Source organism: Scyliorhinus canicula, chromosome 12 (genome assembly GCF_902713615.1).
Source record: "Scyliorhinus canicula chromosome 12, sScyCan1.1, whole genome shotgun sequence".
Lineage (NCBI taxonomy): Eukaryota > Metazoa > Chordata > Chondrichthyes > Carcharhiniformes > Scyliorhinidae > Scyliorhinus > Scyliorhinus canicula.
Window position 1 is genome coordinate 17,562,114 of NC_052157.1, and position 144,179 is coordinate 17,706,292.

General features: G+C 48.3%; 2 protein-coding genes and 1 pseudogene across 4 annotated transcripts; 2 read left to right on the forward strand and 1 right to left on the reverse strand.

The window, feature by feature from the left end:
- The first annotated feature begins 10,145 nt into the window (after positions 1-10,145).
- On the forward strand, positions 10,146-21,342 carry LOC119975057 (UDP-glucuronosyltransferase 2A2-like). Its single transcript, XM_038814549.1, has 2 exons — positions 10,146-10,195; positions 19,354-21,342. The coding sequence occupies exon 2, from the start codon at positions 19,379-19,381 to the stop codon at positions 20,990-20,992; it is 1,614 nt and encodes a 537-aa protein (XP_038670477.1). The 5' UTR covers positions 10,146-10,195; positions 19,354-19,378; the 3' UTR covers positions 20,993-21,342.
- A 4,845-nt stretch (positions 21,343-26,187) lies between these two features.
- LOC119974845 lies at positions 26,188-27,257 on the forward strand (annotated as a pseudogene).
- Positions 27,258-36,581: 9,324 nt separating this feature from the next.
- kif7 (kinesin family member 7) lies at positions 36,582-79,539 on the reverse strand. Of its 3 annotated transcripts, none has more exons than XM_038813375.1 (18): positions 79,407-79,539; positions 74,485-74,814; positions 68,690-68,890; positions 67,549-68,471; positions 66,127-66,270; positions 63,699-63,935; positions 61,291-61,481; positions 59,087-59,214; positions 55,106-55,300; positions 50,824-51,026; positions 49,120-49,317; positions 48,140-48,265; positions 46,476-46,652; positions 45,456-45,671; positions 42,473-42,679; positions 41,622-41,820; positions 40,552-40,716; positions 36,582-37,695 (listed from the first exon to the last, which is right to left on the reverse strand). In XM_038813375.1, exons 1-18 carry the CDS (start codon positions 79,498-79,500, stop codon positions 37,280-37,282), a joined length of 4,350 nt encoding a protein of 1,449 aa, XP_038669303.1. In that variant the 5' UTR covers positions 79,501-79,539; the 3' UTR covers positions 36,582-37,279. The 3 variants fall into 3 exon arrangements, with proteins under 3 accessions (XP_038669303.1, XP_038669302.1, XP_038669304.1); XM_038813374.1 differs by having other exon boundaries at positions 40,528-40,716; XM_038813376.1 differs by having other exon boundaries at positions 40,528-40,716; positions 74,485-74,884; positions 79,407-79,496.
- Between the last annotated feature and the right edge of the window lie 64,640 nt (positions 79,540-144,179).

Genomic DNA, 144,179 nt, shown 5'->3' on the forward strand with positions numbered 1-144,179 from the left:
GCCCAGAGTCTCCAGAACGGAGAATCCACTTGTTCTTATTGAAAAGTCCTTAGTAAGCTTTAAAATGTTTGAGTCTTTAATTCATGCCATTACCCTTCCCTGAAGAAGTACTACTCTGCTGGATTTCCAATTTTCTTTTTTACCATTTTCACCCCCATGGGCTTTTAATTTTGCTTTTGGTCTTTGACTGGTGATTTATAAAAACTCGCTTCCACATCCACACCTTTCCTCAGTGACCATCTCTCTCACTCACCCCACGTGGATTCTATTTAAGTTCCAACCCCCATGTTTTGAATCCACCTAGGAGTACAGGGATATCTGGGACATACAGCGCCCCTCGGACTGTTGTTCCTCCAGCATTCTGAGATCCACACTCAGTGCCGTGTGCCGCCATATGTACACACTCGCACTCTCTCTCCAGCAGCACCAACTCATCTTCTCTCAAAGACATCCCTGTCCCCAGTTCCATTTCATTCTTCATCTCATCTGACACCTCTTTCTTTTCCTTTCAGGTGCTAACGACTGCAAGCTCCAACAACTTACAGACACCAAAATACATCTGGGACCCTCCATACCTTCCCATCCACCTAGCCCCATCCCTTCTTCCAATCCCAGCCCTTACCATGTATTCACTATATCTTCTGACTTACCCTCTCTGATGCTGAACATTCTGCACTCAGAAAAGGGCCCAGCTTCATCCCTTTGCACCATCACCTCAATTAATTTGGGGTTCTGTATGATGCTGAACCTTTCTTCCATCACTTTTGTCTCTGTGCTTGTTTCTTTGGGCAGGATTCCTCCCCACGTTGAATGGATCCTTTCACTTTCTTCCATTCTCTCTCTACCTGGTACCCTCCCTCTGGCCTCCTACCTGCTCTTAACTTCTCATTGAAAACTGTCGACAGACCCTCAGCCATTTCAATTTCTCTGCTCCACTTACCCATTCCAATTTGTCTCCTTTAGAATGTGCTGCTTTCCATTCTCTCAAGTCCAACCCTGACTTGGTTATCAAACCTGCTGACATGGGTGGTTCTGATGTCTAGCATACTGACCGTTACTTTAAGAGGCTGAGCGACAACTCTCAGACACTTCCTCCTGCCTCCCCCTTGACCTCCAACCTTACCAGCGAACATCAAGCAATTATTTCCAGGACTGACACTGACCTCATTGCCTCTGGAGATCTTCCTTCCCCAGCTTCCAACCTCATAGCACCCCCAACCCCACACAGCCTGCCTCTACAGTGGTTAGTACTGTTGCTTCACAGCGCCAGGGTCACAGGTTCGATTCCCGGCTTGGGTCACTATCTGTGCGGAGTCTGCACGTTCTCCCAGTGTCTGCATGGGTTTCCTCCGGGTGCTCCGGTTCCCTCCCACAAGTCCCAAAGATGTGCTGTTAGGTGAATTGGACATTCTGAATTCTCCCTCTGTGTACCCGAACAGGCGCCGGAGTGTGGCGACTTGGGGATTTTCACATTGGAAAAGTAACTTCATTGCAGTGTTAATGTAAGCCTACTTGTGACAGTAATAAAGATTATTATTATTATTATACGTCCTTCCTAAAATGCACAAAACGGAATGCCCAGGTAGATCCATTATATCAGCCTGTTCCTGCCCCACTGAACTCTTATCTTGACTCTATCCTACCTCCCCTTGTCCATGGTTCCTTTCCATCTACATTTGTAATTCTTCCAATGCCCGAGTCACATCAACAATTTCCAGTTTCCCGACCCGAACCGCTTCCTCTTCGCAATGGACATTCAATCCCTCTACACCTTCATCCCCCACCAGGAGTTTCTGAGGGCTCTGTGCTTCATCCTCGAGCAGAGACCCAAACAATCCCTGTACACCACCACACCCCTCCACCTGGCTGAACTTGTTCTGTCGTTAAACAATTTCTCTTTTAACTTGATTCACTTCCTGCAAGTAAAAAGCGTGGCTGTGGGCAACCGCATGGGCCCCAGCTATGCCAGTCTTTTTGTTGGCTTGTGGAAAATTCCTTGTTCCAGTCCTACTCAGGTCCTCTCTCACAACTCCTCTTCTATTACATCGATGACTATATTAATACCACTTCATGCTGTCGTTTGGAGCTGGAAAAATAAGTTGATTTTGCTTCTAATTTCCACCCATCTCTCACCTTCATATGGTGCACCATCGACACTTCCCTTCCCTTCCTTGACCTCTCTGTCTCCATTTCTGATGATAGACTGACTACCAATATTCATTACAAACCCACCGACTCCCACAGGTATCTCGACTCCAGCTCCTCACATCCCACTCCCTGTAAGGACTCCATTCCATTCTCCCAGTTTCTCCACCTCTGCCTCATCTGTTCGAAGATGCCGCCTTCAAAAACAATGCTTCGGACATGTCTGCCTTTTTCCTCAACTGAGGATCCCCCCCCCCCCCCCCCCCCCCCCCCCCCCCCCCCCCCACCCCCACCCCCCACCCCACCCCACACTCTGTTTGGCAGGGCACTCAACTGTGTCCAACCCATCCCCCGCACCTCTGCCCTCACCCCTCCCCTTCCCTCCCAGAAACCTTGTTCTCACTTTTCACCCCACCAGCCTTCACATTCAAAGGTTCATAGAACATAGAACATAGAACAGTACAGCACAGAACAGGCCCTTCGGCCCTCGATGTTGTGCCGAGCAATGATCACCCTACTTAAACCCACGTAAGCCGTATACCCGTAACCCAACAATCCCCCCATTAACCTTACAGTATGGGCAATTTAGCATGGCCAATCCACCTAACCCGCACATCTTTGGACTGTGGGAGGAAACCGGAGCACCCGGAGGAAACCCACGCACACACGGGGAGGACGTGCAGACTCCACACAGACAGTGACCCAGCCGGGAATCGAACCTGGGACCCTGGAGCTGTGAAGCATTGATGCTAACCACCATGCTACCGTGAGGCCCCAAATGGTCATCATCCACCATTTCCTCCAACTCCAGCATGATGCCCCCACTAAGCATATATTTTCCTCACACAACCGACCCCGACCCCGACCCCCCCCCCCCCCCCCCCCCCCCCCCCCCCCCCCCCCCCCCCCCCCACACCCCAGGTCTACATTCTGCAGGAACCACTCCCTCTGTGACACCGTGGTCCACTGCTCCAGCATTTCGAACCCTTCATCCCCTTTCCACGACACCTTCCCCTTCCATGAATATTGCAGAAGGTTCAATGTCTGGCTCTTTACCTCCTCCCTACAGGTGGAGCATCATTTCACTTGCATCTCCTCCAATTCAATCTACCGTATTTGTTGCTCCTAATGCAGCCTCCTCCATTTGGGGAGATGAAAGCTGACTGGGTAACCGCTTTGTGGAACACCTTTGCTCCGGTCACAAGCATTACCCCCACCTTCCATAACATTCCAGCTCAGCATCTTGCTCGCCTGCACATATGTCCATCCCAGGTCTGCTGCAATGTTCCAGTGAAGTTCAATGTAAAGTGGAAGAATAAAACCTCATCTTCTGATTAGGGGAAACGGGCAGGTAGAGAGGGAGAACGGGACGGTATAGAGGGCCGTCCAGCTAGCCCTACGGTCCAGGAACCTCCCAGCCGCTCGCTCGCAGGAGGTCCTCCCTGACGCGCTCCATTCCATTCGGTCACTACTGTGCACCGCAACTAACAGTACACCCCATGAACGTGTTTTTGCCTTCCCTAGGAAGTCTACATCCGGGGTGTCGCTCCCGACTTGGCTCATGACTCCGGGCCCAGTTCTTCTCTGTAGGCATGTCCGGCACCACAAGGCGGAACCCCTGGTGGACAAAGTAGCCCTACTCCATGCCAATCCTCAATATGCCTACGTGGAGTTCCCCGACGGCCGCCAGGACACAGTCTCGCTCCGGGACCTGGCTCCCTCAGATTCCGATCCCATGCCCACGCCCCCTTTCCCCCCCGCACCACCCTCCTTTTCCCCGGCGCCCCCGTATTCTTCCCCACCAGGTCCATCCCTCGTCCCCCTGCCCACACTGGAGGACACGGAAGATTTCGGCTCGCTCTCGGAGTCATCCCGCCAGCAGCCAGCACCACGCCGGCAGCACTTGCACCATCGTTGCCATCACCGCCTGGGCCGACGTCGCCACCACAGCTACGCCGATCACAGCGGAACGTTCGACCGCCGATTCAGCTCAACCTGTAACCTGATAACCGGATGGACTCTTGGTTTTCTTTGTTTGAACCCTTTTGTAAATATATCATCCTTTGTATTATAGTTACACGTCACCCCCCCGGACTCATTTTTTTTACAGTGGGTGAATGTGGTGATATAACCACTGTAGATATGTGTACTTGCAGTAGGGGGGTGTATAGCTGTACCTGTAATACAGGTTCCTCCGGCAAGCCCCTGCTGGCTAGCTCCGCCCACAGGGAGCTTGTGTATAAATATGCATGTGAGTCACTGTGATCCTATTCTACAGCTGCCGCTGGAGGAATAGCATCACACAGCAATAAAGCCTCGATTGTACATGTCTCGAGTCTTTGTGTGCAATTGTTAGCGCCACACTACAGTAAATTTTATTTTGGTCTGTTAAAACCATGAAATCCTGTTCCTTTATTCCCACAGTGAGAACCGGGGACCCCAAACATTGTCTACTTTCAACAAAATGTTGCTGGTCCCAAAATGGATTGCAACTATAGAAACATTTCATTTCAACAGTGACATTATGTTAATATTGGGCAGGATTCTCCCATCTGAAGGCAGAGTGTTGACGCCGTTGGAAAAATTGAAGAGTTTAACAACGGCATCATCGGGCCGCTATGTGTAGCGATTCTCTGCCCTACGGGAGGCCAGCGCGGCACTGGAGTGACCCACGGCGCTTCAGCTGCCGATACCAACGTCAAATGGGCGCCACGGGTCTACGCATTCGCGCTGTGACCGGTGCGAATGCGCACATGCGTGGTAGCCTCCTTATCCGCGCCGGCCCTGACGCAACATGGCGTAGGGCTACAGGGGCCGGTGCAGAGCAAATCGGTAGACCCCGATCGCAGGTCATGCTTCGGTGGAGGCCCCCCCCAGGGTGGGATCCCCTTCCCCCTCCCCAACCAGGCCGCCCCAGACAGGATGGATGCCGAGGTCCTGCCGGGTAAGACCAGATGTGAATGGCGCCGTGCCGACCGCGTGGCACCAATGGTGCTGATTCTCCACTCAGCAGAGAATCGGTGGACCGGCGTCAGGGCGGCGTCACGCGATTCGCACCCGGCCCCCGCGATTCCCCGGCTCCGGGTTGAGAGAACCCCGCCCATTGTCTTCAATGCTGAAGCACAATAAGCCGGGTTCTCTGTTCAGCGATGTTGGAATTGTGAAACGTAAGTGGGCGTCCGACAGAATTCCTTGTTTCGGTGCGTCAGCAATGACGTAACAGGCAAGACCCACTATTCTCCGGGCCTCCGCGACGCGGGGGTGACGGGGATGACCAGGGGATGGGCCGTGGGGTCGGGGTGACCCCCGGCACCGTGGCGATGTCCAGGCACGGCTTGCTACTGGCACAGCTGCGCACACCACTGATCGCCCACCGTGGCCCATTGTTGTACACGGTGACACCGGCCGTATGGGTTCACCCACCCCCGGCCACTCCCTCCACCCCGCTTCCACACCCATTCACAGTTCTGCACTTCTGCACTGTAAACTCTATGGTAAACTGTTTGTACATTTTTCCCCTTTTAATCCCCCCTTTCCCGCCCTCCCCTTCCCCAAACCAAACAGCTCCTCAAATACAGCAATGAACGGCCTTCTTTATACCTCAAAGCCCACCTCTGACACCTTTAAGGAATATTGATTTTCTCCAAGCTGAGAAATTCGTACAGCTCCCGAGCTATGCCATGACCCCTGGTGGTGTAGCCGAGCTCCAACTTAAAAGTATCCATCGCCAGGCATTCAGAGAGGCTAAGGCCACTACATCAGATTCCTTCCCCTTCAGCAGCTCCTGTACCTCCGACACCGCAAAGATCAACACCACAGGGTCCGGTGTTCACTTCAACCCCTACAATCCACGATAGGGTCCCAACATCACCTCCCAAAAGTTCTCCAACACCTCACATCCCAGAACATATGAGCATGATTCGCCAGCCCCCTCCCACACTTCTAACACCCGCCTGCTATCCCCCCATAAAAAGAACACTTATCCGAGCCCAAGTCATGTGGACCCTGTGCACCGCCTAAAATTGTGTCACTCATTCTCAGGAGGAGGTTGATTTCACTCGCCACATTACCACTCACCAAAGTCCCCATCCTATTTCCCTCCCCAACTCATCCCATTTCCACTTGACCCTTTTCACTAATGCTTTGCCCTGCTCTCTCTACCACCCATATATATCCCCAATCCTGCCACTTACACCTCATCTGGGAGCAGCATTTTCTCAGAAGCGTATACTCCGGTACCCGAGGGAATGAAGGCAGCTCCTTACGCAATAGGTCCTGTACCTGCCAGTACCTATACTCACTCCCCCTTGTAACTCAAACCTCTTCCGCAACTCCTCTAGCCCAGCGAACTTCCCGTCTGATAATATGTCCCTAATGCACTGCAGCTCCGGCTCTCCAATCCATCCATCCATCCTCCCCTGGTGTTATCCCACGCAATGGCGTCAACACCAACATGTGACTCAGTTTGAAGTGCCTCTTTAGCTGTTTCCAGATTTTTATGGATGACTCCAACACCGGTACCCTCGTATACTTCCTCAGAGCGAGTGGCAACGGGGCAGTCAGCAGAGCCCTCAGGCTCATATCCTTAAACGACTTCTCCTCTCACCTGGCCCAGTCCGCCCCCTCCCCCTATCGTCTCACCTTCTCCATATCTGCTTCCCAATAATAATGCAACAGGTTCGGAGGTGCCAACCCCCCTTCCCACCTCTGCCTTTGCAACAAAGCCCTCTTCACCCTCAGCACCTTTCCTGTCCACACAAATTCCGAGATTATTGCATCCATCTTCTGGAGAGAGGGCTTGAGGAATAAAATAAGAAGGGACGGAAACACTAACAGGAATCTTGGCAGCACGTTCATCGTCATCTCCTGCACCCTCCCCGTCAATGTCAGGTGCAGCATATCTCACCTTTTAAAGTTCCCCTTGATCTCCTCCACCAACCCCGTCACCCCATCAACACTCTGAATTGGGCCCAACCAAGATGGCCCCCCCCATGTCACCACTCTCTCCATGCCCAGCCTCTCTCCCCTCCCCACAATGGCTAACCACCGCAATCCACCCTCACTTTATTCCGTTCACTAGCATTCCTTGCTAGCGTGGCCACTCGCACCCGAAGATACCCCGAAAACCGACCATCCCCCCCACCCCCTCCCCCCCACCCACGCCACATCCGACCTACACACTCCAAGCCTTATCTCCGGCTCTTCCCCCCCATATCCCGCATCCAAACTACATCATCGCCTCATCCGGCGTCCCAAAGTAATATTCCCGGCCCTCGGAAGTTACCCAAAGTCTGGCCGGATACAGCATCCCAAACTGAATCTGGCACCGATACAACACTGATGTGGCCTTGTTGAACACCGCCCGTCTCCTCACCAGCTCCGTTCCAATGCCCTGACAGATCCGTATTCGGTCTTCTTCCCATTCACAATCCCACCGTGCCCTGGCCCACCTCAAAGTCTTTTCTTCATCCTGGAACTTGTGCATACGCACAATCACCGCTCGTGGCGTCTGCCTCAGGGAGCCAAGGGCCCGATCCGTCTCCGGGGCCTTGTCCAGCACTTCCTCTTCCACCAACCTGGTCCGTATCCTCGCGACATAGCCCGTTGTATTCCCTCCGGAAGACCCACAATCTTCAGATTTTGCCGCCTGGACCTATTTTCCTGGTCCTGCACCTTTGCTCGGGTCTTCCACATGAGGATTGCCACCTCTGCCACCAACGACACAATCCGGTCACTCTGATCAGACACCACCTTCTCAACCTCCTGGATCGTCCCCCCCCACCCCCGCACCTCCACCCGTTCCAAGGTCCCTCAAAGAGATGCCACAGCTCCCTCAATCACCTTTGACTAGTCACTCTGCATTTCTTTTCGCTGTTGCTGAAATTCGTCCTTAATGAAGCTGCTCCATTTGCAGCTTTCCAGACGACGACGATCCTTCCCCCCTCCGCCATATTTATAATTGGTGCAGCGCCACGGGTCTCCTCCTTCATTAGTTAACTCTATCTGAAAGATCTCACCCCCATTACAATACATGGCTTAGGTAACTAACCCACATCCACCATGCAGATAGTCACATTAATTGTAACTTTTAATCTACCTCTCCGAGACTCACAGGCAAGAGAGGGGAAAGTATTCAATAAAGAGTGCAATACAAACAAGGAATGAGAAAACATGCAAGTACAGACATGGACAGATAAATAAACATTTTTTTTGTTGATTTGGCTAAATGAGATCAATTAGTTCAGCATAACTTATTTGCAGTAAACTAATTTCCCTACTGTGTAGATTTCAAAACAAAACCTCGCACTTCTTCCATTACAGAGAAGGAAGCAGAGTTATTTATTTCAAATGGCTTACCATCAACATAAACTATAGCTCATTGGAAAATTCACTCTTACAAATATGTAGCCAACTTTCCACAGCAATTTAATATGCTCAGCCAAAGCAACTATCCCACAACCATACCATGTTCCAATGAGCAATCTTGGTCATTCTTACCCTAATTTTACCTAACACCTCTCACATTAATGTTAGGGGGAAATGTTACTTAAAGACAGTAGCATTGTGGATAGCACAATTGCTTAACAGCTCCAGTGTCTCAGGTTCGATTCCGGCTTGGGTCACTGTCTGTGTGGAGTCTGCACATCCTCCCCGTGTGTGCGTGGGTTTCCTCCGGGTGCTCCGGTTTCCTCCCACAGTCCAAAGACATGCAGGTTAGGTGGATTGGCCATGATAAATTGCCCTTAGTGACCAAAATTGCCCTTAGTGGTGGGTGGGGTTACTGGGTTATGGGGATAGGGTGGAGGTGTTGACCTTGGGTAGGGTGCTCTTTCCAAGAGCCGGTGCAGACTCGACGGGCCGAATGGCCTCCTTCTGCACTGTAAATTCTATGAATTGTCAAATTTGCACTAACCTTTTTTATTGAAGTACCCAATTCTTTTTTCAATTAAGGGCAATTTAGTGTGGCCAATCTACCTACCCTGCACATCTTTTGGGTTGTGGGGGTGAGACCCACGCAACACGGGGAGAATGTGCAATCTCCACACAGACAGTGACCCGGGGCTGCGATCAAAGCCAGATCCTCGAAGCAGTGAGACAGCAGTGCACCACCGTGCCGCCCCAATTTGGATTAATTTCATTTACAGGAAGGGGTCATCAACAGTGCTATCACGTGGCCCTTGCTTAGCAATAATCTGCTCACTCACACTCATTTAGATTCCGCCAGGGTCATTCAACTTTGCACTGATGCGCTGGGCTCCACAATCATTAAGGATGGAGTTTGCATGGAGCCTCCTCTTCCAGTGAATCACAGAATCCCTACAGTGCAGAAAGAGGCCATTCAGCCCATCGAGTCTGCGCCGACCCTTCCAATGAGCACTCCACCCATGTCCACTCCCCCATCCACCCCACCCTATTCCCGCAACCCCATAACCTAAACTGTACATCCTTGGACACTAAATAGCAATTTATCACGGCTTATTCACCTAACCCCGCACATTTTTGGACTGTGTAAGGAAACCAGAGGATCTGGAGGAAATCCACCCAGAGGGGAGAATGTACAAACTCCACACAGGCCGGAATTGAGCCTGGGTCCCTGGTGCTGTGAGGCAACAGTGCAATGTGCCACCGTCAATTGTTTAATTGCCATTCCCGACTGGATGTGGCAGGACTTCAGAGCTTAGATCTGATCCGTTGATTGTGGAATTGTTCAGCTCTGTCTATTAATTGCCGATTATGCTGTTTGACACGCAAGTCGTCCAGTGTTCGCTCCATGAAATTGGAGCCATTCAGGAAGTAAAAATCTACAGAATAATTCTAAAGGTACTGATGACTCAGAGGAAAAACCCATTTGAATTATATGTTGGCCTGGCAACAGCAAGATAATTGTAAAAGATAAATAGTCAATCACATGTAGATTAATTTCACTCAAGCGGTAATCCATTTAGACTTTGGACTGATTAGTTGTATTAAAGTATAGTCTGAACTTGAGCTGAAATCTCAGCTGCCGGGATTACAGGAGCCAGTACAGGACTTCATTTGTTCTTCATCAGTAAGTGAAAGATTATAATTTCTTGACGAAACAGTAAATTACAAGTTAAAACTAATCTTTCAGTTGCGGTCCGATACACAGCAGTGCGTTGAGTTTCTGTGCCACAGCATTGCAGATGTAAAGTTCCCTTGATTCAGGAACTGCTCTTTTGAATTAGAAAAACTGCAAGTGCCTCTCCATATTTAAGAGAAGCTTGAGAGAGAAACCAGAGAATTATGGACTAGTTAGTTTGCCACTTTATGCTCAATGGGATTGCTGCAAACCAACTTGAAAATGTTTACCGTTGTTGTTATTCATTTACGGGATCTGGGTGTCGCTGGCGAGGCCAGCATTTATTGCCCATCCCTAGTTGTCCTTCAGAAGGTGGGGTGGTGAGCTACCTTCTTGAACTGCTGCCGTCCCTGAGATGTAGGTACACCGAGAGTGCTGTAAGGGAGGGAGCTGTAGGTCTTTGACCCAGCGACAGTGAAGGAATGACGATATATTTCCAAGTCAGGATGGTGAGTGGCTTGAAGGGAAACATCCAAGTCGTTTGGCGCGATTCTCCCAAAGGGAGACAAAGTGCCGACGCCGGAGTGAAAAACGGAGTATTTCACTCCAGCGTCGGAAGCCGCTCCTCGCCCCCGATTCTCCCACCCCCAGGGGGCTAGGAGCGGCGGCGCGTCAATCACGCACGCCGGGCCTTGACGCTTGCGTCAAAGTGGCGCAGCCTGAATGATGCGGCCAGCGGCGCCTAAATGACGTCACCCGCGCATGCGCGGTTGCCGTCTTCCCCTCCGCCGCCCCGCAAGACATGGAGGATTAATCTTGCGGGTCGGCGGAGGGAAAAGAGTGCGTCTTTCAGAAACGCCAGCCCGACGATCGGTGGGCAACGATCGCAGGCCAGACCCCTCCTGAGTACCCCCCTGGTGCTCGATCCTCCCTCCGCCCCCCCACAGGCCCACACGCAGCGGTTGTGCGCTGTTCACGCCGGCAGTGACCAGGTGTGGTTGGCGCCGGCGTGAACCGGTCGGATTAGGCAGGCCGCTCGGCCCATTCGGGCCAGAGAATCGCCGCTCGACCAGAGCAGCGATTCTCCGAGCGGCCTGTCGCAAAACGCGACACGCCGTTTCGGGGGGGGTGGGAGAATCACGTGGGGACGCCAGGGCAGCGTGGCGTGAATCGCCCGGCACTCCCGCGATACTCCCACCCGGCGTGGGGGTCGGAGAATCTCGCCCGTGGTGTTCTCTTGTGCTCTTGTCCTTCCAGATGGTAGAGGTCGTGAGTTTGGAAGGTGCTGCCAAAGTGAGCTCCTGTGGTACATCTTGTAGTTGATACCTGATTAGAATGAACTGGCATGGATTTCTGAGTGAATGTTTTCAAAAGCTGACTAAAGTAGTGAGAGAGGAACGTCTATGTATGATACTTATATTGACTTCCAGAATGCCCTTGAACTTTGGAACTCATGGGATTGATGGAAAATGACTGGCTTGATTCTGAAATTGGCTGAGGGTCAGAAGACACAGAGTAGGGATACAAAAACAGAAAATACTGGACCATCTCAGCAGGTCTGACAGCATCTGTGGAGAGAGAAGGGAGCTAACGTCTCGAGTCTAGATGACTCTTTGTCAAAGCTCAGAGTAGTGATAATGGTCAGCTACTCTAAGTGGCTGGATGTGCTAAATGCAGGCCACAGGGATCTGTACAGGGGCCTCAATTGTTAACTGGAATTCTGATAAAAACTCAGTCTTAGATGGCAAGTCACCTATCCAAGTATGGACTGACCTGATTAATACTACACTATGTTTCACCGACGCCAGTGTCTATGTAATTACATTGTGTACCTTGTGTTGCCCTATTACATCGTTTCTTTTCATGTACCAAATGATCTGTTTGAGCTACTCACAGAAAAATACTTTTCACTGTACCTCGGTACATGTGACAATAAACAAATCCAATCCAATTCAATGATACAATGACAGTGGAAGTGTACATGGGAGCAGGCAATTATAAAGAAATATTAATACATGACATGATTAGCAAATCTGTGACAAAGATATACTCAGTATTGGCAAGTGTGAGGTTATCCACTTCAGAGTTAAAAAGGATCGAACAGCGTACTTTTTAAACGGTGAAAAGCATGAAACAGCGGAGGTTCAATCAGACGAGCGGGTCATGGAAGGGTTCAGAAAACAATCAGAAAGGCCCATGGAATTTAGCATTTAATTCGAGCGAACTGGAATACAAAGGAGCTGAGGTTACACAACAGCAGCGACAAAGTCAAAGCTAGTTAGAATAAACCCGGAGTACTGTGTTTATTTCTGGGCATTAGGAATAACCTACCAGCGTTGGAAAGCTGGGCGGAGTTGATTTACCAGACCGAGATCTAGACTTCCAGGTTTACAGTATGAGCAGGGGTTTCAAAACAAGGGTGGCATCCCAGGAAATTAAGCGGTTCAAGGGTGATTTGATCGAAGTTTTCAAGATATTGCTGGGAACTGATAGAGTAGCTAGCTGGTTTGGGGAGATTTCGGACTATAATGTTGGAACCAAGGGAAATGCACGTAAAGTGTGGAAAACATTTGGAACAATGTTCCATCGATGGGTCAATTGCTGACTTTAAACCTGAGATTGATAGTCTTTTGTGAATAAAATGCGTTAAGGGGTACGGGAAAATAGTGATTATATGAAGCTCAGTCACAAGTCAGTCATATTAATGAACTGTGGAACAGGCACAAAGGGCTACAGGTCCTCCTCCTATTCCTATTACTGTTCAAAAAGAGTACTTGGGGAAATCAGAAATCAATTGAAACAACCAACAGAATGTCTGAATTATTTAGAGAATTTTCTAATGGATGGAGAAATCAATGACAAACAAGAGGGTTGATTTTTCACTCGTGGTAGGAAGCCAGTGGGGTGTTTGCAGCACTCGAGTGCGAGAGTGGTCCAGCAAGATATAATTGCCAGAACACATTTGAATGTGGCTGCACTGGAGTTTGGCCAATTGTGGAAGATGATTCTTGGGTAGGGTGTGTGGATCACGTTGGGTCACGTTGACATCAAAAAAGAGGAAGTATTAGGTGTTTTAAAAGACATTAAGGTAGATAAGTCCTTGGATTTGGAGTTTGTTTATTGTCACATGTACCAACGTATGTGATGGGGCTGGTTTAGCATAGGGCTAAATTGCTGGCTTTTAAAGCAGACCAAGGCAGGCCAGCAGCACGGTTCAATTCCTGTACCGGCCTCCCCGAACAGGTGCCGGAATGTGGCACTAGGGGCTTTTCACAGTAACTTCATTTTAAGCCTACTTGTGACAATAAATGAAAATGAAATGAAAATCGTTTATTGTCACAAGTAGCGATAAGCGATACAATACAATAAGCGATTTTCATTCATTTCAAGGGACAGTATTTTTCTGTGAGCAGCTCAACAGATCATTAAGTACATGAAAAGAAAAGAAAAGAAAATACATAATAGGGCTACACAAGGTACACAATGTAACTACATAACACCGACATCGGGTGAAGCACACAGGGGTGTTGTGTTAATCAGATCAGTCTGTAAGAGGGTCGTTTAGGAGTCTTGCAACAGCAGGGAAGAAGCTGTTTTTGAGTCTGTTTGTGCGTATTCTCAGATTTTTGTATCTCCTGCCCGATGGGAGAAGTTGGAAGAGTGAGTAGGCCGGGTGGGAGGGGCCTTTGATTATGCTGCCAGCTTTCCCCAGGCAGCGGGAGGTGTAGATGGAGTCAATGGATGGGAAACAGGTTTGTGTGATGGACTGGGCTGTGCTCATGACTCTCTGAAGTTTCTTGTGGTCTTGGGCCGAGCAGTTGCCATGCCAGGCTGTGATGCAGCCCGATAGGATGCTTTCTATGGTGCATCTGTAAAAGTTGGTAAAAGTTAATGTGGACATGCCGACTATCCTTAGTTTCCTGGGCAAGTATAGGTGCTGCTGCGCTTTCTTGGGGGTAGCTTCAAAGTGGGTGGACCAGGACAGATATTTGGAGATGTGCACCCCAACGAATCTGAAGGTGCTAACCATCTCCAACTCGGCCCCGTTGATGGAACCAGCCTGCCCGCAGGATTGGTAGGCCCTGATCACGGGCCAGGCCACCGTGGGGGGCCCCCGGGGTCGGATCCCCCCGTGCCTCCCCCCAGGACCGCGCCTACACACGTACCTGCCAGGTCCCACCGCGCGTGAGGTGAGTAATTGTCACATTTTGAGGCGGGACTGGGCAAAACTGGATGGCCACTCGTCCATCGGGACCCGGAGAATCGCCGGGGGGGGGGTGATGGTGGTGGTGGTGGTGGTGCTGTCAACGGCCCCCGACCGGCGTGGTGGGAATCCCGCCGGCTCCCGAAAAAAGGCGCTGGAGAATAGGGCAGCTGGCATCGAGGCAGCGGGCCGGGATTCGGGCCTTCCCCTGGGGATTCTCCAACCCGGTGCAGTGTCGGAGAATCCCGGCCAATATTTACTTTATTTAAAAAATATTTTTATTTACATATATACATTGAACACAACCAAAAAGAGAACAAACATGAAATCTCATAACAAATAAATAACACCCGGTTTTTACCCCCTCTATCCCTCCCTTCCTCCCCCCCCCCCCCCCCCCCCCCCACCTCCCCCCACCCCACCACTGACCCTCTGAAAGAAAACTTGATTTTTTTTCCAGCCTAAGGGTGCAAATTTATGATTCCCACAAATCGGTGGCCAGACCAAGTCACCCTCCAACCTCACTGTCCCCACACCCTCAGACCCGCTACCACCCCCGGGCTCGTGGAGTACCTGGCCAGCGAGAACGACAGAGGCGCAGCCAACAGTGTCCCTAAACTTGTGCCCTTACATGGGGCTGCCTCCATCCGCTCCTCCCCCACTACTTCCTAATCATAGCTATATTAGCTGCCCAGTAATTCCCTCATATTTAGCAAGGCCAGCCTGCTCTCGGCCACCCCCCACCCCCACACCCTCGTTCCAACAGCACCTTTTTTACCGAAGGGATTTCCCTGCCCACCCAAACCCCCCAGATCAAAGTGTTAATTTTCCTGAAAAAAGCCTTTAGAATAAAGATCGGATGGTTCTGGAAAGCAAATAAGAATCTCGGGAGTACTACCATTTTCACGGTCGTCACCCGCCCCGCCAGCAGCAGGACGTCCCATCTAAAATCCTACTCCACCTACCACACCAAATTATATTTGTGCAGTTATTCCCACCCCCGCGCCACCTGCATGCCCAAGTACCTAAAGTTCGTCCCCACCACTTTAAACGGCAGCTCTCCCGACCTCCTCTCCTGCCCCCTTGCCTGGATCTGAAAAACCTCACTCTACCCCAAGTTTACATCTTGAGAAACAGCCAAATTCCTCTAAAATGCTCACGATCCCCCCCATACCTCCCAGTAAGTCCGATATGTAAAGCAGTAGATCGACCGCATATAGCAAAACCCTGTGACCCCCCTCCCCGCACTATCCCTTTCCAGCTCCTTGACGCTCTAAGCGCCATTGCGAATGGCTCTATTGCCAAGGCAAAAGGCCATGGGGAGACTGGGCATCCCTGTCTTGTCCCACGATGCAATTCGAAATACCCCAAACTCGCCCGATTCATTCTTACACTCGCTACCGACGCCCTCAACAACAACTTCCCCAGACCAGCCTCCCCGAACAGGGGCCGGAATGTGGCGACTAGGGGCTTTTCATTTGAAGCCAACTTGTGAAAATAAGCAATTTTCATTTCATTTCATTTCAACCGGAACAAAACCCTTACACAAACCTGAACCTTCCCACAGATATTCCCATTCTACCCTATCGAAGGGTTTCTCTGCGCCCGCCACCTCCACATTGTGTCCCTCCGAGGGCATCATTATCACATTCAATAAGCATCTAACATTCGACGACAAATGCCACCCCTATACACACCCCGTCTGGTCATCCCCCATCACTCCCGACGCAGTCCTCAATCAGTGAGACCAAGATCTTTGCCAAAAGCTTGGCTCCACGTTTAGCAGCGATATCGGGCGGTTTGACCCACACTGCTCCGGGTCCTTATTCATCTTCAAAATTAAAGACAGTGAAGCATGTGATAACGTATTAAATATTATTAAATTCCTCAAAAACCCCATTCACCCCCATCGGGTCCAAAACCACCCTTCCCTTTTCATCCTTCACCTTTCTTTTTAAAAATAAATTTAGAGTACCCAATTCTTTTTTTCCAATTAAGGGCCAATTTAACGTGGCCAATTCACCTACCCTGCGCATCTTTAGGTTGTGAGGGTGAAACCCACGCAAACACGGGGAGAATGTGCAAACTCCACACGGACAGTGACCCAGAGCTGGGATCGAACCTGGGACCTCGACGCTGTGAGGCAGCAATGCTAACCACTGCTCCACTGTGCTGCCCTTATCCTTCACCTTCCTGATCTCCCTCGCTGCCTCCTGCTTACTGAGTTCATGAGCCAGTATCCTACTCGCCTTCTCCCCATATTCATACACTGCCCCCTGGCCTTCTGTAACTGCCCCATTGCCTTCCCCGTGGACACCAACCCTAACTCCATCTGGAGCCTTGCTGCTCCTTAAACAATCCTTCATCCGAGTCCTCCGAGGACCTCCTATCCACCCGCAGGATTTCATCCACCAGCCTAGCATCTCTGCCTGCTCCAGCCTATCACTATGCACCCGGATCAATATAAGCTCCCCCCTGACCACTGCCTTAAACGCCTCCCATAACGTGGCGGCCAAAACCGCACCCCATGTCATTCAGCTCTACATACCCCAAATGGCGGCCCTCACCCACTTACACACCTCATCTGCAAGCAACCCTCCGTCTAATCTCCGAGTGCGCCACCCCCGCAGCAGAGTCTTATCCATCACAAAGTACTCGATCCCCAAGTACACCTTCTGCACATGGGAGAAATACAAAAATTCCTTCGCCCTCTGCCTTCCAAACCTCCACGGGTCCAACCCCTCCGTACACTCCATGAACGTCTTCAGCTCCTTTGCCACCGCCGACACCCGCCCCAACTGCGGACTCGAGTGGTCCAATCTTGGCTTGATAACCGTATTAAAGTCCCCCCCCCCCTCCCCCTGAGTCTGCTACTATATTCTTCACTTCAAATGCAACCCGCTTATTTATCAGCACCGCCACTGCCCCCATCTTTATTTCCAATCCTGAGTGAAAGACTTGTCCTACTCACCCTTTCCTTAGTCTAGTCTGGTCCCTGATCTTCAAATGTATTTGCCGTAAAAATGCCACATCCGCCTTGAAGCTCCTCAGTTGCACAAACACACGTGACCACTGTCCCATTCAGCCCTCTCACATTCCATGTGACCAGCCTGGTCGGGTGGGGGGGGCACCTCCCCTGCCAATCAACCATAACCCTTCTAGGGCTAGCCCCTGGCCTGCGACCCTCCAGGCCCGCCCTCGGATGTCCACCATCACCAACTCCCTCCTTAATTCACATCAACAGCCCCAGCCCCGTCAGGAGTTCCCCTCCATGGTCCTCCAGCATCCCACCAAAGAACACCACAAAAAAGATAAACGGCCCCTAAGAGGAGAGAGGTTCTCCCCTAACCATCACCCAAAAGGAAAACAAAGCAATACAACAAACAAGGCAGAGAGAACCAACATCGCCTCACGTTTCCTCCAAAGTTCAATGTCCTCCCTCTCCTGTCTCTCAAATACTCCATTGACTCCTCCGGTGTTCCAAAATAATACTCGCGGCCATTGTTGGTCACCCAGAGGTGGACCAGCTACAGCATCCCAAACTTCACCCCCTGCTTCAAGAGGGCAGCCTTGACACGGTTGAATCCAGCTCTCCTCTTAGCCAGTTCCGCGCCCAGGTGCTGATATACCTGGAGCTCGTAACCCTCCCAGATGGATTTCTTCATCTGCCTGGCCCACTGCAAGATCTTCTCTTTACCAAAGAACCGGTGTAGCCTCACCACCATTACCCGCTACTGCCTCATCAGCGCCCTATGCGCCTGATTGACCTCCAGGGGCCAGTCGAATACCTCTTCCCACATTAGCTGCTCCAACGTTTTGACCACATGAGAGCCGGCATCCGCTCCCTCGATGCACTCAGGCATCCCCACTATTCTCAGATTTTGCCTCCTGGAGCGGTTCAACAAATCCTCCACTTTCACCTTGAGCCGCTTGGTCTGGGTCTCCCTGAACATCCCAATTTTGGCGGCCACAGAGGCAAGTGTAGTCAGCACGATCGCACAGGTGGGCAGCATGATAGCTCATTGGGTGGCACAGTAACACAGTGGTTAGCACTGTTGCTTCACAGCTCCAAGGTCCCAGTTTCGATTTCCTGGCTTGGGTCACTGCCTGTGTGGAGTCTGCACGTTCTCCTCGTGTGTGCGTGGGTTTCCTCCGGGTGCTCCAGTTTCCTCCTACAGTCCAAAGATGTGCAGGTTAAGTGGATTGGCCGTGCTAAATTGCCCTTAGTGTCCGAAGGGGTTGGGTGGGGTTACTGGTTTACGGGGATGGGGTGGAGGTGTGGCCTTAAGTGCGGAGCTCTTTCCAAGGTCCGGTGCAGACTCGATGAGCCTGCACTGCACTGTAAATTCTATGTCTAAGCTGCTCCTCGTGCTCCCCCACCGCCTCCTCCACCTTCTGGATCTCCTGGCTCTGGGTCTTCAGCCTCAGTTCCACACAGTCGATCCCCGCCTTCAGTGGATCGACCACCTTCGCCAGGCCCTCCGGAGCCTCCCTCCTCTGCCGACTGAACGTTTTGTTCAGAAAGTCCAACTGCTGATAGGGCCGATGCCTTGCTTTCCGCCATATTTTACAGTGTCGCACAAAGCGTTTCTTGTTCTTGCAGCTCCTTTCTTCTAAACCCATTTCTGGTCCACAAATCCATCCACCCACCTCAGAAGTGGAGTATAACTTCCCTCCACCACCACTACACCTTTTTCCTCCTGGCACCCGGGGAAAAGGACCGAAAAAAACACCTCGAGCGGGAGGTGTCAAATGTGCGACCACTTTCACCACGGCCGCCACTGGAACAGAAGATTCAATTTTTACGGAAAACAAATTTTATGACTACTTTATGTTTTACCAGTAAAATTCTAACATCATTTTATAATCCGGAAATCAAAATCAAGAATTGGTTTGGTTTCAAGCATTCAGGACTGGATGCCTTACTATGTATTAATAATATTTCTCTTCTATTCTCCAACAGGGTCTAGACGTTATTTGCTCTCAATATGGAGGATCGTGCATGGAAAAGCTGGTTCCAGGTTGCATACACTCTTGGTATCATCGCCACCCTGTCCTGTCCAATTACACAGGGGGCTAATATATTGGTTGTTCCTGTTGATGGAAGCCACTGGGTCAATATGAGAATTCTAATAGAAGAACTGAAACTTCATGGACACACTGCCACTGTGCTTTATGCCTCACCATCTTGGTACATCAACGAGAAGCCTGATCTATATAAATCCATTGTGGTGAAAATGCCAGGATTCCTTTTGAGAAACAGCAGTGAAGAATTTATGGATGGTTTTGTACAAGAGACGCTAGAATCCTTACAGCATGGTTGGACAACATGGGGGATTATTAAGCTCCAGTACAAAATGACGTCTTTCATGCACGCCTTTCACACTTGGAATCGAGTGTTAAATATTGCAATTTTTGAAAACAAAACTTTGTTAAATCAACTTGAAATTACGCACTTTGACTTAGTACTTACTGATCCTGTTTTTCCTACAGGTGCAATGCTTGCTTATCACTTAGAGCTCCCTTTGGTGAATAATGTTCGATGGCTCAGCAGTGGGGAATCACATCTTTTCCTTGCTCCATCGCCTCTTTCATATGTTCCAATCCCTGGATCGAAATTGACAGATAAAATGAGTTTTTTCCAAAGGACACAAAATGTCCTCCAAAATCTTGTTCAACTATCTTTTTCACAATTTCTAACTAACCCGATGTACAATGAAATCTGCCATCGCTATCTGGGCCCAGACACAGATATTGAGATGATTCTCCTGAGGGCAGATGTGTGGCTGATGAGAGTTGATTTTATATTTGAATTCCCGAGACCCACCATGCCAAACATTGTTTACATGGGAGGATTCCAGTGTAAACCATCCAAACCTCTCGCAGCAGAGTTTGAAGAGTTTGTCCAATCCTCAGGGGATCATGGGATTATTGTGATGTCTCTGGGAACCATTATCAGCTCTTTGCCATTGCAAATTACAATGAAAATAGCAGAGGCCTTTGCTCAAGTACCTCAGAAAGTTATTTGGAGATACCATGGAAAGATCCCTCCTAACATAGGAAATAATACGCTACTGGCAAAATGGATCCCTCAGAATGACCTTCTAGGGCACCCCAAGACACGAGCCTTTGTTGCCCATGGTGGCACCAATGGAATTTATGAAGCCATCTATCATGGGGTGCCAATAGTTGGCATTCCTCTGCTTTTTGATCAATTTGACAATTTACTCAGACTTGAAACCCGAGGTGCAGCAAAAGTGATTAATGTGGCAGCCATGCAGTCAAATGATCTTTTGCAGGCACTTAACGAAGTCATAAACAACACATCCTATCGGGATAACATGCAGAAACTCTCTGCTCTCCACAGGGATCAACCAGAGTCTCCAATGGAGAGAGCCATTTTCTGGATTGAGTATGTTGCTCGGCACAAAGGTGCAGCACATTTACGCTCAGAATCTTACCGACTCCCCTGGTATGTTTACTATTGTGTGGATGTGATGATCCTCCTGTTATCTGTGTTACTAATGGTTACAATTCTGACAGTTTTACTGTTGAAAAAACTTTGTAACATCGCTCGAAAGAAAAAGCAAAAAATTCAGTAAGAGTTATGCTTTCAAATTGGAAAAGGGGCTTCGAGTTGTTTTGATTTAACAACAGGACCTTGAGATCAATTATCTAATGTGTGCAGCTCCCTTTATCGGTGTCATGAAATTTAGCCGTGGCTAATAAAGCATAAAAGGAGGTTGGTCTCTCAACTGTACCTATTGCGTGCGGCTCAGGGAGGGAAATTCTGTCCATGATTGCAAATCTGATTTTCTTACATTATATAAAACTAATCATATTAGTTCAGGTGTGCTAGTCACCAATATTTAAGAATGTAATGCTTCTGAGATTTTCTTGCAGGGAACCCATTTGTCCCACAAATTATCTTTCACTCTATAATGCACAAAGGGCGAGATTCTCCCATATGGGGAGAAATCGTAAGGCTGGCGTCAAATCCGGGCGGGTTTGACGCCAGCCCCCCCTTCCCGACCGGGAACCGATTCTGGTCCCCGGTCGGGGCTAGCAGCCCGACGCCGTAAGCTCCGGCATCACGGGCTTAACGAATTTCGTTAAGCCCGCTTGCCCGAGTTAGCGCCGGCTGACGCGTCATATGACGTCAGCCGCGCATGCGCGGATTGGAAGACTCCAACCCGCGCATGTGCGGATGACGTCATCGCGTATTTGCGCGAAACCCGCGCATGCGCGGGCCGGGATGCCCCTCAGCCGCCCCGCGAATGGATACTGCGGGGCGGCGGAAGGACAAATAGTGCGCGGGCATCGGGCCCGCTGCCGATCGCGGGCCCATGGCACCCTTGGCACGGCCATGGTACTGCCGTGCCAATCGGTGCCATGGTTATAAAATGCGAGTGTTTACGGCCGTTTTTACGAACGGCCAGACCAGGTGTGTTTGCCGTTCGTAAAAACAGCCGTAAAGGGCTGGGAACTCGGCCCATCTATCAGCTGTGAATCGCTGCCGGCCGTAAAAAAACGGCGGCAGCGATTCGTGTCGGGAGTTGGGTGTGGGGAGGGGAGAATAGCGGGAGGGCGTCGGAACAGCGTGGCCGTAAAATTTTACGAGCCACGCTATTCTCCGCACCGTCGGGAGTGCGGAGAATCTCGCCCAAAGTTTTCCACCACAGCTCTCCCTTGCTCATAAACAGATTAATTTCCATTGATCCTCATGCGATTGATTACCTGAGAATCTTCCCGTGTTTATTAATTGCTTTGTGAGAATAAATGTAAATTGAAGTACGCATGCTCTGATTTATTAAACCATTATATTGCTGAACTGCGCTTGTAATCTCGCATTCCAGGAACGAGCTAACAACAGGAAACTGACAAGGGCAGAGGGTCAAATAAGAATTATGAGTACAATAGCAAAATACTGCAAATGCTGGAAATCGTAATTAACAATAGAAAATGCTGGGGCAACTGAGGGAGACTGGCAGCAGCTGAGGAGAGAGAAACAAGTTAGGTTTTCAGGTCAATGCTCTTTCATCAGGTCAATTATCAGTAAGCTAGCGAGGATAACAAGAAAAAGTTAGCTATCAACTGGAGTAAGGTAGAATAAAAGAGTAAGCAACGGGAGCTATGTACCCATGGGAGCCAAAAATAAGCAGGTAAACAAATCAGTTTTGGATTTGATGCAAACTCCTGAGTTTCTTTATGTTAGAAAATTTGTACCAACCTAATCAATTTGGAACAATTCAAGACTATCATGTGAAGAATCATGGGGCTGGATTGTCCGTTAATGGGACTATGTCTCCACGCCGGCGTCAAAACTGTGGACTAATAGACCCCCCATCGGCCGCGCGCGCCGTCCCTGACCACCCGCACAAACATTCCCCGGCCGTGTATATGACCCTTACCCTGCCGTCCGATCGGCCCGCCCCCTACCAGGGCGGCTGTGGAATGACTCCGCAGCCGCCACGCTAGTTTCCCGGAGAATGGCAGAGCGGGGATCCAGCAATGGTCCCAGGTCAGCGCTGCGCGGAGAGTGGGCCGCTTTTCGGGGCCCGCAGAATCGGGGAACAGGCGCCGGTCACGATTCCGTGCGGGAAAATGGATTCTCCGCCTCGGCGCCGGCCGCGATGTCGGGGCTGAAACTTAAGCAAGCAGGGATGCACTGCCAGATTCTCCGTCGGCGGAATCCGCCACTTTGCCCGCAGCACACCAAGCCCGTGGGGTGCAGCAATGGGAAACCCCATTGGCTTGCTGCTGGAATGGGGGATCCTGCTGCCGGCGGGTCAGAGAATCTTGCCCACTGTGTTTGCATTTCCTAAATTAAACAATGATGGACGTAAGGCAGTGATCAACTCCGTAGCTGTGTATTGCAGAAAAGGTTCAATAAGGTGTTCAGACGGTTTCTGTTACTCAGTTACTATGAGACTATTTTTTTCAGCTTATACAGGATGTTCACTCCATTGGAACATATGGACATAGGTCTTAAGAGCAGGAGGTAGGCCATTCGGCCCTTCGGCCATGCTCCGCCATTCAATAAGATCATGGCTGATCTGGTTGTGGTCTCAACTCCACTTGCCTGTCTTCCCCCCCCCCCCCCCCCCCCCCCTCCCCCCTCTCCCCAAATTAACCCTTGGCTCCCTTATCTAACTGAACCTTGAATAAAGTCAGTGACCCAGCCTCCACTGCTCTCTGGGGAAGAGAGTTCCACAGACTAACAACCCTCTGACTGGAAAAAAAAATCCTCTCACCTCTGGCTTAAAAGGGAGACTTATTTTTAAACTGTGTTCCCGAGTTCTAGTCTCTCCCACAAGAGGAAACATCCTCCTGGCATCAAGTTACCTCAGGATCTTGTATGTCTCGATAAGATTTAAAAAGAGCGAGAGCTGAGAGTCAGAGCGGAGATTTAAAAAGAACAGGAACTGAGAGTCAGAGCGGAGGTTTATAAAGAGCGAGAGCTGAGAGTCAGAGCAGGGATTTATAAAGAGCAAGAGCTGAGAGTCAGAGCGGGAGCTGAGAGTCAGAGCGGAGATTTATAAAGAGCGGGAGCTGAGAGTCAGAGCAGAGATTTATAAAGAGCGGGAGCTGAGAGTCAGAGCGGAGATTTATAAAGAGCGGGAGATGTGAGGAACCCTCTGAGCACCGGGCTGAGTTTGAAAAATAATTTGGGAGACATCACAGGAAACTGGTAAGTTCATTGGACGGTAAGTAACTGCCAACTTGCATGACCTTCGAAATAGCATCCAGATTAAAGATAAAAAGATAAATATTTTACAGATTAGAAAGACTAAAACTACCTGGAAATGTAAAAAAAATATAAATTAAATACAGGAGGGTGAGGTGGGTAGAGGGATCTAGGAGATCGGGCTGCAGGAGCGTCAGTCCTTGACCTTGTACAACAGGTTTCAGATTCCAACAGGTATGATGAGCAAACTGACTACAGCACCATGATACAGGGAGCTATTCAAGTGGGGGGGGGGGGGGGGGGGGGAGGGGGGGGGGGGGGGGAGAAAAGAAATGTCGTCATAATTGGGGGTAGTACAGTTAGGGGTTTAGACACTGTTCTCTGTGACCAGGATCGAGAGTCAGAAGGTTGTGTTGCCTGTCTGGAGCTCGGGTTCAGGACATCTCATCTGGGTTGCAGAGGAACTTGAAGTGGGAAGGTAAAGATCCAATGGTCCTGGTCCACACAAGTACCAAAGACATAGGAAGAACAAGAATAGAGGTTCTGCTGAAGGAGTACGAGCTGCTGTGGGCTAAATTAAAAAGCAGTACCAAAAAAGTAATAATCTCTGGATTACTACCCGAGTCATGAGCTAACTAGCACAGGGTTAATAGGTTAAAGAGGTAACTGAGTGGCTCAAAGGTTGGTGCGGGAGAAATGGGTTTGAATTCATGGGATTATGGGTTGGTTTGCTGACTTTGGTTGTTGGTAAGATTTTAGAGTTCATTATTAAGGATGAGTTTGCGGAGTACTTAGAAGTGCATGGTAAAATAGGACTGAGTCAGCACAGTTTCATTAAGGGGAGGTCATGCCTGACAAATCTGTTCGATTTTTTCCAGGAGGTAACGAGGAAGTTAGACGAAGGAGAACCAGTGGGCTTGATCTATTTGGATTTCCAGAAGGCCATTGATAAGGTGCTGTACAGGAGGCTGCTAAATAAGTTAAGAGCCCATGGTGTTAGGGGCAAGGTACTGGCATGGATAGAGGATTGGCTGACTGGTAGAGAGTGGGGATAAAGGGGTGACTAGTGGTGTTGCACAGGGGTCAGTGTTGGGACCACAGCTATTCACAATATGCATTAATGATCTGGAAGAAGGAACTGAGGGCATTGTTGCTAAGTTTGCAGATGATACAAAGATATGTACACAGGTTGTGTTGAGGAAGCAGGGAGGCTGCAGAAGGACCTGGACAGGCTAAGAGAGTGGGGAAAGAAATGGCAGATGAAATACAATTGTGCACTTTGGAAGGAGAAATGGAGGCATAAACTATTTTCTAAATGGGAAGATGCTTAGGAAATCAGAAGCAGAAAGGGACTTGGGAGTCCTTGTTCGCGATTTTCTTACGGTTAACGTACAGTTCAATCGGCAGTTAGCAAGGAAAATGCAATGTTAGTATTCATGTCGAGAGGGATAGAATCCAAGAGCAGGGAAGTACTTCTAAGGCTGTGTAAGGCTCTCGTCAGACTCCATTTGGAGTATTGTGAGCAGCTTTGATCCCCATATATAAGGAAGGATGTGCTGGCCTTGGAAAGGGTCCAGAGGTTCACAAGAATGATCCCGGAATGAAGACTTATCATTTGAGGAGCGGTTGAGGACTCTGGTTCTGTACTCAATGAAGTTTAGAAGGATGAGGAGGGATCTTATTGAAACTTACAGAATACTGAGAGGCCTAGTTTGATTGAACGTGGAGAGGATGTTTCAACTCGAGGGCACAGCTTCAGACTGAAGGAACGATCCTTTAAAACTGAGATGAGGAGGGATTTCTTCAGCCAGAGGGTGGTGAATCTGTGGAACTCTTTGCCGCAACTGGCTGTGGAGGCAAAATCGCTGAGTCGTTAAGACAGAGATAGATAGGTTTTTGATTAAAAAGGGGATCAGGAGTTATGGTGAGTAGGCAGGAGAATGGGGATGAGAAACTTAACAAACATGATTGAATGTGGAGCAGACGGTGAGGTCAGGATGCGGCCCAGAGCCGGGTGCCGGGAAACAATGAAGCTATGGGCGGAGTAAATTTGGAGTGCACTCAGCAGCTGGTGGTGCGGCGGCTGGGACTCTCGGTGCCAGATTAGGGTGGGTGTTCGTGAGTATGGCCATCCTCACACGACAGGATCTCAATTTTGGACAAGTGATTGCAGCTGTACTGTGTGAATTTCGAGAAGTGGCTATTCATATGATCCTGTATGTCCGGCAGGTTTATCCAATCGGAATGTTTCAGAAGAGAAAGTAGTATAATGTGCCTGTCCAGATGTCGTGCCACCCGGAGCTTAACCCATACATCCAGGACACACTGCACTGCATCAAACCTCTGACTGAGAAGAATGAGGTGGATTGGATGGTGGTGGAGGTCCTGGATAAGGAGCATCATCCTGTGGAGCGCTTTGTCTTTGAGATACCCCAGCCTCCTCTACTGTCTGTCAGCTCTGACTCACTGCTTTCCCGTGTTGAGCAGCTGCTTCGAGCATGGATCCTGAAGATCAGTGTCAGCGATGAGATTCTTTATTTTTTTAAAAATAAATTTAGAGTACCCAATTATTTTTTCCAATTAAGGGGCAATGTAGCGTAGCCAATCCGCCTAGCCTGCACATCTTTGGGTTGTCGAGGTGAAACCCACGCAGATACGGGGAGAATGTGCAAACTCCTCACAGACAGTGACCCAGGGCCGGGATTCGAACCCGGGTCCTCAGCACCGTAGGCAGCAATGCTAACCACTGTGCCACCGTGCCGCCCAGTGATGAGATTCTTGACAGCAACCCTCCAGGCTGTACCTTTACTGTATTGGTTAATACCTGAGATGTTGCCACTCGAGACATGGAGAAAATTCAAGTAATAAAGAACTTCCCATGGATCCATGCTGATGAACAGGAAGTGAACATGCGAGAGCCACGGCTAATCCCACTTAAAACTATGACATCAGATAACTTAAAGATGCAGTTGTATGTTGAGGAGAGAGCTCAGAAAAAACTTGCTGATTGCCCATCAGATCCAGTAGCCACGTTACCAAATGAAACAGAACCCAAGACACTGGACATGTATCATCATGGAACTGACTGGTGGGGTATAAGAGAGCTTTCAAAACCTCGTGTTGATGTGAAACATGAGCAGGGATCAAATCCAGAGAATTGGCATCTTCCTGGGTTTTAACCTTTTTTGGACTGTAGAGATAATTTGTGGTTTGACCATGCACATTGCATTGTGCTGCATTCGTTGAGGATGAGATAAAATTTGGTGTAATTTTATGGTTCTAGGTTGTGCTTTGAAATAGCTTATCTCCTGCATGAATAGGCATTGCTTTTTAACTTAGTGGCCAGACTTTCTCTGAACAGACTGCAGAGCAATGATACAGCACTGTACAAATGCACAAGACCTGTGATCTAGATTCTGCGCCTTCCCAGTGGTTTTCTCACCAGTGTGCGAGATTATGGCCTTCATCAGACAGGGAGGGCCATGTAGCATGTGGGGCTCATTGCCTAGCATCCCAATCAGACCACGATGCCTGGACACTGTGCCTGAATAATAATAATCTTCTATTGTCACAAGTATGAAGTTACTGTGAAAATCTCCGAATCGCCACATTCCGGCGCCTGTTCAGGTAAGCTGGTGTGGGAATTGAACCCGCGCCTGCTGGCCTTCTTCTGAATTACAAACCAGCTGTCTAGCCCACTGAGCTAAACTCGCTCCGGAACACTGCAGGAGGCAACACCACACACGCAGCAGCCAACATCCGAACACCCAGGGGATGGAAAACAGTTCTGGGACATGTCCACAGCCATAGGGTGGGTGAGTGCCACTGGGAGGGGGGAGGATGCCTGGCGAGGTGGGTCAAGGGGTCGGGGGTTGCCGCTCTGTGGAAGAAAGTGCCAGAAGCGTCGTATTGGTTGTGCACAAGGGTGTTTATTGTGTTTCACAATTCTCCACCCTCCCATTGGTCATTAGTGCTGCACCCTCCCCCACCCCCTACATGCATCCCCCCTCCCCCGGTACCCTCAGTGATCCTCGATGTGCTTGGCCCTCCTAGCTATACCACTACGTCTAGGTGTATCCCCAGGATGCACATCTGAGGTGGAGGCAGCCAACTACTTACCATGTCCCGTGTTGGTGCCCCGGCAGAATTCCTCTGGGGGCTGTGCTCGGAGACCCCGGCTCACTTATCGGCAGCACATGCACAGCCATGCTGCCCTGTACCGTGTGCTGACCCTGAGACGTGGCCTCATCAGAGGGGTGGAACATTGTGAAGCTGGTTGCCACCGTTACCATTCCATGGGACGGGTCCAGGTTGGCACCCGGTATCCCATCCTCCCGCTCAGCATCCATAGGACCTTACGGGTCACCTTGGGACAGAGGGGCAGCTAGTTCGAGCCCCAGCTGCCCCTACATAATCTGGTTCTGCCTACCCTTCTGGTTACTCATGGTCCCCACCATTATGTCGACGCCCTCGGTGAAGCTCCTCAGTGACTAGGACACGCTCTGCATCGCCTCTGTAATGTCCACCTGTGACTGGGTCAAGCTCCGCAGCGCCTTGACCATTCCCATCTGAGAGCGGGATATGGCCCACAGAACCTCATCAAGTTCAGCCTGGCACTGGGTGACATCCCCCAGCGAGTCGGACATTCTGCCGATACCCTCAGCCATGGCCGTCACCGACTGCACGACGCTTTGGGCATCTTCACTAACGGTGCCGCGCGTGCACCAAGCTCTCCACTGTGGTTGCCACCCACCCTTGCAGTATTGGCCTCGGTGCCATGCATTGCCGATGATATCGCCAGTGCCCGTAGCCCCTAGGACTCCTCCAAGTGGCTATAGGTCTGCTGGAGTGACTTTGACATCTCCCGGCCGGACCCCAACATCTCCGTCAGCTTCAGGGTGACCTCTTCCACAGGCTCAGCATCAGATTGGGACCCAGCTGGATCCTGGGATGCAGCAGACCTCTGACTGCTGTCTCAACTGGGACTTTGTGCCTCCACCTGATGTGCATCAACAGCAGTGTGGTGCTCACCAGATTGTGCCCAGAAGCCTGTCCACAACATAGGGGTAGCACGATAGCACAGTAGTTAGCACTGTTGCTTCACAGCTCCAGGATCCCAGGTTCGATTCCCGGCATGGGTCACTGTCTGTGTGGAGTCTGCGCGTTCTTGCCGTGTCTGCGTGGGTTTCGACCGGGTGATCCGATTTCCTCCCACAAGCCCCAAAAGACGTGCTTGTTAGGTGATTTGGACATTCTGAATTCTCCCTGTGTATCCGAACAGGCGTCGGTATGTGGCGACCAGGGGCTTTCCACAGTAACTTCATTGCAGTGTTAATGTAAGCCTACTTGTGACAATAAAGATTATTTCCAATCAAGGTATGTGTATCTGCACTGGGGGAGAATGGCGAATGACAGCCATGACGTGACTATTATGGTGGCATCCTCGGAGCTCTCCTCTGAGGTGGTCTCATGGGAGGCTGAAGAGGGGCCACCCAGGATGGGCCAGCGCCATCGGCTAGAGGGTCTGCGGGAGAATGGACATGTGGTCAGCGGGAGGAATTTGTCAGTCAGTAAGGCAATAACAACGCACATTTGACAAGTCCTTCTGGTGGAGCCAGGTGGTTCCTCACCACTGCGGCGTCCGCCAATCTCTGCATTGGTGACCGCTCTGCCCTCGGCCACACTGGTCACCTCCAGGTCTCGCTCCTCAAAGCTGGTGAGGATTCTTCTGTCCGGCACACCACCGCCAGTCTGTGCAATTGTGGGAGAGTTTTTCCTGATGCAACACAGATGGCATCATTAGTCACACACGTGGTTTATAGTGGTGGGAAGGGGGTGTGAAGGAAGGGTACAGGGGGTTGAAGGGGGAGGGGGTCGCATGGGAAGTTGGGGGAGGATGCTCGCGTATCGGTGGAAAGGTCTTGGGGATGCGGGGGGTGGGGGAAGGATTGCGTGGGCATCTACTCACTCGTACTGCCCGGTGTTGGAACGTTGACCTTTTCATGAACTGGGGGCCAGTCCTCCTGGTCACACTCCCTGAGCTCACAGCCGCCGCTACCTTGTCCCACGCGGCACTGGCTGCCCTATGGCTGTCCCTCCGGGACCTTCGGGGAACAGGGCATCCCTCCTGGCCTCCACTGCGTCTAGCAGCCTCCCCAGATCTGCATCCCAGATCTTGTGGCCGGTCTCCTGGGCGCCATTGTTGCGAGCTGGCTGGGATTGGCTGAGCAAGTGCCGCTTAAGTGCTGCTTGACCTTGATGGTGGGGAGCTGGCGAGGGCGGTGCTGGCAAATTGGCGTGCGAGCCTTCATTTGCGACGAGAGGCCCGTGGGGTCTTGGTAAGTGGACCAATTAATGTTGAATAACGTTGCCGGTCTCGCCAGGCCGAGCGCCGGGAAGCTCACGGCAGTTCCCGCTTGCTACCACACTTAGAAATCTTTCCGGAGAATCTCACCCCATGTCTCATTCTTCTAAATTCCAGTGGGCCGCGGCCCAACCTCGCTTGATAAGAGAAGCCCTTTATCTATAGTCAATTGGCTTGTTACTTCTTTCCAAGCATTCTCTCTAGTTAACATATGTACCTTCTTTAAATTCTACCCTGCAATTCAACCATTGGGAAGTGATCCAGGATACCTGAATGTCCATGATCAGCAGCATCGTGCCCCTGCTGAGCCTGTCCCCTGACCAGTGAGATCCAGCTGAGATGCACAGACTAGCACAACTCTATAGTTTGCTGCAAGAAGATTCATCCGACCCTCAAACTGTAGAAAACACTATTATTCCATCACACCTATGTGGATTAAGTACATGTGCCATATGACAGTTGCAGTACATGGAGCACTGGCTCTACCTGTAACTGGGAAAGTATCAGTCTCAGACACCCTTTTTGGAGATCTATGCAACAAATCCCCTCTTGCTAGTCCTACAACAGGCCCGTACAATGAAGGAAGGGATGATCTGAACACATCAGCACCGCCAACCACTACCAAACTATACAGAAAGTTACCCCCAACAAGAGTGTGTGGGACATACCGTAGCAAAGATATACTGGTACACAGTGATGAACGTACATTAGTACTGTGATTTTGTGCACTGGTACTGTCTCAATGCAAGAATATGCACAATTCTTCCATTGATTTGTGACACACACCAATACCATACCAGTGAGAATCTGAGGATTTACACACAACACAGGTTTCACATCAAATAAAGAGGCAAGCAGGAACTCCTGAGGCAGCAAGAATGCAATTCCTACATGCTAAGAGTTAAAAGTTCAAATGGGAAGGTTTAAACTAATGTGGCAGGGGGATGGGAACCAAATGAGGTTAGTGGACAATAAGGAGGTAGTAACTAAAGCCTGTAAGGAACTAGATCATGAAGTGAGCGTGACTAAGGCGAAGAGTAGGCAGGGAGCAGATGATGAACGCAAAGGGACTGGTGGTCTGAGGTGCATTTGTTTTAATGCAAGAAGTGCAGTAGGTAAGGCAGATGAATTTAGGGCTTGGATTATTACCTGGGAGTATGATGTTATTGCTATTACTGAGGCTTGGTTGAGGGAAGGGCATGATTGGCAACTAAATATCCCAGGATATCGATGCTTCAGGAGGGATAGAGAGGGAGGTAAAAGGGGTGGAGGAGTTGCATTACTGGTTAGAGAGGATATCACAGCTGTGCTGAAGGAGGGCACTATGGAGGACTCGAGCAGTGAGGCGATATGGGCAGAGCTCAAAAATAGGAAGGGTGCGGTAACAATGTTGAGGCTGTACCAAAGACCTCCCAACAGCCAGCGTGAGATAGAGGTACAAATATGTAAACAGATTATGGAAAGATGTAGGAGTACAGGGTGGTGGTGGTAGATTTTAATTTTCCCAACATTGACTGGGATACACTTAGTGTCAGAGGTCTAGATGGAGCAGAATTTGTAAGGAGCATCCAGGAGGGTGTTCTAGAGCAGTATGTAAATAGTCCAACTCGGGAAGGGACCATACCGGACCTAGTGTTGGGGAATGAGCCCGGCCAGGTGGTTGAAGTTTCAGTCGGGGATTACTTTGATTAATTGTGATCACAATTCCGTAAGTTTTAGAATACTCATGGGCAAAGACGAGAGTGGTCCTAAAGGAAGAGTGCTAAATTGGGGGAAGGCCAACTATACCAAATTTTGACAGGAGCTGGGAATGTGGATTGGGAGCAGCTGTTTGAAGGTAAATCCACATTTGATTTTTTTTTTTTACATAGAATTGACAGTGCAGAAGGAGGCCATTCGGCCCATCGAGTCTGCACCGGCTCTTGGAAAGAGTTGTACCCAAGGTCAACACCTCCACCCTATCCCCATAACCCCACCGAACACTAAGGGCAATTTTGGACACTAAGGGCAATTTAGTATGGCCAATCCACCTAACCTGCACATCTTTGGACTGTGGGAGGAAACCGGAGTACCCGGAGGAAACCCACGCACACACGGGGAGGATGTGCAGACTCCGCACAGACAGTGACCCAAGTCGGAATCGAACCTGGGACCCTGGAGCTGTGAAGCGATTGTGCTATCCACAATGCTACCATGCTGCCCTGATCACGGTATGTGGGAGGCTTTTAAAGAGAGGTTGATTAGAGTGCAGGACAGACATGTCCCTGTGAAAATGAGGGATAGAAATGGCAAGATTAGGGAACCATGAATGACAGGTGAAATTGTGAGACTGGCTAAGAGGAAAAAGGAAGCATACATAAGGTTTAGGCAACAGAAGACAGACAAAGTTTTGGAAGAATATCGGGAATGTAGGACCAATCTGAAACGAGGAATCAAGAGGGCTAAAACGGGTCATGAAATATCTTTAGCAAACAGGGTTAAGGAAAACCCAAAGCCTTTAATTCATATATAAGGAGCAAGAGGGTAACTAGAGAAAGGGTTGGCCCACTCAAGGACTAAGGAGGAAAGTTATGCATGGAGTCAGAGAAAATGGGTGAGAATCTTAACGAGTACTTTGCATCAGTATTCACCGAGGAGAGGGACATGATGGATGTTGAGGTTAGGGATAGGTATTTGATTACTCTAGGTCACGTCGGCATAAGGAGGATGTGTTGGGTATTATAAAAGGCATTAAGGTGGACAAGTCCCCAGGTCTGGATGCATCCCAGGTTACTGAGGGAGGTGAGGAAGAGGAAATAGCTGGGGCCTTAACAGATATCTTTGCAGCATCCTTGAACACGGGTGAGGTACCTGAGGACTGGAGAATTGCTAATGTTGTCCCCTTGTTTAAGAAGGGTAGCAGGGATAATCCAGGTAATTATACACCGATAAGCCTGCCGTCAGTGGTAGGGCAGCTGCTGGAGAAGATACTGAGGGATAGGATCGATTCCCATTTGGAAGAAAATGGGCTTATCAGTGATAGGCAACATGGTTTTGTGCAGGGAAGGTCATGTCTTACAAACGTAATAGAATTCTTTGAGGAAGTGCCAAAGTTGATTGATGAGGGAAGGGCTGTAGATGTCATATACACGGACTTCAGTAAGGCATTTGATAAGGTTCCCCATGGTAGGCTGATGGAGAAAGTGATGTCTCATGGAGTCCAGGGTGCACTAGGTAGATGGATAAAGAACTGGCTGTGCACCAGGAGACAGAGAGTAGTAGTGAAAGGGAGTTTCTCAAAACGGAGAACTGTGACTAGTGGTGTTCCACAGGGATCCATGCTGGGACCACTGTTGTTTGTGGTATACATAAATGATCTGGAGGAAGGTATAGGTGGTCTGATTAGCAAGTTTGCAGATGACACTAAGATTGGTGGAGCAGCAGATAGTGAAGGGTACTGCAGAGAATACAACAGAATATAGACAGATTGGAGAGTGGACGTAGAAATGGCAAATGGAGTTCAATCTGGGCAAATGCAAGGTGATGCATTTTGGAAGATCCAATTGAAGAGTGAACTATATGGTAAATGAAAAAGCCCTGGGGAAAATTGATGTACAGAGAGATCTGGGTGTTCAGGTCCATTGTCCCCTCAAGGTGGCTGTGCAGGTCGACAGAGTGGTCAAGAAGGCATACGGCATGCTTTCCTTCATCGGAAGGGGTATTGAGTACAAGAGTTGGCAGGTCATGGGGCAGCACGGTAGCATAAATGCTTCACAGCTCCAGGGTCCCAGGTTCGGTTCCCAGCTGGGTCATTGTCTGTGCGGAGTCTGCACGTCCTCCCCGTGTGTGCGTGGGTTTCCTCCGGGTGCTCCGGTTTCCTCCCACAGTCCAAAGATGTGCGGGTTAGGTGGAATGGCCATGCTAAATTGCCCGTAGTGTCCTAAAAAGTAAGGTTGGGGGGGGGGGGGGGGAAGGGTGTTGTTGGGTTACGGGTATAGAGTGGATACGTGGGTTTGAGTAGGGTGATCATTGCTCGGCTCAACATTGAGGCCGAAGGGCCTGTTCTGTGCTGTACTGTTCTATTCTATTCTATAATCTATGTTACAGTTGTATAAGACTTTGGTTCAGCCACATTTGGAATACTGCATACAGTTCTGGTCGCCACATTACCAAAAGGATGTGGATGCTTTGGGGAAGGTGCAGAGGTTCACCAGGATGTTGCCTGGTATGGAGGGCGCTAACTATGAAGAAAGGTTGAGTAGATTAGGATTATTTTCATTAGAAAGACGGAGGTTGAGGGGTTTGAGGTCTACAAAATCATGAGAGGTATAGACAGGGTGGATAGCAAGAAGCTTTTTTCTGCAGAGTGGGGGACTCAATTACTAGGGGTCACAAGTTCAAGGTAAGAGGGGAAAAGTTTAAGGGAGCTATGCGTGGAAAGTTCTTTACGCAGAGGGTTGTGGGTGCCTGGAACGCATTGCCGGCGGAGGTGGTAGAGGCGGGCACGATAGCGTCATTTAAGATGTACCTAGACAGATACATGAATGGGCAGGGAGCAGAGGGATACAGATCCTTAGAAAATAGGCAACAGTTTTAGATAGAAGATCTGGATCGGCGCAGGCTTGGAGGGCCGAAGAGCCTGTTCCTGTGCTGTAATTTTTCTTTGTTCTTTGTTCTTAACAGTGCGACCGGCAGAAATTGTGACTACATAATTATAGAATACTTTAAAAAGGCAGAACTCCTTTTATTTGTTCAATTCTTGATATGAGTGTTTAACGAGCCGGTGACATTTGAAGGTTACATTGTAAACCACAATTCTATCGGTCAATTAGATAACATTTTTCAAGCTGCACAAAATAAAGCTCATGGGCGGGATTCTCCGTCGGGAATCAGGAAACTTGATTTGGCAAAGAATCGGGTTTGATGCTGAAATCATGGCGGGTGCCAGTTTCACACAAATCGCAATTCTCCGGTGCCTCTTCAGCTGCGTCAATGGGTTCCACTCGGCACGTACAGTAAATGCCGTTGGCATATTATTATCGGGCCTGACCTGGGCCTCCGCGATTCTCCACCTTCCCTCTGGCGAGGTTCACTTGTGTTTTTGAAAATCATGAAGCAGGCGCCGTGGCTGCTGAGGGAGATATGGGGGCTACGGAAAATGTCCGACATTGACATAGTTTTTTGACAGTTGTGCCGTTGGCCTGGGGGCTTCTGCTAGGGCTGGGGGGGGGAAAGGAGTAGTGATGGATGTCCAGGAGGTGGGCTTTGGGGTCGGGGTGGACAGGCACAGAGCACCATTGCCGCAGCCTGCAAGGCAGCCATACAGTTGTGCACACCGCTGAATGCCCACTGTGAACTTAAGGCCACAAGTCTTATAGATGTCCCCCAGGCCACCCCCCCCCCCCCCCCCCCAGATGCCCTCTGGCCCCAGCCAACCCATTTGTGGGGTAAGTGCCCTCCAGCGCAACCAGTGCTATCTTGTTAGCTGGGATGAGTGTGTGTGGGGAGTGAAGTGTGTATTTACGGCTGCAGCTTGTCAGCCCGAGTGTCAATCACGGACCCAGAAAATCCCGTACTGTTTCTCATGGAATCGATTGTGTTCCATGTGGCGCCAGTGCTAGCCCCTCAACTGTTGCTGCATCGGTCCAGGTGTGGCGCCAGTTTTGCTGTTGTAGAAGACCACAAATACTGCCCCACCATCAACACTTAGTCTCAGAAACGGAGAATTCCGCCACATATTCCTTCTACGTCTCCTTCTTTCCACCTCCAAAACCATTGCTTCTTTCACGCCTCATCAGTTGGGGCTGGAATTAAATCCATGTCCAAGAGGCAAAAGATCAATGCCGAACTTTGTATCCAGCCCTACACCCACCCTGACAGCCTTTTATGAAAGACATTGGAAAATCAATTTGGAAACTGCTTCCCTGGAGAATAACGAGGGAATTGGCATGCTGGATTCTCAATCCACTGCCAAGTGAAAGTATTGGTCCACTCAGCAACAACTTCAGGATGATTGCTTTTCATAGACACGTTGATCTATTCCTTGTTGAAATGTGTTAGCTTAACATGCAACCGAAAATAACATATACTTTACCAGCACTTCGATTGTTGTCGTAACAACCAGTTTGTGGCAAATAACTGTAAGAACATGCTCCAAAACTGGGATAAACACTCTTTCACTGTAATGCAAGATGGTGTTTACATCAAATTTGGATATGCTGGGTATAAAGTAGGCTTTAAACAGCAAAGTGGAAATAAAGTTACAAATTGCTGCTTTTTCTCAACTTAATGCACTTAAAAATGGCGCACAATCGATCAGAAATGGAGGACATGCGTAAAGCATTGGAGCACAACCCTGAAACACATTGAGAGAACATGTTTGCAGTTCAGCAATGCTTTTTTCAAAGGAGTTCTGGATGATGTTGATCCATCCCTGTGAGAAGGACTATCACTCTAAATTGGAGAACCTTGCAGCTTTCAGCGTGTGATCAGTTGCTCTCTATATAGGGGATGTAATCACCCAAGTACTGGCATTTCTGATCCCAAACGTTGCTGTGATCCTGCCCTTGAGTTTCACGCTTATTGTTCTAATCATTAATTTCACTGTTATTTTTGAGATTGTGTGTATTTTTTAAAAACAAGAAAAGTGAATTGAACCAAGTTCACTTTTATCATTGCTGCTTGACTCACCAAAGCTTCATTACAATTCTGCTTAAAACTGTTTTCTTTGATTTTAATTGCTTTGTAGAAAAAATTGGAATAAAAAAGCTTTTTCTCAGAAGTGTGTTTTCTTCATCATGCAACGAGAAACTGTGCTGATGCATTACACCACATGACCTGCTGTATCCAAATGTTCAGCTATCCCACTGGATTCTTTCGGACATCAATGATCCCAGGATTGAAGAAAGAAATGTTTGCATTGAGATTTGCCTGTCTTAATGTTTTTTGGGATTTCTGCACGGGTGTAATACCCCAGTGCATGGCTCCCTCTGCAGGCTGCATTGCCCTATTGTACGGGTGCTCCACTGAGTCCCTTAGTCTCAGATCTTCCAGCCCAGCCTGATCCTCTGTCGGTAGAGATGACCTTCGCCAAGTGGGGGGCAGAGGTGCGTGAACTAGATCGCGGAGATCCTCTTTGGATTTGGGAATCTGTTCCAGAGCAGCTGATGGCACAGATGCTTGATCTTGTGCAATATGATTCCCAGTTTCTTCTATTCCAGATGCTGGGGGCATTTGGTCGACAGTTACTGAAGCTCTCCCAACAAATCCAAGACCTGAAAGAGAACAGAGCCTGCATTATTGCACAGTTCCCGTCCCAAAAGAGCATAAAAGCACACTGCGATTTAATTTTAAACAGCTTCTTTCTCTTCTGAGCCAAAGTTCCAGGTTCAATTCCCGGCTTGGGTCACTGTCTGTGCGGAGTTTGCACGTTCTCCACTTGTCTGCTTGGGTTTGCTCCGGTTTCCTCCCACAAGACACGAAAGACGTACTTTTTAGGTAATTTGGACATTCTGAATTCTCCCTCAGTGTACCCGAACAGGCACCGAAATATGGCGACTAGGGGTTTTCCCACAGTAACTTCATTGCAGTGTTAATGTATGCCTACTTGTGACAATAATAAAAATTATTATTATATATTCTCTGGCTGTGGCCTGAAGCCAGACGGTCATCGGATAGTCTGACTTTCAGAATTGTACAATCAGGACCTGGGGAACACCCCTCACTTTGTTTGATTTCTCTTAGAGCCCACCATCTAACTTCCATCTGATTCCTTCTTGTTGCAATGTGACTGTGATTACTGGTAACATGTGAAGGACTACAAGTGTCAGCCTGACCCCTGAGCCTTTCTGAAAATCAAAGTGTCGGCACTCACGTTGCAATCAGAAGGATGAAGAATGAAGCCTCACTGCAGGTTTTGAACAGGTAGTGCAGTAATGTGGCAGTGCTGCCTGGTCAGAGATACAGGATGGGTTCTAATGGAGAAGTGTCATTTGTGGCAGGTTTTTCTGGGAGTTTCTCCCCAGCTCTGTTGTCAAGTTCCCCACCGCTACCTAACCACACTTATCTGGGCCCTGTGGAGTCTCTCAGCTGGCTACCCCACCCTTAGAATTATTTACATCACTGGGGAGCTGAACCCACTGGCCAGGCCAGCTCCTCAAAGATCGGGCCACCATTTTGAAAGGGTGCCCTGATCTCCAAGTGGGCTTGAGGGTCCCCCACAGCCCCCACTCAAGGCCAATGTCGGCACCCCCCCCCCAAAACACATGGGCACAACCGCCCCCCCACTTCCACCCTAAGTGATGACAACCCACTACTGGGTCGCTGAGGGCCCCACCTTTTCAGGCCATCCCGCGTACCCTTTCCCCCCCACCTTCCTGAACCTGCACCCTTCACTCCCCCTCCACCCTTCCAGAGGTCCCTCCATACCCGCCCTGCAAACACCCCACCCTTCACACCCCCCCCTCCTCCTTTCATGGGCACAGCCACCTCAGGCCCTGACTCTTGGCTGTATCACCCTGGCACTGCTACAATGGCACCCCGGCAGTGTTCCTGCCCACTTTGCAGTGCCAGCCGGACACCTTGTCAATTCCTGGGTGGCAGTGCCAAGATGGCCCGCGTTCAAGGGGAAGGGCCAGTGGGCCACCCTGCTCTGTCCCTGACCACCCAGGGGCCTCTGATAGCTCGGGGGGCCTCCTGGGTGCCGTTCCGCCTGGTCCACATTTGTGAACGGCGCCTGGCTGGGGTCTCCCTGGGGTGGCTGGTAGATGCCAGAAGCCCGATAGATCCTGGGTTTTAAATCTACTTAGGCATGCGAGGCTTGGCCCTGCCCATTGAGGGTGGGATCCTGATCGTCACACCTTGGGAACTCGCGAGGCGCACTGGCTGTCTCCTGGCTGTGTCGCACTCCCTTTAGGTCACAATGCGGCTGGTAGCTCGTGCCCACAACCTTTCAGATGAGATGTTAAGTTGAAACCACATCTGCCTATTCAGGAGGATGCTCCCATAGAATTACTGGGAGAACAAGGAGCTAGGAGGGGGGGTTCTCTACAGTTTTCTACAGAATTCCTACAGTGCAGGAGGCCATTCAGCCCATTGAGTCTGCACCGACCTTCTGGAAGAGCACCCGACCTTGGCTCACTGCCCTATCCCCGTAACTCCCACCTAATATACACATCCTTGGACAATAAGGGGCAATTTAGCATGGCCAATCCACCTAACCTGCACATTTCTTTTTTTTTTATTAAATAATTTTTATTGAAAATTTTTTACAAAATATATAACAAACAGTAACAAACAACAATAAAACCACATAATAAGCATAACACCCCCAGGGCCGTAGCAACGCATATATCGAGCCCTACCTGCACATTTTTGGACTGTGGGAGGAAATCGGGGCACCCGGAGGAAACCCACGCAGACACAGGGGAAACGTGCAGACTTCACAGTTACCAAAAGTCGGAATCGAACCTGGGTCCCTGGCGCTGTATGGCAGCAGTGTTAACCACTGTGCCACCGTATAAGAGTTACCCGCCAACTAAAATCACCAACACTGAGTAACTGGTAATTATTCTCATTCCTGTTTGTGGAAGTCTGCAGTAAACAAACAGGTTGTTGTTTGACGACAGTGACTACATTTCATAAGTGCATAATTGGTTATAAACCCAATGGAAATTTCAATGATATGAATGGGATAAATAAATACACATTCGTCTTCAAAATTTAACAAGGAAAAAAAAAATTAAACTTTAAAAATAATTAATGATTGGTCTGATTTAGGATTGGGGGCAGGACACAGAAGTAGCGAAATCTCCCTCACTGACTCATACACTTGAGTTTAGTTCACAAGGTGACATAAATAAAAGATGCCTCTGGCCAGCCTGCATTAGTCTACTTTCCATTAACAGAGTTGCAACAAATTGGAAAACTGAGAAAATAATGAGGAATTAAAATAAAAACTTGAATAGAGGAAGACAAACTGCCCATCCCACTCTTGTGCAAACATAATATCGGGAATGCTTTCACGAACTGGTTTGTCCCTGGGTAAAATTAAACAATTCCTGGGATTGAGAACCGGGTGTGTGGAAGTTGCAGCTAGTTTCACTGACCGCCACCATAGGCCCACTCCTTACGTTTCCTCTGCTCTGCCGGTTGATTCAAGTGATAACTAGACAGTTCTCTGAGTTTCACATTCAGCTCATGGTTGGCTCGTTTGTACCAGACGAGCTCCTTCTCCAGCATCTGAACAAAGCCCTCGTACTGCCTCTGACTCCCAGCAAGTCCTTCATCCATTTGTCCTGTGAGAAGATAACAAAAGATGACTTTACACTGGCCTTGGGACTATCCCACGAGGTGACAGTGGTTTTAATCAGATTATTCCTTGTTGCTAATTCTGCCTCGCCTTTCCAAAGGTTCTGCATGTCGTGACGGTATGGTTTTATAGATGCGAAGCAATCTCTGGTACCTGGCTATTTCTTTTGTGTGAATTAGGGAAGTGAGGGTCAACATGATAGTCAACTGAGGAAGTTCACAAATGATACTGATTCTGGTCTCATTTGGCGTCCCCACAAATACACTTTCCGTAAAGGTAAAGTCGCCATAGTCCCAGGTGACAATAGGCTGCTTTCCCCTTTGAGGGGGAGAGCTGACTGCTGGTGATTTAACCTGAGAGTCACCACACCTCAGACAAGGGGCAAGGTTAAGAAGGAGAGACCTTCCTGAATAGCCTCAGCCGGTGCGGGAATTGAACCCGCGCTGCTGGCCTCGCTCTGCATCACAAACCAGCTGTCAATCCAACTGAGCTAAACCCTTTCTGCCTAACAATGAGTGGCTGATTTTTCCCTTCTTTAACCCCAGGATACTGTGGTTAATTGAAGCACTCTTACCACTGCCTGGCAGAAATCGGTTAGCTCAGCACAGACTGGCAGCTGAACCATGGGCTTCTGCTTTATGAGTTAGAGCTGCACTGGATGGTGCTTTGTTAATGGGAACAAGTCCAGAGTTAACTGAGTTTAGACTCTGTCCAACTCCTAATGGAATGGAGTCTAGACAATATGCTGTTATCATTAAGGAAAATTATTACAATTAAAAGTGTACATGAAAGTAAAATACACTTCGATGATAGTATCAATTTGGCATTCTAACATCTCGATTCAACACATAACAATGTACAATGCTACCTATGCATGCAGTTAGTCACTACCTCTGCAGTGCTGGAGCAGGAGTTGCAAGTTCCGCTCATGCTCCTTCTGTTGGAGAGTGAGGCGACGATCCGTCTCGAGTCGCTGGCGCTCCACTGCCGCTTCCAGCCAGTAAACCAGTTTCTGCTGCTCCTCAGCACGCATCTCCAACTCCATGAATGCCAGCTGCATCCTGCGTTCCTCTTCTCGGAGTGTCACCACCTGCAGGAACACAGCAGCATTGTTTCAGAACATACTGCGATGAGCGTGGTCCCACTGTCGCGTATTGGCTTCAGAAATGCTCTGTAGCTGAAGGGCGTGAGTAGAGCTTTGAATGATTTGCTCTTGCGACAAAATGTCTGGGCCCAAGGCTCGGTCAGACAATACCAGGGCAGCACGGTAGCATAATGATTAGCACAATTCCTTCACAGCTCCAGGGTCCCAGGTTCGATTCCCAGCTTGGGTCACTGTCTGCGCGGAGTCTGCACGTTCTCCCCGTGTGCGCGTGGGTTTCCTCCGGGTGCTCCGGTTTCCTCCCACAGTCCAAAGATGTGCAGGTTAGGTGGATTGGCTATGCTAAATTTCCCTTAGTGTTGGGTGGGGTTACTGGGTTATGGGGATAGGGTCGAGGTGTGGGCTTGGGCAGGGTGCTCTTTCCAAGAGCCGGTGCAGACTCGATGGGCCGAGTGGCCTCCTTCTGCACTGTAAATTCTATTATTCTATCATTCTATGATAATAGTCAGTGCTGAGTTTCTGTTCTCCTCTCCCCTATATTTATTACTCTCCTGAAAATAACTACATGAAGAAGGCTCTCCTAGTGAATAAAAAAGGGGAATGAACTGTTCTGCACATTAGAAGGAGGGACGACCCGTACCTTGTCAAAGTACTTGCAGAGTAGGGCTCTAGTTTCGGGTGCAGAGAGGTAGCTTAGTTTTGCCATCAGGTTCATTTCGCACTGGGACAGCATGCTGGCGGACGCACGCAACACGCTCTGCCGGCGTGTGATCGTCTCGTTCTTGTACTCAATAGCAGCATCCAGAGCTTCAATAGCTTCGTCCAGCTGGAAAAGGGTCCTTTCTTCCTGGAGATAAACAACGGACACACACTAAAACAAAAGCACAATTCTATGGCTGCCAAAAATCTGAAATAAAAACAGAAAATTCAGGGAAACATTCAGAAGGCCAGGCCACAGCTATGGAGAGAAAGAAAAACAGAATTAACATTTCAGGTCAATTACCTTTCATCAGAACCTTGAAAGGTCATAACCTGAGGCATTAATTATTTTTCTCTAGAAATGCTGCCTGGTCTGATTGTTTTCCAGTTAGGCTAAACATTTATAAAGCACTGGTTAGGTCTAAACTGAATCACGGTATTCAACCCTGGGCAGCACAGTTTTGGAATGATGGAAAGGCCATGGATTGAGTGAAGATCAGATTTTCTGGAATAGCACCAGGGGCGAGACGTTTCAGGTACGTGAAGAGATTGTGATAAATTTAGGAAATTTTTATATGAACGTGTCATACATATTTATTGCAGTAATCTTTTTTAAAATCCTAGTTTAACATACAGGCAGGCGGTGTGTCTGCAAAAATATGCAATTAAGATGTTGTAAAAGTGATATGATCATTCACTCCAACCATGTACTTGTTTACCTACATGGGGTTAATCAAATTTTGTTCACCGAAAGGTTTCTGGGGTGGAGATAATTAAGTGAATTATGTTTACCTCAGTTAAGATGGCCATGAGACAGTTAGTGGGATACAGATGATGTAATTAATTGGAGGAGCCAGGTTTGTAGTAAGCAGTTTGTGCCGTAGGATTTCTTTAGTCTGGAAAAGACAGAAGGATTTTCAGGCTGTTCCTGAAAGGATCTCCTCTCTCTCTCCAAGCAGTCTTTCCAAGAAATCTCTATACAAGAGCACAGCAAGTAACTGTTGTTAGCTCTATTTATAAGTGTTTTTTGATCTGTAATGGGCTTTGCTTCATTGGAAATAGAAATGGAATAAGTCAGTATTTAAAGCATTTCCGTTTCTGTTTAACTGCTAATTGTAGAGCTATTTTTCTGCAATGTTAATGTGATTAAAACTGTGTTAATAATAAAGTTTGCTTTAATATAAAAGATCATTATTTGTCAGTGGAATCACTCCTGGAACGAGGGATCTTTTCCTCAGTTTACAAATTGAAACATTGTTGGGGTTTCTCATCTGGTCCAGGTCCCGTAACAAGATGGAGAAACTGTAATTGTTCTCCTTAGGGGATGGGGCTAATTGAATAGCACAATCAAAGCCAGCTTATGTACAATGGACCGGGTGTGGAGCAGATACTAAAGGTTGCTCAAAACCTTGGCTGATTGCTTTTCTCATCCTTAGCCTAAAGCCCAACGGCAATCTGTGGATTCAACACAGACAAGGAATGGAACCAGTGGTCCTTTGGTCTTTTTAGCTCTGTGCCAGAACGGGCAGTGCATATATCCACTGAGCCATGGGGCGCATATATGGCGCTATGCTATAAAAACCTGAGGTTTTGCACGATGAGTTGTTATGTGGAATGCATTGCCTTAAAGAGTGATGGAAACACTGAGGTTGGCAAGAGTACAGCTACTGTAAGTGGAAATTTAAATGTCCATTGCCAAGAGTAGCATCACCACAGACCGAGCTGGCTGAATCCTAAAAGGTAGGGGTAACACGGTGGTCAGCATTGCTGCCTCAAAGCGGCAAGGACCCGGGTTCAATTCTGACCTTGGCTGATAGTCTGTGTGAAGTTTGCACTTTCTCCCTGTGTCTGCGTAGGTTTCCTCCAGGTGCTCCAGTTCACTTCCACAGTCCAAAGATGTGCAGGTTAGGTGGACTGGCCATGCTAAATTGCCTCTTAGCGTCCGGGGATGTCCAGGTTAGGTGGGGTTACGGAGATTGGGCAGGTGAGTGGGCATAGCTGTGGTGCTCTTTCAGTGCGTCCATTCAGATTCAATGGGCTGAATGGCCTCCTTCTGCACTGTAGGGATTCTATGATTCTATATAGACTGGGTCCTCAGCAGTTGGTGAGGGAACCAACAGCGAGGAAAATTCTACTTGACCTCACTAACATCAATCCACCAGTCAGAAAAGCTGTCCATGACAGCATTGGCGGGCATGACAACCGCACTAGTTCTGTTTGGGTGGAGGTCCTCGGTGCCTCCAAAGGCCTCAGCATGGTTAGGGGACCTGATGGAATTTCTGCACCTGGAGGAAATCAAGTATGCCATGAGGGATGGGTGGAAGGGTTCTACTGGAGGTGGTAGCCCTTCATCTTTTTCAGGAACTGATTACCATCAGCATTTGGGCGGGGGGGGGGGGTGTCTTTTTAGTTTGTAGTTTGATTAAAGTTCTATTTTCTTTGTGGGTGAGTGAGGGGGGTGGAGGGATGGGGGGGGGGGGGCTAGGTGGGAGGACTTCGGGAATAATATGGGGTTGGAATTGTATTATTGTTGTAATTAAAATTTGTTTGAATAAAACTATTTTAACAAAGAGAATGCTTTAGAATAGTAAAGTTAGGAACAAAGTGTGATGGTGAAACATTGCAGGAAGCAAGTCTGTCATTTAAAGTAATTGCTCATGATATCAAGGATACTGTAAATGAATCTATAATTCACTGTTTCGTTACTCAGTAACACTGGAATATCAATTCCACTGAGCAGTGATTAGGCTGCAAATGGTCCTGCATCAGGCATCTCAGAAATATGAAATACATGACTTCAGGGACATACTGGTTAGCCACCATGGTGGAACTATTTTTCTAACACACAAGTAGTTCTGTATGGGTATGCTATTCTGTATGAATATGCCACTGAACAGATTGACTTCTCTCATGATGAGCCATACCTCTGCTGACAGCAGGTCTCCCATGCGTAGTTTCTCATCTAATTCGGTACGCTGTTTCATCATTTGATCCTTCTCGTGCCGCAAGTTGGAAATCTCCTCGCGGATCTCCTGTTGGTCACTAGCACTGCCCTCCCGCAACTGCCCGTTCTTTTCAGACAGCTCCTTCTCCAGAGATTCAATGCGGCTCGAAACTCTCACAATGTCGTTGCTCAGAGCCTAAAGAAGGGAGAATAATTAAGTAATGGCCAACGTGTTGAGGTGTTTGAATTGAAATAAAGTCAGAACGTTTTTCGTCATATCTTCCTGTGTTACAGTCTAGCACAGATACAGACCGTGAGCTTCCAGGTTTGGTCCATGGTCTCCAGGCTTACACATATAGCACTATATATATATATATATATATATATAAACAAGGGAAGGAAGAGCTGCTGACAATAGCAGAACCACACACAAGAGTCAGTCCCTTTAAGAGAGGATGGGGCAAAATTGGAGAAAAGAAACTTCAAAGTCCTCCTGTATGTACTTGAAATGTAATCCCTTGGTCTCCAACCTGATAAGGCTTCAGCTTTAGTTCCTAATCTATTAGGATCTCAACTTTATTCTTTCATATAACAGGATCTTTGCCTCATGCACTGGTGATGTCCAGCACGAGGGGACATAGCTTTAAATTGAGGGGAGATAGATATAGGACAGATGTCAGAGGTAGGTTCTTTACTCAGAAAGTAGTAAGGGCGTGGAATGCCCTGCCTGCAACAGTAGTGGACTCGCCAACACTAAACGCATTCAAATGGTCATTGGATAGGCATATGGACGATAAGGGAATAGTGTAGAGGGACTTTAGAAGGGTTTCACAGGACGGTGCAACATCGTGGGCCGAAGGGCCTGTACTGCACTGTAATGTTCTATGTTGCAACCTGATTAGAATCTGAGCTTCCACCTGACGGAGCTGCAGCCTCCCCATCTCTCACCTGATAGCAGCAGTTTTCTGCCTGACTAGATCACGGTTCCTCGTAATCTCACCTGACTGGATCGTAGCCTCTTGCTCTCCAGCCCACTCTTCTCCTGCAGCAAGGCTTCTTTCTTTTCGACAATAATCTCTCGTTTGTTCAGCTCCTCTTCCAGGTCTTCCAGTGCCTTCCGTTGTTCGAGAACCTTCTCAATCTCCGTATCCAACCACCTTTTCTGTTCTTCAATTTTCTACGAGTAAAATAAATTGTCAATACCAATTTCGGGGCAAAGGACTCAGAAAGCAGCTTTCCGCTCATAAAACAGCCATGGGTCCTGAAAATCGAATGAGCCTTTTGATGCACCCCCACAATTCTATCAGCACCCAGACATATTGGATTGCAGCCTCTTATGTGAGCAGCCATATGGTGGGGAGAAACCTCTGTCTGTCACAAACATGAATCTCCTAGGCTTTAAATGTAAGTTACTTTGCTTAAGGTGCTCCTTACATTTCACCACATTGGCCAAGCTTTTGGTGATCTGTCGTTGTCTTTCATTTTATGCCTCGCGGCGCCCAGGACCCAGGTTCGATCCCAGCTGTGGATCACGGTCCGTGTGGATTTTGCACATTCTCCCCGTGGCGCTCACCCCCAAAGGTGTGCAGGGTAGGTGGGTTGGCCATGCTAAATTGCCCCTTAATTGGAAAAATAATAGAATTGTGGCTTGGTGTAAAACTCCTTCAATGATTATACTCTTGTTCAGTGCCTTGGCAAGCATTGATATGTTAAACGTGCGATATAAGCTCAAAATGTTGTTGTTCCCTTTGCTCCAGCCTGGTTTCTGCTCAGTGAATGGGATGTGTGGGGAAATAAGGCAAACCAACCTCGCCTGTGATGGCTGTGGAGTCCCACCGGGTCCAGACCTTAACCCGATCGCTATGGACAAATGATCTTTGTGGGTGACTCGCACAGGAGCAAAAATACTTCTCATGTCAGTGGCACCAGCATCTATCAGAAAAAAAGTGACTGCCCAGCACTGCAATACCTGCTGTTTCCTGCCACTACCAATATCCCAAAGCCCCACGCACCCACCCCACCACTCAACAAGCTTTGACAGCTACCAAGTACTGCAACAACTGTGCCCTGTCCAATACGTATTCCAAATCTTTCCAACACTTTTGGCAGTGCTCAAGATATTCCACAGTGGCATTGGTGCCCGCCTGCGTTATGTGGAAGGGAAATTTGATCGAAATATATGATCTTCTAGGCTTTGAAGTGCTCAGAGGTCCATAAATTAAGACTATGTTAGATGGTTTATTTGTTTCACATTTCTGTCCTGAAGATGCAATTCGTAATGGGGCATAGTCCTATCGGATCCAGCAAACCTTCATCAGCTTCCCCAGCTGTCCATTCATAATGTCTGATCCTAGGCTGTGAGTACAAACAGGCTATTTGGCCTGGAGGGTCCGTAGAGCTCTTCTCTGACCCTGCCCTCACCCAGTGTCTACACATCAGGCACCTTCCAACAAGCATTGCTGGATCGTGTTCAGAAGTTGTTGACCTGTGGGCACGGATGTCAAGTGGTGTACACCTACCCCAGCTGAGATCAGATAATGGAGCACAGAAAGGTAAGAGAACCTGGACATTCCTGGTCCTTGTGACTCATTCCAACACACTGGCACGTGCACAGTGCTAAGTGTTGTTCCATACTGAATTGTTCCATGTCTGCTTTCACGTTACCTGCTGCTCTTCGAGGCTGATCACAGAGCCATTGCTGCCACTCCTCCTCTTCCTTTGGAAGGCTGCAATCTCTTCGGTTTTAATTTTAAGAATCTTTTGCTGTTGCTTATGTTGTATTTCAAGCTCCTGCACAAAGGAAAAGGGGGAGATGAGAATTTCATTATCTTTGGGGGACATTCACAATCCACCATGCATCCCCATATCCTGTTCCTGGTTATTGTATGTGCAGCAAACGGATTGAGCCATATATCGCCGGATTCGATCGTCAGCTGGCATGGAGCTAAACTGGAGCTCCATCAGTGGGATGTGTTTTCACTTCATTACCTGTTTGTTGAGTTTTGCAGTCCATTGCCATCAGATTCCATTGAGAGGGATGTCATCAACCTGTAAAGTGTTAGCTTAGCAATTCAAAAAATTGCGGCTGTCGGTCTGGAGTGCCTTGAAATTCCCACCCAAATTGGGATTAATGTCCGACAGGGCTTTGGTCAAGACCCCCACCTCCATATGTATGCTGCAATGGAGTGGGGGGGGTTGCTCAATACGGGGACCTGTACTCCACAAACCTCACGGGGAGATCAATTGCGATCCCCTATCATCTTTGTGAGGATTATAACAACAGGCAATGCATTTCTGATCTGGAGTGATAGAACTGAAATAAGAAATCTCAAAATAGTATGCATCAGGTCCAAATATTTATTTTAGACGAGCAATGTGGTACGTATTTAATTTGTGAACTGAATTGATTTGATTGAAGGCTAACATAATCAGAATTCGCGAGTGTCTGTAATTTTAAGGCACGGCCTGTATCTGTTACAATGTAAGTTGTTTGGGACTGTCAGTCAGTGTTTTTTTACAGGAGTCCCTTTGTATAGGTTTTACTGTTTTCAAATACAGGGCAAAGCTCATGAGTGTCACGTTCAACAGAAATACAGCGTGATTTATCCAACCTCAGTGGAAGCCCAATATACACCGTGCTGTACCATCACTCGATGTTTTCCTTTCTGCATCGCTGTCTCAAGTCGCCTCTTCTGATCCATTTCCTCCTTCAGTTTTTTCTGCAGCAGTGCCTGTTGCTGCTTCATTAGCTGCACATTTCTCTCCATATCATGGATTCTCCGCTCACTCTGCGATGACAGCGATACAAGTCGCTCTGTATCCCGCTTCTTTTGCCTGAGCACCTGGAAACGGGTTTAACGTAAAAGATTTGCAGCAGCAGAAAGTCAGTTGCACGGTATTTTTTTAAAAATCCAGCACTTTTCCAGGAAATATAACTGGATGAATCTATTACAGAATATTTACAGGACCAAAACAGGCGACTGAACCCAACAGGTCCATGCACTGTTTATGCTCCATGTGAGCTTCCTCCCCATCTCCACGCCGAGCCCATCAATATTACCCTCCTATTCCTTTTTCCCTTTTGTGTACATCTAGCTTCCCCTTATATGCATCTGTACTATTTACCTCAACTACTCCATTATGGTAGCAAGTTTAACATTCTAGTCACTCGCTGGGTAAAGATGTTTCTCTAGCATTCTCTATTGAATCCATTAGTGACTACCTTATGTATTTGTGGCCCATAGCTTTGATCTCACTTGCAAGTAGAAAGCCTTCTCTGCATCAAAATAACCCTTCAGTCTTCTTTTTGACAACCTGTTTGATCCTTTCTTTTTTTTAAATAAATTTTGAGTACCCAATTCATTTTTTCCAATTAAGGGACAATTTAGCGTGGCCAATCCACCTAGCCTGCACATCTTTTGGGTTGTGGGGCGAAACCCACGCAAACATGGTGACAATGTGCAAACTCCACACGGACATTGACCCAGAGCTGGGATCGAACCTGGGACCTCGGTGCCGTGAGGCCGCAGTGCTATCCACTGCGCTACCGTGCTGCTTTTGATCCTTTCTGATAGTCGTTCATGTATCATTCTAGTAAATCGATTTTGCAACTTTGCGAGGGACCCTATATCCTTTCTACAATAGAGACCAGGACTGTTCACATTACTTCAAGTGTGATCTTATCAGGATTCTATATATATTTAACATACATTATCTCCATTTCAGTTCCACATTCCTATAGAAATTAACTACTGTAATTGTAAGAATGTTACCGTGAGAAAAGAACTGCACACATGTCCTAAAGAGGGTTATCTCCCTCTCTCTTCTGAAGGAGCTTATAGCACCACAGGTGCCATGCACTTTCTGAAACCTCATCCAAGTGGTCATTCTTTACGAGAGCACTGTGCACGATTTCCTGCTGAATCTGGGAGTTGGGAATTCAATAATCTAGTGTATCCGTCCCTGGAATCAAATGCATTGCAGTGCATTGCAATAATCTAAAAGTGTGAATTCTGCTAAGATTGCATGATAGCGCTCCACATCTGCACTTTCTGGGAATACAGAAGTCAACTGAGCACAAAGAAATGACAATCAGAGACTGTCACTTGAAAATAAATGCTGGAGCACTATTCTGAACTAAAGACCAGATAGCCATTCAAAGATTTATACCAGATCGCTATTCTAAATACATACAATGCAACCTTTATTTTGAAATACTGGCCCAATAACACTGCAAAGTCTTTCACCACGGTGCAGCAGAGCTGGCACTTGCTGTGGCTCACGTCACCCTCCCTGTGTAATTCAACCTCTCATCCAGGGGCAGTGGGTAGCCACATCACCTCACGCACCTGCACTTTACTCTGTGCTGCGACTATTTTTTTCTGGTACTCCTGGAGTTTGGCCCTTTCCATGGGGTCCCTGGGTTCCTTCTCCTCGAGGTCCTGGAGCTGTTTCTGAGCATCGGTTAGCTCTGCCCTTGCCTGTTCTGCCTCCTGCTCCAACACTTGAATCTTCCGACAGTACTGTTTATTCATTGCCTGGGCGTCTCTCCCTAGCCATCCAAACACACATCAGGTTTAGCTGAAAACATATGGAATTCCAAACAGTGCCCAACAGTTCTCAACTTGTATAACATGCCACAGTCTTCCTATTTCATTCATTTTGCTGAGGGAACTTGTAAAAGATGCTTTGAGGTTGCATTTTTAAAAAAGTTTCGATATTTAATGAAGGCATCAAAGTTTCAAAAAACAAATGTAATCCTGTTATTGTAAAAAAATCCTTTAGAATTTTCAGTTACTGTCTTAAAAATGGCAATGCAAAAGATTCAAAATAACATTTTGAGAAATTCTGCTAATCCACTGGCTAGATTGCATAATCATAGGAACAAGGTTGACAAAATTATGAGGGGAAGAGATAAGAGCGGACAAGATAATTTACTGTGGTCAATTCACCTACCCTTCACATCTTTGGGTTGTGGGGGGTGAGACCCACGCAGGCACAGGGAGAACGTGCAAACTTCACAAGGACAGTGACCCAGGGCTGGGATTGAACCTGGGTCCTCAGCGCTATGAGGCAGCAGTGCTAACCATTGCACCCTTGTGCCGCCCTATATTGTTTTCAATTAGAAGATGGACGTAGAAATTCATAATGGAAAATGTTAACACAAAAGGTTTGATTGAAAATTGATAACAGCAAGTTAAGTGGAGCAGACAGGAAATCTTAAAAATCTTAGAATTTCTGCAGTGCAGATGGAGGCCATTCGGCCCATCGAGTCTGCACCGGCCCTTGGAAAGGGCACCTATTTAAGCCCACAGCTCCACCCTATCCCCGTAACCCAGTAACCCCACCTAACCTTTTTGGACACTAAGGGCAATTTAGCATGGTCAATCCACCTAAGCTGCACATCTTTGGATTGTAGAAAACCCACGCAGACACAGGGAGAACGTGCAGACTCCGCACAGACAGTGACCCAAGCCAGAAATCGAACCCAGGTCCCTGGCACTGTGAAGCAACAGAGCTTGGTACAGACCTATCGCTTTAAATATATTACAAATAAAGGTATGTTTTTTCATTAGAGTCATACTGTAAGATTTTGATCATTTTTAGAATCTGTAACATATTTGGAATTTATTCCTCAACCACTTTTAAAATTGTCCCTTACCCAGGTTCGATCCCGGCTCTGGGTCACTGTCCGTGTGGAGTTTGCACATTCTCCCCGTGTTTGTGTGGGTTTCGCCCCCACAACCCAAAGATGTGCAGGCTAGGTGGATTGGCCACGCTAATTGCCCCTTAATTGGAAAAAAATGAATTGGGTACTTTTAAAAAATTGTCCCTTGGAATTTTGGCTAGTGGAATGCTTTCCAGGAAAGCTATTGTTTGTGAAGAAACAAAATTGTCATCTTGTTTTATGACTAGATTTCTTTGAGACTAGAGTTCATAGATCATAGAATTTACAGTGCAGAAAGAGGCCATTCGGCCCATCGAGTATGCACCGGCCCTTGGAAAGAGCACCCCACTTCAGCCCATGCCCATTCCCGTAAACCAACCTATCCTTTTTGATACTAAGGGACAATTCAGCATGGCCAATCCACCTAACCTACACGTCTTTGGATTGTGGGAGGAAACCGGGACACCCGGAGGAAACACATCTGGACACGGGGAGGAAGTGCAAACTCCTCAGCGCCGTGAGGTAACAGTGCTAACCAAAGGGCAGCACGGTGGCCTAGTGGTTAGCACAACCGCCTCACGGCGCTGAGGTCCCAGGTTCGATCCCGGCTCTGGGTCACTGTCCGTGTGGAGTTTGCACATTCTCCCCGTGTCTGCGTGGGTTTCGCCCCCACAACCCAAAAATGTGCAGAGTAGGTGGATTGGCCACGCTAAATTGCCCCTTAATTGGAAAAAATAATTGGGTAATCTAAATTTATTTAAAAAAAACAAAAAAAAAACAAAACAGTGCTAACCATTGAGCCACTGCGCCGCCCCGCTTCACAGCACTGTCAATGACCCCTTCCACTACTTTACTGATGATCAAGAGTAGACTGATGGAGTGGTAATTGGCCATGTTGGATTTGTCCTGCTTCTTGTGTACAGGACATACTTGTGTGCAGGACATACAATTTGCGACATCGCCGGGTAGATGCCAGTGCTGTAGCTGTACTGGAACAGCTTGGCTCGAGGCGCAGAAAGTTCTGAAGAACAAGTCTTGAGCTATTGCCGGAATATTGTCAGGGCCCCTTGGATGTTGTAGTATCCAGTGCCTTCAGCCATTTCTTGATGTCACGTGGAATGAATTGAATTGACTGAAGTCTGACATCTGTGATACAGGGCACCCCCAGAGGAGACCAAGATGGATCACCCACTCGGCACTTCTGGCTGAAGATTGACAAATGCTTGACAAAATCCATCATTGAGGATGGAGGTATTTGTGGAGCCTCTTCCTCCAGTGAGTTGCTGAATTGTCCACCACAGCTTGGTAGCTGTATGCTGTTTAACTGTCCACAATACAATTAGGTGTTTTTGTAAAATCAGTTTGAAGGATAACACTGGGCCGGATTCTTCAGCCCCGCACCCCCAGACTTTCTGGGTCCCCCTTCCCCCAAGTATGGCGCTGGCCTGATCCCCACACTCCCCCCCAACTCCAGAAACTTCCTAAACAAGGATGCATCCTTCCTAAACATGCGGGCAGCATGGTAGCATGGTGGTTAGCATAAATGCTTCACAGCTCCAGGGTCCCAGGTTCGATTCCCGGCTGGGTCACTGTCTGTGTGGAGTCTGCACGTCCTCCCCGTGTGTGCGTGGGTTTCCTCCGGGTGCTCCGGTTTCCTCCCACAGTCCAAAGATGTGCGGGTTAGGTGGATTGGCCATGCTAAATTACCCGTAGTGTCCTAAAAAAGTAAGGTTAAGGGGGGGATGTTGGGTTACGGGTATAGGGGGGATACGTGGGTTTGAGTAGGGTGATCATTGCTCGGCACAACATTGAGGGCCGAAGGGCCTGTTCTGTGCTGTACTGTTCTATAAGGAGAACCCCCCCCAGAGACTCCTTGAATGAAGGGATCCCCCAAAGACCCCCTTAATAAAAAGACCTCCCACGGAAAAGATACCCCTTTCAGGAACCCCCCCCCCCCCCCCCCCCGGGGGGGGGGGGGGGCTTTAGGGGCCCAGAGGACCAGAGTTTCACACAAGCCGTGAGATTACAGTTACCTGCCCGCTATGTGGATGTCCCTCGGACCCATTTGTATACTTCCGCTAGCACGCGAGCGCAAACCTCGATTCCCCCACCAGCGGGGGGCCGGAGGATCGGAAACGGATCGGCGCCAGGTTTCTTCCGGGTGCTGTATTCTCCGCCGCATTGGGAACTCCGGTACCAGCAGCAGATAATCCAGCCCCATGTATTACTCTAATTGATCTGTACCAGAAGGGAACCTTTATATTCTGATATCTGTGGGGCTTGAGTTAAAATATGTTGACAACTTTGTTTAGGACTGTTTGGCATCAAAAGGAAGCATCTCATTTGTTTGTAATGGAATGTAAACTTCTGGGTGTGAGGAAGTGATAGAGCCATGTCTCATAATGCAGGGATTGGAAAAATGAGGTGACAAGAGATGATTTGGACCTTATAGCCAGTAAGAGGGGTGAATTTGGATCATCTCCAAAAGGAGGAGAAATGAGAAGCTGAGGGATAGAAGTCGGAGAGTTGGTGTTTTCGTTGGCACGGTGATATCATGGTTTCTGGGGTATGACTCTTCTGGACACAGTTCAACATCACTTAAAAGGCAAAGGAGAGAGAGACATCAGCTATGCTGACAATACCATTAATTCCTGAGATCTTGGGAGATGAGGAACTTCTTTGTTGTCTTCACTGCTTCTTATTAAGTATATGTAAAATCTTGTTAATAAATTCTACTTGCTTCATAAATACTAGTTATTTGTACCTTGTGGTCAAACGCAACTGAGGATCCTAGTGTAACTAATTAAAAATTCAGACATTAGAGATTTTTAATTAGAAGTGTTTAATACCTCTAAACCGTAAACTATGTGTTACTGCATTATCTCACCTGTATTTTGTTCAGTTAGAAAAAGTCTGTGCAGTAACGTTTAAGTAAATCTATTTTAAAAATGGATCCCTTGTACCTGTTTTGATGAGTTCTTTGATTAATTCTTCCTTCATGCGGATGTTGATTGCCAGCTCCCGCATCTTGTGCTGTGCTTGGACAAGCCTCCACTCGGAGTTCTTCAGCTTGGGATGGTATGCAGGTGAACCTTCCCTGAATTCATCAGTGAATGACGGTGAGTGGGGCGCATTCTGGTCTCCCTTCCTGTGTGGAGCTGCGGAACATGAAATTAATGTGGATGAACGGAATCTGGTATTTATGATAGGTAAAAAGGAGTACTGATTATAGATTTTAAAAGAACCCAGTTTGAAAACTATTTCAAAATGGATTCTGTCCTGAACCACAGAGCTGAACTAATCCCATATCAATGTAAAAACCAAATTTCATCAAGGTCAAATTAACACCAGAGTTAACATGAATTTGCCATTGTTCAAAATGTGATTATAACAGTCAGCAACTACCAACCTAATGATAAGTCTAAGCTTACATTCCAACACACAGAAGAAATCCAAAGATGCAACATAGTCAAGCCTATGTTGCACATTGATGATTGACAACTAATCATTGAATCAAATGTATTGAACACTCATCCAAACCAATCAGCATGTTACAGGGGTAGGAACAGATTGACTCAGATTGATAACAAATTCCTGAAAGACAGTGATCCAGGCAGCCATCTTCATTCATGAATCACCCTATACTATTTGCTTGACTATCTGCTATCTTTATTGCGTATTTTCATATTTCCACTCTAACTCTAAGGGCTTTTCACAGTAACTTCATTTGAAGCTTACTTGTGACAATAAGCGATTTTCATTTTTCATTTCATAACTCTAGTCTGCGCAGCTGTTTTGCTTTGAGCAAGAAGCCATTACTGCATTTTGAAGTTGAAGTCGTTTGTAAGTTAGTACTAAGTTTAATTATATCTCGGAAAAGTCTTCTGCTGGCAGGGGCTTTCTTGAGAACATTTGATATGTAACCACAAGAAGATTTCAAATTCTCAATTATAATCAATAGACACGCAATAAAGATTTCATTTCGCACCCGAGACGTGTAGTGCAAATTTTTGCTTAGTTTTTTTTTTTTTTTTTTAATTTTTTTATTGGAATTTTTTGCAGAAAATATAACAAAAAGTATAGCAAAAAGCAGTAATATGCAACTAACAGCCCCATAACACCCACAATTCCCCCCATACCATAACATCACATGTATCACATTCCCCCACCCCCCCCCCAAACAAGAGAACTTAACCATAAATTAAAATTAGATAAATCAAATTTAAATAAAATAAGCTAACATAATCAACGCCCCCCCCCCCCCCCCCCCCCCCCCGGGTTGCTGCTGCTACTGTCCCAGTACCCTATCGTTGAGCCAGAAAGTCGAGGAAAGGTTGCCACCGTTTAAAGAACCCTTGCACCGATCCTCTCAGGGCGAATTTAACCTTCTCAAGCTTAATAAAGCCCGCCATGTCATTGATCCAGGTCTCCACGCTTGGGGGCCTCGCGTCCTTCCACTGTAGCAAAATCCTTCGCCGGGCTACTAGGGACGCAAAGGCCAGCACACCGGCCTCTTTCGCCTCCTGCACTCCCGGCTCTACCCCAACCCCAAAGATCGCGAGTCCCCATCCTGGCTTGACCCTGGATCCCACCACCCTTGACACCGTCCTCGCCACCCCCTTCCAGAACTCCTCCAATGCCGGGCATGCCCAGAACATATGGGCATGGTTCGCTGGACTCCCCGAGCACCTGGCACACCTATCTTCACCCCCAAAGAACCTATTCATCCTCGTCCCAGTCATGTGGGCCCTATGCAGCACCTTGAATTGGATGAGGCTAAGCCGCGCACACGAGGAGGAAGAATTTACCCTCTCCAGGGCATCAGCCCATGTCCCGTCTTCGATCTGTTCCCCCAGTTCCCCCTCCCACTTCGTTTTCAGCTCCTCTACTGACGCCTCTTCCTTCTCCTGCATAAGCTTGTAGATATCGGATATCTTCCCCTCCCCGACCCAGACCCCCGAGAGCACCCTGTCACTCACCCCCTTCGCGGGGAGCGCAGGGAATCCCTCCACCTGCCGTCTAGCAAATGCCTTTACCTGCAGATATCTAAACATGTTTCCCGGCGGGAGCCCAAATTTCTCTTCCAACTCCCCCAGGCTCGCAAACCTTCCGTCGATAAACAGGTCCTTCAGCTGTCTAATGCCCGCTCTATACCATCCCCGAAATCCCCCATCCATGTTCCCCGGGACGAACCTATGGTTCCCCCTTAACGGAGCCTCCATCGAGCCCCCCACTTCTCCCCTATGTCGCCTCCACTGCCCCCAAATCTTGAGGGTAGCCGCCACCACCGGACTCGTGGTATACCTCGTGGGAGGAATTTTTGCTTAGTTAAGTGTATAAGAGACTACACTTAACTACGGGTAGATTTCAACAATGGACCAGCCTTTAGATTCTTCAATCTCCAGCCCGCTTGATTAACACCCCTGCCACAAACATTCAATCCCTCCACCACCATCGCACAGTGGCTGCAGTGTTTACCATCTACAAGATGAGAGGTCATTTCATAAATTTCATGATTTTAAGAAGAATCTATTCCTGCTAGAATATTCTGTCTACGGAAAAACATTGAAGTTCTATTTCATTTCATTGGGATCTTCCCCAGACTGCGCTGGACCTACCCTGATTTAGTTGCCTTAGTGAAACATGACATCAGGATAGGGGACCTGATAGATGTACCATGGGGAGATTATTATAGAAACTCAAAGACAGAGAGGCAGTATATTGTGTAGCACTAGTGTTTGGCATTATGGATCTCTTGGATATGGGTCGAATCCTGTGGACTACCATCCCTATAACACTGCGTGGAGGCAACCTACTCAGGTGAAGTGCTTCTCTGTAGAGAGGGCAAGAGAAAAGTCATTATCAATGCACTCAACACTACAAACAGTTGCAAGTTAGGTTCAGTGAAGGTTTGACAGAACCTCTGAAATCAGGCATTCAAATGTGGATGACAGAGAGAAAGAGACCTAGTGGATAAATGGAAATAAATAAATGACTTTAAAAGAAATTCCAATTAAGACGCAATTTAGCGTGGCCAATCCACCTCCCCTGCACATCTTTGGGTTGTGGGGGTGAGACCCACGCAGACACGGGGAGAATGTGCAAACTACACACGGTCAGTAACCTGGGGCCGGGATTGAACCCAGGTCCTCGCCGCCATGAGGCAGCAGTGCTAACCACTGCGCCACCATGTCTTAAGGAAATAAATTAAAGGAGGAGAATTGCTTCACAAAAAAAAATATGAGTAGACATCTTGGCCTACATGTTCTGTATTCCTTTTCCAATTGTTACAGTGGACTTTTGACAGACGAGTTGGCCAAGGACAGTTTCTGCCACGCTCCATGCAGTTTTTCAGGTGTCAATTCCATTGCAGCATAACAAAGTCACACTATGTGGGCAGATATACTGTAACAAAGGCAAATTAGAGAAACTTGGCCCATGTGGTCACCGGGGCTAACTGCTAGCCCCAGGCATCCAGCACGTAAAGATGGACAGAAGGGTAGCCAGCATCTGCACAAATGTTCAGGCAGTGGCCACTGAACACTTGGGTAAGTCAAGAGTGGAATAATTAACTAAAAAAGACCCACACTTTTGAAAGCAACACAGAACCTGCACACATCCAAACATTGTGACAAAGCAGGAGAAGGTCACTGAAATGTGGGGCAGAGTCAGGGATTGCGGTTGGAAATGTCTAAGTGTCAACCTGACTTCGAATTGATGCTCTCCAGGTTCCTGCTTACCTATTATATATGCTTTATCTGAAGCAGAGGGCAGTTAGCAACAATACGACCTGTACCATGACAATAGTTATTACCTTCAGGAAAAAGAGGTTGGTATTTGCAAATAACAGAGTAATTACAAAGAATAATGAATTCTCCTTGAATTAGCAAACTGATTATTGCCGTGGCTCAGTGTTAGTGACCGGACCATGAGAGGCTGCGTACATTTCATTACTTCACTTTGCAGACTGCTCGAATCGCTGTCTCCGAGCTGGCTGAGGCTGTTTCTGCTTTTCAATGTGCTGATCGTTCCAGGAACATCTCTTTTTGTCCAGGTCCGATTGATTTGGTGTCTGTAGAAGGACAAAAGAATTAATCTTTGGACATCTTACCAATACATCTCTTCAAAAATGGTAGCAGCGAAAGCTGAAGGTCAGCGGGGGAATGTTGGTCGGAGGGAGTGGGTGGTCAGTCAGTCAGGGTGGTTTAGTCGGGTGTGTGGGAGATTCAGATGGTTGGGATAAGTGAGGGTAGGGTGGGCAGTGTGGTTGGGGGAAGGCTCGTGGGGGTCAGTACTATAGTTAACCTGGAGTTTAAAATGGTTAGTAGTGGGCGGCACGGTAGCACAGTGGTTAGCACTGTTGTTTCGCAGCATCAGGGACCCGGGTTCGATTCCTGGCTTGGGTCACTGTCTGTGTGGAGTCTGCACCTTCTCCCTGTGTCTGCATGGGTTCCCTCCGGGTGCTCTGGTTTCCTCCCACAAGTCCCGAAAGACGTGCTTACTAGATGAATTGGGCATTTTGAATTCTCCCTCTGTGTACCCGATCAGGCGCCGGAATGTGGCAACTACGGGATTTTCAGAGTAAGTTCATTGCAGTGTTAACGTAAGCCTACTTGTGACACTATTAAAGATTATTGTTATTATGTTTTAATTCTTCTAACTTTTCTTGGGTAACTATTACTGTTAAGACAGTCAGAACTATCCAAGGTTTGCAATTTAAATCATACTTTCGGATAGTTTCAAATGCAGGGCAATTGGTCAACGGAGGTTTGAACTTCCCAAGCAATTGTCATGCAATCTTTACCTGGGGACTTCTGGGCGGGTGCAGTTGTGCACCTCATTTTTGGGGTGCCACCCAGTTACAACTCCCAGAAACTCAGAAGTTACAGGCCTATATGTTTTGACCATCATTTCAAGAAGCTATAGTTATAATTTATTCGTGAAGCATAAAATTCAACCATAGGGTCTAGGGACTGTTAATTCCTACAAGAGCACATCTAAACAAGAACTGTAGACAAATGCCAACCCTGCCTGTAGGGGGCTTTTGTCCATTAGTATCTCTGTAACGGTCTTCAGCCATGATTAAACTATACCAGCTATCCTGGGATAAGAAATCATTAAAACTGAAGTGATTGTTAAGGTATATAGAAAAAATGTAATATTAAGTTATGGAGGGACATGTGTATTATCATGTAGTAGGGTTGAATTATCATGTAGAAGAGTTGAATTGTCATGTTGTCATGTAGTAGGGTTGAATTGTCATGTCGTAGGGTTGAATTGTCATGTCGTAGGGTTGAATTGTCATGTAGCAGAGTTGAATTGTCATGTAGTAGGGTTGAATTGTCATGTAGTAGGGTTGAATTGTCATGTAGTAGGGTTGAATTGTCATGTCGTAGAGTTGAATTGTCATGTAGTAGGGTTGAATTGTCATGTAGTAGGGTTGAATTGTCATGTAGTAGGGTTGAATTGTCATGTCGTAGAGTTGAATTGTCATGTAGTAGGGTTGAATTGTCATGTCGTAGAGTTGAATTGTCATGTAGTAGGGTTGAACAAAAGGCGCAAAGTGTGGGTGTTCGAACTGATACTTTGAAATTCAAAGATCTGGCTTGAAAAACACACCAAGTTCAAGGCAAAATGAGTACTGAATTTGCCAGCTAAAGCTTGATAGGTTTTGTCAAAGTAGATCATAGAATTTACAGTGCAGAATGTTCTGCACTGTAAATTCTATGATTCTATGAGAAGGAGGCCATTTGGCCCATCGGGTCTGCACCGGCTCTTGGAAAGAGTACCCTACCGAAGCCCACACCTCCAACCTATCCCCATAACACCGTAAATCTACCCAATCCAACCTTTTTGGACACTAAGGGCAATTTAGCATGGCCAGTCCACCTAACCTGTACATCTTTGGACTGTGGAAGGAAACCGGTGCACCCGGAGGAAACCCACGCAGACACAGGTAGAACGTGCAAACTCTGCACAGTGACCCAAGCCGGCAACTGTGCTAACCACTGTGCTACCGTGCTGCCCAAAGAAGGATGTCAGGAGTGGGACTTTCACCTCACCTCCGGAGTTCAGCTCTTTGGCCCATGTTTAAACCAATTCAATGCTGTTAACCCTAACATTGAAAGTCAGTCTAGTTATGGTTTACCTTTTTCCTTTACTCCTGGAGGGTTCATCATCCTCTGGTTCCTCTTCAGATTGCAACACTGTTGAGTCACAATCCTTGTTGAAGTCTCCATGAAGTGCATAATCCCTGCCCGCCAGGTTGCTCTGCAAGCAGTGATTGCAGCTGCGAAACTCGGCACCTGCATACTCCGTGGAAGAGGCATTTGCACAAATCTATTGATAAAAGAGAGTAACATGGTTTGTGGTCCGTCAAGAATACAAAGTCACAGGAATAATGTTATTCAGTGGTTCAAGGCACAGATATGATTGGTACTGATGTCTGAATCAAAGCCAGAAATACGGTGTGAAAGTTTGCCCTCATTTCCTGCTGAACATCCAATCGCAGCAGTTTCAAAAATATAGTCAGTTGAGAAGGTTCCGTTGTAATTGGCAATGGCAACACCCTGTGGGTAAATACACAGTCTTCATTTACTGCAGGTCAGGATGATTCACTCGTCAGTGTTAATTAGCTGATTTCAGTCTGGGTGGCAGGGAGATGGAAATCATGCAGACTTAAGAGTCCTGGTCTCTACCTAGTGACCTATTGGACAATGCCTGCCTGTGGCAATCAGATACAGACAGGTTGGGCTCAGCTGTGTAATCCTCCGTAGGTAGGATGTCTACGAGCCCTTACCATCTCAGATTACATGTGGGACTAATTGATTGGGTGAGGCATTGGAGAGTATGTGACACCAGTATGACTGTGCCCAGGAAAGGTGGCAACACCTTCAGAAGGCGAGGTAAAGAAATGGTGGGAGACAGCCTCATTCTCTGCTTACTTGTAATGTTGGTTAGTTAATGCGTTGCATCTTTTAGAACAGGTTGTTTTTGGAACATCGCTTGTCTCTGCCCCTGCTTCAACCCATATGCTGCTGAAACCTTCATCCATACCTTTAGGCTTGATTACTTGGCCAGCCTCCCATCTTCTAGCCTACGTAAAATTCTGCTCATCTTAAACCCTGCCGCTCATATCCTGACTCTCTTCAAACCTCATTCACTGGCTCCCCATTTAACAGTGCCTCAAATTTAAAATCCTCATCCTTGTTTTCAAATCCCTCCAGGGCCTCATCACCCTCAGTCTCCGCAGCCGTCTCCAGTCCTACAAGTCTTCAAGATGTTCTTGTATATGAATCAAGAACCTCTCTTCACCTCCCATTTTGCCCCAAACATCAGCTGACTGAAGGGGGCATACATATTTCACTGACCAGCAGAATCTAGATCAGTGAGATAAGAATGAAATTGACAAGAAGTTAGAAGTAACTTGTGTTTACAGCGTTGCTTCCGCACCCTCTGGATTCTATACTCAAACTCCCTCCCTAAACCACTTTGACTCTTCAACTTTCTCTCTCCTTCAAAACCCCTTTTCCACCATGCTTTCCGTAACCCCTCCCAATGCCTTCTTCTTTGAACTTGTGCCAATTTTAATTTTTTAATAATCTTTATTGTCACAAGTAGGCTTACATTAACACTGCAATAAAGTTACTGCTAAAATCCCCTAGTCGTCACATTCTGGTGCCTGTTTGGGTACACTGAAGGAGGATTCTGAATGCCCAATTCACCTAACAAGCACGTCGTTCAGGACTCGTGGGAGGAAACCGGAGCACCCGGAGGAAACCCATGCAGACACAGAGAACGTGCAAATTCCGCACAGACAGTGACCCAAGCCGGGAATCGAATCTGGGACCCTGGCGCTGTGAAGCAACAGTGCTACCCACTGTGCTACTGCACCGTCCACTTATGCCTAATTGCATTCCTGTGGAATGCCAAGGGTTATTTCACTATGTTGAAGGTGCTACAGAAATGCAAGTTGTTGTTGTAAATTAAATCACATCATAGGCCACTGACAGTCACCCCCAGCACTGTCCCTGTGTTGGGAGTAAATTGATGATATAAGCTGAAATGGTTTAGCTTTGCACCCATTAGAGAAAGGTGGACTTGTGATTATACAGTGCAAATCAATCTCCCTGAAAAATGCGTCACAATCAATTATTGTTGAAGAGTAGTGATCATTATGCAGAGAAACCTGGCAGCTGCTTTGCACACAGAAGTTTCTGAAACATAAATGTGCCATTTTCTTTTGACACTGATTGAGGGACTTGAATTGACAAGAACACCAAAAAAATCTCCTATCTCTTCTCTGTCATGTCCGAGGCTCATAAGCATCCATCTGGAACACCAGAAATGGCAGGGATGGCTAATGGCTTAATGCCTCATCCAAAGATCGACACTTCCAATACTATGCCTGGATTGTCATCTCCCAATATGTATTCCAATTCTCAAAGGGCTTGAAGTCACAACCTTCTAACCTGAAGACCAAAGAAGGCAAGCTGACTATACTGATGTTACATCTGGATAGCATACTGGGCATCTCCTAAGTTAATGTAAACACACCTTTCCGGAATGCAATCTTCCAGTCTCATCACTGATAATGTGGTTGGAATATGGCACATGTAATCTGCAAGAGTGAGCAGTGTCTAGAGGGGCAGTGTGAGGCCTGCAGCTGAGGTCAGCAAGGTGCAGATTCTCTAGCAGTTCATCCACCAACACTGCAGACTGATTCCCTCCCACAAGCTTCAGCCTGCTTTGCAATTCGACAATCTGATCTTCCTGTTCCAATAACGTTTCATTCTGAAAAACAATCCAAAAGAAAATATTAACAAACACTCCCTCTTCCTCCCCCCCACACCCCAATTTTCCCTGTAGCTCTCCTGTGAGTGGTGACGCGCATTGGGTACAGCATTCAATAAGGAATTCAGGAGAACCTTCTTTGCTCAAAGATTGATGAGAGTGTTGAACTTATTACCGCATGGAGCAGTTGAGGTGAGCAGCAGAGATAAAAGTGTAAATGCCGCCACAGTCCATAGAAGACCATAGGCTGCTCTCTTCTTTGAGAGCTGACTGGTGGTGATTTGACCTGAGGGTCACCACTCCTTAGCCGAGGGGCAAGGCTGAGAAGTCAGGGCCTCCATGAATAACCTCAGATAGGTGGAAGGTACGGGAATTGAACCCGCGCCGTTGCCATTGCTCAACATCACAAACCAGCCATCCAGCCAACGGAGCGAACTGACCCCCAGTAGCATAGATACATTTAAGAGGAAGCTAAGATAAATATATGAGTGAAACAATTAGAAGGATATGCTGATAGGGCTAGCTAAAAGAGGGGCGGAGGAGGTTAGTGTGGAGCCTAAGCACCAGCTTAGACCAGTTGGATCGAATGACCTGTCTCTGCGCTCTACGTTCTTTGCAATACTGGTTGTCCTCCAAAACCTTTCTCAAATGGGCATTCTTTATGTGAGGGCCTGGCGGCCAAGCTGAGAGAGCTAAGATCTCACTTGGCCTTCCACACATGGAGTCACGTGTCTGCATGGGTTTCCTCCGGGTGCTCCCGTTTCCTCCCACAAGTCCCGAAAGACGTGCTTATTAGGTGAATTGGGCATTCTGAATTCTCCCTCAGTGTACCCGAACAGGCACCAGAGTGTGATGACTAGGGGATTTTCACAGTAACTTCACTGCAGTGTTAATGTGAGCCCACTTGTGACAGTAATAAAGATTATTCTTATTATGAAAAACGCGCAATGTAAATTCACTCAGATGACACCAGGAATGAGGGGATATGGTTAAGGTGAGAAACTTGGTGAAATGAAAACCCAGTTCACTGGAGCACAAAAAGCTAGGATGGAGATGGATGCAATCTAATGGATTGAATCTCAAAATTCTGGAAGTGTTTGACAGGATATATAGTGAAACAGGGCACAAACACAGGATTAGTAGTAGAACAACAATCAGGAAGGCGGGAAGAAACTTTAGAGTAATCAGAATATGAAATGCACAAACGATAATTAAATGCAGCTTCAAGAGCTTAAATAAACACGTGAAGATTAAGATAAAAGGGAAATGAGCAGGGGAATGTGATTAGAGTAGACAGCTCTGGCATGAAGGTAACAATTATCAAGGCTAATTGGATCTCTGGTGCTGTAACGTCTGTGATAAGTGTTTAAGGTCTACAACAGCATTAACTTGTCGCTGCTAACAACAAACATTGCAACTGTCTATAATGAAGACAAAAAGTGCTGGAACTCTACTGCAGAACAGTCAGGGTGTGAAAGAGAAAAGATAGGACAAACTGAGTGGCATGTGAAAATCATGAAGAAAGTCTCAGGCAACTAAACCTGTCCAGGAGAAAGGCTAAAGGAAAACGCGATCTTTTATGACCAACGTGGCAAGATTATTTTTGGTCTCAACTGGTGCCTTTAAAAAGAAACAGGATCAGGATTTGTTGAGAAGGAAGATTGAAGGCTGCAGAGATATAAACACTGCTGCTTGCTAATTTTCAGTAATGGTCAGACATGGAAATGAAAGGGTAGAAATTCATGTTGGATGGTAGTGTGAAGGGGTGATATGGGATCAGATGTCCATTACACGTAGCACCCCAATATTTAATTCCACTGACGGTAATGGAACCGAACATCAGGTGCTACGTAACAGGATTTATTAGATTGGTCATTCATGTTGCACCACCACCTGAGAAAATTTTCTACCCCGACATTTTCATCAAGTAAAATGGACAATGCAGACGGTCCCAAACAAAATAATCAGGTCTCAACCCTGAATCTAGCCGGTATGATCGGTGTGAGTTCATTTCTCAGTCTTGGTTTCCTTAGGCAAATCTGCCATTTTCTTTTGACCGAGCTGTTGTCCTTTTTAATTTAAATATATTCCCCTAGTGCACTGCAAACAGTCCAGCTTCTTGTGTCTGCTGTTTCTGATCATGGCTGCAGCGAGTCAGACTTGTGACTGAACCGAGACACTTGGCTGCTACCTGCTGTTTAAACCGCTCCATGGCATCCTCAAGCGCTGCCAGGAAGTCTCTATTCTCTTCCTCCAGCCGCTGAACCTTTGCCTGCAGCTTTGGGACAAGCTGCTTCCGCTCTTGCCCGAGGTCTGTGTCGACTTCACTTGGGCCCTGTATAGAGAGGAGGGGGAGATTTACAATATCGCAATGTATTTCCATTGCACATAAAATGACGATACCCATTATCACAACAGTCACTGAGCTATCTGCCAGGCTGCCAGCAAAACATCATGGGAACATTTTTATTTAAGGCAAAAACAGAAAATACTGGACAATCTCAGCAAGTCTGACAGTATAGAATCATAGAAATTATAGTGGAGAAGGAGGCCATTCAGCCCATCGAGTCTGCACCGGCCCTTGGAAAGAGCACCCTACTTAAACCCATGACTCCATCCTATCCCCGTAACTCTGCCCAATAATAAGGGGCAATTTTAGCATGGTCAATCCACCTAACCTGCTCATCTTTGAACTGAGGAAACCCATGCAGACATGGGGAGAAAGTGCAAACTCCACACAGATGGTCACCCGATGCCGGAATTGAACCTGGGACCCTGGAGCTGTGAGGCAGCAGTGCTAACCACTGTGCCATCCCATCTATGGAGAAAAAAGGGAGCTAACATTTTGAGTCTGGATGACCCTTTGTCAAAGCTTTGTTAGGATGCTCAGAATGAGGAAAGACTCCAGTTCATCTCCTGGTCCAAAAAGGATCTCTCCAATTCTTTAGTCATTTGACTTCTTTAGCCAGAGGGTCATTAACACATGGAATAGGATGTTCAGGGAAGCAGTATGAAAAAACAGTGATTGAGATCAATAATTTTGGACTGCATGGTAGCAGTCATTAACACTGTCGCTTAACAGTGCCAGGATCCCAGGTTCGATTCCCGGCTTGGATCACACTCAGTGCAGACTCTGCACGTTCTCCTTGTGTCTGCGTGGGTTTCCTCCGGGTGCTCCGGTTTCTTCCCACAAGTCCCGAAAGACATGCTGTTAGGTAATTTGGACATTCTGAATTCTCCCTCCGTGTACCCGAACAGGTGCCGGAATGTGGCGACTAGGGGCTTTTCACAGTAACTTCATTGCAGTGTTAATGTAAGTCTACTTCTGACAATAAAGATTATTATTTAAAAAATGAGAAAATGCATGGGCTGATAGGTGGCAGGTACAGTTCAATGCAACAAAAAAAAAAAAGAATTTTGGAACTGAGAAATTTGAAAGCTTTGAATCACTTCACTTCTATTTTGTGATTTTTGCACGCCTTTGCAGCAAATACCTTTATTTTGTCATCTAGGTGTCTCAATAATAAACAAAAACAGACATTTTCCTTAACTATTCCCGCTCCGTTTGCACCATTTTAAACAGACCAATGGAATTCAATCTTCAAAGTTGTACCTGTGGCTGGGATACATCCCGGGTTTTGGGTTCATCAGCTGAATTGCACTCAATACCACTGTCCAGGCCAGAGGCAGTGGAAAGCTCACTTCGTGTCTCTTCCACATTTGTTGTCCACTCTTTCACTTTCAGCACCTGATCCAGGGTGAGGTTCTTGTCTCCCTGCAATTCCATGAAGATCCGGTACGCAGTATCTGTGCAGGTCCGGTAATGGGAGCTCTCGGCATGCAATCGAGCCATGTACTCTTCAGTTGACCGCCTGAAGCACTTGCTTGGTGCCACTTGTTTGTTGTGATCCAAAGCCTCATGAAGTGTCTTGATTTGCAGCTCCAGCTCATTGGTACGATCCTGCTCCTTCTTGCAGTTTATCACTGCCCGGTTTCTAATGTTCTGAGCCCTTTTGGCATAATTTAAAGAGTTCAAATTCTCATCAAAGTTGAACGAAGAGGGACTAATGCAGGCAATCATCAGCGTCTTTGCATTCCCGCCAAGTGAGTCTTTGAGGATCCTGGTGATCTTGGAATCCCGATAAGGAATATGCAAACTCTTTCTTCTAGGATCACCCAGGGCACTGATGACGTTGCCCAATGCTAGCAATCCACTGTTAATCTGAATGGATTCTTTCAGGCGTTCGCCAGTGTTACCCGTCTTCACAATTCGTTCTGAGCCTGCCAGGTCCACAAAGTGGAACTTGGAGGTTATCACCTGCGTAGAACCTAGCAGATCTCCAGCAGCGGCTGCGAGTCGTGTAATACGACCAAGTCTTCGCCTCTGTTCCATGGTAATGGTAAAGATGGTGTGAGAGCGGCTGGAATGTGTGTTGACCTGCGTGGTGCCAGTGTGCTTGGCAGTGTTGCCAATCTCGAGTAGGCTCAAAGCTTCGTCCAAACCTTCCACAGCGCACTCCTTGACGCCACAAAGCACTAGAAACAAGAGACATTCAGAAAACAATGAATAGGCAAATTAATTTCCGTACAACAGAAGCTGGCATTGATTTACCAACAGAAACTAACATTGCCCTAAGTTCTCTTTATAGACTTGACCTGCCTCCTGAATCCACAGATGGTGCCTCAGGGACACAAGGCCTATTTTGGATGAAGTGCCATTTGATTTCATCCTATCTGATTGTGAATTCACTGACCTGTGTTTCCTTTGTCATCTTCTCGAGTGCGGATATCTTTGCTTGCTGTTTCCACCTCCAACAAGTCTCTGAATTCTTCCTTGTAAACCTCGAGGTATGACACTTTAACAGTGTGGTCCACTGCATCATTCTCATCAATCAGCTTAAATATCTCAGCCAAAGCACGTGGAATTATACCCTGGTCATCATCAGTAACGGAAGCTAAGGGGAAAAGGAGCTTGGGTAAACATTCAACTTTGTAGCAGACCCAGCAGAGCGCCAACATGCCACATTCTAACAGTGTAGAACAAGAAGATCTAGGAAAAGGCCATTCGACCCAAAATGCCAGGCCATTTTTCAATAGATAAATTCTGCCTATTCACATTCTCAATACACCCCCAGAGACTGAAGGCTTTTAAAAATATTTGCAAACACAAAACGGCAAAACCAGATGGACCAAGGAAATACAAACCCAACCACCATACCAGGCCACCTTCCCCCTCAGAAACCACCCATTAACCTGCCTACCCCTGGCATCTGCCTTCTTTTTCCAACCTTTTGTCCCTCCTGCCCAAACAGAGACTACCACCCAACCCAAACAAAACCCACCACCCCCCGCCTCCCCCCCACCACTGATCAACTTAATCCTCCATGAAGAAGTCAATAAATGGCCTCCAACTCAAAGTGAACCCCTCCTCCACCCCATGAATAGCGAACTTGATCTTTACCAGCTGCAGAAATTCTGCCAAGTTGCCCACCCATACCCCGACCCTCGGTTCTGAGTCCCGCCCACACAACAAAATCCGTCTCTGGGCTATCAGGGAGGCAAAGGCCTCTCTCCCCCATCTGCAGTCCCGGATCCTCCGACACTCCAAATATCACCACCTCATGATTCAGAGCTACCTCTATCCCCAGAACCTTTGCTATACCTCCGAAAAGCCTTTCCAATATTCCCTCAACTTCGGCAAACCCAGAACATGTGAACATAGCTCGCTGGTCCTCCTACACACCACCCTGACCTGTACTCCACTCCCGAGATGAAACGACTCATCCTCGACACTGTCATGTGGGCTCTGTGCACCACCTTAAACTAAATAAGGCCTTGCACAGGCCCCCCAACACCCCTCCCAGCTCCTCCTCCCACTTGTGCCTAACCTCCTCCACGGGGCACTCTCCCTCTCCATCAATTTCCATAATGTCCGCCACTTTGCCCTCCCCTATTTCATCCTCGGATAAAAGCTTATCCTGCAGCACTATCGGGACAGCAGTATTGCAAATATGGCATCTCCTTCCTCACAAAGTTCCTAACCTGCAGATACCTGAATCCATTCCCCGTTGATATGTCCCCGCTAGCTCCTCCAAACTATGAAACTTTCCCCAGTGAATAAATCACTTAAACATTCTATCCCTAGCTGCCGCCACCCCCCGAAACTCACGTGCAACCCCGCCGTCGCAAATCTATGATTATCACAGATCGGTGCCCACAAAGACATGCATTCCAAACCAAAGTGCAGCTTACACTGGTTCCAGACCCTCAGTGCTGATACCACTACCGGGCTCATGGAGTACCTAACCGGCCAGAGCAGAAGGCCGCCGACATCTGCTCCCAAACCATCCGCTCCTCCACTGCCCATTTCCTCACATCGCAATGTTTGCTACCCAGTAATAGTTATTCAAATTCGGCAATGTCAGCCCCCACCCCCTTGTCGCTCCCTCTCCAGGAACACCCTCCTAATCTGCACCTACACACAGCTCAAAATAATACCGTTCAACTTCCTAAAAAACGACTTAGGGACAGAAATTGGAAGGTCCTGGAACTCAAACAAAAACTTTGGCAGCATCATCATCTTCGCTGTCTGTCCCTGACCCGCCAATGACAATGGCAACACATCCCACCTCAAGTCCCCCTTCATTCCCTCCACGAGCGGTGCCAAATTCAACTTGTGCAGATGGGTCCAACTGCGCGCCACCTGCATCCCCAAGGTCACAAAATCTCGCCTCCACCAACTGAAACAGCAGTGCCCCCAGCTTCCTCTCCTGCCCCCGTGTGTTCATAGAATCTACAGTGCAAAAGGAGCCCATTCGGCCCATCGATTCTGCACCGGCCCACATCTCTACCCTATCCCTGTAACCCACACTTACCCTTTTTGGACACTACGGGCAATTTAGCATGGCCAATCCACCTAACCCGCACATCTTTGGACTGTGGGAGGAAACCGGATCGCCCGGAGGAAACCCACGCAGACACGGGGAGAACGTGCAGACTCCGCACAGACAGTGACTCAAGCCGGTAATCAAACATTGGAACCCTGGAGCTGTGAAGCAACTGTGCTAACCACTATGCTACCGTGTTGCCCCGTGTTGATTGGAAACATCTTGCTTGTCCCCGGTCCAGCCCAAAATAACCCGAGCTGACCTTGTTTGTTCTAACATTCACCTAAGGCGTCTTATACAATAGGCGAACCCATTCCACAAACCCCTGTCCTAACCTGAACCTACCCAGCACCTCAATCAAATACTCCATTTCGACTCGGTTGAACGCCTTCCCTGCGTCCATTGCCACAACCATTTTGACCTCCCGCCCCTCCAAGGGCATCAACATTGAGCAACTTCCAAACATTCGCCGACAACTGTCATCCCCTCATGAACCCCACCTTGTCCTCCCCTATCACCCCCAACACACACTCCTCCATCTGTATCGCCAACTCCTTTGCATCTACATTCAGCAGCGCGATTGGATGATACGATCCACACTGCATCGGGTATTTATCCTTCTTTAGCATAAGTGAAATCGAGACCTTAGACAGCGTGGGGGGCAGCTTCTCTTCACCCTTGACTCATTAAACATTTCCACCAATGTGGGCCACAGCTCCGTTCCAAACCTTTTATAAAACTTGACTGGGAACCCATCCGGGCCCAGGGCTTTCCCCGCCTGCACCGACCCCACACAGTCCATGACCTCCCACAGCCTGATCGGGGCACCCAGTCCCTCCACCTTCATCTGCTCAACCCACAGGGACCTCAGAAAAAAAATGAAAACTCCGTCGCCCTCGGCCTATCAAACCACCACGTCCGCCCCACCCATGTGTTGCATAAACCCCAACAACTCCTTAGCCGTCGCAGACACCTTCCAGGACCTAAGGCACGACCGATCCAACCTTGGATCCAGAACAGTGTTAAAATCATCCCCATTAATCAGCTGGTGCATGTCCAGGTCCGGAATCTTCGCTAAGACCCGCTTCACAAAATCCTCATCGTCCCAATTAGGGGCATATACATTCACTAGCACCACAGGCATCCCTCTAGCTTCGCACTCAGCATCATGAACCTCCCCCCTGGATCAGTCACAATACTGCCCACCTCGAAGTCCACCATTTTGTTAATCAGCACTGCCAACCCTCTCGTCTTCATATCCATCTCCAAGTGGAACACCTGCCCCACCCAGCCCTTCCTCAGCCTCGTCTGGTCTCTCATCTCCAGGTGTATCTCCTGCAAAAACACAACATCCGTCTTCAAACTCTTTAAATGAGCAAAAATGCTTGATCTTTTGACTAGGCCATTTAAGCCCCGGATGTTCCACGTAATCACACCGGTCAACCATAATTCCTCCAACCAGCTCGCCCAAGTCCACACCTAGCTCCCATTCGGGCCCTCCCCAAGATCTTCAGGACCATCTCCTCCTTTCCCATTGCGCCACACCACCTCCACCCCCGTCAGCCTCCCTCTCCAACAACCCCCCTCCCCCGCACCCAACCAACCCAGAAACAAAAACAAAAGAAACCCAAGGCATGTCTGTTTTTATTCCTAACTCCATGAATAATATCCACTTCAATGTTTTCCTCCAGACATTTATTCCACAATTAATATATGATTAATAAGTTTCTAGGCAGGTACCTGGGTCTGGTTCTAAATTGGAGCATTACTAAATAACAAAATGTATTTCATGCCTCATTAGGTGTTATGGATTCAAACAATGAGCCTTGTAAACATGTAGCATTTTACCAACCCCCTCCTTTTTAAATTAGTTTCATTTCAAGATAATTGGGGAGTAAGCACTCTAGACGAGGAGCTTTCGTACTTCATTGCTCCTAGAATTATGTACCACATGGTAGTTTCACACAAACCAGTGAAATAGAACTGTGCTGTTAATTTGAAATCAACTCAATCCAAGTTTAGAACAGTGAAGAGAAAATCTACCGACAGTTACTACTACACTGCGTGTAAAACTTCTTAACTAGATGGCTCTGATATCCTGCTCTTATTCCTGGTTGGCCTCAGCCCCTGTGACCTTGTCAATACTACTCTGGGAAGTAGTCGTACAAACTCCAGGAACCTTCCCTATCCCGCTCTCTGCCATTAACCACTCTCAGGCGGCTGGATAATACGGACAATGCGAACCAAGGCACACTGCCTGCTTTGATTTCATCTAGCAATGGAACGGTGGACAGCAAAGTTCCACTTTCAAAAAAATAAAAGGACACTTGCATTTATATAGCAACAACCAATAAGGTACTTCTGAAGTGTAGTCACAATTGTTATTGAGGTAATCAACAGCTAATGTGCAATATACAAAATTCCACATACAGCAATATGATCAGATTATCTGTTTTTAGTAATGTTCACAGATGATAAAAATTGGTCATCGCTGTCAATGGCAAAAACGATCACTGGATAATGATTAGGAGCAAGAGCTTTGGCTAATTTTCCGTTTCCAGAGTCTCGGGACACTGAAGAGAATCTTAAGCTTACAGCAAGTGATTAGGAAGGCAAATGGAACATGGATGTTTACTGCAGGGGAAATAGAATATAAAGTGGGAAAGTTTTGCTGCAATAGTACGGGGAATTGGTGAGACCACATCTAGAGTTTTGCGTACAGTTTTGGGTTCCTTGTTTAAGAAATAACATAATTGGATTGGAAGCAGTTGGCAGGTTAGTCGACAGCTGGGATGGGCGAGTTGTCTTATGAGGAAAGGTTGAACAGGTTGGGTTTGTATCCATTGGAGTTTAGGAAAATGAGAGGTGATCTTAGTGAGACAAATAGAATCCTGAGGGAACTTGACAAAGTGGAAGCTGAGTTAATGTATCCCCTTAGGGGAGAGACTAGAACTTGAGGAGACAGTTCAAAATTAAGGGGTCTCCCATTTAAGATGAAGAGAAATGTTTTCTGTATAAGGCTGTGGTCAGACCTCATTAGGAGTGTTGTGAGCAGTTTTGGGCCCCGTAACTAAGGAAGGATGTGTTGGCCTTGGAAAGGATCCAGAGGAGGTTCACAGGAACAATCCCTGGAATGAAGAGCTTGTCATATGAGAAGCGGTTGAGGACTATGGGTCTATACTCGTTGGAGTTTAGAAGGATGCGGGGGGGGGTTAGGGTTAGTGTTAGGGTTAGGGGGGGGGGGGGGGGGGGGGGGGGGGGGGGAGTCCCGAGTCTGTGAAACTCTTTCCCAGAGAGTGACAGAGGCTGGGTTATTGAACATTTTGAAAGGAGAGATAGCCAGATTCTTGACTAACAAGAGTCAAGTTGTAGGGGTAGGCAGGATCGAGGCGTTGAGGCAGCAATCAGATGAGCTATAATCTTATTGAATGGTGGAGCAGGCTGGAGGGGCTGAATGGTCCACCCGTGCTCCTAATTCATATGTTTGTATGTTAACACCCCATCTGAGATCAGGTAACAGCAGAGAGTAAGGATTAAACCCAGTGCTCTTCTGATATATTGCACTTACCAAGTGAGCAACAATGAGTTCAAATGTTACATTTATTTTGAAGCAGAGGTGCCAGTGAATTTCAGAGTGTTCATTCCCCTTGTGCGTAACTTACATATATAAGCTTCCCCAATGGTATACGTTTTGCCTGATCCGGTCTGTCCATAGGCAAACACAGTAGCATTGAAACCCTCAAAAAAAGCCTCGACCAGCGGTTCCACGTGGCTGCTGTACACCTCGTCCTGGCTTGACGTCTGGTCGAAGATCACATCAAATTGAAAATGTCGATTATTTCCAAGGGTAATCTGCTGTGAGTCGAGGTTAACATGGATACAAGACTGATGTCTGTGTAGAATTTCCTTGGGCAACAGTGGTCTGACCCGAACTGCCACCTTGACCGGCGTCTCCTCGGCTTTTGTGGAGCCACTTGGCTTCGGTGCCATATCTGAAGCACAGAGCAGGCACGGTTAGAGAGTTATCCAGGAATTGGAGCTTCCCAGCACCGGGCTGGCGCACTGCAGAAAATGAGAATAATCTTCTATTATTATGGCATCCTTTCCCACTCAAAGGAACCAATTACAAACCACCAGATGATTTATAAAATTATGTTTCAAATGAGTGTGTTGTTTTTCCCCTTCCTCTATTGGAAGTTCTGTTGTTTGGTGGAGGTGCAGGGGGGAGGGTGGGCATTGCACAATTCTTGGAGGAGGTCTCAGATGGGCAGACAACGGCTTAGAATGTTATTAAATCAGGCGAGTTAGTGGGCCACATGACCCAGGACACTACCCAAGGTGGCGAATGTATCAGTACAGATTTGGCAATGTATGAGCCAAAGCTCTTTTTAGGGTCTCTGCTGTCCTTTTTATGCCAGGTGGATGGAGTTAAAATAACCTCTTTACATTCCTCTGTTCTTGCCACAAATGTGCAATGGAATTAAGGAGAAAAGACACAAATAAGATGACGAAAAGGCAGCACAATCCCAGACTTTGTAAAACACATTGTGTGTAAATGTTTGACCATATGATTAGCTTAACCTGAGGCAGGGGGGTGGGGGGACGAGTGGAGGGTGGGGGGACGGGTGGAGGGAGGCGAGGGCATGGAGAGATAGAAGGGGGTGGAGAGCGAAGGGGAGTGGGGAGGGGATGAGGGGGCTTTTCACAGTAACTTCATTGCAGTATTAATGTAACTTATTATTATAGGGAGAGGGAGGCAGACATGGAGGGAGGGTGGATGGGGGGGAGGCGGACAGGAGGAAGGGGAGGAGGGAGGTAGAGATGGGGAGAGGGAGGCAACTGGGTAGGCGGAGGGGGAGCCAGAGGGGATGTTTGGGAGGCGGAGGGCAGGAAGGCGGAGGAGGCATGCTGGGGATAAGGGGAAGCAGAGGAGAGGCCGGGTGGAGGCAGAAGGGGGAGGTGGAGGGGCAATCGATGGGTTGGCAGTGGGGTGGAGGGGTTTTGGAGGGTTTCAGGCAGGGGATTGAGGCTGGGAGCCATGGGGGGGGGGGGTGAATCGGAGGGGGGCTGGAAATTTGGGGGGGAAATAGAGGGGGGGGAAATCAGAGGGGGGGGGGGGAAATCAGAGGGGAGGGAGAAATCAGAGGGGAGGGAGAAATCAGAGGGGGGGGGGGAGAAATCAGAGGGGGGGAGAAATCGGGGGGGAGAAATCGGGGGGGGGGAGAAATCGGGGGGGGGAGAAATCGGGGGGGGGGAGAAATCGGGGGGGAGAAATCGGGGGGGGGGAGAAATCGGGGGGGGAGAACTCGGGGGGGAGAAATCGGGGGGGGGGGAGAATCGGGGGGGGAGAAACGGGGGGGAGAAATCGGGGGGGAGAAATCGGGGGGGGGAGAAATCGGGGGGGAGAAATCGGGGGGGAGAAATCGGGGGGGGAGAAATCGGGGGGGGAGAAATCGGGGGGGGGGAGAAATCGGGGGGGGGGAGGAAATCGGGGGGGGGAGAAATCGGGGGGGGGAGAAATCGGGGGGGGGAGAAATCGGGGGGGGGAGAAATCGGGGGGGGGGAGAAATCGGGGGGGGAGAAATCGGGGGGGAGAGAAATGGGGGGGAGAAATCGGGGGGGGGGAATCGGGGGGGGAAAATCGGGGGGGATCGAGGGGGAGAAATCGGGGGGGAAATCGGGGGAGTGGGGCGAGATTCGGGGGAGGGGGCGGGATGGGGGGATTCAGGGGAAGGGGGGATTTGGGGACGGGGCGAGATTCGGGGGAGGGATCCAGGGGAAGGGGGGATTTGGGGAGGGGGGATCGGGGGGGGAGGGGGGCAATAGGGAAGGGGGCTGTGAGGGAATGTTGGAATCAGGGAGGGGACAGTGTCATAGGGGATCTGGGAAGGGCATTATGGGGGAATCGGGGAGGGAGTCGTGGTGGGGGAGTCGGGGAGAGGGCCGTGGGAGTGGTCAGAGGTCGTGGGGGAATCTCGGGTCATGGTTCTTGGGGGAGGGGATCGTGGGTTGATTTGGGGACAGCAACGTGGTTAGGGGTCAGGAGTCTTGGGGGAATCATGGGTTTCACGAGATGATTGGGGTACAGGTTCGTGGGTAGGGTCATGGGTTGTGGGGGAATTGGGAGTCGTGGTTCTTGAGGGGGAAATCGTGGATGGGTCTTGGGGTGATTCGGGGACAGGGTCGTGGGTGTCAGGGGTGAATCGGGGGGGACTGTGAGATGATCAGAGACAGGGCCGTGGTTGGGGGTCGTCGTGGATCAGTGGGGTCAGGGGAGGAGCATGGAGTGATCAGGGGAGAGGGTCATGGGGGAATCAGGGGAGGGGGTCGTGGGGGGATATGGGGAGGGGGCCGTGGAGGGATATGGAGAGGGGGTCGTCGCGGGATATGGAGAGGAGGTTGTGGGTGGATAAGGAGGGGGGGTCATGGGGGATCAGGGGAGGGGGTCGTGGGGGGATCAAGGAAGGGGTCGTGGGGGGATCAGGGGAGGGGGTCGTGGGGGGGATCAGGGGAGGGGGTCATGGGGGGGATCAGGGGAGGGGGTCGTGGGGGGGATTAGGGGAGGGGACCGTGGGGGGATATGGAGAGGGGGTCGTGGGGGGATATGGAGAGGAGGTCGTGGGGGGGAATCAGGGGAGGGGGTCGTCGGGGGATCAGGGGAGGGGGTCGTGGGGGTATACGGAGAGGGGGTCGTGGGGGGATATGGAGAGGAGGTCGTGGGGGAATCTGAGGAGGGGGTCGTGGGGGAATCTGAGGAGGGGGTCGTGGGGGGATCAGGGGAGGGGGACATGGGGGGATCAGGGTAGGGGGTCGTGGGGGGGAATAAGGGGAGGGGGATCAGAGGAGGGGGCCGTGGTGGGGATCAGAGGAGGGGGCCGTGGGGGGATTAGAGGAGGGGGTCGTGGGGATATGGGTGGGGGGTCGTGGGAGGAAATCAGGGGAGGCGGTCGTGGGGGGATCAGGGAAAGGGGTCGTGGGGAGGGGGCCAGGGTGGGGAAATAGGGGGAGGGGGCCGGGGTGGGGAAATAGGGCGGGGGGGGTGGAAATCGGGGGAGGAAAATTGGGGGGGGGGGAGGAAAATTGGGGGGCAAGAAATCGGGGGGGGGGGGGAGAACTGGGGGGGGGGGAGAAAACGGGGGCGGGGCCGGGTGAGATTCGGGGGAGGGGGCCGGGGTTTGGGATTCGGGGGAAAGGGCTGGGGGGGGATTGGGGGAGGGGGCCGGGGAGGGAATCGGGGGGGGGGGGGGGGGGGGGCGGGGGGGAATAGGGAAGGGGGTCGTGAGGGAATAGGGGAGGCGGTCGGGAATCAGGGAGGGGACAGTGTAATAGGGGATCTGGGAAGGGCGTCATGGGGGACTCGGGGGAGGGAGTCATGGTGGGGGAGTCGGGGAGGGGGTTGTGGGAGTGGTCAGAGGTCGTGGGGGAATCTGGGGTCATGGTTCTTGGGGGAGGGGATCGTGGGGTGATTTAGGGACAGCGACGTGGATGGGGGTCAGGAGTCTTGGGGGAATCATGGGTTTCACGAGATGATTGGGGTACAGGTTCGTGGGTAGGGTCATGGGTTGTGGGGGAATTGGGAGTCGTGGTTCTTGAGGGGGAAATCGGCGATGCGGTCGTGGGGTGATTCGAGGACAGGGTCGTGTGTGTCAGGGGAGAATCGGGGGGACCATGAGATGATCAGGGACAGGGCCATGGTTAGGGGTTGTGGGGGATCAGTCAGGTCAGGGGAGGGGCATGGAGTGATCTGGGAAGAGGGTCGTGGGGGGATCAGGGGAGGGGGTTGTGGGGGGTCGTGGGGGGATCAGGGGAGGGGGTTGTGGGGGATCAGGGGAGGGGGTTGTGGGGGACCAGGAGAGGGGGTCGTGGGGGGATATGGAGAGGGGGTCGTGGGGGGATATGGAGAGGGGGTCGTGGGGGGATATGGGGAGAGGGTTGTGAGGGGATCAGGGGAGGGGGGATCGTGGGGGGATCAGGGAAGTGGGTCATGGGGGGGGATCAGGGAAGTGGGTCATGGGGGGGGGATCAGGGGAGGGGGTCGTGGGGGGGAATCAGTGGAGGGGGTCGTGGGGGGGAATCAGTGGAGGGGGTCGTGGGGGGGAATCAGTGGAGGGGTCGTGGGGGGGAATCAGGGGAGCGGGTCATGGGGGGGAATCAGGAGAGGGGGTCGTGGGGTGGAATCAGGAGAGGATGTCGCGGGGGGGGGAATCAGGAGAGGGGGTCATGGGGGGAGAATCAGTGGAGGGGGTCGTGGGGGGAATCAGGGGAGGGGGTCGTGGGGGGAATCAGGGGAGGGGGTCGTGGGGGGGAATCAGGGGAGGGGGTCGTGGGGGGATCAGAGGAGGGGGTCGTGGGGGGAATCAGAGGAGGGAGTCGTGGGGGGAATCAGTGGAGGGGGTCGTGGGGGGAATCAGTGGAGGGGGTCGTGGGGGGGGGAAATCAGGAGAGGAGGTCGTGGGGGGATCAGGGGAGAGAATCGGGGGGGGGGGGTGTCTATGAGCGGCGGCAATTCGAGCCGACGCTGCTGCGGCTCCCTTGCCTCTGAGCCCCGTACCGAATAAACATTCGGAATAAACCAGACACTGACCGAGGGAAAGGCCGAGCTCCGCGGTGGAGAATTGAACCGTCTCGGGGCTGAGAGATAGAAGCGGCACAGGCCCGGCGCACCGGAAATACGTCATCCTGCGCGACCGGCAGCGCCTGAGAGAGCAGCGGGTACCCAGCCGGGAGGGAGGGGAAAGGTTGCCATGGGAATAGGACTGGGGTGGAGGAGGTTGCCATGGGAATGGGACTGGGGTGGTGGGGGGGTGGCCGTGGGACTGGGATGGGGGGTTGCCATGGGACTGGAGTGGGGGCGTTGCCATGGGACTGGGTTGGGGGGCGTTGCCATGGGACTGGGGGGGGGGGGGGGGGTTGCCATGGGACTGGGGGGGTTGCCATAGGAATGGACCTGGGAACAGTGGAGGGAACCACCTGAGAGGGCGTCAGCGTGTTTTCGGACCAAAGGGAACTAGGCCGTGCTGTGATTAGAAGGGGAACTGAATGAGGGACAAAGGGGGCCAATAGGCTGAAGGGACAGTGCTGTAAAGGTGAGAGTTAATTGCAAACAAATAATTGGGTACTCTAGTTTGATTAAGAAAAACATTGCTTACTGTGCTGCCGCTAAACATAGCTCTGCCATCAGCAGTAGCCCAAGAGAAAGCGGCACTGGTCAAGATTAAGAAGGGATATTTTGTGGTTTTGTTGCCTGGTGTGTTTGGCACTTTTATTAAGCTCCTGTATTATATTTTATTACACTTCTCTGTGTGTCTTGATATACTACAGAGTGTAATATGTGTTACTCGAACCTTAGTTACTGAGGAGGTCTGAATCTCAATGAAGACTCGAACTCATCCAGTAGTAACAAATGGTTTATGGAGTAACTATAACAATAATTGCGTGAGTTCTTTACTTTAACATCGATGTTAGTGATAAGGTTAACAAGATCTAACCACAGTAACTATGCGTAACTACACTACCATCTGAGCTATAATCTGATACTCCTGTCCTGGTCACAGTTCATCCGAGCCGAGAGAGACCCAATGTGGTTTCCTTTATGCCCCTATTGGTCCTGCCCTCTCGTGACCATCTGGTGCGACTGATTACACATTCAGCCCTTATGTACATGCACATACAGAGATCACTACAGGACTGAACTGAGAGCAGTGCTCAGTTACACAAGGAGAGCTGGGACAGCTGATGGGTTGGTCCTGGAATCCAGAATGCGAGGAAAAGAAAAATAGCCAGGCTTCATGCTTCTGATCATGACACATTAACTCTTGCTGAGAAGTCTGCATGTATGGATATAGGTGTGAACCTCAATAAGTTTGAAAATAAAAGTATTTTTCAAATCAAATACAGCAGTAGTGAAGTCAGCTCAGTAATACTGCCACAGATATAAAGAATATTGGGAAATGAGTAGAACTCATGTAAGGTAGCCCACAGATAACAGTACCAGTAATGTAATAGGTACTGACACAGTGTAACATGATCTATGTAGAAAATCTGAATATTTTTGCACTTTCTGTGATGGCCATTTTGAAAAGTTTGTATGTTCTTTCAGATATTTTATGAATAAAGTACATTTTTTTCAAAGAAAAGGTATGAAATTGCTCAATAATAATCTTTATTAGTGTCACAAGTAGGCTTACATTAACACCACAATGAAGTTACTGTGAAAATCCCCAAGTCGCTACATCCGCCGCCTGTTTGGGTACACTTGAGGGAGAATTCAGAACGGCCAATTCACCTATCAAGCACATCTTTCAGAACTTGTGGGAGGAAACTGGAGCACCCGGAGGAAACCCACGCAGACACAGGGAGAATGTGCAGATTCCGCACATATAGTGACTCAATCTGGGAATCAAACCCGGCTCCCTGGCACTCTGGAGCAACAGTGCTAACCACTGTGCTACCATGCCGTCCTGTGTAACTATTGATTTGAAAGTATGAATCATTAATAGCTGACATTCAAGTCTTCAACTTATTAAAAGTAAGAAGCTTTAAAGAATGTTCTCTCCCTCGAGTGGGATTGTGAGGTTATCATTGACAACCTCTGTCATGGATTGGCAGATAAATTCTGTCGTGTACAATATTTCATTAAAAGTTTTTTTTTCCATCAAATCCGTGGTTTTTATTTGGAAGTACAACTGGTCCATCTTTTAATTAAATCTTTATTAGTTTAAAAAGAAAAACCCATGTATGCACACAAAGATCAATTTACACAAAAGCAGCTCATTAAATTATCTTTCAAAACCTGGTGCTCTGTTGTTCAACGGTACCATCTCACACGCAGCTGGCAATTATATCTCACAATCATTTAAAAGTACTTCACCTGGGGTTACTTTGAAATGTGCAACTTTCTAGCTGGTCAATATGGTGATCTGATTGAGGAGTGTCAGATTCTTAAAGGCTGGATAGGGTAAATGCTGAGACTCTGCTTCCCCGGCTGAGAGTGTCTGGAACTAGGGATCAGTCTCAGGACAAAAATAATTCTGCTCTCAAGGTTGTGAGTCTTTAGAATTCTCCATTCCAAAGAGCTGTGGATGTTCAGTTGATGAAAATATTCAAGAGTGAGACCGATGGATTTCTGGACACTAAAGGAAACAAAGGGATGTGGAGATAGAGTACGAAAATGGAAATTATGTCAAAATTCAGCCATGGTCTTACTAAATGATGGAGCAGACTCAAGGGGATGCATGGCCTTTGCCTGCTCATTTTCTCATGTTCTTAAATATGACAACCACTTTGCATATAGCATAATCTGTAAAAACAACACTGACAAGTCAAATTTCTCCTCGTGCTGTTGGCTGGGAACTCCCTGCTAGATGTTAAATAATGCCTGGATGTCTACCTGAACTATTGGAGTAGGCTTTGGATTAATGCCTCATCCCACGTACATCATCTCTACAACAGTTCAACCCATATGTTGAAGTGGCTTTTGAAACCAGATTATATGTTGATGTCTTGGAATTGCATCAAACCTACGACCTTGAACCTGTGGGGAAGAATAGTTCCAATTGAGCCAAGCTGACTGTCATCATAAGGCTTATCAGATGTACACCGCTTCAGCTTGAAGGTGATTTCTCAGCAATCTGTATTCTGCCATCTAACAGACCAGTCCATGTCATAGTAGTTAACCATCTGATGATCTTTGTAGAATCTAAGACACTAAGAGGTGTCTTAGTCCTTGGCGGAGTGATGTTAGCATTAGGAGAGGGCTGGTCATCATCTTTAGCAGAGGGAATTTAGCATTGAACTGTTGGATGTTAATCTGACAGGAGCTCGTTATCCCATAGGATAGAACTATCATATTTTACCCAGTTCAAACCTTGACAAGTATCTGCATTTTTTTTTGAACTGCAGTAGGCAAGAGATTTTGGGGTTAAGGGGACAATACCTGGACATTAGTTGAAACACTGGTTTGAGAAGTACCAGCTGTGGAAAGTAAGAGAGAAATGTTTGCAATTTCTTTTCAAACATTGAGATTAAGGGAAAGATCTTGAAACAGGGTTCATTCAGGCTCTGCTTGCAGCTGCAACTAGTTAATTAAATAATTTGCTTTCAGAGGCTAGATTCAGACAGTATAAACATGACTTTGTTTGCACTGGAGTGCTACTTTGGGCTGCAGTAGAGTGCTTAAGTTGGAGTTTTGTGACTGAGCGAGTTCTGTGAGGACTGAGAGAAATGCTCCTTTCATTTTCTACCTGTCCTCAGAATGGTAGGTGGTGGCACCCTTGTAGCGGGAACCATTGCGGACAACAACAACGACGACTTTCAGAGGTAACATCATGGTTCAGAAAGTGACATGAGACCAACGGGAGCAGCTGATTGGTGATCAGGCCCTGATGGGTATTTCCAAAATGTATAAAATTTTAAGTCATTGGTTTAGCAAGAGTAGGGATTTATTGGATTTATTTTTTTTAAAAAGGTTTTCTAAAATTTTAAATTGAAAGATCTTAGTCAAGGCAGGAGAGCTCAAAGACGTGGTATGCTCCTGCTCCATGTGGGTAGCCAGACATATTTCCTGTCCATGGGTCCCGCATGTGTACAGGAAGTGTGTCCAGCTGCAGCTCCTGGGATTTTGGGTTTCAGAGCTGGAACTGTGGCTGGGGACAATGTGGAGCATCCGTGAGTCTGAGATCATCTTGGATAGCACGTTTAGAGAGGTGGTCACACCGCAGCTGAAGGGACTTGAGGAAGGAAGGGAATAGGTGACCACCAGGCAGTCCAAGCGAAACAGCCAGGCAGTTCAGAAGTCCCTTGGGATTCTGTTCGCAAATCAGTATTCCAATTTGGAGCTGATGAGGATGCTGGTTCCTCCAGGGAGTGCAGACAGAGCCACGCTTCTGGCACCACAAATATCCTGTCTACAGGAGGGTGGGGAGGGAGAGTGAGAGTAATAGGGGATTTTATAGTGAGGAGAACAGATAGGTGCTACTGTGGCTGTCAACGTGACTCTGGAATGGTGTGTTGTCCCTGGTGCCAGAGTCTGAGATGACACTGAATGGCTGTAGGGCATCCTGAAGGGGAAGGGTGATAAGGCATAGGTCATGGATGATATTGGTACCAAAGGCATTGGTAGAAAGAGGGATGGGGTCTTGCATCAAGAATTCAGGAAGCTGGGCAGGAGACTAAAAAGCAGGACCTGTAGGATGTAATCTCTGGATCACTCCCAGTGCCATGGGCTAGCGAGCACAGAAATAGGAGAATAGCACAGATTAATGTATGGTTTAAGAGTTGGTGCAGGAGGGAGGGTTTTAGATTCCTAGATTACTGGGACCGTTTCTGGGGAGGTCAGACCTGTACAAGCGGGACAGTCTACATCTGAACCAGAGCAGACTGACATCCTTGTGGGCGGGTTTGCTACTGTTGCTGGGACGAGTTTAACTAATTCAGCAGGGGAGGGGGACACCAATTGTTAGCAGAATAGGGACGCAGCATAATACAGTAAAGCAATCAAGTCAGAGGGGGTGTACAGCTGTATTAAGTTTCAAGACAAAGCTGGATGGTCTCTACTTTAATGCCAAGAGTATTACAGGTAAAGCAGATGAGTTAAGGGTGAGGATTGCTGTGTGGAGTTGTGATACAGTAGCCATCACAGAGATGTGGTTGAGGGAGGGACAGGATTGGTAGCTGAACATTCCGGGATATAGAATCTTCACGGGAGGGGGTAAAAGAGGAGGAGGCAGTATTGCATTATTAATTAAAGAGCCAGTTACTGCAGCAAGGAGAGATGATATTTTGGAAGGGATATCAACTGGAGTGTTGAGGGTAGAACTTAGGAATAAAAAGGAACAGCTACATGGTTAGATATTTATTATAGGCCCCCAGATAGTCAGTGGGAAATTGAGGAGCAAATATATGCACAATTCATGAAGGTGTGTAAAAATAATAATGATAGAGTGATAATATTAGGTGATTTCAACTTTCCCAACATTAATGGGATAGTCATAGTGTTAAGGGCTCAGATGGAGTGGATTTCTTAAAATGTATTCAGGAGAACTTTTTATGTCAGTATGTAGAGGGTTCAACAAGGGACGACACCAGTGCAGAGGGGGGGGTCTTTCAAAAAGGAAATGGGGAGGGTACAGGCCCAATTCATTCCTTCTAGAGTGACGAGAATGAGTAACAGCCCAGAGAACCATGGATGACCAGAGATATTCAGGATACAATAAGAAGGAAAAAAGAGGCTTTTAGCAAGTATAACAGGAACAAATAAGCGGAGGCATCAGTGGAGCACAGAAAATGCAGTGTGGAGCTTCGGAAGCAATTAGGAGAGAAAAGAGGGGATATGAGAAAGCTCTGGCTGGGAAAAGTGGGCAAAATCTCACGATATTCTATAAATATATAAATGGGAAGAGGATAACCAGGAAATTAGTAGGGACCATTAGGGGCCAAGGGGGATATCTGTGGATGGAGCCAGAGGATATTTATACGGTGTTGAATGAATACTTCACATCCGTCTTCACCAAAGAGAATGAAGGTGTAGGTATGGAACTCAGGGGGAGAGACTTTGAGATTCCTGAGCAAATTGACATAAGGGGCGGGATTCTCTGAACCCCCGCCGAGCCAGAGAATCGCTGGGGGGGCGGCGTGAATCCCGCCCCAACGCCGGCTGCCGGATTCTCTGGCGCCGGTTTTTCGGCGGGGGCGGGAATCCCATCGCGCTGGTCAGGGGTCATTGGCAGTGGCCGCCCCCGGCGATTCTCCACTCCGCGATGGGCCGAGTGGTCACACGTTTTCGGCCAGTCCCGCTGGTATAAATAAAAAAAATCCTTACCAGCGGGACCTGGCTCTGCGGGTGGCCTGCGGAGTCCTCGGGGGAGGGGGGCCCCATGGTGGCCTGGCCCGCGATTGGGGCCCACCGATCTGCGGGCGGTCCTGTGTCGTGGGGGCACTCTTTCCCTCCGCGCTGGCCGCTGTAACGGTCCGCCATGTCCGTCGCGGAGAAGAACCCCCCTGTGCATGCGCTGGGATCACGCCAGAACACGCTGGCGCTCCCGCGCGTACGCCAATAATGCCAGCGCCGGCCTAGCGCCTGAAGGTGCGGGGGATTCCGCACCTTCCAGGCAGCCCGATGCCGGAGTGGTTCACGCCACCCCTCGGTGCGGTATGGCCCGCCCCGCCGGATAGAGGAGAATCCCGGCCAAGAAGTGCAAAGGTATTGGACGTGTTGGCAGGCTTAAAAGTGGACAACCCTCCAGGTCTGGATGAATTATGTCCCAGGATGCTGTGGGAGGCAAGGGAGGAGATTGCCACCCAGGGGCTACAGGATAAGTTGGTATCGAGAACAGGAGTAGGAGAAGGGAAGGTCTCAGAGATCTATAATGAGCTGATTTTTAATTTTTAATTCCTTTCTGGTCACGGGGAAGTGCCAGAAGACTGGAGAACAGGTAATGTGTTCCACTATTTCAGAAGGGTCGTAGAGATAAGCCAGGGAACTACAGACCTGCGAGTCTCATATCAGTGGTCTGAGAAACTATTGGAGGAAATTCTGAAGGAGAGAATCTATCTCCACTAGGAGAGGCAAGGTTTGGTCAGGGATAGTCAGTATGACTTTGTCAGAGGGAATTCGTGCCTAACACACTGGATTGAATTTTTTGAGGAGGTGACCAGGTGTGTAGATGAGATGATGTAGTTTATATAGATTTCACCAAAACCTTTGAAAAAGTCCCACATGGGATCCAGGATAATTTGATAAGATGGCTTCAAAATTGATTTAGTTGTAGGAGACAGAGGGTGATGATAGATGGCTGCTTTAGTGACTGGAAGCCAGTGTCCAGTGGTGTACCACAGGGATCTGTGCTGGTTCCCCTATTATTCTTCATTTATATAAACAATATAGATGACTATGTGTATGTAGGATCAGTAAGTTTGTGGATGAGACAAAGATTGGCCGGGTGGTTAAGGGTGAGGTTGAGTGTCTTGGGTTACAGGGCAGCACGGTGGCACAGTGGTTAGCGCTGCTGCATCACAGCGGCAGGGACCCAGGTTCAATTCTGACCTCGGGTGACTGTTTGTGTGGAGTTTGCACTTTCTTCCTGTCTCTGTGTGGGTTCCTCCGGATCCAAAAATGTGCAGGCTAGGTAGATTGGCCACGATCAATTGTCCGTGAGTGTCAAAAAGGTTAGGTGGGGTTACTGGGTTGCGGGAATAGGGTCAAGACATGGGCCTAGGTAGGGTACTCTTTCCAAGGGTCAGTGCAGATGGGCTGAATGGCTTCCTTCTGCACTGTAGACGTATAGCTAGAATAATCAAATGGGCAGATAAGTGACAGATGGACAGTGGGGTGATACACTTTGGAAGGAGTAATTTGACAAAGAAGTATTCAATGAATGGCTTGACACTGGGAAGTTCCAAGGAACAACGAGACGATGGCGTATTTGACCAAAGATCTCTGCAGGCAGAAGGGCAGCTTAATCGGGTGGTGAAAAGGGCATTTGGGACACTTGCCTTTGGCAGTTACAGTGCAGATTACAGAAGCAGGGAGGTCATGTTGGAGTTGTATAGAATTTTGGTGAAGCCACATCGGTACAGTTCTGGTCGCCGCATTATAGGAAGGACGGGATTGCACTGGAGCGGGTGCAGAGGAGATTCACACAGATGTTGCCTGGTATGGACTATTTAAGTTATGAAGACGGGTTGGATAGGCTTGTGTTGTTTTTGTTGGAGCAAAGCAGATTGAGTGGCGACCTGATCGAGGTGTACAAGATGGGCATGGACGAGACTTCCGGTTGCGGTGATGCGGAGCTAAGCTGCACGTTCGGCAGCTCCCGCTATCAAAGGACTTTCGGGCCCGTTTTAGGGCCCCAAATGGCGCTGTTTCGACGATTCCCAGTGGGGGAAGGTGCTTGGAGGAACATTCCCCGGAATTTATGGTGCGGACCCGGAGTGGGGTAAAGAAAAAGGCGGCAGCAGCTCCCCAGGAAAAGCGGGGGAAGGAGGACAAAATGGCGGCCGGCAGAGCACCCGAGAATTGGAGGCAGTGGGCGCAGGAGCAGCAAGCTGCTCTTCTGCGCTGTTTTGTGGAGCTGAAGGCTGAGTTGCTGGACTCCCTGCAGGCGACTACCAGCAAGCTGTTTGAGACCCAGACAGCCCAGGGGGCAGCCATTCAGGAGTTGCAGCAGCAGGCCGCTGATCGGGAGGAGGAGGCCCTGGTCCTCGTGGGGAAGGTGGAGATGCACGAGGCACTTCACAAAAAGTGGCAAGACCGCTTGGAGGAGCTGGACCTTCGCACAAGGCGGAAGAATTTGAGGATCCTGGGCCACGCGGAGGGGCTGGAGGGGTCGGATCTACCGTCCTATGTGGCCACGATGCTGAGCTCGTTGATGGGAGCGGGGTCCTTCCATCTGCCCCTGGAGCTTGAGGGAGCCCACAGAGTGCTGGCCAGGAGGCCCAAGGCGAATGAACCCCCGCGGGTGGTGCTGGTGCGGTTCCATCGGTTCAGTGACCGGGAGTGTGTGCTGCGCTGGGCCAAGAAGGAGAGGAGCAGCAAGTGGGAGAACTCGGTAGTGCGAATCTACCAGGACTGGAGTGCGGAGGTGGCTAAGCGGCAGGCCGGGTTTAGCCGGACGAAGGCGGTGCTGCATAACAAGCAGGTTAAATTTGGAATGCTGCAGCCTGCGCGTCTGTGGGTAACATATAAGGACCGGCATTACTACTTCGAGTCCCCGGAGGAGGCGTGGGCCTTTGTGCAGGTGGAGAAGCTGGACTCGAACTAGGGTTTGGGGGCTGCGGGGTCTTGTGTACTACGGTTGTTGCTGTTTTTGCTATTGCTGTTTTTGTAATTTTGATACGTTTTTTATATGCTGGTTCTTGCTCTGTTTCCGGGTGGTTCTGTTGGGTATGGTTTTGTGTTATGCGGGGGATGTTGGGGGTTTTTTTTTTTTTTCTGTACGGGGCCGGGGAATGGGGTGGAGCTGGAATTTGGGAGCTGCGTCAGAAGGGTGGGGTGGGGCAGTGCGAAAGCGCGGGCTTTCCTCTGGTTTCCCGCGCTGCGGGGCAGGAGGGGTGGAGCTGGCGGTGGGGGCGTGGCCTCTACTGGTTTTTTCCCGCGCTGGAGCGGTGCCAAGGAGGAGTGGCAGGAGGGGGGATGACCCCCCTGTCGGGAGGGGTTGGGTTTTGGCGGGAGTTGCCGGGGTCAGCAGAAGTCAGCTGGCTCACGGAAGTACCATGGAGGGTGCGTCGCGGCTAGGAGGGGTCCTAGTCTGGAGGTGGGGGGGGATACCGGGTTGCTGCTGGAATGGCCAGGAAGGAGCTGGTGTGGGCCGGGGGGGGGGGGGGGGGTAGAGGAGAGGCGCTATCGTCATGGGGAACGGGTCGGGCGGGGTGTGCTGGCCTGGGGCGAGCAGTCGATGAGCTATGGCTATTCGGCGGGGGAGGGGGGGGCGGGTGCCCTCTGATCCGGCTGATCACCTGGAACATGAGGGGGCTGAATGGGCCGGTTAAGCGGGCTAGGGTATTTTCTCATTTGAAGGGGCTCAAAGCGGACGTGGCTATGCTCCAGGAGACCCACCTGAAGGTGGCGGACCAGGTTCGTCTGAGGAAGGGGTGGGTGGGGCAGGTTTTCCATTCAGGATTAGATGCGAAGAACCGGGGGGTGGCGATTCTGGTGGGGAAGAGGGTGGCGTTCAAGGCCTCTGAGGTGGTGGCGGACAAGGAGGGCAGGTTTGTTGTGGTGAAGGGTAGGCTGCAGGGAGAGAAGGTGGTGCTGGTAAACGTGTATGCCCCGAATTGGGATGACGCTGGCTTTATGAGGCGTATGTTGGGCCGCATTCCGGACCTGGAGGCGGGGGGCCTGATCATGGGGGGAGACTTTAATACAGTGCTGGATCCCCCACTAGACCGGTCCAGTTCAAGGACGGGTAGGAGGCCGGCGGCAGCCAAGGTGCTGAGGGGGTTTATGGACCAGATGGGAGGGGTGGATCCCTGGAGGTTTGGGAGGCCGAGGGCGTGGGAGTATTCCTTTTTCTCCCATGTGCATATGGTTTACCCCCGAATAGATTTTTTTCGTTCTGAGCAGGGGATTGATCCCGAGGGTGGAGGATGCCGAGTATTCGGCCATAGCAATTTCAGACCATGCTCCGCACTGGGTCGATCTGGAGATGGGGGAGGTGCGGGACCAGCGCCCGCTGTAGCGTCTGGACGTGGGGTTGCTGGCTGATGAGGAGGTGTGTAGGAGGGTTCGGGAAGTATTGAGGGGTACCTTGAGACCAATGATACGGGGGAGGTCCGGGTGGGGATGATTTGGGAGGCTCTGAAGGCAGTGATCCGGCGGGGAGCTGATTTCCATCCGGGACCATAGGGAAAGGAGGGAGAGGGAGAGATTGGTGGGGGAGCTCCTAGATGTGGATAGGAGGTATGCGGAGGCCCCGGAGGAGGGATTGTTGGGGGAACGGCGTAGCTTGCAGGCCAAGTTCAACTTGCTGACCACCAGAAAGGCGGAGACACAATAGAGGAAGGCGCAAGGCGCGGTTTATGAGTATGGGGAGAAGGCGAGCAGGATGCTGGCGCATCAGCTCCGCAGGCGGGATGCAGCTAGGGAAAATGGTGGAGTGATGGATAAGGGTGGGAATGTGGTGCGGAAGGGGCAGAGGTGAACGGGGTCTTTAGGGACTTTTACGAGGAACTGTACCGGTTGGAGCCAAGGGTGGTGGGGGGGGGGGGGGGGGGGGGGGTAATGGAGAGCTTTCTGAACAGGCTACGTTTCCCAAAGGTGCAGGAGGAGCTGGTAGAGGGGCTGGGGGTGCCGATTGAGTTGGAGGAGCTAGTCAGGGGGATTGGTCAAATGCAGTCAGGGAAGGCACCGGGGCCGGATGGGTTCCTGGTGGAATTTTATGAAAAGTATGCGGACCTGGTGGGCCCCCTGTTGGTGCGGGCCTTCAATGAGGCATGGGAGGGGGGGGGCTTTGCCCCCGACGATGTCACGGGCGCTGATTTCTTTGATCCTGAAGCGGGATAAGGACCCCCTGCAGTGTGGATCATATAAGCCAATCTCGCTCCTCAATGTGGACGCTAAGTTGATAGCGAAGATCCTGGCCACCAGGATAGAGGACTGTGTGCCAGGGGTGATACATGAGGATCAGACAGGATTTGTCAAGGGAAGACAGCTTAACACGAATGTGCGGAGGTTGTTAAATGTTATTATGATGCCGGCGGTTGAAGGGGAGGAGGAGATAGTGGTGGCGCTAGATGCAGAGCAGGCCTTTGATAGAGTTGAGTTGGGGTACCTGTGGGAGGTGCTGGAGAGGTTTGGATTTGGGGAGGGGTTCATCAAATGGGTGAGGTTGCTTTATGAGGCCCCGATGGCGAGTGTAGCTACTAATAGAAGGAGTACAGAGTACTTCAGGCTCTACCGTGGGACCAGGCAGGAGTGCCCCCTGTCCCTCTTGCTTTTTGCACTGGCAATTGAACCTCTGGCTATGGCGTTGAGGGAGTCGGGGAGGTGGAGGGGTCTGGTGCGGGGTGGGGAGGATCATAGGGTATCGCTGTATGCGGACGACCTGCTGCTGTATGTGGCGGACCCAGTGGGGAGAATGCCGGGGGTGATGGAGCTGTTGGCTGAGTTTGGGGGCTTCTTGGGCTATAAGCTGAATCTGGGTAAGAGCGAGGTGTTTGTAGTGCACCCGGGTGATCAGGAGGAGGGACGAGGAGTTGGGTGGGGAATTGGAGGCCGGATTATGGGAGGAGGCCCTGAGGAGAGTTAATGCATCCTCATTGTGTGCCAGGCTCAGCCTAATACAGTTTAAGGTGATCCATAGGGCACACGTGACTGGCCTGGATGAGCAGGTTCTTTGAGGAGGTGGAGGATAGGTGTGGCCGCAGTCCGGGGGTCCTGTGAACCATGTCCATATGTTATGGGCATGTCCAAGGCTGAGGGGTTTCTGGCAGGGGTTTTCTGACGTCATGTCAGAGGTATTACAAATGAGGGTGGGCCCGAGTGCAGAGTTGGCGATCTTCGGTGTGTCGGAAGACCCGGGAGCCCAAGGGGAGAGAGAGGCTGACGTACTGGCCTTTGCTTCCCTGTGGCTCAGAGACGGATCTTACTACGATGGAGGGACTCGGAGCCTCCAAAGTCATAGCTGTGGGTCAGTGACATGGCGGGGTTTACTCGGAGGTGGCAGCTGTTCATCGACTTCTCTGAGAAAAATTGAGCTGTCAGCGGGGGAGGGGGGGGAAAGAGCAGGAATGGGAGGTGGTTGGGGAAGGTGGCACTGTTTGTGTTAGCCATGTTGGCTGGGGTTTGTGCCCGGGGGGGTGGGGGGGGGGGGGGTTGTTGTGTACATTATTGTGGTTTTGTTTTTATTGAAATTTGATGTTTAAAATTGTTAAAATTATAAATGCCTCAATAAAATATTTTCTAACAAAAAAGTACCTGGATGAGCACTGGGCACTTCATAACATTCAAAGCTATGGGCCAATTGCTGGTAAATGGGATTAGGTAGGTAGGTCAGATGTTTTCACATGTCGGTGCAGACTCGAAGGGTCGAAGGGCCTCTTCTGTACTATGTGATTCTGTGATCTAAACTCAACAGTAGAACATGAAATAACACAAAAATGAGACATTTTTGAGTTGGCAGCTTGTGAATAGTGGAGTATCATTGCTGGGGCGTCAGCTATTTACAATCTATATTAATGATGCAGATGAAGAGACAATGTATCTAAATTTGATGATGATACAAAACTAGATGGGAATTTAAGCTGCGGGCAGGACTCAGAGAGGCTGCAAAGAGATGTATAAAGGGCGGCACAGTGGTTAGCACAGCTACGTCACAGTGCCAGGGAGCTGGATTCAATGCTGGACTCAGTTCACTGTCTGTGTGGAGTTTGCACTTTCCCCCAGTGTCTGCGTGGGTTTCCACCCACAGTCCAAAGATGTGCAGGGTTAGGAGGATTGGCCAGGCTAAATTGCCCCTTTGTGTCCAAAGGGTTAGGTGTGGTTACTGGGTTACGGGGATATGCCAGAGGATTGGGTCTAGGTAGGTTGCTCTTTCCAAGGGTCGGTGCAGACTTGATGGGCCAAATGGCCTCCTTGTGCCCTGTAGGGATTCAAAAAATTCAATAAGTGAGTGGCAATAATATGGCAGGTGGGTTATAATGTAAGGAGGTGTGAAGTTATTCACTTGGGTTGAAAAAATAGAAAACTGAATACTTTTTTAGAGGTGAGAAACCTGTAAGTGTTGATGTTCAAAGCAACTTTGCTATGCTCATGCAAGGAACACAGAAAGTTAGCGTAGAGGCACAGCAAGGAATTAGGACAGAGATTGGCATGTTGACCTTTATTGCAAAGTGATTGGATGACAGGAATAAAGAAGCCTTGCAACAATGGGACAGAGTTTTGGCGAGACCATACCCGGAAAACTGTGCGCAGCTTTGGTCTCCGCATTTAAGAAAGGATTCACTTGCATTGGAAATGGCACTGCAAAGGTTCACTAAATTGGTCTCTGGTATGAGGGGGTTGCCTATGATGAGGGGCTGAGTAAATTGGGTCAATTTTCTCTGGAGTTTAGAAGACTGAGAGGCAATGCAAGGGCCATGCTCATTGTCAGTATCATCATCACAGATAGTTGTAGATACTGTCAGATCTCCCAGGCTGATAGCACCATCTCCCAGGGATACCATTGAGTTACTCAATGATAATCCAACATCTTGGACTAGCTGTCAGAATCATTTTTTTCACTCTTTTTCATTCCCTTCAACGATCTATTCGCCATTCCTCATTCACCGCTTGCTGATATACTTCATTTTTTTGTCGTCCTTGACCATTGACCATTCCATTTTACTGCACGATATCTCTACCATCATCAGTCTCTACAACATCACTTCCTCTTGGTTCCTTTCCTATCTCTTCCAATAAATCCGCCACGACTCCTCCTGTTCCCACATAGCAATTTGATATCCACCAAGGCTCCATTCCTGGATTTCCTTCTGCTTGCCATCTCCAATTTATAGGAACTGACTCGAGTGGTACAAAGATAGCACCATGGGTGGGATTTTCCAGCCCCGCCCGAGGTCAATGGAGTTTTATGTGGCCAGTCAAATTTTCCATCCCGCGGACAACAATCACTGCGAAGTGAGGGGGGGGGGGGGGGGGGCGGAAAATTTATACTCTCCACCAACAGCAGTCAGTGTACTATCTGACAGTTGGCCCGATGTCAGATCCTAGAGTTTGAGTTGTAATTTCCGAAAGTGCAACATTGTCAAAGCTTAAAGCCATCCTGTTCACCTCTTAGCCATGTGCTTTAAGTAATCGTGCTGACTATAGGACCCCAGTGTGCACAACCTTGGAATTCTGTTCAACACCAAGCTGAGGAGTCTACCTCATTCCCAGTCAATTGCTTGTTTTCTTTCATCCTGAATTTCATTCCTTGCTTTCATCGTTCTCTTAAAATCGTTAAGTCCCATTCCGAGGGCTTGAGCACAAAAATCAAAGCTGACATTCTAGTGTTGGAGTTGCTGCCCTTCGGGTGATTCATTTAATTGAGGCCCCATCTGGCTGCTTGTGTAGATGTGAAAATTGGGTAGATATGATAATTCTGAAATTCCCTCCCTAACAGCACTGTGGGTGTTTCTACAACACATGGACAGCAGAAGTTCAAGAAGGCAGCTCACCACCACCTTCCCGAGGGCAATGAGACCATTAAGGTACTGGAGCAGGAGGATGCCATTCAGCCCATTGAGTCTGTTCCACCATTCAATGAGATCATGACTGATCTGATATGATAATCCTCAATCCCATTTTCCTGCCGAACCCCCATATCCTTTGATTCCCGTACTGGTTTAAAAACCTGTCTATCTCAGCCTTGAACACACTGAACAACCCAGCCCCTACAGCCTAAGGTCATAAAAAAATTCCACAGATTCACTACCCTCTTGTGAGAAGAAATTCCTCCTCATCCCCCTTCCTCTGAGATTACCCTAGACTCTCCCAAAAGGGGAAACAACCTCTCAGCATCTACCCTGCCACGCTCCCTGAAAATCCAGGATGGGCAATAAATGCCTGTCTAGCCATCCACGCCTACGCCCCAAGAACAAATTTTAAAAAGCACTTCAAAAAGTAGCTTTGACAAAGGGTCACCTGGACTCGAAACGTTAGCTCTCTTCTCTGCCTACGGATGCTGCCAGACCTGCTGATGTTTTCGAGCATTTTCTCTTTCGTTTCAAAAAGTACTTCATTAGCTGTAAAGCACTTAGAGACACCTAGTGGTCATGAAAAGCACTATATAAATGCACGTCCTTCTTTCATTACATCAACCACTTCTACATACACACTACTCAATATCCCCTGAACGAGATGTTTGCCCATAACTCACTCCAAGTTATGCATTATTCCATTGATATATTTTCAAAAGCCCTGGATTAGATTGTACCCTGCACCAAAGTGTCTATTATTCATAAATCAAGCTAAGGCTTCAGTCAGAATTTAGGCTGCAACTCATTTTTGGTTGCTATCAATCTCTACATGTACTACAAGGTGATTTCATGTACCAAGAAAAATACTTTGCACGGAGTCAAACTGTAAAGATGATGCCGTGAGCTGGAGGGACATAAAGAGGCTGCTGTTGGGTTGATAGCGTTAAATTGCACCTGCTTTTCTGCTGTACTGATGATTATCTGCAAAACAGTCCTTCCTGTGTTGTGAAATCTGTCCTCAAAATGGATCCTGGAAGTATATAATGGGTGTTGCTATGCAGCTGTCGCCTTGGAAACACTTCGATATCTGTGCAAATATCACCAATACAATATGCACATTTCTTTCATTAACCCATTAATACATGTTGCCCCAGCCTTCTGACAATGCAGAGTTTAAGAATTACATAATAACAGTTCTAAAAAATGTTTTGCATTTTTCATCAACCTATAACATTCTAACAGGACTGTACAGGGTAGAAGTAGGAAGGATGTTCCCGATGGTGGGTGTTTCCAGAACCAGGGGGCACAGTCTCAGGATACGGAGTAGACTATTTAGGACGGAGATGAAGAGAGATTTCTTCACCCAGAGAGTGGTCGGTCTGTGGAATTTGTTATTACAGGAAATAGTTGAGTCCAAAATATTGTGTGGTTTAAAGAAGCAGTTAGATATAGCACTTGGGGCAAAGGGAATCAAAGGAGATGGGGGAAAGCGGGATTCGGCTATTGAGTTGGATGATCAGCTATGATCATAATGAATGGCGGAGCGGGCTTGAAGGGCTAAATGGCCTCCTCCTGCTCCTATTTTTTTCTATGTGTCTATAAAAGATGAGTCTTCCTCTAATTTTCTCTTCTCCTTTACTCTACTGGAATGATTGGCTCCACAAGGAGCACCTGCCAACTGACATCATGTAGAGTGATTGTCGACGGTCTGTTTGAGTAGGCCGAGCTCTCCAACTATGGCGGGCACCTTCAGCTCCCGTTTTCAGGGGATGAGAAGGGTGGAGGGGGTGGCAAATTGCATGGGCATCCCAAACTGGCGTTTACCCTGGTGGGATATCTCAGATCAATTGTCTCCATACCCCCCCCCTCCCTTTGTCAATGATGTAACGGGAATCCCAACTTTAAAAGTGAGGATCCTCATTTGATCCTCATTACATTTAAATATCAGTATCAGGCCTTCACCCTGACAGGCCCCATGTTAGTTTGCCCATTTGTGTTGGGGTGAGGGCTCGCCGCTGGGAATCACGACAGGACCCCTGCGAGATGCACCTGGCGAACAGAATCGACCGGAGCTGTATAGGTAAGTACAGCCTCCAGGGGGAGATGTTCATTCCCGGCATCCTTTTAAAAACCAAAGTTGCTGGCGGGATAGGCTCAATCAGTGGCCACCCTATCAGCATTATGTCAGGGGCCTTCACTTTTTTGTCAGCAAAATTTTTAAAAAAACAGTGGGAAAATCTGACAATGCTACTGGTGGGCTACCCTCTGCTTTTCCCAACCAAGATGACACTTTGGCAAAAAATGGGAAAATCCCAACTGATGTGTTCTGCTCTACATGGCTGTGATCCAATAATTCTGCACAATTCTTTCCTAGAGCCTCCCTGTGCCCTGCTCTAACGTATCCATTCTCTTGACTAGACTCTTTATCAGTGCCATTGAGTGTGTACATATGGGTGAGCTCGGTTACATAGAAGATAGGAGCAGGAGGAGGCCTTTTTGGCCCTGCGAGCCTGCTCTGCCATTTATCACGATCATGGCTGATCATCCAACTCAATAGTCAGGGGCTGGTTTAGTTCACTCGGCTAAATCGCTGGCTTTTAAAGCAGACCAAGCAGGCCAACAGCACGGTTCAATTCCTGTACCAGCCTCCCCGGACAGGCGCCGGAATGTGGCGACTAGGGGCTTTTCACAGTAACTTCATTGAAGCCTACTCGTGACAATAAGCGATTTTCATTTCATTTTTCATTTCAATCCTGCTTTCTCCCCATAGCCTTTGATCCCATTCTCCCCAAGTGCTATATCCAGCCGCCTCTTGAATATATTCAAAGTTTTAGCATCAACTACTTCCTGTGGTAATGAATTCCACAGGCTCACCACTCTTTGTGTGAAGAAGTGTCACCTTATCTCTGTCCGAAATGGTGTACCCTGAATCCTCAGGCAGTGACTCCTGGTTCTGGACACACCCATCATTGGTAACATCTTCCCTGCATCTACCCTGTCTAGTCCTGTTAGAATTTTATAAATCTCTATGAGATTCCCCCCTCATTCTTCTGGACTCCAGCGAGAACAATCCCAATCTAGTCAATCTCTCCTCATATGCCAGTCCCACCATCCCTGGAATCAGTCTGGTAAACCTTTGCTGCACTCCCTCGACAGCAAGAACATCCTTCCTCAGAGAAGGAGACCAAAACTGCACACAATACTCCAAATGTGGCCTCACCAAGGCACCGTACAATTGCAGCAACACATCCATGCTTCTATACTCAAAACCTCTTGCAATGAAAGCCAACATACCATTAGCCTTCTTTACCGCCTGCTGCACCTGCATGCTTACCTTCAGCGAATGGTGCACAAGGCCACCCAGGTCCCGCTGCACATTCCCCTCTCCCAATTTACAACCATTCAGGTAGTAATTTTCCTTCCTGTTTTTGCTTCCAAAATGAATAACCTCACACTTATTGTTACTTTTGTATCTTTCTTTGGGAGAAGAACCTCTGTCTTCAGTCAGTAAAGGATATGCTGTATGTATGAAGTCATTTCAGTGAGGTACTATGGCTACCTGGATGACATTTCATGTGATAACCATGACACTTCAAAAATCTGTCCAAGAGCAATAGCTTTTTTTTAACGTTTCATCCAAGGTCACTTCAATGGACATCCTTCCTGTCACTCTAAAATCTAGTTAGCATCAGCAAACTATTCATCCATTAGTGTATCACACTAAACCCAATCCTAGTTTCTCCAGATGCCCATACAATGATCAGGAGCAGGCACTCTGGCTGATTCTCCCCTCCTTACAAAGGCGTAATGATACCAACTACTGTGCCCTCTACTGTTACTCCACCCGCAATCTGTAAATTCTTAACACTGCCATCGTGTTCTTCAATACAAGAAAATACTAAAAGAGTCACGTGTTCTTCCAAAAGTTAAAAAGAAAACATCTGGGGCGGGATTCTCTGCCCAGACGCGCCACATTTCTGCCCTACCGGCCGGCAGGATTCTCCGTTACACCGGCCAGTCAATGGGGTTTCCCATTGTGGGGCAGCCCCACACTGTCGGGGAACACCCGCGCCGGCAAAACGGAGAATCCCGCTGGTGGAGAATCCTGGCCCTGGTCTTCATATTAACCAGAGATTGTCTTTTTTTAAATAAATTTAGTGTATCCAACTCATTTCTTCCAATTAAGGGGCAATTTAGCGTGGCCAATTCACCTACCCAGCAGTGTAGCTCAAGTGGATAGCACTGTGGCTTCACAGCACCAAGGTCCCAGGTTCGATTCCCTGCTGGGTCACTGTCTGTGCGGAGTCTGCCCGTTCTCCCCATGTCTGCGTGGGTTTCCTCCGGGTGCTCCTATTTCCTCCCACAGTCTAAAGACAGACCTGAGGAAGGAGAAGTGCTCCGAAAGCTAGTGTTTGAAACAAACATGTTGGACTTTAACCTGGTGTTGTAAGACTTCTTACTGTGCTCACCCCAGTCCAACACCGGCATCTCCACATCAAGTCTAAAGACGTACAGGTTAGGTGGATTGGCCATGATAAATTGCCCTTAGTGACCAAAAAGGTTAGGAGGGGTTATTGGGTTACGGGGATAGGGTGGAAGTGAGGGCTTAAGTGGGTCGGTGCAGACTCGATGGGCCAAATGGCCTCCTTCTGCACTGTATGTTCTATGTACCCTGCACATCTTTTTAGGGTTGTGGGGGCGAAACCCACGCAAACACGGGGAGAATGTGTAAACTCCACACGGACAGTGACCCAGAGCTGGTATCGAACACGGGACCCTGGCGCCGTGAGACAGCACTGTTAACCGCTAACCAAGGATTGTCTTTCTTGCAGGTTATGAGTGCTCTTAGTCATTTTTACACAGGTAGCTGTGGAGAAGCAATTTCTGCAAAAAAAGGAATCCGACATTGACGAGCGCATGCTGCTATTTTTGAGAGCAAAGTGGAAAATTGCTCCATCCATAGGTGATCTTCACTTCAACAAGCACAAAATTCATACACATATAATGCGAGAATCAGTTACACAGCTTGAGATTCTTTGTATGAATTTTTAAATTCAGAAATTTGTTAAGCTGTGGAATAGAAAGTCAAACACTTGTTTTAAACAAACACGATAAAAAAAAAGATGAACTCCTGCTGCGATGTGTGAGTGATCCGATGCTTGTTTATGGGTTGACTTGAGAGTATTAAAAAATCTTCTATTCCATTGACTAATCAAATTACTCTTCTGCTCACCCTATGTGCTGATTGCCATTAGGTAATGATCTCTGCTCCTGCAAGACACACTGTTTGATTAATGAAGAGATAGTCCTCTGCACCTGTATTTTCCTAAAAATAAAATGAATTCCTTGGTTCCTTGTTTGCTGACTCCATTATCATTGTAATAGTGTATGTGTGTGCATTTAATAGGTGAAAGACATTAATGCAGGGGAGTGGAACATTTCCATTTCAGACAGTGTCAACATCAAGCGCTTTTAGGTTAGTTACAGCATGGGTTAGGTGTGAAGTAAAACACCCATACTTTGCTTTAAGTACTCTCAGGTCAAGTATGGCATGTGTTGGATGCAGTGTAAAACGACCTCTGTGCTGTGCGTCAAGCACAAAAAATACCTTTTGCTTCATTAGTACGTCCTCTTTCTACTTTCCATGTTATTTAGGTTGTCGAATTAATGCCGAGTGACGGGTATGGAGCTTACATTCTTACTAAGAATTGGATCGCAACTGCCCCAACCTCAGTTTGCATCAGATTCTTAAAGCTAGCCCAGATGATATCCTCATCACATCATGTGCCATGCTAACCTATCAGCAGCAATGTTGCATTGAGCTGATCTGGGAAAAAAAACACTTTAAAGAAGAAACTTTCAAGATAATCATTAATTCAGTTTTTGGAAATAAATGATACAGTTTTAAAAGTTTATTGTTTTTCCTAGTTACTGTTTGGTGTATGTAACTTTAAAAATAAATTGTTCTCCAGAAGGGGATTTACTATTAGCCTGGGTACAATTCCACAGGCGTAGTCACCTCCTCGTAAAATTACACAAGAGGCCAATCTTACATAGAACAGACAGTGCAGAAGGAGGCCATTCGCCCCATCGAGTCTGCACCAACCTACTTAAGCCCTCACTTCCACCTGATCCCCATAACCCAATAACCCCTCCTAACCTTTTTGGTCACTAAGGGCAATTTATCATGGCCAATCCACCTAACCTGCAAGCCTTTGGACTGTGGGAGGAAACCGGAGCACCCGGAGGAAACGCACGCAGACACGTGAAGAAGGTGCAGACTCTGCACAGACAGTGACCCAGCGGGGAATCGAACCTGGGATCCTGGCGCTGTGAAGCCACAGTGCTATCCACTTGTGCTACCGTGCTGCCTCACACAGATGCACTTGGCAGCAGAAGTCGCTAAATCAGGAACATGTGCACCATCACAGGCTGAACTCACCCTGCGCTAAATCTCTAACAACAATCCCTTACATTGCTTCAGCACTTGCCGGGCACAAGAAAAGGTTTCTGAGCACCTTGCGGTAAACACAGAGCAAGCCAGAAAACATAAAGAGAGCGAGGGAAGCCTAAAGGCACTGGTTGAAAGCCAACCATTTTCAATTCAGCCAGCTGCTAGCGAGTCAACACAAAGCCCAGTGATAACCCTCAAAACCACCTTCGAGGTAGGGACTGCACAATGCTCAGCCGATCTGGATTCAGCACCTTGTGGGTCTTCAGACAAGTTATCCTTAGGGTAGCGGAGAAGATGAAAATTCCTTCACTGCAGATTGTTCATTCAAACAGCTTTGAGCCCTGTGGACACACAACAAAAGAGAATATTAAAAAGGGAGAAACATGGTCTCTCCGGTATTCTGTATGAGGAGCAACTGGGAAGGGATGATTGATAAGGAGGAAATTTGTTGCTCTTGGCCAGGGGCAGCACACAGAATTTGTGGATTCAAGTCTTATTAACTAGGCGATTGAATGTTATAAATATAAGCAGCAACAGTCGACTTGATTTTTGTCTTTCTGATGTACGTGCAAACCACAAACAGGGCCCAATAATGATAAGCTGGCCTAAAGCCTTTCATGAAATTGGAATGTAACTAAAAGCTTGGTCACCTGTCCAATGAATTATTTCTACCTGGGTAGATTGCAGAAGTGCTCAGTTTGTGCCAACTCTTTCAAGAAATATAAAGTTTGCTTGATTTGTTTTTACGCATGCCTTATTTTGCTCTATGCTGAATGAGGCCTGCTGAAACAGGATGAGGCTGCATTTGTATTGCCACCCCTTCCACTCCCCACAACCCTCCAGCCTCTGGCAAAGCCACCTTTTATCTAAATGAGTCAATGCTCACAATTGCTGCATTTCTATCTGCGCTGACATTCTGCATAATATACTGTAAGACTCGGGCTTCCTTCAAAACACACGGTTGCAATAAAATGGTGACCCAGTTTGGAGCGGCTGCACATGCACATACCCAATCTGGCACCCAAGAGATTCTTTTCGGCAGTTGATGGAACCATCAATTCACCAGACACGTGCTTTCCGATATGAACAGTGGTTTTAATCTACTTACTACAGAGCCAGCCTGTTACCCGTTGATGAACTCTCGGTGAACTGCAGGTTGACTCTGGACAAGGGTATTTATACAGCAGCACAAGGGGGATGAGTCATGGGCGGAGCCAAGGGTGGAGCCCTGTACAAACTCCTGAGCCTTCCCAGAGCTACTCCTCCTAGTGGTCGGATAACGCTACTGCGCTTACAAAGATACAGTGTGAATTACCAAGTTACATTCACCACAAAACAAAATTTTATAAGCTTCAGAACACAAAGTCCAACAATTGAAAGTTTTCTGCAGCTCAAAAGCCATTTGTTCCATACGATTCTGGTATGAGTTCCAGCTCTGCCTCAATAAATGCTTTGAAGTATGTCTAGCACTCCGAATTTAATAGGGCAATTAGGCCGTGCTGAAGGCTTGGCCTGCCAAAGCGTGGATTCCATTTAGTAGTACGGGTCAGCAGCAGCTTATCGAGTTGTACACAGAGCAAAGAAGCTGTGTGGCATTTTCAACACCACACTTGCACCAGTACCAGCTGCATCTATCTTATCCCGTTTGCCTGCCCTTTCCACGAATTCTTCTGCATTCTCCTTTCCCGAATGTTCCTCAATTCCCTTTTAAAGGATGTGACAGTAATCGCTTGTGATAAAGTAACCTATGCTCCATTTATTAAATTAAAAATTGAGACCAAATTGAACAGGAGAAATTGAGTTAGATCAACCATGACCTCACTGAATGTGGAACACACTCAAGGGACGAAATTAACAAACCACCATTGCTATGTTTCATCAAAGCTTTTGAAATGGATGCAAGTGAAGTGAGCCGAATAGCTGATACCATCGCAGGTTAACACAGCGGACATCCATCAAACTGAATGATTGTGCGATTCTTACTGACTGTGACTTACTGCCCGAAGCGTACAGGAGAACAATGTTCCAAAACTGAGGGAAACTCCACCTGGTAGCACTACAACTAGAAAATATTTTGGAACCATTTGGTTAGATGGAGAAAATGATTATTATGAGAGGCTGTGCCAACTAATTTAGAGATCAGTTTCAGCTTTGTAGGAAACATGGGAGGCCCAGGTGAAAAGAGTGAAAGAAAGACCACACTAAACTTTTAGTATAATCGCTGAATTTTCCTGTACGTCAGAGGGTCAGTGCAGAACAAAGAACAAAGAAAAGTACAGCACAGGAACAGGTCCTCCGGTTCTCCAGCAGGACATTTTATTTCTTCCTTTTGTGCAAAGGTAAGGAGTTGATTTCCTCTCCAGTCAGATCGACTAACGGTGCAATCTGGACATTACCAAGGTGCTGTAGAGCATGTCCCCTTCTCAGGTGGACATTGCCAAGGTGCTGCGGAACATGTGCTGCATGCTGTGGGACGTGTCCCAGCCTCAGATGGACCTGCCGGGACACTGCAGAACATGTCCCTGTTGCTTAGGATTGTGTCCCGGATGCAGGTGGACATTGGTGAGGCACTGAAGAGCATGGCCCGCTCACAGAGGGGCATCGCTGAGGGCATCAATACCATGGTGCGGACATTGGGGAGCCGCCAGGGCTGGCAGAGCCAGATTACGCAGAAGCTCATCCAGCAGCCCCTCCATCCCAAGGGGAACAGCAGAACCCTATGGGTACCTATTGGGAGGAGGGAGTTCTGGAGGCCGATCTGGAGCCCCTCTACAAGGAGATGACGGTGGTTGCCAGCTCTTCCGAGACCATCGCCCCACCCGACAATGGCGCGTCACAGGGTCAGCGTGTGGAACAGGATAGCATAGCAAGGTATGAGCCACTGCCAAGTCGGCAGGGGACCACCAGCCCTAGGCCCTCCAGAAGACGTCCGCCAAGGGCATCAATGACTACAGGACGCGGTAAGAGGCAGGCTGCCCCCACATCTGATGTTCATCCTGGAGGGACACCCAGAGGTAGCGGCAAGCACAGAGGGATGAGCACATTGAGGATCACTGAGAAGGCACAGAGGGGGAGGGGAGGAGGCACCATTAGAAGCTATGGACAGCTGGGGTCACTATTGTACACCATTAAAACACATTACACCTGAGACATATTAAGCCTCCATCAGGTTATTCCGCACTGCAGGTTGGCCTGCTCCCATCCCTCCCCCAGTTGCCCTCTACTTTCCCCAGGCCCAAGGCCTCCGGGCTCCCTGACTTGGGGCATCCCGATGATGGCGGAGAATCCTGCTGCCCGAGTATCCTGTTGGGAATGGTCCAGGCCAGAGTTTATATAGTTAGCTTCCTGACCAAACAAGGCAATCCACGACTTCACAGCTGCACTTGTGGGCTGTAGGCTGGGATATGCTACACAAATTCCCGCCAAAGCTCTGGAATAATCCTGAGGCATAAAGGTTCAGGGCTATGGTGACCTTGAAGGCCACTGAGAGCGGGTATCCTCCTCCACCTGGTGCCTCTTGCGGCACATGCTGTCTGGCATCAGTTCGAAAGAGCAGCGACACCTTAGGCAGTCACTGGCTCCCCCTATGGGTCCCTCCCTTGTCTGATGGGCGGCTGCATCCTCCGGGTGTGCAGCAGGGCCCTGCACATGGGTCATCAATTCGGGCCTCTGCCGTCGCTGCTGCCGCCACCTGGCCTGCCAGCAGCACTGCAAGGGCAGCTTGCCCGGGGTCCATAGCATGACCCATAATGTAATATTTGTAAGGAATTGGAAAGGGTCAGGGACTGACAATCAGCTATAGCTTCCAACCTGGATCCGTGGGTCCTCCAGGCCCTCCCCAACCTCATATTCCCTGCCATCCCTCATGAGAGTTAGGATAGTTATGATAGTCACGTGGAACGTGATGGGGGTTAGGAGGCCCGGTCAGGAGGTCAAGGGTGCTTGCGCATCTTAAAAGTTTGAAAGCCGATGTAGCAATGCTGCAGGAGACTCACTTGAGGGTGAAGGACCAAGTGAGACTAAAAAGGGCTGGGATAGTCAGGTGTTTCACTCTGGATTTGACGGAAGGGCTAGGTAGCGGTAATGCAAAAGAGTACGCTTCCAGATGGAGAAGGTGATGGCACATCAGGGGGGTATATATGTGATTGTGACAGGGGTGCTGGAGGGGATGTTAGTGGCGCTGTTAAATGTATACGGTCCCAATTGGGACGATGTGGGATTCGCAAAGAAGGTGTTTGGGGCTATCCCCCACTTGGACACACACGAGCTGATAGTGGGGGGGACTGGAACTTGGTGCAGGAGCCAAGGTTGGACAGGTCACGGCCGCGCTCGCTGGTCCCATCAGGGGAGGCGAAGGCGCTGGCTGGGCTAATGGTGGAAATGGGAGGGGTGGACCGTTGGAGGTTTCTGCACCCAAGGGAACGGGAGTACTCGTTTTTCTCAGCAGTCCATAAGGTATACTCACAGATTGACTTTTTCGTGGTGGGGAAGGCTTTGCTGGCTGGGGTTAAGGGATTGGAATACTCGGCAATTGCAGTGTCAGATCATGCTCTGCATTGGGTGGATATGGTACGGGAGAAAGGGGTAGCGCAGAGGCCGGGGTGGAAATTAGATGTGGGACTTTTGGGGGACCAAGGGTTCTGTGACAAAATTGAAAAGGTAATTGAGGAATATGTAGGTTTCAACTGTACGGGTGAGGTGTCGAAGGCAGTTGCCTAGGAAGGTCTAAAGCAGGGGTGGGCAAACTACGGCCCGCGGGCCGCATGCGGCCCGCCAAAGGTCTTTATGCGGCCCACCAAGTCATTTAAAAAAGAAATTTAAAAAAAATTAAAAAAAAAATTTTTTAAAGGTTAATGGGGGGGGGGGGGGGGGGGCTGTTGGGTTACTTACTGGTATAGGATGGATACGTTGACTTGAGTAGGGTGATCATTGCTCGGCACAACGTCGAGGGCCGAAGGGCCTGTTCTGTTCTATGTTCTATATGAGGCACCCAGAATCATAACCGGGTGAAGTAATTATTTTACTTAATATACTATGCGGCCCTTTAAAATTGTGAATTTCTGAATGTGGCCCTTGCACGGAAAAGTTTGCCCACCCCTGGTCTAAAGGCAAGGGTGAGGTCATTTCATTTAAGGCCAGGGTGGTCAAAGAGGAGAGGTTGGAGCGGCAGAGATGAGAGATGTTGGAGGTAGATAGGAGTTATGCAGAAGATGGGCACCCAGCGAAGTTGTAAAAGAGGAAGGAACTACAGGCGAGCTTTGACCGACTATCTACCAGGAAGGCGGTGCGCCAACTGAGATCAGCAAGGGATGCAGTTTATGAACGTGAATGTTAGCAGGTCAGCTCTGGAGGGAGGCAGCAGTAAGGGAAACTGTTCAGGTGAGGGATAGGGCAGGGAAGTTGGTGGTGGCTCCGGGTCTGATTAACAAGGTCTTTGGGGAATTTTATGAGAGGTTGTACAGTTCAGAGCCACCTGGGGGAGACCAGGAGATGCAGGAATTTCTAGATGGGTTGGAGTACCCGAGGTTAGGGGAGGGGGACAGGGCTACATTAGCGCGCGCTCTACCACTGAGCTACATCCCCAAGCCCACAGGACTACATTAGAAGGAGCGATAGTGGAGCAGGAGATAAAAGATGCGATTGGAAGGATGCAGTCGGGGAAGGTGGCAGGGCCGGATGGGTTTCCGGTGGAATATTATAAAAAATTCAAGGATAAGCTGGCACCCCTGATGGTGGGGATGTTTGAAGAGGCGATAGGGAAGGGGGTGTTGCCACAAATTTTGGGGCAGGCATCGATTTCCCTGTTGCTAAAAAAAGATAAGGATCCAACGGAGTGTGGGTCGTATAGGCCCATATCGCTTCTGAATGTGGATGCAAAAGTATTGGTGAAGGTAGGCTGGAGGAGTGCCTCCCGAAGGTGACAGGTGACGATCAGACGGGGTGCGTGAGAGGGAGGCAGCTGTTTTCGAACATTAGGAGGATACTGAACGTCGTTATGGCACCGGCGGAGGGGAAGGAAACAGAGATGGTTGTGTTATTGGACGCTGAGAAGGTGTTTGACGGGTAGAATGGGAGTACTTGATGGCAATTCTGGAGCGGTTTGGGATTAGACCAAGATTTGCGAACTGGGTAAAGCTACTATATAAGGAGCCGAGGGCGAGTGTCCGCACAAACAACATCAGCTCAAGATACTTTTCACTCCACCGTGTGACTAGGCAGGGCTGTCCTATGTCCCCCCCTGCTGTTTGCACTTGTGATTGAGCCGTTGGCCATCGCATTAAGAAGTTCAGGGGTATGGAAAGGAATAGTGTGGGGGCGGAATAGAGCATAGGGTGTCTTTATATGCCAATGACTTGCTGTTATACGTGTCGGAACCGAGTGTGTTGACAGGGGGAATATTGGAGCTACTTCGAGTGTTTGAGTCTTTCTCGGGGTACAAACTAAATCTAGATAAGAGTGAGTATTTTGTGGTGTCTTGGCCGGGGGTGGGGGGAGTACAACATTTCTAGTTTGGTGGGGAGCATGAAAGCTGATCTGGCACGGTGGGATGGTCTCCCTCTCCCTCTGTCACTGGCGTGTCGGGTACAGGCGGTTAAAATGAACGTGTTGCCGCGATTTCTGTTTATTTTTCAATGCCTGCCGATTTTCCTGCCAATGGCTTTTTTCAGAGAGATTGAGGGAAGGATTACTTCGTCCATATGGGGAGGGAAGGTGGCCAGAGTTAGAAAGAGGGGAAGGCAGGCAGGGGGTTTGGGTCTTCCGAACCTGATGTATTACTGCTGGGCGGCGAATGTGGAGAAGGTGCGGAGCTGGGTCAGAGGGATTGATTCCCAGTGGCTCAGAGTGGAGGAGAGTTTCTGCAGGGGGTCGGGATTGAAAGCACTAGCAACATCGCCGCTCCTGATGGCCCCGGGAAAATTCTCAGGGAGTCCGGTAATAATAGGTTCATTGAGAATTGGGAGGCAGTTTCGCCAACACTTCGGGTTGGGGGCAGGGTCAAGGGAAATGCCGATTCGGGGAACCACATATTTGAGCCTGGGAAGTGGGATGGAAATTTTCAGAAATGGGAGGAGAAGGGGATTAAGACACTGAAATATTTGTTTCTTAGGGGTCTGTTTGCAGGATTGAAGGAGCTGGAAGCGAAGTATGGGCTGGAGCAGGGGGAAATATTTAGATACATACAGGTTCGAGATTTTCCAGAAAGGAGATACAAAGCTTCCTGGTGGAGCTGGTCTGCACATTGCTGGAGGAGGTGCTGACGACAGTGGGACTGGAGAAGGGGGTAGTGTCGGCGGTTTACAGAGCTATTTTGGAAGAGGAGAAGGCACCACTGGAAGGGATCAAAGCAAAGTGGGAGGAAGAGTTGGGAGAGGATATGGAGGAGGGGTTCTGGTGACAGGTGCTCCAGAGAGTGAATGCCTCCACCTCGTGCACGAGGTTGGGGCTGATACAGCTGAAGGTGTTATAAAGAGCACACCTCACGAGGGCGAGGATGAGCGGATTCTTGGAAGGAGTAGAAGATATGTGTGAACGTTGGGGGGGCACGAATCACGTTCATATGCATTGGCCCTGTCCAAAGCTAGAGGATTACTGGAAGGAGGTTTTTAGGGTCATTTCTAAAGTGGTGCATGTGAAACTGGACCCGGGCCCCCAGGAGGCCATATTCAGGGAATCCTGATAGGTTGGAGAGCAACCTCTCTGCCCTGTGCCCTGGCATGGTGGGGGGAGGGGGGGGGGGGGGGGCATGTTTAAATTCTTGACTCTTGAGAAAGTTAAGTTTGAACAGAGCGGAAGGATGGAGGGGTTCTACAATTCATGGGGATTATTCATTATGCATTTTCAAGAACTGGATAACTTTGAACATTAGTTGGGGTGGGTGGGTGGGGAGGGGGGGCTGTGTGTGTTAATGGCGAGTATGGATGATCCCCAATTCCTTTTTGTCATTTGTTTGTGTGAACATGAAGGCTAATGTTTGGGCTTTGGTGGGAGGATGGGATCGTTGTTATTGATATGGGTCTTGACATATTTGTTACTGATTATTGTTTATTGTTGGTGGGTGTAAATTTGGGAGAAAATGTGAAAAAGGAGGAGAATAAAAAATATTTAAAAAAAAAGAAAATAAGATGCAATCTGACCATTTTATAATCGCAAGCTGAGAGCATTCTCCAGTAAAAGCACCTCTTGGAGATTGTTCTCATATGCAATGGGTGTCGGTCCCCTGAGCCTTTCATCTCAGACATTTTGATCTGCCATCTTTTCAGCATATTGTGTAAAATACTCAACCCATGAGTCACAAGCTGCATGCACAAAAGATCAAACCAATTCGCCCCTGTGAAGGCTACTGGAGTGCTGACTGGCACCTACCCACTGTCCCTAATTGGACAATGAATTTAAACGCTCCCCCCATGGACATGAAGGCATCCCTACCCCCTGTATGCACATGGGAAATACCCTCCCCCCCCCCCAAAAAAAGAGGACCCCCCATACATACTGGGAATCCCCCCAAAAGACACAGGGAACCCTCGCATGGGAGGTCCCCAGAGGGGCGGAGGGGGCCCACCTTGGAACTACCCCCAGCATTACCCTCCGGCACTGCCCCAACCCTGGCACTGCCACCAGGGGGTCGGGTTTGCCACCTTCCTGGACGAGAACCTTGCTTTGTTAATGGTGGCGGGGCAGGGGGCCGGAAACAATTGTACCATGCCATCTCGGCAACAAGATTGAAATTTTTTTGACGCTCGTGAAATTTTACGCCCACGTCGCCATTTGTGCCTGCAGCAGGTGTGGCAGCAAAATCCCGGCCGGAGTGTTTAGTCAATTATGCTTTTAGTCTGGTTGTTACAGTAAAAGTCTTAACATCCGAAACCTTGTTGCATCATCCTTTCAGCTGCCAATTGAAATTTCAAATTTAATTTTAAAACTTAACGGTCTCTACGGAGAGCATAAGAAGCAGGCACTTACTTTGCATGTAAGCTGATCTCAGAGTCCTGGATGTTGACAATGGAAAATTGTTTCTCTTTCTCGTTCTAATATACTTCGCCTTAACAACCACCAAGAAAATTCATCAGAAACATTTCATTGGGCTAGGACGCTGCTTGGATACCGTGTTTACTTCATGTTTGATTCCCCATTGTGTGTGCACAGATGCAGGACGACTGCTGGTTAATAATTCAGACAGACCTAATAAGTCTGCAGCTGAGTTGCCCCTTTGACACACAGAGTAATTCTTCAAGACAAAAAACACACAGTACCGAGTAATCTGCATCATATCAGCCAGCTTGTTACCTCTTGTCTTTTATTTTCTAACAAATCCTCGCGGCCCAAACAGTGATAAATATAAAATGCACTTTTAAAGACTGACCAATCTAACACTTTATCGAACCGTGGCAGAGGGGGCAAGTTAGAAGACAGATTAAACAGAAAATGGAAGAGACCCGACAGAAATAATTGAGAGAGAGAAACAAGAGGCAGATGAGTCAGAGAAAAAAAATGACAAATAAGGAAAACAGGACGAAGAAGAGTTTTATAGAGGGAGGGAGGGAGTTGGAGAGAGAGAGAGACACACAAAGGGATGTAAAGAACTCATAGCTTGTCCCCCAATTCCATGCTGAATGCAGTTAACGTCCTCCATCTCATGATGCAGAATAAATCTATTACATCACTTTTAATTACAGTGTTTGAACGGTTAATATGTTTCTTTTGTTTGATGGTGCAAATTTGCCAGCTTTTTTAAGGAAGAGAGTGGGAGACAGAGAGATATTGTAGCAGGGTCTGTGACATGAAGTTACTTGGGAGATTGGGGAGTTAACCTCTTAGAGGCTGACACATTCCCGACTCAGCTGGAGGCGCCGCTTCCATGGGGGAGGGGGGTGGGGGGGGGGGGGGGGGGGGGCAGCAGGCAATTAACTGGCCAGCTTCGGGCATCCCTGGGGTTTAGGACACCTGTAGCGGCCACCCTGCGTACTGAGAGCTGCTGACCAATCAGAAACATGGGGAACAAGGAGAGGCGGTGGAGTAGTGGTATTGTCACTGAACCATTAATCCAGAGATCCAGAGTAATGCTCTGGGGTGCAAGGTTCAAATCCCATCATGATGGTGAAATTTGAATTCAATACAGATCTGCAATTAAAAGTCTATCATGACCAATGAAACCTTTGTTGATTGTCATAAATAAAAACCCATCTCGTTCACTAATGTCCTTCAGGGAAGGAAATCTGCCATCCTTTCCCAGTCTGGCCTACATGTGACTCCAGGCCCACGCAGCAATATGGTTGACTCTTAACTGCCCCCCCCAGTGAAATGGCCTAGGACGCCACTCAGTTCAAGGGTAATAAGGGATGGGCAACAAATGCTGGCCCAGCCAGCAATGCCCAAATCCCAAGAAAGAATCAAATGTAGCTCTCCATTCGTGGTGGCTTCTCTTCATATTGCTGCAGGGACTTCACCAGGGTCATCGTTGGACTGCTGGACTCTGAGTGATGTAGGTAGCCTTCAGGAGCCATGTGGCATATGAGTGTTCCTTTAAAAAAGGATTTTATCTTATCACATGGCTTCAGTGATGTCATTTTGTGAGTGGAGCTGGGCAGTGGCTGTGAGGTTTTGGTTTCGCTTTTGTTTTGACTGCTGTGAACTACAGACAGAGAAAATAAGTGTTTTGGCCTGTCTCTCTCTATTTTCATTTTAAAGAGTTGTTCCAGAAAAAAACCCCATTGATTATAACTACCTGCTTTGGTAGCTTAAAAGATATAGTTTGCTTTCCGGAAGGGTTTAAACCTGCTGGTGAGACGGGGTCAGAATCTCAGGAACAGTCAGTCTTATTCAAGTGAGATGGTTGGGCCACGGCCTTGAAAAGGGGTTTTTGGTTTATGGGATTTTGTTTCTGAACTGGAACAGTTAAGGGGGAATTCATTAAGTGTTATACATAGATGACTGTAGCTGTGGGGTGTCTTTATGTTTGTAATTGATAAAAATTCTTGCTGTGTGTTTATATATATGTATGTTAACTAAGTTCTTAAAATAAAACTTATTTTGAAACACACCTGAAGTGAAGGCTCTTGTGCTCATCCTAGCCAAATTCAACATAAAGGTTGTAGGTCAGGTGGACTTCATAATGTGCTTTGGAGTTTCTAAGGCCTGGCCTACAACACATGCAACTCCCATTTAATCCCTGAGCCACCTCTAAATCCCAGTGGGCTCAGGGATAATTGCTCTTCATTTCATTAATTAGCATAATTGCCTTCCTGCATCGGATCCTTCCCAGCTTCACCTTAATTGGGGACATTTTTTCTGAAAGATGGGAATCCAATACCAGGTATTCCCACCCAATTGCCTTCCCCCAAAATCATGGCGACTCTGGTGGACTCCACTAAATGCAGCCCATCATGCTTTTCAATTTTGAGGCCTTAACTTGAGAGAACGTCACTCAATTCTGGTGAGTGGTCCCAATGCTGATCACCAAAACAGTTGTACGTCGCACCTACTTACAATTCCACTGCTGTAAACTTTTCTCTAATAGCTAACTTATGTGAACAGATAAAAATGACACACATTGCCAGAAAAAGGGGACACAATTCTCCGGCCTCGTTGAGCTCTCACTCAAGCACAATGAGGCGGTGCATAGCGGGAGAGGCCAAAATCGAGACCTGCACCGCGCGCCAAACAGTTGCCGATGCAACCAGCCCGCTCCCATAGACAAAATCGGGTTCTTGCTGCAGTGTGCCGAGAAACCAATGATCACCACTTAAGCCCCATTTCCATACAATTAACGAGAGCGACCCCCATATTCAACAACTTCCTGTCATTCAGTGGCCTCCCCAGCAAGTGGTCACGCTGGCGCCGATTTGTGCTCCTGTTTACAAACGTGAACCCTGTGGGGAACCAAGGAGATGAGTAGCCATCTTTACTCACAAGCAAAGAGCCCGGGGATGCTGGGATTGCCACCCCAGTGCTTGGCGTGGCGGTGGGGGACCCTCTGCGGGAGAGGCAACACCACACACGCAGCAGCCAACATCCGAGCACCCAGGGGATGGGACATAGCTCCGGAGACATGTCCATGGCTGGAGGCTGAGTGAGTGCCACGGAGAGGGCGGGAGGGGGATTTGCCTGGAGATATGGGCAAAGGGTCCGTGGGTCAGCCCACATTGCGGACGAAAGTGACAGAGGCATCATAATGGTTGTGCCAAAGGTTGTTTAATATGCTGTATGTTACCCCACTCCCAATAGTGCTGCCCCCTCAACCCTCCCCCAGCCCACAACTCCCCCTCCCCACCCCCTACCTACCTTCCCACCCCATCCCCACCCCTCATTGCCTCAGCAATGCCCATCTGTGACTGGGACAAACTCCGCAGCGCCTCGGCCATGTCCATCTGAGAATGGGCCATGTCATCAAGGTCGGCCTGGTGCTGGGTGACATCCCCCAGCAAGTTGGAGATTCTGCCGAGCCGCTCAGCCATGACCATCACCAACTACGCAAATCCTTGAACACCTTCACTGATGGTGCCGACGGCATGCACCAGGCTCTCCATTGCGGTCGCCACCCTAGCAGCGTTGGACTCAGTGCCATTCATTTCCAGCGCCATCTCCTGCGCCCACAGCCTCTGGGGCTCCTCCAAGCATCTATGGATCTGCTGGAGTGACGCTGACATCTCCATCTGAATGACCCGGCCGCTCACCGTCGTCTCCATCAGCTCCAGGTCACCCACTTCCAGAGGCTCAACCTCAGGCTGGGACCCAACTGGGTTCTGGGATCCAGTAGACCTCCGATTGCTGTCTCACCTGGTGGTTCCTGTCTCCACCTGATGTACATAAGCAGCAGTGCGGTGGTCACCAGATTAGGCCCCAGAAGTCTGACCACTAACATTTCCCAACGAGGTGTGTGTATCTGCGCTGCTGGAGGGTGGGGATGACAGCTGTGTCGCGACCACAGTGGCACCCTCGGAGCTCTCCTCTGAGGTGTTCTCTTCGGAGTCAGGAGAGAAGGCCACCAGGGAGAACCTGCAGGAGAATAGACATGTGATCAGTAGGAGGGATGGGTCAGTTAGTAAAGCAACCACCACTCACATTTGACATGTCCTCCGGGAGGAGTCTGGTGGTTCCTCACTTCTGCGGCATCCGCCAACCTCTGAGTGGGCAACCGCACTGCCCTCAGCCACCCCAGTCACCTCCAGGGCAAGCTCCTCGAAGGAGGTGAGGATTCTTATGTCCGGCATTCCACCGCCAGTCTGGGCCCTCTCCCGCCGTTTGTGGGAGAGGTTTTTCTGAGGAGACACGGAGAGGGCATCATTAGACACACGCATGGTTCAGTGGTGGGAGAAGGAGTCTATAGACGATTTTTGGGGGGAAAGGGATTAGGGAGGGCTGGGGGGTCACTTGGAGAGTTGGGGGGTGGATGCTCCCTGGGGGGGTGGGGGATCGTTGGTGTCTACTCACTCGTGCTGCCCGGTGTAGGTCGTTGACTTCTTCCTACACTGCTGGGCAGTCCACTTGTTCCTACTATTGGAACTAACAGCTGCAGCCACCTCATCCCAGGCAGCACTGGCTGCCTTGTGGCTCACCCTCTGGGACCTCCGGAGGAACAGGACATCTGTCCGGGTCTCCAGCCCACCCAGGAGCCTCCCCAGGTCAGCCTCCCTGAATCTTGGGGCTGGTCTCCTTGGCACCACTGTTCCGAGCTGCCTGGGGTTGGCTAAGCAAGTGCAGCTCAACGTTGTTAGTGAGGGGAGCGCGGTCCCAGCGAATCAGCTGGCGAGGCATTATTTTTGGCAAGAAGCCTGTGAGGCCTCATTAAGTGGACGAATAAACGCTGAATTGCATTGCTGGTTTTGCTGGGCCGAGCGGCGGGAAGCTCACGGCGATCCCGCTCGCTACCACACTTGGACATTTTTTCGGAGGATCACGCCCAAGATGTTCTGGGATATATATGGTTTTTTAAAATCTGGACGGAATCATGAATGAAGTGTCCAATGGCTCAAGTGGAGCTGGTATAGCACAGTGGGCTAAATAGCTGGCTTGCAATGCAGAACAATGCCAGCAGCGCAGGTTCAATTCCCGTCCCAGCCTCCCCGAACAGGCGCCGGAATGTGGTAACTAGGGGCTTTACACAGTAACTTCATTGAAGCCTACTTGTGACAATAAACAATCATTATTAAGTGGTAAATGCGCCACCTGATGGGGTACTAATGAATGAAGACAGTGAAGAAGTTGCATTTATATAGCACCCAAAACATAGCATAATGTCCAAGAGCAGTTTCAAACAAAATCTTACACTGAGCCTCACAAGGAGGTACCTAGGAAGGTGTCAAAAACCTTTGTCAAAGAGGTGCACTTTAAGGAGCATCTTAAAGGAGGAGTGAAAGGTAGACACATTAGGAAAGGAATTACAGAGTTTTGGACCTAAGTAACTGAAGGTGTGACCCCAGTGATGGAGCAAATGAAAACTGGAGATATGCCCATGGCCAGACTTAAATAGTGCAGAGGGCTTGGAAGGTGGTAGGGCTGGAGGACGTTACAGAGATAGGAAGGGGTAAGGTGATGGGGAGATTTGAAAATATCCCAGAGTTGTACCAAATCACTTTACAAGTGATCCATTACATTTGAAAAGCAATCGCTGTTGCTAGGGAGGAAAACATAGCAGCAATGTGCACACAGAAATTAATCTTGGCCTATCCACCCTCTATTACTCATTTCCAAGTCACGTTAGAGTCATGCAGCAGATAAGTAAAGTATTTGAAAAGAAATAAAACAATTACAGGGCTATGCCAACAGACAGTGAGACTAATTGGACAGATCTTTGAAAGAGCCAACCCAGGCTTTGTGGGCTGAATGGCCTTCTTCTGCATTGTAATATTCTACAAATGTATGATTTGGATACAACATTTGAGCAAAAGTGATAACTCGGTCTCCGTAAACGTGGTATGTATGTACAAGGTATAAAAAAGTCATGGCTGTGCCGAATATGTGACATTTCTGTAGTTAATCAGTGAAATGGGAACATTTCTGAATGGAAAATTACATCAACTTTAAAATCAGCCAATTATATTTTTCAAGTAACTTCTTTCGAATGGAATGACTGTTCTAAAGCAGAAAGGAAAAGACAACAAATTTTTGCAAAATGATCCAATTTTCAAAAATGAAGGAACACAACAATTTTAAAATCGAAAGGCTGTTTCTGAAATGATTGTGAAGCTTTTGACAATGAAACAAGACGTCTCACAAAAGGCATTTGCTAATTCTCTTGGAGATTTGGGTACTGAATACAGGGACAAAATGTTTCTTTGTAAATTCTGCTGTCTCTTTACTTCTCTACTCACTCACATTCTTTCTTAGTCCCCCGCACTTACCATCCACTCACTATCTCTTTTTGACTCTACTCATCCACGCACTTAATGAACCTTGCTGACACCTCATCTTATCGTCTATTTTTTTCAAAGTATCCATTAGATGAGGGCATCGCTGGCTGGGCCAAGCCTAAGTGCCCTTGTCACATGTGGGCCAGACAAGTATGGCAGATTTCCTGCCCCAAGGTAACCAATGAACCTTTACGACAGTGGTTTCATGGTCATCACCAGACCCCCCCCCCCCCCCCCCCCCCCCCCCCCCCGGCCGCAACTCTCGCTTTTGAAAAACTGAATTATGCTGTGGTGGGACTTTAACCCAGGTCCTGTCCATGGGTCTCTGGATTACAAATCCAATGGCAACACCACCAGCTCCCCACCTTATAATTTATGTGTAGACTTCAAATAAGTCAACGTACATTTTGTTTGCCTGGCAGAAAGTACAGAGCCAGGAAAAACAGATACTTCTCAATTGATGAAATGGAGGTTGTAATGTGTCCTCAACATCTGTGCTAGGGCAAATGAATTCACGGAAATTACCTGAGTCACAGGTCTCTGTCAGAGACACGAGGCAAATTGTATTTAAGTTTGCGGATGGTACCAAATTTCAGGGATGCAGTAAAGCTTGAGGAAGAATACTGGAGATTAAAGATAGGCAGTTTAGCAGAATGAGGAGATTCTTGGAAAAAGTATGGTGAACGGAAGCATACTTTATGAAAAATGAAATGAAATGAAAATCGCTTATTGTCACGAGTAGGCTTCAATGAAGTTACTGTGAAAAGCCCCTAGTCGCCACATTCCAGCGCCTGTCCGGGGAGGCTGGTACGGGAATCGAACCGCGCTGCTGGCCTGCTTTAAAAGCCAGAGATTTAGCCCAGTGAGCTAAACCAGCCCCTAAGGTTTAAATAGTCAAACCTTAACAAAAGAATCAAGTGGGCAGCACGGTAGGACACATGGCTAGCACTCTGGCTTCACAGCGCCAGGGTCCCAGGTTCAATTCCCTGCTGGGTCACTGTCTGTGCGGAGTTTGCACGTTCTCCCTGTGTCTGCGTGGGTTTCCTCCGGGTGCTCCGGTTTCTCCCACTGTCTAAAGATGTGCAGGTTAGATGGATTGGCCATGCTAAATTGCCCTTAGTGACCAAAATGGTTAGGAGAGGTTATTGGGTTATGGGGATAGGGTGGAAGTGAGGGCTTAAGTGGGTCGGTACAGACTCGATGGGCTGAATGGCCTCCTTCTGCACTGTATGTTCTATGTTCTATGATCTAGGAATAACAAAATAATAATCTTTTATGATCACAAGTAGGCTTACATTAACACTGCAATGAAGTTACTGTGAAAATGCCCTCGTTGCCACACTCCAGCGCCTGTTCGGGTACACAGAGAGAATTCAGAATGTCCAATTCACCTCTCAAGCACATCTTTCAGGACTTGTGGGAGGAAACCAGAGCACCCGGAGGAAACCCACACAGACACGAGGAGAACGTGCAGACTCAGCACTGACACTGACTCAAGCCGGGAATCGATCCTGGGACCCTAACTCTGTGAAGCACCAGTACTAACCACTGTGCTGCCCATATGCAAATACATTGACCCTCCAGGGCTCGAGGTAGCAAAGGAAAATGGGTTTCAGGGTTTTCTACATACATGGGGCATTATGAATGAAAGAAAGAAAACAATGTTGAATTTTTACGAGACGTTTATTTGACTATTGTTGGATGATTGTTTGCATTTTTGGTTATTCATTAGAGGGAGGATGTTACAGCCATGGAAAGGGGACGGTGCAGATTGATAATGGTGATACCAAGGATGAAAGGTAATAATTAAGCAGAAAGGATCAAAAGTTGTTTTGGTCAACTGAAACAAGAGAAGATTAAGGAGTCATTGCAGAGATTTTCAAAATTAAGAAAATGTTCAGAGAGGGTAAATAAAGAAAATTTGTTTCCAGGGCTAGTAGAATTGGCAATAAGCAGTCATAAATGCAGGATTATCATGAAAAGAACAGAAGAGGACATTAGAAAAAATGTCTTTAAATATATGGTTATTAGAACGTGAATGTTTTATTACTTGTGGCTATGGAAGCAACGACCATGGCATTAGTTAAAATGGAATTGGCAATTTGAAAAAGGACATTTGAAAGGCTTTGGAGGAAGGGCAGGGAAATGGAATAAAAGGCTCCAATCGTGGAGTCACCGGGTCTTCTTGTTTGATGTATCTAATTGTTAGGATGACCTATAAAAATTCCTTCTGGTCTCACCTTCCAGAAAAACCATCTTCTCATTTTGGTTTTTAGCTCAGTTTGACCTGTTTCGTGAAAAGCGCTGTACTCTTAATGCTGGAGTGATAATGCTTATTCCTCCCCAGTTACTGCATTGGAGTGTTAACTTAGATGGTCTACTTTGGAACGGAGTTCAAATCCGTTAGCTTTTGACCCAGAGAAGAGTACTACAGTTGAACGCAGTTGACAACGCACTGGGAATGAGGAAGAGATTGCTACGCGCGTGCAATTTCAGTCAATATCTTCAATCAGATGGAAACCCATTTGTTTCTTCTGCTTAACGTTGGTCTCTGGAATCTTCTGCGTTTCAGGAGCCAAGGGAAAAAAGCAAAGATCATGAGGAAAGGAGAGCTTCAGTTAGATGCATGTATCTGGAGTGGTGAGGCAGACTGGGATTTGTTGTTAGGTCTCAGGTCACAACAACAAAATCACTAGTCTTCCACAAAGCACCAGATGATGTTTGGCTGGAGGTCCTTGTTCCCTCAGCAGCTTGGTTCGGCGTCCTGATAGAATATTTACACTCAGAAAAATCAAGTAGCTACTGAAAGGGTCGGCTGAAGGATTCTACCTCAGGTGACAGCCGTTTATTTCCTTTTTCAGAGAGTTGGTCACCATCAGATATTGGGGAGGAGAGAGAGCATTAGCTGTTCCTTTTGGGTTTGTAGGGATGGATGAAAAGGTTGGAATACTGTCAACTGTTGTAGATAAATGGTTGTGTTGGTGTTATTCTGGAAAATTGTAAACTAAATCAGATTTTTATTTTTATTTGGGAGTGCGGGTTGGGGATATTCTTTGTATGTTGTATGAATCTGGCTGAAGATCTGAATAAAAATATTTATAAGAAAAGGTTAGGTGGGGTTACGGTGTTAGGGCGGGGAAGATGGCCTAAGCAGGGTGCTCCTTCAGAGGGTTGGTGCAGACTCGATGGGCCAAATGGCCTCCTTCTACATTGCAGGGTAGCAAGGTGGCATAGTGGTTAGCACTGCTGCCTCACAGCTCCAGGAATCGCGGGTTAAATTCTAGCCTCAGGTGGGTTTCTTCCGGTTGCCTCCCACAGTCCAAAGATGTGCAGGTTAGGTGGATTGGCCATGCTAAATTGACCCTTAAAGTCAAAAAGGTTATGTGGGGTTACGGGGATGGGGATGGAGATGTGGGCTTAAGTAGGGCCAGTACAGACTCGATGAGCCGAATGGCCTACTTCTGCACTGTAAATTATATGAATCTAGATTCTATGTAGGGATTATATAATTGGCCAGTAATGTACTGTCCTTAAACCATGTGGACTTGTTGAACTTTTGTTGACATCATGGAAGCTGAAAGGAACCAACATCCTATGAATTGAATATTTCACTTCTTATTCTTGGCGTATTTTATGACTCCTTTATGTAAATGGGAGACACACACACACACCTTGGAGATAATGATAGATAGATACACTGATGCGACCATCAATTCACTCGAGACAAGAGTAGAAGTAAACCGTGGCTTTAATTAGCTTGCCTGCGACTGATCCAATGCTGAGAACCGCCTACAGGTCGACTGCTCTTTATATCTCCCTTCAAGGGGAGGAGCCATGGGCGGAGCCCATACATGCCCCAACATGTTCCCCTATGGATAATGCCATACAATGGCCCATAGGAGAACCCCACAAGGGCAACAGTATAGCACAGATACAAATACAAGGGCAACAGCACAGATACAAATACAATGGTGGATTATTGGCATAACACATTCACCACACACACACACACACATATGCATAATACACAGGACAAGCATCACAGATGTGTGCGTGTGAGAGAGAAATCAATCAGAGTCCTCACACATCATATGATTCAATTATCTAAGAGGCAAGGAGGAAAAACAGAAATACTGGATATACTCAGCAAGTCTGGCAGCATCTGTGGAGAGAGGAACAGTTAATGCTGCACCTTATTGTCCTTTCATCAGGATTGCTGAGTATTCCAGCATTTCCGTTTTTATTGCAGATTTCAAACATTGCAGCATTCGGCTTTTCAATCTGAGAAACTGGTTTGAGTGCGCTTGTCATGGGTTGAAGGTAAAATAAAACATATTTCCTTTAACTAGCCACATGAAGAATGCCGAGGCCTAATGTTTCCTGTTTGCTCGTTTTGGATATTTTTCAGCTATCCTATACATGCCAGAGGATGCTTTTTACCATCTACCATGGTGGGACTTGAGAGCCTGGAACCCCAGAGCATTGCTCCAGGTTTGAGGTTTACCAGTTCAGTGATCCAGGCCACAGGAAAAGTGGATCGAGTTGTAAAGCAGGAAACCAGTTTTTTGCATTCATTAAAAAGGTGACAAATACCCTATGCAGGCTGGTGTTCGCGAAAAACAAATTAATTTTCCCTTCAATTTTCACCATAAACGTCTAATTTCTAAGATTATATGCGTTTTAAAACAAAAAGCTTGGAATTTAGAATAAAAACTGCAATGTATGTGTGGTACCATTAGTTGAGTGTGTCATTGGGAGAAATGTGCTATTGTGTGTTCATCAGCTTCGGTGACCTTCTGTGCGAGTTTGAAGAAAAATGTATTTCATTAGAGGAGGTTTTGTTTTCGGAGGCGGTCACCTGAGTCACTGGACTTTCTGCTCTCAGTCTTTTCATTTCAGTCACCACCGACCTGGTAGAGACTGCTGAAGAAATGTGATGAAGATCATCAACCTCCCTTCACATTCACCAAAGCAGAATAATATACTGTTCGTTCTCCGCAACGGAATCCGTCTCCAAATAGCGACCCTTGTATCTTGCGTTTAATAATTTTGTCACCGAGCGGAATGGGTCCACCTCACTGGCCCCCAAGAATGCATTGGGTAATTTAGGCCGTAGTTGCGCCCTCTAGGCTGAGACTGGAGCCTGCCCCTCCTGCCCAATGCCAATCTCATCAAAGATGGCGGGATCAGTTTATCGCTGCATCCACTGGTGATTCAGTGGCACAAATTCCACATGAAACGGGACTGGTTTGAGGATGGGGGATTGCGGGGCAGGGTTGAGGGGGCTTTAAAGTGCCAAGAATGACTGAATCTTGGTGGTGCAACTGATAGGCAGAAACAATGTTAGGCTTAGCATGAGTCGAACATCAGGTAGCAATAATGGACGACTTCCGCCTGGCTCTGTGCACCTTTGAAAGTAGATCTTCAAGTGGAGGGCCCAAAGCCACCGAAAGAAGGAAGCAGGGCTGAAGAGTATAATTTTATAATTTAAGGACCAGCACTGGAAAAGGCACCATCGCTAGTAAGGGGCAGGTAGTGTATCCCAGAGTCCATTCCTGTCTCAACACTCAGTTCACTCTCTATAATTAATATCTACCTGTAGAGAAATAGTTAAAATCCAAGTTTTAGAAATCTTGTAACTGCAGTTGAACTGCAAGCTTGCATTGTTCTGAGTCAAGGTCAGCTGTGAAACCTTACACCGGTCTCTCAGCTAGACTGCAGAGGGAGTAAGTCAGATATCATTGTGAGTGATGGTAAAGACCACCATTTAGATGTCACAATTCAAGACTTGCAAACCAATAGGGGGCAAAGAGGAGGGCGGTATCAAATACAGGTATGACAAGCGCTGCCTGTGCCTTCTCTCTCTCTCGCCTTTTGTTCTTTTTCCAGCTGTTTTCTTCCTTATGCCCTGCTGGGCTTTTGTTTCTTTCATTTTGTATTTTTGTAATTTTTGAAGTGCACTAACTTGATTTTTGCAATCAAAACTCAATCTCGCACTACCACCAGACCGTCGTCTTTGAAAAATAAGAGATCCTACACTGCCCAAGTAACCCTTCACACAACATAGTGATGAAGTGGGATAGTAACTCTGGACGCACGTTAGCACAGTGGTTAGCACTGTTGCGTCACAGCAGCAGGGACATAAGAACATAAGAACTAGGAGCAGGAGTAGGCCATCTGGCCCCTCGAGCCTGCTCCGCCATTCAGTGAGATCATGGCTGATCTTTTGTGAACTCAGCTCCACTTTCCGGCCCGAACACCATAACCCTTAATCCCTTTTTTATTTAAAAAACTATCTATCTTTACCTTAAAAACATTTAATGAAGGAGCCTCAACTGCTGCACTGGGCAAGGAATTCCATAGATTCACAACCCTTTGGGTGAAGAAGTTCCTCCTAAATTCAGTCCTAAATCCACTTCCCCTTATTTTGAGGCTATGCCCCCTAGTTCTGCTTTTACCCGCCGGTGGAAACAACCTGCCGGCATCTATCCTATCTATTCCCTTCATAATTTTAAATGTTTCGATAAGATCCCCCCAAAATAGGACCCAGGTTCTATTCCCGGTTTGGGTCACTGCATATGCGGAGTCTGCACGTTCTCCCTGTGTCTGTGTGGGTTTCCTCCCACAAGTCCTGAAAGACGTGCTGTTAGGTAATTTGGACATTCTGAATTCTCCCTACGTGTCCCAGAACGGGCGCCGCAATGTGGCAACTGGAGGCATTTCACAGTAACTTAATTGCAGTGTTAATGCAAGCCTACTTGTGACAATAAAGATGATTATTATTATAAACATCAGCAATTGCTTGCATGCTTCAATTTTACAATGAGGTCCCAACAGAGAGAAGAAAAATGACATTAGCTCAGAGGCATCACATTCAGTCATGCTGCAGGAGAAAGTTGTGCCCAATGCCTGTAAGAAGCAGGGAATCAGAGGACATTCTGGAACTAACTCAGCACTGCTTTGGAATGGAAATCCACAACTTCCTGACTCTCAAGAGGTGATGAGTGCTACTGAACATGCTAATCATCTTAATACTTTCTGCCATGTTATTTAATTGCCATAGCAAATTGAGCCAACTCCCTAGGATTATTCATGCTCTAGCCATTTTCGATGGCAAGCTTATGCCCGATACGGTCAGCTACAACTCTGTGGGGCACACAATCTGGAGCATGTTACAAATCCCCACCTATTTATCAAGGCAGGGAAAGGATAAAAATGAGTGACATAAGAAATGAGAATCTTGGTTGGAAGCTGAGGAGCGACTTCATGAAAATTCTGATTTTGGAGTTATTTTATGAATTTATGCTCCAAAGGTGGAACCTCAATTGGCCTCTCGGGGACTTCATTGCGGGTAAAATTTGCTGATACATGTGTTTGCCCTGAGGACCCAGGTTTGATCCTGTCCCTGGGTCACTGCCCGAGTGGAGTTTGCACATTCTCCCCGCGTCTGCGTGGGTTTCACCCCCACAACCCAAAGATGTGCATGTTCAGTGGATCAGCCACGCCACATTGCCCCTTAATTGGAAAAAAATTATTGGGTCCTCTAAAATGTTTTTAAAAGGGCAGCATGGGGGATGGCAATGCTGCCTCACGGCGCTGAGGACCCGGGTTCGATCCCGGCCCCGGGTCACTGTCCGTGTGAAGTTAGCACATTCTTCCCGTGTCTGCGTGGGTCTCACCTCCACAATCCAAAAAGATTTGCAGGGCAGGTGGATTGGTCATATTAAATTGCCTCTAAATTGGAAAAAAAAGAATTGGGTACTGTAAATTAAAAAAAAACCCAGCAAGGCTCCACAGCAGGATTTTTTGGACAAGCAAAAGCTTTGCTAGCAGCAGAACTGCAGACTTCATGGAATGAAAAGCTCGCTCAAAATTAGAGTGACATTGCTTGAATTCACGGTTTATAGTTGATTTGTCTTCTCTCTCTCTTACTTTCTTTCCTTCTATCTCTCCCTCTATCCCCTCCCTTCTCTTTCAACTCTCTTTCCTCCTATTTCCATTCTCTCTCTATCCCCTGCGTTCCTCACACTCCCCCCCCCCCCCCCCCCCCAGGATGTGAAGCAAGGGTTAAGAGCATTCACACCCCAACACGCTGCAACTCCCTGGTTCTCACTCCATACAAATAGATGCTATTTATGTGATAGAATCTCTCTTTGGAAAAGAGCGTTTGATGAGTCAGTCGGGGTTGTGCACCCAGCAAGAGGCTGATAATGCTGTGTGCGAAGTTGTGACTATTATGAGACAGAGGAAAGTGTTCCTCCAGTTACGGAAGCCGGAGCTGTTCCTTTGCACAGCTGTCTAATTAATGGCACACTTGTGTTTCTGCACCAAGGCAGAAAATTGGCTGACACTGAACATGTCTTGTTTATTTTGCAGATATTTGCATTGAAGGAAAATATCTAAACCCGCCAGGCTGATCTGTTGATAAATCATTTTAATGGCAGGTAGATAAAAAATGGGCCACGCATGCTTTTTGTGTTCCTCAGCAGTTTAGTTGGGAACCTGCTGTTAGAACCCTCAATTGCCCTGCCTGTGGGCCTGAAATGCTGTAATCTCTCTGCTCACAGTGTGGCTGCTTTCACTGGAGATTCCAAAGGCTCGGAATTAAATGGTAATTAAATACATTAAGAGCCACAGGTCAAAGCAAAGGATTAGTCGACTTCTATTAACAGAGGAAGGATAAAGACGCAAAAGCAGTTGGCATTTGGAAAATGAGATGAATTTGAATACACATTTACTGCTGTAATGTATGAATGTTGCTAGATGTGTGACCAGATTTAATGCCACTGTGGGTTAGTTAAAGGGCCAGGCTTACCAATTCACGGCACTCGTTCAGGGCTTATGTTTGCAAAGATACGACTGATACGAAGACTAAGGATGAGACTACCACTTTGACACCGCCCAAACACAAATATTGGGAAATTGCGCATCCCCAGTCCATGACATTCTGTCCATGGAAAAAGCACTGGTTGCATAATTCCTGGATGTGTGTGTTCAGCACACGATAGAAGTGCTGTCGCGGAAAATCTCCCCAAATGCCTCGACGACAAGCTTTCTTCCCCAGTCCTTCTAATGATAAGGGCCCTTACTTGGGATACAGTTCCTCATGATATTCCGGCCTTCCTTCAGGAATATCAGGAGAACATCTGACAGCAGAGACCATTACAGACAAGGCTGATCCTGTCTTCAACTGTGGTGGGTTGTTAGAGGGAATACTATCATCTCTGCAATAGGTGTAGCAAAGAGACACAAAGAAAAAAGGACTAGGTCACATTATTTCCCATTCACCGTTGGCTGATCTGAAGAGAGATTTTATTGCACTCACTGTTCCCCAAATCCTTTCAGTCAGTGTCAGGGTGACATTTGAATCCATTTGCTTGGACTAGTAAAACACATGAGATTACTGCTTTTTCTATATAAAAAAGGGTACATACATTTATATTATAAATTTAACATCCTAGGGTGGCACCGTGGCATAGCGGTTAGCACTGCTGCCTCACGGCACCGAGGTCCCAGGTTCGATCCTGGCTCTGGGTCACTGTCCGTGTGGAGTTTGCACATTCTCCTCCTGTCTGCGTGGGTTTCGCCCCCACAACCCAAAGGATGTGCACTCCAATCTCCCTTAATTGTAAAACATTTGTCTAAATTTGATAGTCTAAATTTGTAAAAAAAAAATCAAATAAATTTAGCATCCTGATTCCGACTCTACGAGGTGTCGGACGGCAGATAACCATCTATAACCATCAGGGATTTGCCCAATTCAGTTTTAACATTCTTCGTGGCAGCTCCTACCTAATTTAAAGCCACATTTTGGTTCATCTTGGATTGCTGAAGGGCAGCAGGGTGGCTCAGTGGTTAGCACTGAGACTACGGCGCTGAGGACCCGGGTTTGAATCCCAGCCCTGGGTCACTGTTGTGTGGAGTTTGCACATTCTCCCAGTCTCTGCGTGGGTTTCACCCCCACAACCCAAAGATGTGCTGGTTAGGTGGATTGGCCACGCTAAATTGGCCCTTAATTGGAAAAAAAATAATTATTGGGTACTCTAAATTTATTTTTTTTAAATCTTGGAGTGATGTACAGCCTGACTTTCAAGTTCTGTTTCAGTTACACTTCACGGTTTCATAAGAAGTCATTGGGAGAGTGGAGCTTTGCCCTTTTACTGAGCTCCAACGCCGATTTTATAGTCTTGTCAGGTGTAAGGTGGGTTGGATGCAGAGCAAAGCTTCCTCAGTATTGTCCCATTAAGCCGCCACAGGTTCAGCACAGCATGGGTGAGCTACAGAATAAAGTCATCATTAAACTGTCACATACGTCAGTGTACTTTAATGCAAATTCAACTGAGTTCCAGTATGATTTTACCTACATTACCATGTGAATAGTGAGGCCAGCTTTTGGGCCCACTGCATTCAGGGGCAGGTGTGAGATGACTCTTAAAGCAAGCAGTAGGGGATTTTCATCCCACCTCCACTATATGCGAATCTAAACCAGAGATGGAGGGTTCATGTTAAACTCACTCCTGTCCTGACTGTCCATCACCTTTAATTCTTCAGTTCTAGTTTACCTGATTACTGGATGATGCACCCTTTCACTCAAGTCAAAGAAATTTTTGCAAAGCAAGTTTCTGGTGCTGCTTAACACCGCCCACAGGGAGTCAGTTGACCTTTAATGAGGTGGGAAGAGTTCACTCGATCTGTCAATTCCCTTGGAATGATTAGAGACCCAAAACATAGGAATGAGTTTTCGCACAACATCTGTATCTGGGATTTAAAATAACACTTACGCAAAATAATTTGATATCAAGTCAAACAGTTAGCATCTGTTTAAGTCTCCACAGCTACTAATCCAAATGCCAACGTCTTAACTATGATACAAACAACTGACTTCTATTGAGTTTCACATCAGCACTTATGAATAAATGAGCATACATACATAACTAAAGGTTTACTTATTCGTCTGTAACTCTATTCTCCATCCCCCTCCGCAGCCGCCCCTCATCCCCAGTCCTGACCATCCATACTAACATTATTGCTCAAATCCTCAATTCCATTCGCTGTTCCTCCTCACAGGCACTAGCTTTGAAATTCTGTGGTTCTTCTAGTCCCTCATGGGAAAGGCACTCCAATGGGAGACTGGCGGACTCTCGAGACACTGAACAAATGGTTGATTTTAGCCATTTGCAATTTTTCTCTTGGTTTGCAAACTCCTGCCAAAATTAATGGGTGACATTGGGACCAGCCTCCCCGAACAGGCGCCGGAATGTGGCGACTAGGGCCTTTTCACAGTAACTTCATTTGAAGCCTACTTGTGACAATAAGCAATTTTCATTTTTTACATTTTCATGGGAGCATCACACAGAATGTCCATAGTGCCCTTGGGGTCAAATTCCATCACTAACAATTACCTTCCCTTATCTTATTCATATTACCATTCTTCTTGTGTGAAATCCAAATAGTTATTCGCATGGGGGTTGTCACAATCCACCGTGACTCTGCCCTTGCCAAATTTCCAAATGCTTTTCAGCGCGGGTTTATGACAAAGTGAGCAGGTCCAAGAAACATGCCTGATTTTTCCCTCCTAAATCCAATAACACCGAGGTCAATCCTCCTGCTTATCTGACTGAGATGGGCAAAATCTGTAGACCAGGAATCAAAACTGGTTTGTGTGCCTCAATATTGGGCAGTGTGGATTCCATCACTGCCATGGGGGCTCACTTAAGGTTAACCTGATGATGTGCAACCTCAGCATTATGCTTGATTTGAGCTTCAGTTCCACCTTCAACCCTTTGTAAAGACTGCCTCCTTAATGGCCTTTCCCATTTTCACCTTCCATCAGCCTCTAGCCATCCAGAGGTCAATACACTCATGCCACAGTCCATGTTTGGTTCTGTTATCCCAGTAGGTGCTCTGCCCTCATTTTCAAATCCTTCCATGAACTTGTGTTCCTTAGTTGGTCCTCCTGCGCATAATCCTCCTTTCCTTGGACTTGTATCTTATTCCCTACGCCCAGCAGCATCTGCCTCTTTCGTCATTCTGCCTCTGCCCATCTGGAATTAACTCACCTTCCCGAAAGGGATGGAGCATAAACTGAGGGGGAAATGGACAACCAACAGGCACATGAACAAATGCTCCATGGAAAAAAGTATCTTACATACAGCTTCTGATCCTCTGATGTTCGTCTTGTAACTTACCACTTCCAAACTTAAATACAGAGCTTGTACATTTACCTTTGCTACTATTTCATCCCCCGTTACCAGTTCCCGAACTCTCTGTCACAGCACTTGAGAGATTCTAGGCTGCAGTAACACACTAATGCACAGGTCGCTCTGCCCCCTCCTACGTCTCTTGCTGGCTCTGTAACACTGACACATTCCTGAAGTAGATCCGTGAAAAATGAACAAAAAAATTACTGAAAAAAGGTTTTTCAAAAACCATAAAACACGTTGAAACACAACATTGTGTCACTGATGTTTGAACAAAATTAACAGTCGAGACCCATTCCCTCAGGAGAAAATCTGTTTGCCAAATCTTTTCCAATGAAGATAGCGACCTTTACTGTTATAAAATCAGTCAACAAATTTTTTTAACATGTGAATACATCAAATAAACAAAGACTCATTTTTATACAGCACCTTATCAAATCCTAATCATCACAAAATGCTTCACCCGTGTTATAGAATAATAGAATTTACAGTGCAGAAGGAGGCCATTCGGCCCAGCGAGTCTGCACTGGCTCTTGGAAAGAGCACCCTACCCAAGGTCAACACCTCCACCCTATCCCCATAACCCAGTAACCCCACCCAAAACTAAGGGCAATTTTGGGCACTAAGGGCAATTTATCATGGCCAATCCACCTAACCTGCACATTTTTGGACTGTGGGAGGAAACCGGAGCACCCGGAGGAAACCCACGCATGCACGGGGAGGATGTGCAGACTCCGCACAGACAGTGACCCATGCTGGAATCGAACCTGGGACCCTGGAGCTGTGAAGCATTTGTGCTATCCACAATGCTACCGTGCTGCTCTGAATTATTCCATGTTGAATTATTTCTGACTGCAGATACTGTGTCGGAGGCCAATGCAGCAGCCATTTTGCACACAATGGTATTTTTGCTGACAATTAAACAAATAATATTGTTCAGGACACCTGGAGAACCCCCTACCTTAACCATGACATGGAATGTGTAATATTCACCTGTGCCATCGAAACAAGACAATGAGGCTGGTTAATCTCAACAATTTTAAGCAAATGTATTCCCTCAACCTGTGACTGTAAATTGTAAATCTAAGGATGACAAGATTAATTGTCACATTATTTAATAAAAAGTCATTAAAGGATTAATTATTGCCTCCATTTTAAAATTCTTATCTTTGTTTTCAAATCCCTCCATGACCTTAACACCTCCCAATCATTGTAACCTCTTGCAGCTCCACAGCCTTCCAAGATCACTGCACTCCTTCAGTTTTGCCTCTTGTACATCCCCAATCTTAAGTGTCTGTACCATTTGGCAGCCACACCTTCAGCTGCCCAGACCCTAACCTCTGGTATTTCCTCCCTAGGGGGCGGCACGGTAGCACAGTGGTTAGCATTGTTGTTTCGCAGCGCCAGGGTCCCAGGTTCGATTCCTGCTTGGGTCGCTGTCTACGGGCGGAATTCTCCGCTCCCGGGAAAAATCGGGAGGGCCGTCGTGAACTCGGCCGAATTTCACGACGGCCTCGGAGGCCGCTCCTCGCCCCCTATCCTCCCCTCGTGGCGGGGATAGGAGTGGCGCTCCGTATCTTTCGGCCGCCGGGCGGCGCGCCAAGAGTGACGGGCCGCCCGGCGCCTATGTGACATCAGCCGCGCATGCGCAGGTTGGCCGGCTCCAACCCGCGCATGCGCAGCTGATGTCACGACGGCTGACAGCTCGAACCTGCGCATGCGCGGTGGCCGTCTTTCCCCTCAGCCGCCCCACAAGACGTGGCGGCTTGATCTTGCGGGGCGGCGGAGTGGAAATAGTGCGTCTGATTGAGACGCCGGCCCGACGATCGGTGGGCACCGATAGCGGGCCAGTCCCCTCCCGAGCACAGTCGTGGTGCTCATTCCCCACCAGGCCCCCTACAAGCCCCAAAACGGGCATCTCACGGCGATTTCACGACGGCAGCGACCAGGTGTGGTTGCCGCCGTCGTGAAACGGTCGCGAACGGCAGGCCGCTCGGCCCATCCGGGTCGGAGAATCGCCGGTCGCCGTGAAAAACGGCGAGTGGCGATTCTTTCGAGCGGGTGTGGGAGAATCGCGGGGGGCACCAGGGGGCCGTGAAATTAGTCGGGGGGCCCTCCCGCGATTCTCCCACCCGGCGTGGGCAACGGAGAATCACGCCCTACATGTTCTCCCTGTGTCTGCTTGGATTTCTTCCAGGCGCTCAGGTTTCCTCCCACAAGTCCCGAAAGACATCCTTGTTAGGTGAATTGGGCATTCTGAATTCTCCCTCAGTGTAACCGAACAGTTGCTGGAATGTGGCGACTAGGAGATTTTCATAGTAACTTCATTGCAGTGTTAATGTAAGCCTACTTGTGACAATAATTTTTTTTAAATAAATTTAGAATACTCAATTCATTTTTTCCAAATAAGGGGCAATTTAGCATGGCCAATCCACCTATCCTGCACATCTTTGGGTTGTGGGGGCGAAACCCACGCAAACGCGGGAGGATGTGCAAACTTCACACGGACAGTGACCCAGAGCTGGAATCGAACCTGGGACCTCGGCGCCATGAGGCAGCAGGGCTAACCCACTGTGGCATCGTGCTGCCCTTACTTGTGATAATAATAAAGATTATTATTATTAGAAACCTCTCATTGCCATAAATTTCCACCTTCAAGATGCTTCTTAAAACCTACCTCTTCGAACCATCTTTTGATTATCTGGGCTAATATCATCTTAAGTAGCTCAGTGTCAAATTTTGTTTTATAATGCTCCAGTTAAGTGGGAGGAAATGTTGTATTGCATATATGCAGCAGATAAATATCAGTGGTTGATGATTATATTTTGGGAATTGGAATGACCATTGCAGTTTTTTCTGCTGAATGAAAATAATTACATCTTCCCTAAAATCCAAGCTTTTAATTCCAGGATAGCAGGCAGGTCAGTAGGAGTCTCTGATGTTTGCATTGATTCTCTCTCTTCTCCAGGCAGTTTTCCAGGAACATTTTTTGGCTTGCTTTAGCAGGCACGTTAATTGCTCTTAGGTGCTATCACACCTTTCACTGTATTGCACATTATCAGGAGGAAGTCATGCCAGGAAACTACTGATTGCACCAATAATGAGGGGCGACTCGGGGCCAGGGAGCATCTGTTTGGCTACAGTGTTCAGACGGAATTAAAAGCGATGACTCGGCCTAAACAGCCTGCATCAATATTGAGAGTGGCTGCTCAACTGCTTTCAGATCAGCCTCACCAGATTCACAGGAAGCTTTCCAACCGTGGTGAGAAATGAAAATTAGAGCGATATTGTAAACTGTGGGCGCGATTTAACCACCATGTTGCGCCCGGCCCAGATCTGGGTGCGCCGGTTAAATAGCAGAGAAGGCCACAATCTAAATTTGCTTCGGGCGCGGTTCAGTTTGCCATTTAAGAGGCATGCTCCTGATGGCGAGCGCCGGATCTCACCCAAATATGGCGAGCATATCATTAATCCCAATCTGCACTAATTTCAATCTCATTTGCGAGACTGACATCGAATGTTAAGGCCTCCAGGAAATTAAGCGGCTCCCCAGCGAAACATCACGCGGGTGTCATTTCGTACTCCTTTTTAAAAACATGAAGCTGGCCTAATGGCTGCTGAGGGGAACTGAGGAGATGAGTAGCCATTTTCATTTTCCAGCGTACAGCTCAAGGGCATTGGAGCTGCTGCCCCATTGCTCGGGTGGAAGACCCTTCAGGGCATAGTCAGCGGGCTGAGGCATTCCAGGTCGGGGCTCGCCCCTGGGCTGGAGGGGGACTGGGGGTGAGGAGCCTTTAGTCTGTGAGGCCTTCAAGCCATCTCTAAATTTTGTGGATACCCATAACAGGGGCAACTACAGCTGCTGCCTGTCTGCATTACAAAACATTCCCAGGACAGAGCCATGTTCTTGGTTATATTCTGACGGTCACTTTAACTCCCTTTGACTGTGAGCAGCCTCTAATTTCACAGTGCAGGCTATTGCCAAGAAGGAATTGACCAAGAAGGAAGCTTGCAGGGAACATAAAGACTGACACTAAGAGTTTCTGCAGATATGTGAAGAGAAAGAGATTGGTAAAGAGAAAAGTAGGCCCATTGCAGACAGAATCAGCGGGATGCGTAATAAGGGACAAAGAAATGGCTGAGCAATTAAATACATATTTTGGTTCTGTCTTCACAAATGGGGACACAAATCAGATCCCAGAACTGTTGGAAACATGAAAGGTTTAGTGAGAGGGAAGAACTAAGGGAGATCAACATTAGTAGAGAAATGGCGCTGGGAAACTGATGGGATTGAAGGTGGATAAATCCCCAGGGCCTGAGAATCTGCATCCCAGAGTGCTTAAGAGGTGGAAATAGTGGATGCATTGGTGGTCATCTTCCGGGATTCTATAGACTCTGGAACTGTCCCTGCAGATTGGTGGGTAGCTCACGTCACTCCGATATTCAAAAAGGGAGGTAGAGAGAAAGCAGGGAATTATAGACCAGTAAGCCGAACATCGGTAGTGGGGAAAATGCTTGCATCCATTATCCAGGATTTTATAGCGGAACATTTAGAAGGCAGTGACAGGATCAGTCAGAGTCAGCATGGATTTATGAAGGAAAAATCATGCTTGACCAATCTGTTGGAATTCTTTGAAGAGATAACCAGTACAGTCGACAAGGGGGAGCCAGTCAATGTGGTATATTTGGACTTTCAGAAGGCGTTTGACAAAGTCCCGCATTAGAGATTATTGTGCAAAATTAAAGCGCATGGGATTGGGGAAAATGTATTGAGGTGGATAGAAAACTGGTTGGCAGAGAGGAAACAAAGTAGGGATTAATGGGGCCTTTTCAAATTGGCAGGCAGTAACCAGTGGGGTGGCACAGGGATCGGTGCTGGGACCCCAGCTATTCACAATATATATTAATGATTTGGATGAGGGAACAAAATGTAACATCTCAAAGTTTGCAGATGATACCAAATTAGGTGGGAGGGTGAATTGTGATGAGGATGCAGGGATCCTACAGCAAGATCTGGACAGGTTGGGCGAGTGGGCAAACCAATGGCAGATGCAGTATAATTTGATAAGTGTGAGGTTATTTATTTTGGAAGCAAAAACAGGAAGGCAGATTACTACCTGAATGGTTGTAAATTGGGAGGGGGGGGGGGGGGCGGAAGTGTGCAGCGAGACCGGAGTGTCCTTGTGCACCATTCGCTGATGGTAAGCATGCAGGTGCAGCAGGTGGTAAAGAAGGCTAATGGTATGTTGGCTTTCATTGCAAGAGGTTTCGAGTATAGAAGCAGGGATGTGTTGTTGCAATTGTACAGTGCTTTGGTGAGGCCACATTTGGAGTATTGTGTGCAGTTTTGGTCTCCCTCTCTGAGGAAGGATGTTCTTGCTCTCGAGGGAGTGCAGTGAAGATTTACCAGACTGATTCCAGGGATGGTGGGATGTCAGATGAGGAGAGTTTGACTAGGTTGGGGTTGTTCTCACTGTAGTTCAGAAGAATGAGGGGGGGGGGGGGGGGGGATCTCAGAGAGACTTATAAAATTCTAACAGGGCTAGACAGGGTAGATGCTACCATTGATAGGTGTGTCCAGAACCAGGGGTCACAGCCTGAGGATTCAGGGTAAACCATTTTGGACAGAGATAAGGAGACACTTCACACAAAGAGTGGAGAGCCTGTGGAATTCATTACCACAAGAAGTAGTTGATGCTAAAACTTTGAATATATTCAAGAGGCGGCTGGATATTGCACTTGGGGAGAATGGTCCAAAGGCTATGGGGAGAAAGCAGGACTAGGCTTGGATGATCAGCCATGATTGTGATGAATGGTGGAAAAGGCTCAAAGGGCCAAAAGGCCTCTTCCTGCTCCTATCTTCTATGTATATATGACCTTGTTGATTGTGAGAGCCCTTCACAGCTGTAGGCCGTGTTGCTACTGGTTCCTGCTAGTGACTACAGATGCCCGGAGGCTGCTATTGCTGTTTCCTTCCTTTTCTGGAGTCGGAAAGAAGGACACTTTTTCTAAGATACCTGGGTCCTGGAACATCGGTCTCAGGGGATGTACGAGTCCAGCAGGCAATCCAATTAAACGCAAAAGGATGCTGCGGGACCTGGTCCACGATGTTGTTCCAAATGGGCCACCTGCTAACACTGTTGAAGAAATGCTTTTGCAGATTGCTGATGATTTTGTTGCTGCTGCAGTGAGTGGAGTGCTGCATGTAACTCCCACGTCACGGATGCCCTGTATGCCTGGGCAGTAGACCATATCAAATTGGAGCTGGACCAAGCCCACCAAGATGCCCAGGCTGCAGGATTCTCCACCATCTCTGGGATGGTTCAGGTCCAGGGGATAATTGATGGTGCGCAGGTCATCTTGCGAACACCAGGGCATCAGGGAGTGCCCTTCATTAACAGGAAGGGGTTCTACTCACTGAATGTTCAATGCATGTCCCTCCCACCACCCATTACCTCCACCCCCAACCTCGGCCACCCCGACCCCGACTGCCCTGTCCCGTCCTTCCAGGGTGTGTGTAACATCACCCCACGGTGATGGGCCTATGTCGGCACTGTCAGCGGATCAAGATACAGGGCAGGAGATTGATGATCACTTTGTTGTTCCTCAGTTTCTGCCAAAGTCTGACTCCTGTCATTCTGCTGACAGTGGGCTCACACCCATCCTCTGAATGAGGTCTGCATCGGAGGTCATTTGATCTTGGACCGCTGTGCCCGAGTGGAGGTCATTAGACGGTGGGTGTGTAGCCAGGTCCGCTGTGAAAATTAGCTTGACAGAGGCTTCACATGTATCAGATGTGACGTTTTAATTGTGAACATTTAACATTTCCAATCGCCCTAGCTACAAATAGTCTCCCCCCACCCCCTTCCCACACCCCGCCAGTGCCCAGTGATCCTCAATCTTCTTGATCTTTCGTGGTCTACTGCTATGTCTAGGGGTGTCCCCAGGATGCACATCAGTGGTGGAAGCAGCTTGCTGCTTTTTGCGTCCTGTGGCCTTTGACATCCTTGGCAGACATCCTCTGGAGTGCCTGGAGGTGGAAGGCCCCGGCCGACTTACCGGCGTCACGGGCATCATTCTGCCCACTGCCCTCGAGATATGCTGGGTGTCAGGAGAGGGGGGGGGGGGGGATTGAGAAGAACTGGAGACCATCGGTGTCTCCTTGGTGGTAGGCTCCAGGCTGGCCATCAGTGCTTCTTCCTTCCTGACGGTGCCTGTAGAACCCTGGGATGGAGGGTCAGCTGGAGTGAGCTCCAAAGGCCTTTGTATCACATGGCTCTGCCAGCCCTGGCAGCTCCGCATTGTCTGCACCATGACTGGCCCATGCTCTGGAGTGCCTCGGCAATGTCCAGCTCCGTCTAGGAGATGTCCCTCATTGATGCCCCGAACCCATCAGATGGAGATTGCGCGAGAGAATGAACATGTGGTTAGTTTTGGAGGTAACTGGAGGGATATGCAAATATTTGAGAACAGTCATCCCTGTGCTGCTGAGAAGAGGGTGCAGTGATGGCAGGTGGTCAGATCATCGAGCTGAGATGTTGGATGAATATATGAATTTTGCAGAATCAGGGGATATTTATACAGGGCTTATTCTCAGGAGATTAAATTGAAATCTGACTCCAGGAGTAGGTAGATGTTCATGGGCTTTCTTGGAAGCTTAAATAACCCATTTGAGTGCAAAATGGTGTAAGTTGTATCTCAACCATGGAAAGATGGCATTAGAATCAGGATAGATGAGTCATGAGTTGTGCAGAGTAGGTTTGACGGACTCAAGTATTGCCATTCTATTTTCTTTTTGTCCAGTTATCATAAAATCTAAGCACTGAAAATTAACGGCTAATTGATGCGGAGGACAGTGCAAACAATTCTTTAAAAACAAATAACTTTAGAAATGAGCAGTCACGTAACAAATTGCATTTTACTCCATCTGACTGTACCATCCTGTTCATTGAAGCACTCTAACATACAGCAAGAAAAAAATATAACCCCTCTTTCTTCACTTTGTAGAGGGCATCGGATCTGTTTGCCAATTAGTGCCACTCAGTATCCTGCAGGATTCTGGTTAATGTAAGAAAGTTGCAGTCAAAAGGCTAATTACCTGGAGCTTCTTCCAGTCATTTATTGAAATCAACAGTCATAAGACCTGTAGCAAAGAAGGAAACTCCCCAATTCACAGAACACTGCTGTAATGGCCTCCAATTAGCATTATTGGTTGGCCAATTGGAGTATGAGCTCCCTCAATGATAGCTCATTGAGGGGGCCCATATAAGCACCTGTGTAAGCTTTGTGATCCAGTCTTAAGTTGACTGGGATGCTAGCAGCACTGTTTGGAGCTGCTCTTGTATATAGTTATTGGCAATAAATATTGGTGTGGTGACGGGACTCCTGCCTCCTGTGGATTATTACAACTGCCAACACCAGCAAAATAAGAACAAGAGTGTTTGATGATTCTGAACTCAAGGACTTGCTCAACCCTCCCAGGAAATGAATTTCTCTGGACCCCTTTGTACAAAAAGGATTTCAATCCTTTCCTGTCACCAGTGCCGATTCTGGATTATCCATGGAATGCTTCGTGTGAGCTTTGCCTTTAGGCTCATTTTTCCTTCAAATAAATTCCTGCACTGATCTCAGTCAGGGCACTAGATTTGGTTGCTGGAAAGAGAACTATCAGCCAGGATTTATATTCCTGATTCTCCTTTGATCACATTTGATTACAGGATTGGAGAATTAGTTGAATGTGTGGCAATGCTTTGATCATGGATATCTCCATGAAGTCGTTTTGGCGGAGCAGTGTGTTGGTGATGACAACCTGGTGTTCCGTATCACATTTGGTGAGCAGGAGAATGTTTCAGAAACACACTGATTTCAAACTGAGAGGGAAGCAGAGGTTTCAGCTTTTTCATCCCTGTCTATAACACATCGGCTGGCATTTTCCATTCCCATCCACTGTCAGGACCTTCCAGTCCCGCCGGAAATCAATGGACCTTTGATGGCATTCTCAACTGTGGTCTTTCAGATCCTTAAAGTGGTGCCAGCTAATTGCTGATTTATGGGCTGCAAACTGAAGTCCATCAGCAGCCGAAACTCCTTTTCAAATCAAGCTTTCACCAGCCATCATCGAGGTTTCCACTGCACCTGCATGGACTGGCTTCAAATTCAGGCTCAGAAGCCGACTGCTCCGAATCACCACAGCAATCCGGGAGACACGAAGATGAAGTCCAGGTCTGGGACGGCGTTCAAAGGGCTCAGTAATGAGTCCTCGCTGGGCGAGCGTCTGCCCGTTACCATGGGAAAACGTACTCCACGAGCTCCATGGGGTGATCAATAAATGATTCCCCGTGGTCCTCATGAGGGTTATCGCAACACAGCCTTCTTTTTTTGTATGCATATATATGTATATATTTATTTTTTTTCCAATTAAGGGATAACTTATTGATGCCAAACCACCTACCGTGCACATCTTTGGGTTGTGGGGATGAGAACCATGCAGACAAGGGGAGAATGTGCAAAGTCCACACAGGATTGAACCCGGGTCTCGGTGCTGTGAGGCAGCAGTGCTAACCACTGCGCCGCCGTGCCGCCCTACAACACAGCCTTCTTGACAACACCCACAAACACCAAATAATAGAGCAGTTTTGTACAAAGGGAATTTTGACTACTTAATGAAACTTCATCACAACTGATTTAAATCTGAATGCTTAGCAAGAGAGAGTGAGAGAAACAGCACGAGAGAGGGACAAAGGACGATGGAGCTGGAGACTGGCAGGTGAGACAGAAGGACTGGCAAGTCAATGCAGAGACAAAGAATGAGACATGGGTGATCTGACATGAAACAGAGGAAGCAACAAAGATAGACATGCACAGAATGAGAGATAGACATGCATAGAATGAGAGATGGGCGCACACAGAATGAGAGAGAGACATGCACAGAATGAGAGAAACATACTGACAGTTGAGACAGAGACAGACAAACAAGAAACAGAAAAGGCAGAACTTAATCCCACCTAATTAGTTTGAATGTAAATAATCTGAAACAGTGTTTACCATTGACTGAAAGAATATTAATTGCATTATTATACATTTACTTGGGTACATTTTGAAAAATTAATAACTCTTACATTTTGAACACAAAGCTCTGTGGTGCAGAAGTCTTGAAGGAAGCTCGGCCGCAGCAACTTTGATGGAAATTGAAACTCCTGCACCCACACAACGAGATCGATCCAGAAAGAAAACCACTTGTGATGACATACAAATGGCCGCTGGGTAGCAGGGATAATTGTACTACAATCTGTGTGGCTCTGAAGCTTCCTTTGTTTGCCTACCGAGTTTTAAATAGAGCATCCCACACACTCTTGCTCCTTCCTGAATGCTGTGCACATTGAAATCAAATCTCTTTAACTCGCTTTTCCCGAGGTCGTGTTGAAGTCTTTGCTTCTGACATTGCTGCCTTCCTCATACAATCTGCCTGCCTTTAAAACCAATTCAATTTAACGCTGCTCCTTGTCTTCTCTTCTATGCTTTTAAAACTTAATGGTGCGCTGCACTTTGGGCCTTGATTCTTTACACAGACATCTCGTTATTGCAATGTTTCCTCTCTGGTATTCCAGATGAAGTTCTGTGCACTGTATCCTACACGGCAGGGTCATGATGCTCCGAGCTGGAAACTGTGCATGGTGTGAAAGCTGGTCGAAAGAATATGAGCACTTAATTGGCTCCTAAGAGCACAACCAGTCATCGCTGATGCACTTTCTGCCTCGTTGAGGCTGGTGCAAATTGGTTGGAAAAAGATGGGAAGGACACACAGCGCCTAGAATAAAGCATGTCTTAGTTTAAGACAGGCTTGTCCAATCTTTGTTCCTGGGGAGCCACATTTGCATATTGGCCATCACTCAATGGGCCGATCATCAAATTTTGGAAAGACAAGTGGTAGAATTCTCCGCTCCCCACGCCGGGTGGGAGAATCGTGGGAGGGCCGGGTGACTCACGACACGCCCCCCTGGCGCCCCCCGTGATTCTCCCACCCCCTGCTCGGAAGAATCGCCGTTCGTCGTTTTTCACGGTGACCGGCGATTCTCCAGCCCGGATGGGCCGAGCGTCTGCCGTTCCCGACCGGTTCACGAGGGCGGCAACCACACCTGGTCGCTGTCGTCGTGAACATGGGCGGCAAAGTGCCGTTTGATGCTTGTGGGGGGCATAGAGGGGAGTGAGCACCACGGGCGTGCTCGGGAGGGGACTGGCCCGCGATCGGTGCCCACTGATCGTCGGGCCGGCGTCTCAAAGCGACGCACTCTTTCCCCTCCGCCGCCCCGCAAGATCAAGCCGCCACGTCTTGCGGGGCAGCGGAGGGGAAGACGGCAACCGCGCATGCGCGGGTTGGAGCCGGCCAACCTGCGCATGCACGGCTGATGTCACATAGGTGCCGCCGTCGCGTCATTCTCGGCGCGCCGCCTTGATGCAAGCGTCAAGGCCCGGCGGCTGAGAGTTACGGAGCGCCGCTCCTAGCCCCCCGGGTGGGTGTGAATAAGATGAGAGGAGCAGCCTCTGAGGCCATCATGAAACTCGGCTGAGTTCACGACGGCCTTCCCGATTCATCGCGGGAGCGGAGAATTTCGCCCAAGGGGAGGTGATTCTCTGGCCAAACTGCGCCCGGCACAAATCCTGCTATTTCGGAAGAATAGCGGGAGAACCTCCAACCGGAGTTTGGGTCGGGCGCCGTGCAGTCTGTGATGCTCCCAACTTGCTACAGTTGATGGAATCTGGTTCACACTCAGGGCATGAATCAGATTAGCATATTTAAGTCATCATTTAAGTATGCTCTGGAGACTGTTTCAAACTGGATTCGCCTGGCTCCCGGTATTCTCATCCCCACCATCGAGCTGCATGAAGTCTGAGGGAATCACTACTGGTGACCACGCTGGGGACATGGCATGATAGGTTGGCACTGCCAGGATGCCTGGGGGGAACTGTCAGGTTGGCACTTCCATCCGGTGTGGCCTGAAAGGGGCAAGGGCCTGAAATGGGGGTGTGTGAGGGGGGGGGGGGAGGAATTAACAGTAGGAATGAAGGGAGGGGGCATTTGGTGATCCCATAGCATGGTGTCACTCACCTCGGGGGTTGGGGGAGCTGGTATCACCGATTGGGAGGGAGGTTTGAGGCTGGCGAGAAGGTTGACAGGTGGTGGTGCTGAAGTCAGACCCATTGGGAGGGCTCCGATGCCAGCTACCCTTGGGGGGGGGGGGGGGGGGGGAGGTGAACTGGGGCATGGACAGGCTGGTCACCCTGGGCCTTGCCTGTACCGCTGTAAGGTGGGAAGACCAAATTAGCAATATTACATCCCCACCGCCTCAAACCTCCCCCCCCCCACCACCGCAAACGCAGCAGCGAATGTAAGGTTTAGCCCTATTTCATATCTGAAAGCATGCTGCTGTTAACATTTTTACACATCTTCTGTAACATTCTGTTGGAGGGCTGAACATTTTACTGGCCGGCTCCTGCCATCAATCAGCATTTTCCTCTTTGCTTTTTAAAAGACCACAGTAAAAAGTCTTACAACACCAGGTTAAAGTCCAACAGGTTTGTTTCAAACACTAGCTTTCGGAGCACTGCTCCTTCCTCGGGTGAATCAGTGCTCCGAAAGCTAGTGTTTGAAACAAACCTGTTGGACTTTTACCTGGTGTTGTAAGACTTCTTACTGTGCTCATCGCAATCCAACGCCGGCATCTCCACATCATGGCTTTTTAAAGTGGCTTCCCTATAAAAACCCCTTCTGTGCGCCATGCGCTTTGGTTCTTTTATTTGGAAATTGTAAACGTATAATACTCTGTCATAAATTTTTAATTAAATTACATCTGATCTAAGTGAAGTTTAAACCTGGGTTTCTGTTCAGATTGTGCAGACACATCAATGGGAGTCAGCTCCAGATTTTGCCTATTTATATCGTGGCAACATGCAGAAAAGCATTCAACCTCCCTGCTACCATCCTGTCTAACTGTCCACACCTCTACTCTTATTAATTCTGCTGCCTCACGCAGGCAGGCCCAGTATTCTAGTTGGCAGTATCTCCTTGCATTACTGCATAATCCAGCACCCTCAATCTGACAGGCGACTTCACCTGGCTCAACCTTGCTCTGAGCCAAAATACCATAAAGTAGCAAAAACAAAAAGAAGTGCTGAGGTTAGTGAGGGATGAATGTGCTACCTGCGTTCTGAATGCTGCCGCAAAGCTTTTGGAGCTCCCACACTGCAGATTGTTCTGCGTTTTCTCCCCTCCATCTTTTCCATTGATCTAACATTACCGTTCCTGAAAGACTCACGATTTGCAGGCTTTTACTAATCCCTCGGCTGCAGTCACCTTGGCTTCGCCGTCTACTTCGCTCCCAGCCAGCGGCGACTCTTGTCTTTCTGCAAGGGAACAAAAGATTCAATATAATGTAGTGTGCACTCTGAAATTGAGAAGACATGGGCTTTTGCCGTGCAATGTCTGTGCTGCTGTGAAAGGATTCCCGCTCTGTAGGGAGGTGGGAGAGGAAGAAGAAAATCAGAAATGCATTGCACAAGGATAAATGAGAGTGGATTGAAAACATCTTTGTACAAATTTTTAAAAAATGCTCAGGGCCACTGATTATCGGGGCCACGTAAATTGAATGACTAGTCACTGAATAAAATGTGATCATCCTGTCCCCTCTGTCAAAGCTGGGCCATTAACGGTGACGTGAATTGCTTCTCAGCTCTGTCATTGCTCTGTGTTACCCACCACCCCTCCCTTCTCTTTTGGTGCATGGACTCTTACTCAATTGCAACTCCATGAAAACCTTTGGGTGCCCAGGACCAAGGGACCATTATTCAGGTGTCATCCTAGATGTTCAGAGGTACGTAATAGTCAGGTCTAATCCTGTCCTCGGCCGCTGTCCGTATACCACAGCATACACACACAGAAATATTTCTGCAGGGATCATGTAATCAGAAGCAGGAACCCTTGACACTCTTTGTCATTCTCTCCCCAGTGACACTGTTGCAGTGCCTCTGCTTTTGTTGAGTCTCAATCATTGGCATCAGTTAATTGCACAAACCAGGGAGGTGGGTAGTGTAGAATCTGACGGGGGGGGGGGGGTCGACAAGAATGCACGGTAGGATAGAAATGAACAAAAGGTTTATTACGGTGTACACAAATAACAAAACTACAAGGGCCACCCTCCCTGACCTGCACCCTGGTCAGGGTTTTTATGCTGAGTGGTTCCCCCTTGTTAAAGGGAAACCGCCCCTTTTACCAGAGAGAGGGGGGGGGGGGGGGGCTTCATACTCAGCTGTGTAAGGGGGCAATCGTCGAAAGCACAGTCCTTGGCCCCCAAAGGGATCATAAAAGATAGAACCTGCAACCTTTACGATTGGTTATTTCTCCATTCTCACCACCTTGAATTGCTGCCCGATTGAACCTGCACTCATTTCACTCAAGCCGATGGCTGCCTCTGATGCCATTTCTCCCTGCCATCTATTTTTAAACCACTGCTCTCGAGAGGCTGTCTCCATGGTCAGCACGTTGTGCCAGACCACACAGCACCTGTGAGATAGCAGCTTGACCAATGGAATCAGCGACAGCCAACCGCGCCACTTACCTGCAACACAGACAACTAAGCAGAAGAATTCTCCTCGACAAGCATCTCTTGACAGGGTTACAATGTATGAGTCATCAAGTTTCGGAGCAAGTTCTTTGTTCGAAGGGTCTAACTGCGACAGCGAGCTTTGTTTCCATCACCAATACATCAGGCTGCGCACAGCTTTTGTATGGAATTTTACACTGTTATTTGAATGCTTCTTAAAAAAGTGAAGCACATTGAAAAGAACGTGACAGTTCCTTGTAACTAAAAATAAAACCTGCTCATCAAATAATTATATTAATTTGCTAAGAACATACAACAGCTCCTTCAGCTGATATATTGCCCCAGCCGGTTCACCAGAAAGAATTGCAAAATATAAAACATTTGTCTCAACAACCCAGTTGCTCACTGGATAAATGCACCAACATGCCATACTGAGCCATACGGTGGGGGGGTTACAGATCAGCCATGATCTGATTGAATGGCGCAGCAGTCTTGAGAGTTGAAAGGCCTACTTCTGTCCCTATGTTCTTGGGCGAGAGAAGTGCCAAACCCTACTTCTTGTTGCTGCTGAGCTAGTTAATCTCAGTCATGCCAACTCTGCCTCGAAACGTTAACTCTGTTCTTCTCTCTCTACAGAGGCTGCCAAACCTGTTGAGTTTTTCCAATATTCTCTGATTTTATCCCAGTCAGCTAGGTTGCCACGGCGATTGGTCTCAGTGCGCCCAATCTAGGAAGAGGGGAAAACCTCCTGTTCCTGATCGCAATCCAGTGACATAGTGCAGGGAGACTGCTTATTGGGTGCCGAGTGAGGACAGGACTGCCCTTGGTTAGACCATAAGCCCATAAGACACAGGAACAGAATTAGGCCACTCGGCCCATCGTGTCTGCTCCGCCATTCAATCGTGGCTGATATTTTTCTCATCCCCATTCTCCTGCCTCCTCCCCATTACCCCTGATCCCCCTTATTAATCACGAACCTATCTATCTCTGTCTGAAAGACACTCAGTGATTTGGCCTCCACAGCCTTCTGCAGCAAAGAGTTCCACAGATTCACCACCCTCTGGCTGAAGATGTTCCTCGTCACCTCTG

Bases quoted from the DNA above. Each gene is read 5' to 3' on its own strand.
- LOC119975057 (XM_038814549.1), top strand. From the start codon at position 19,379: ATGGAGGATCGTGCATGGAAAAGCTGGTTCCAGGTTGCATACACTCTT.
- kif7 (XM_038813374.1), bottom strand. From the start codon at position 79,500: ATGACGTATTTCCGGTGCGCCGGGCCTGTGCCGCTTCTATCTCTCAGC. The intron at 55,301-59,086 runs GTACGCAGCCTC...CATGTTCCGCAG, and splicing joins GCAAAGTGAAGTAATGAAAT to CTCCACACAGGAAGGGAGAC. The intron at 40,717-41,621 runs GTAGTGACTAAC...ATCTTCTCACAG, and splicing joins CCTGCTCCAGCACTGCAGAG to GACAAATGGATGAAGGACTT.